The 129,710-nt window shown below is 41.4% G+C and overlaps 4 protein-coding genes and 1 long non-coding RNA gene across 7 annotated transcripts; 3 read left to right on the top strand and 2 right to left on the bottom strand.

Moving 5' to 3' along the window:
• Positions 1-17,836: 17,836 nt before the first annotated feature.
• On the top strand, positions 17,837-38,869 carry amt (aminomethyltransferase). Its single transcript, XM_060932165.1, has 9 exons — positions 17,837-18,084; positions 31,954-32,121; positions 32,609-32,689; positions 32,953-33,084; positions 35,558-35,636; positions 35,785-35,930; positions 36,183-36,363; positions 36,764-36,919; positions 37,924-38,869. The coding sequence occupies exons 1-9, from the start codon at positions 17,962-17,964 to the stop codon at positions 38,097-38,099; spliced, it is 1,242 nt and encodes a 413-aa protein (XP_060788148.1). The 5' UTR covers positions 17,837-17,961; the 3' UTR covers positions 38,100-38,869.
• A 7,936-nt stretch (positions 38,870-46,805) lies between these two features.
• On the top strand, positions 46,806-90,601 carry ifrd2 (interferon-related developmental regulator 2). Of its 2 annotated transcripts, XM_060932163.1 has the most exons (13): positions 46,806-47,336; positions 53,631-53,693; positions 71,075-71,188; positions 71,753-71,834; positions 76,899-77,023; positions 77,133-77,290; positions 80,766-80,819; positions 80,924-81,102; positions 86,771-86,879; positions 87,430-87,564; positions 88,883-89,011; positions 89,091-89,183; positions 89,384-90,601. In XM_060932163.1, the coding sequence occupies exons 1-13, from the start codon at positions 47,291-47,293 to the stop codon at positions 89,462-89,464; spliced, it is 1,368 nt and encodes a 455-aa protein (XP_060788146.1). In that variant the 5' UTR covers positions 46,806-47,290; the 3' UTR covers positions 89,465-90,601. The 2 variants fall into 2 exon arrangements, with proteins under 2 accessions (XP_060788146.1, XP_060788147.1); XM_060932164.1 differs by lacking the exon at positions 53,631-53,693.
• LOC132892579 (uncharacterized) lies at positions 65,224-66,667 on the bottom strand. Its single transcript, XR_009655461.1, has 3 exons — positions 66,511-66,667; positions 65,557-65,606; positions 65,224-65,384 (listed from the first exon to the last, which is right to left on the bottom strand). It is a non-coding gene; the product is annotated as an uncharacterized LOC132892579 (long non-coding RNA).
• A 3,013-nt stretch (positions 90,602-93,614) lies between the features above and the next one.
• Positions 93,615-101,673, top strand: dffb (DNA fragmentation factor, beta polypeptide (caspase-activated DNase)). Of its 2 annotated transcripts, none has more exons than XM_060932161.1 (7): positions 93,615-93,791; positions 93,883-94,009; positions 96,595-96,780; positions 97,570-97,649; positions 98,217-98,390; positions 98,573-98,673; positions 99,907-101,673. In XM_060932161.1, the coding sequence occupies exons 1-7, from the start codon at positions 93,675-93,677 to the stop codon at positions 100,109-100,111; spliced, it is 990 nt and encodes a 329-aa protein (XP_060788144.1). In that variant the 5' UTR covers positions 93,615-93,674; the 3' UTR covers positions 100,112-101,673. The 2 variants fall into 2 exon arrangements, with proteins under 2 accessions (XP_060788144.1, XP_060788143.1); XM_060932160.1 differs by having other exon boundaries at positions 93,883-94,018.
• On the bottom strand, positions 101,088-128,265 carry c10h1orf174 (chromosome 10 C1orf174 homolog). The gene is made up of 2 exons (XM_060932162.1): positions 127,888-128,265; positions 101,088-103,725 (listed from the first exon to the last, which is right to left on the bottom strand). Exons 1-2 carry the CDS (start codon positions 128,221-128,223, stop codon positions 103,624-103,626), a joined length of 438 nt encoding a protein of 145 aa, XP_060788145.1. The 5' UTR covers positions 128,224-128,265; the 3' UTR covers positions 101,088-103,623.
• Positions 128,266-129,710: the final 1,445 nt, after the last annotated feature.

Below are 129,710 nucleotides of genomic sequence, written 5' to 3'. Positions count from 1 at the left end.
CGCTTGTATCCGCGATCTTGTTCTTTCTGTCATTACCCAAAGCTCATGACCATAGGTGAGAGTCGGAACGTAGATCGACCGGTAAATTGAGAGCTTCGCCTTTTGGCTCAGCTCCTTCTTCACCACGACGGACCGGTAAAGCGACCGCATCACTGCGGAGGCTGCACCGATCCGCCTGTCGATCTCACGCTCCATCCTTCCCTCACTCGTGAACAAGATCCCGAGATACTTAAACTCCTCCACTTGAGGCAGGACTTCTCCACCAACCTGGAGAGGGCAAGCCACCCTTTTCCGGTCGAGAACCATGGCCTCGGACTTGGAGGTGCTGATTCTCATCCCAGCCGCTTCACACTCGACTGCAAACCGCCCCAGTGCATGCTGAAGGTCCTGGTTTGAAGAAGCCAACAGGACAACATCATCCGCAAAAAGCAGAGATGAAATCCTGTGGTTCCCAAACAGGATTCCTTCCGGCCCCTGGCTGCGCCTAGAAATTCTGTCCATAAAAATTATGAACAGAACCGGTGACAAAGGGCAGCCCTGACGGAGTCCAACATGCACTGGGAACAGGTCTGACTTACTGCCGGCAATGCGAACCAGACTCCTGCTCCGTTCGTACAGGGACCGGACAGCCCTTAGCAAAGAGCCCCGAACCCCATACTCCCGAAGCACCCCCCACAGAATACCACGGGGGACACGGTCGAATGCCTTCTCCAGATCCACAAAGCACATGTGGACTGGTTGGGCAAACTCCCATGAACCCTCGAGCACCCTATGAAGGGTATAGAGCTGGTCCAGTGTTCCGCGACCAGGACGAAAACCGCATTGTTCCTCCTGGATCCGAGGTTCGACTATCGGTCGAATTCTCCTCTCCAGTACCCTGGAGTAAACTTTCCCTGGGAGGCTGAGAAGTGTGATTCCCCTATAATTGGAGCACACTCTCCGGTCCCCTTTCTTAAAAAGAGGGACCACCACCCCAGTCTGCCACTCCAGAGGCACTGTCCCCAACCGCCACGCGATGTTGCAGAGGCGTGTCAACCAAGACAGCCCCACAACATCCAGAGACTTGAGATACTCAGGGCGGATCTCATCCACCCCCGGTGCCTTGCCACCGAGGAGCTTGCAAACCACCTCAGTGACTTCGGCTTGGGTAATGGACGAGTCCACCTCTGAGTCATCAGCCTCAGTCTCCTCAGTGGAAGACATGGCGGTGGGATTGAGGAGATCCTCAAAGTATTCCTTCCACCGCCCGACAATGTCCCCAGTCGAGGTCAACAGCTCCCCACCCGCACTGTAAACAGTGTTGGCAGAGTACTGCTTCCCCCTCCTGAGGCGCCGGACGGTTTGCCAGAATTTCTTCGAGGCCGACCGATAGTCCTTCTCCATGGCCTCCCCGAACTCCTCCCAGTTCCGAGTTTTTGCCTCCGCAACTGCCCGAGCTGCAGCACGCCTGGCCTGCCGATACCCGTCGGCTGCCTCAGGAGTCCCGGAGGTCAACATGGCCCGATAGGACTCCTTCTTCAGCTTGACGGCATCCCTTACTTCCGGTGTCCACCACCGGGTTCGGGGATTGCCGCCACGACAGGCACCGGAGACCTTGCGGCCACAGCTCCGAACAGCTGCGTCCACAATGGAGGTAGAGAACATGGTCCACTCAGACTCAATGTCCCCCGCCTCCCTCGGAAGCTGGGAAAAGCTCTCCCGGAGGTGGGAGTTAAAGACCTCCCCAACAGAGTGCTCGGCCAGACGTTCCCAGCAGACCCTCACCATACGTTTGGGCCTGCCAGGTCTGTCCAGCTTCCTCCTCCGCCAGCGGATCCAACTCACCACCAGGTGGTGATCAGTTGACAACTCAGCCCCTCTCTTCACCCGAGTGTCCAAGACATAGGGTCGGAGATCAGATGACACGACTACAAAGTCGATCATCGACCTCCGACCTAAGGTGTCCTGGTGCCACGTGCACTTATGGACACCCCTATGCTCGAACATGGTGTTCGTTATGGACAAACTGTGACTAGCACAGAAGTCCAATAACAAAACACCACTCGGGTTCAGATCGGGGAGGCCGTTCCTCCCAACCACGCCCCTCCAGGTGTCACTGTCATCGCCCACGTGAGCATTGAAGTCCCCCAGTAGCACAATGGAGTCCCCAGTCTGAGCACCGAGAGGGGTTGCTATCCTATTTAATAAATCTGTGTACTACAACAATGAGAGAATTTTTCAAGATGATTAAGGCCGGTACGTTATGATGATAGGCACAATCGGAGGGAAAAAGATAACTATACTTAATGTGTACACCCCAAATGAAGATTGGCCTTTTTTTAAAAAAAAAAAAAAAAGATAGCAACCCTACTTGCAGATAAAAGTGAAGGGGTTATAATAGTGGGAGGCGACTTTAACTGCACCCTGGATTCAAAATTGGACAGGCTACCTGCAACAAGACAATCTCAATCCAAAATGTCCAAGGGGCTATCAGATATGATGAAGGAACTAGGTCTAGTGGACATTTGGCGACAGCTTCACCCTAATGAGAGAGATTTCACTTATATGTCTCAAGTACATGGGAGCTATTCAAGGACAGATCTCTTTTGTATATGAAAAACTGAACTACACAGAATAAAAAAAAAAGCACACTCGAACCAATTTCTATCTCAGACCACGGCCCTGTGACCATGAAAATTAACCTAGGAATAGACATCAACTTTAGATATTGGAGACTTAATGTTTCATTACTAACAGATATGAATATCAGACAGGAATTAAAAGAAGCTCTGACTGAGTACTTCACTATAAATGATGATGGTAATGTCTCCCTCTCAGTCGTATGGGATGCCAGTAAGGCCACAATGAGAGGGAAGATTATCTCTATAGGATCCAGAATTAAGAAACAAAGGCTTGCTAAACAACATGGATTTGAAGCTGAAATAAATAAATTAACAAAGGAATACAAACAATCTGGAAAGAAAGACACTTTTAAAAAGTTAAAGGAAGCTAGACAACAACTAGATGAGGTTCTGACATATAAGGCAGAGGGAGCTTTGAGATATATTAATAGGAAATATTATGAAATGGGGAACAAAGCCAGTAGGCTACTCGCTTTTCAACTCAGAAAAGCCCAATCCAGCTGTGCAGTTCCCAAAATTAGGAATCCTGAAACTAGTCAGGTTGAGACTGATCCCACTAAAATATCAGACTAATTCGCCATATATTACAAACAACTATATAGGGCCGAAGAACTAGAATTTAAGGAAGAGAAAACTTTGGAGTTTTTAAGACCCCTTAAAATGAATAAACTATCAAATGAGGACGCAGAACTCTTTTAATAAAACCCATCACAGAGAGTGAAATTAGAGAAGGTATTACTAAACTTAAAAACAACAAAACACCAGGAACAGACGGTTTCTCTGGAGAATACTATAAAATATTTGTGAATGAGCTCTCACCCATATTGTGTAAATTATATAATTATGCTTTAAAATCAGGAAACCCCCCAAATTCATGGTCGGAAGCCATATTAAACAGTGACACATAAAGAGGGAAAGGACCCCCTTCTGTGCACCAGTTATTGCCCAATAAGTTTACTGTGTGTAGATTATAAAATCCTGACCTCGATAATAGCTACTAGAATCCAAAAAAACAAAAAAATTAATACAACCAGACCAGACGGGATTTATATCAGGACGTCAAGGAACAAACAATATAAGGAGAGCTCTGAACTTGCAGGCAATAGCGACAAGGGATAAACAACCATCAATGCTTCTCGGCTTAGACGCCGAGAAGGCGTTTGATCAAGTGGACTGGGTATTTCTGAAGCAGACACTGATAGAAATGGGCTTTGGGAGAGAATTTGTGGCTTGGATGAACCTATTATATAAAGAGCCCAGCTCCAAAGTTAGAGTTAATGGTCGTTGTTCTAGTTTTTTCAGGATAGAATGAGGGGTGAGACAGAGAGATTCATTGTCACCCATCTTATTTGCTCTTAGTATTGAACCTCTGGCAGAGGCAATACGGCAAAATGTACAAATTCAAGGGATAGCGGATGAAGGAGGTTCAAGTCATAAGATAGCTCTGTTCGCAGACGATATTTTGCTTTTTGTAAAAAATCCACTTTCCTCCATCCCTGCACTTATGAATTGCTTACATGAATATGGGTCAGTGTCTGGATACAAAATTAATGAAAATAAATCAGAAGCCATGATGATTTCAGGTACCTGGCCCACACAATTAAATAACAATGTCTCTTTTCGCTGGTCCAAACAAGGATTTAGATATCTAGGAATAATTATTACACCTAACCCCACTCAACTATTTGAGGCAAATTATAACAAATTAATTAAACAAATAAAAAGTGATGTGACATGGTGGGAGATCCTACCCCTGTCTTTGATCGGTAGAGTAGAGACAGTAAAAATGAACCTATTACCCAGACTTCTCTTTTTGTTCCAATCCCTCCCTATTAGAGTACCTGCTTCCACTTTAAAAATGTTAGATAAACTAATTTTAACATTTATATGACAAAAGAAGAGACCAAAGGCAAGATTAAAATCCCTCCAATTACCTAAAGACAAGGGAGGTTTAGGTCTACCAAACCTTAAAATTTATTACTGGGCTGCACAAATAAATGCAATAGTGGCATGGCTTGGAAATGATCGGGAGGCAATATGGACCAAGATAGAGCAGAACTCCGTTAAGGGTGTTTCCTTATCAGTACTCCCATTTATGGATATAAAGTCAGTCAATAAAATCAAAATAAAGAACGAATGGATAAAACACACCTTAAAAGTCTGGACAACAGTAAAAAAAAATGGTCAGGGGACCGGAATCGATCTCAAGGGCCATGTTGATAGTAGGAAATATAGAGTTCCCACCCTCCCTGTGGGACAGTGGGTTTAAAAGATGGGCCGACAAAGGTCTTTGTACAATTAATCAACTTTTCAAAGGAACGGAATTTAAATCATTTTCTCAACTTCAAGAACAATTTGACCTCCCATCAAAGGATCTATACAGGTACCTTCAGATAAGACATTATGTTACAAATCATAAGGAAAAAGAAATGGTCAGTAAAAATCCAAATGAAATAGAAGAATACTTTATTAGTGTTCTAGAGAGACATTTCCCAACAAAAAAACACCTAGCTAATATATATAAAAGATTAGCAATGGACACTTTACAAAACACAAAGTACGTCAAAGAAAAATGGGAATTAGAAATGAACGTTATAATTGAAGACTCTACATGGAAAGATGTATGGGCAGGCTGCCATAAGGGAATAAGTAGTCAACTGTGGAAAGAGTTTGACTGGAAGGTAAAGATCAGATTTTTTTAACACTCCCTTTATTATTTCCTCATATGTGAAACTCCTAATGTGGCATTATGTTGGCAAAAATGCGGAAGTATTGGCGACACCGCACACATCTTCTGGGACTGTCCAGTACTGCAGAGATTCTGGAATGATATTAAAAAGGAAATCGATACTATTTTAGGGATAGATGTTACTCTGGAACCAATGCTGTTTTTGTTGGGAGTCATACCCAAAGATATGTATAATACAGACCAGACTGAGGATTCTCTTATTAGTAGCGAAGAAAATGATTACTGTGAACTGGAGAGAAGTAAAACCACCAACTATAGGTCAGTGGATCCAGAGACTGAAAAATGTATATATGATGGAGCGAATGACGGCTAGTCTGCAACTCATGATGGACACTTTCATGCAAAGATGGACTAGTATTTCAAGGTACCTGGGTGTACAATAGATGAGATGATGTGATGGAGTACTGTTGGAAGCTCCTATTTAGAAAATCCTGCTCAGCTACCATCTATAGATATTTACTCTTCTACCTGTCATTGGCAGCGTTTTTACTTTTGTGAATATCATAACTATGTACATTTTTGTTTGCTAGTCTATGCTATATTTACTTACCCTGTTTTAATATATTATTTGTACGCATTAATATACCTCTTTACCTTAATCTAATTATACATATGTATATACATGTGTTTGAAGGTATATGTATACAAGAGTGAGTAGGATGATGAATAGATGTATGTATATTTTATTACTTACCTTTATTTTTATTTATCTAGTGAGTTTTACTAATTAGTTAATTTAATTTATCCATTTCTACTTTTATTATTTGTTTTTAGTTTAATTCCCCCTTCCTCTCACCCCTGTTAATTTATCTATTCATTTTATGATTTATTATTTATTTACTTTTATGGAACTCATTCTAATGTACAGTCTATCACACATTTTCAAAGTCATATGTCAGGAAATGTTTTGTAAAATGTTTAAAATGCTTAAATAAAAAGTTCTAAAAAAAAAAAAACTCTAGAGCTGGCCTCGCCAACACAGTGCCCGTGGGCACCAGGTAGCCCACCGGGAGCCTGGGAGGCGCCCGCGATGGATGTTCTAAAAAATAGCCAGTGACTACTGCACTGTTCAAATCATATTTGGTAATCTTTAAAAATAAAATTAATTTTTATTGTTTTCATGTTTTAAGACTCCTTGAAGTTTAATCCAGAAGTATTTTCTAAAAATCCCCCTAACATTTTTTAAAAATTAAAATAGAAGCCTAATGTAGATAATTTTCTTTGCCAGGTCAAAGTTTAGCCTACTATTCCACCACGCCAACTCCCCTTTGCGTTCAGTCCTCAGTAAGTAGCCCGCCAATGGATAGTGATCAACACAGTACAATAAGTTGTAAATTTTCTGGAAAGGTAGTTTTGCAAAAGTGTTTAAACATGATGTTGGAGAGCAAGAAAAAGAAGACTTACCGTACCACTTTCAGGATGAATGGGAGAAAGAGTTCTTCTTTACTCAAGTTGGTGAACGTTGTGTGTGTCTGATCTGTGGAGCTGCCGTAGCCTTGGCTAAGAGACACAATGTGGAGAGAAATTTTTTTACATGCCACAGAACATTTGATGCTAGCTACCCTCCAGGCAGCGCATTACATGCTCAAAAGACTCGTGACCTCAAGGCAACTTTGGGCAGACAACAGTCTTTTTTCACCAAGCCGGCAAAGCAATCAAAAGCGCCTACAGAAGCTTCCTTCAGAGCAGCACACTACCTGGCTAAGCACAAAAAGGCATTTTTGGACGGAGAGGTGGTCAAAGGGGTGATGTCAGTGGTTGCAGACACTTTGTTTAAAGATCACAAGAATGGGAAGGAGATCCTCGCTGCCATCGCGGATGTTCAGCTAAGTGCCAACACCATCACCAGGAGAGTATCAGCAATGTCCACTAACTTGGTGGAACAGCTGAACGGTGACATGAGTACATGCAGGTACTTTAGCATCCAATGTGACGAGTCGGTGGATAAAACCAGCACGACGCAGCTGATGGTCTTCATCAGGATGGTGTTCAGTGATTTCACTGTGAAGGAGGAAATGCTTACTTTGCTGCCCCTGTAAACTGCAACAAGGGCTGTTGACATCTACGAGGCCATAAAGCGCTATTTTACAGAGAAAAACATCCCACTTCAAAAGTTGGGATCAGTAACTACCGATGGAGCCCCCGCGATGACCGGCCGTCATTCTGGTTTTATTGCGCGCTGCAGAAGCAATCCACACTTTCCCCATTTCCTCAGTTACCACTGTATCATCCATCAGCAGGCAATTTGTGCCAAAGTGATGGGTTTTGATCATGTCATGACTCCGGGAGTGAAGACTGTCAACAGTATCCGTGCGAATGCCACACAACACCGGGCATTCAAACTTCTTCTGGAGGAGCTGTCAGCTGAGTATGGTGACCTCTTGCTGCACACAGAGTTACGATGGCTCAGCAGGGGTCGAGTTCTGCAGCGCTTTTTGTCACTTCTGGATGAAATCAAAGAGTTCATGGAATCCAGAGGGCAGGACACTACTTGCTCCAGGACACTACTTTGCTCCAGGACACTGAGTGGGTGCTTGACGTTGCCTTTCTGACAGACATCACAGGGAAACTGAATCACTTGAACTGTGAACTGCAAGGCAAAGGTAAGACTGTATCGGACATGATCAGTGCTGTGAACGCATTCAGAGCAAAGTTGAACATTTTCTCTGTGCATTTGCAAAGTAAGAAATTCCTGCACTTTCCATCTGTGCAGTCAGTTTTGAATGGAAATGCCCCTGCATCTGTAGCCTTAGACGGGGCTGTAGAAAAGTACATCCAGCTAATATCTAGGCTTGGGCAAGAGTTTGAAGAAAGATTTCATGACTTTGATAAACTGCAACCTTGTGTTGCATTCACTGCTCATCCTTTCATGCAGTGTAACATCACATACATTTCTGAACAACAAGGTGAAATATTCAACTTGAATGCTGATGAGATTGAAATGGAAATCATTACACTGCAAAACGACATTACTCTCAAATCCCACCAGGGATCCTCAAACTTCTGGTATCTTGTGGACTCAGAAAAATACAAAGGTGTGCACACAGTAGCCTTGAAAGTTGCGTGTCTGTTTGGTTCGACGTATCTCTGTGAGTCAGCTTTTTCTCACATGAATTTCATTAAAAACAAACACAGAACTTGCTTAACTGATCTACACCTTGAAGATTCACTCAGAATTGCTGTGTCAAGCTACAGCCCTGACTACAGTGCACTGGTGGACTCAATGCAGTGTCCGGCTTCCCACTAGGAACTATTCGCATGCAAAATCAATGCATGAAATGCATTTTAAAACTTAGAAGAGAAAAGAATATTAAGAGAATGCTAAGAGAATGATTTCTTGAATGTTATGAATCTGCAAAAAGGTGAAATCATTTAAGGATGCAGTTAAGAGTTTCAGCTTGTATGCTGTGTTAGAAGTGCGAGTGTTATATTACTGCTGCACTGCAGTTTTCTAAGGAATGGATTTTGAATAATTTTAACTTTCACAGAACTGTTGTGTGTTGAAAAGGGAAAATTATAACCTTTTTTTTATTGTGCCTTTGGCATTTCCAGACCTGTTTTTATGTAACAGCTATTAATTGCAGTGAGAATATCAATTTTTTGTGTGTGTGTGTGTAGAATTCTAAAAGAGGGCAAATGTACTTTCCCAACATGAGGTAACAAGAAACAACAAAATACAACAGAATATGTTCATTATTATTATTATCATTATTAACTTATTAGCATTAGCTAATAAGGGTTAGCATAATTAAACATTGGAATTTGCAAAAAAAATTGGTAATTCATCACAGTATTGATATGTTGAATTATGATTATTCATAATTAAAATGTTCATGTTAAAATGCCAGTTTCTATTCCTTGATTGTTGTTAATTAAAAGCGCATAATCCTACATAGTCTTATTTTAAAGGGATGTTAAGCCTTTTATTTATTTTAAGTAAATTATTTTGAATGACTGGCCGTCCATATAGTTTCTCATCCTTCGGGTAGCCCTCAGTCCCAGAAAAGTTGGAGACCCCTGCTCTAGAGACTGTTGTGTGAAAAACCCAGAAGCTCATCAGTTTCTGAAATACTCAAACCAGCCCATCTGGCACTATCAACCATGCCATGGTTATGAAACAAAACCGACACAGCCTGCGTTCTAATAACACATTACAGATGTTAGTTCCTGGAGTGAGAATAGATTTAGGAAAAAAGGCTTTTAAATATGTTGCTCCCTCATCCTGGTACAATTTACAAAAAGACTTGAAACTGTCAGTGCATAATTCCCCTTCAATATCATTACAGTTCATTTTCCATTCAGCCAGCCATAATTTGTAGCTGCTTATCCTGTTCTACAGGGTCACAGGCAAGCTGGAGCCTATCCCAGAGAGGCGGGGTACACCCTGGACAAGTCACCAGGTTATCGCAGGGCTGATACCGAGACAAACAACCATTCACACTCACATTCACACCTACGGTCAATTTAGAGCCACCAAGTAGCCTAACCTGCATGTCTTTGGACTGTGAGGGAAACCAGAGCACCCAGAGGAAACCCACACAGACATGGGGAGAACATGCAAACTCCACACAGAAAGGCCCTCGTGGGCTACTGGGCTCGAACCCAGGACCTTCTTGCTGTGAGGCAACAGTGCTAACCACTAACTACACCACCGTGTCGCCCCACAGTTCATTTTCATTTCAGACATCCATCCATTATCTGTAGCTGCTTATTCTGTCCTACAGGGTCACATAGTTAGCTGGAGCCTATCCCAGCTGACTATGGGTAAGAGGCGGGGTACACCCTGGACAAGTTGCCAGGTCATCACAGGGCTGACACATAGACACAGACAACCATTCACATTCACGGTCAATTTAGAGCCACCAATTAACCTAACCTGCATGGGGAGAACATGCAAACTCCACACAGAAAGGCCCTTGTCGGCCACTGGGCTCGAACCCAGGACCTTCTTGCTGTGTGGTAACAGGGCTAACCACTACACCACCGTGCCACCCCACAGTTCATTTTCATTTAAGACAAATATACAATAATGCATCTGTGTATATCTTACTGTTTTCTGTATTTTAAAAAAGCATAATAAAAAGTGTATTTGTTATTTGGCTAAAGATGAACTTCATGAAGCAAACAGCCTATACAGACTAACACAAACCTGAGCACATATTTTTGTCTTATCTATCAAATACAAATACTTTTACTGATAAAATCAAATCAAACAATACACTTCCAATACGATATTTTTCTGATGTAGGCGTAAGATTTAGACCCTTTTTAGGCTGGTTTATCTGCCAATCTCCCTGCTGACTGGTAAACACAGAGCACAACAAATATACACAATGTGCACTTAGCCCTTGGAAAGACTGCATGCTAGCATACCACGTTTACAAATGATCCCCTTCTCTGTGTCATGAAGCTAAGACGCAAATACGCAAATACTTATTAATGCAAACCAGGTGAGTAAATGAACACAAGACAGTTATAATGGCAAAGCAGTACTGTTCAGCCACATTAATTCAGTGTACCCCAAAATTAGCTTATCTTTTCTTGCATCTTTATTTATTACGCACCTCGATATAAACTTACAAATAGTCCATAAGAGTGAGGTCAAGGACTAGGTCAGAAATGATGAGCGAAACTGTCTGGAAGGCCAAAAAAAAAATGTCCCTGATTCTAAACATATCCTCATTAAAAATTATTTCCTAGTTGTTTAGATCTGTTATTTGTTTGAATTCACAAAGGAGGGAGAGAGAGACCAAACCAGCAGACCAGAGCGATATTCGAAAAGAGGTGATAGGGACAAGGAGGGATAAGGACACAAGTCGTAAGCAGAAAAAAATTGTTACAGTACCCCAGGATCAGTTTGGTTCACAGAAAAAAAAAAGCACCTTCATACCCATTTTAAAATCCCTTTTTTTTGTTTATTTCTTGGTTTGCTAGTTTTAGAAATCACCATTGGTGGGTTTTTGGGAAAGTCTCATCTCATCTCATTATCTCTAGCCGCTTTATCCTGTTCTACAGGGTCGCAGGCAAGCTGGAGCCTATCCCAGCTGACTACGGGCAAAAGGCGGGGTACACCCTGGACAAGTCGCCAGGTCATCACAGGGCTGACACATAGACACAGACAACCATTCACACTCACATTCACACCTACGGTCAATTTAGAGTCACCAGTTAACCTAACCTGCATGTCTTTGGACTGTGGGGGAAACCGGAGCACCCGGAGGAAACCCACGCGGACACGGGGAGAACATGCAAACTCCACACAGAAAGGCCCTCACCGGCCCCGGGGCTCGAACCCAGGACCTTCTTGCTGTGAGGCGACAGCGCTAACCACTACACCACCGTGCCGCCCCGTTTTTGGGAAAGTAACAGTAATCAATCAACTACTGTAATGAAAACAACTTATTGCTTTGCATGTTTATATGGCACGCTCATTAACACCACTAAAGGTCTAATCCTTAATCTGCTCCTTGATGTAGGAACAGGCCAAGAGCCTAAATAACGGACTTGAGGTGGACACGAGGTGGTGTAAGAATGCTTATTGTCCAGCAGATGTTAGTAGTGAGTTGAGTGTCAAATGCTTTGATGCTCAGAATCATTTTGCTTCAAATGTGTTGCTGTCTTAAAAGTTTTGTTCTGTACGTCACTAGAATAAACTTTTTTTAAAATCATTTTTACATTTAATTTGTAAGAAACAGACACAAAATATTGATTATACAGTGAATGTTAAGGAACACCCCGTGCAAACTCAAACTATTCAAGCTAATAATCTTAAAAAGGAAGAATTAACACATTTTCTTTCTGTCTTAAATACAAGTCTACAAGGACCTGAGATCCTAAAAAGTACTGCATGCTATACAACACATCTTGGAAATATACTCCGGAGCTTTGAGGACGGATTGAACAATTTACAGTTGAAAGGCCACAAAGTATGTTTCTTGATAAGCCCTGAAATTTGCTGCTTAATGATACTTTTTGAAAGCCCTAACCTGTTACACATGCAGCTACATCTCAAATAGAGAAGATTGAACTTTCTGAAGATGAGAGACTCAAGTCTGTTCTGAGGGAAGGAACCTTATGTTTTGGAAAACTGTCTCAATGCAGATGTCTACCAATGTAAAACATTTGTAAATTAACATTTTTTGTCAAATTATTGATTTCTTTAGTAAGTAGCCATATAATAAGCAGAAAAATGTACATGGAGCTTGTCAATACTATGAAATAATGACCATGTTCCCTTAAGGTTTCCCTTATGTAGCTCATCCCATCACCACCACATAAATACCAGTGGATATAAAAAAAAAAGTGTACACACCCTGTTAAAATGCTAGGTTTTTCTGATGTAAAGAAAAATTAGACCATGATTAATAATTTCAAAACTTTTCCCACCTTTAATGTGACCTATAACCTGTACAATTAAATTAAAAAACAAACAAATCTGTTAGGGGAAAAAAATAAAATAAAATAAAAAACTTATGAATAAACTGGTTGCATAAGTGTGCACATCCTTAAAGTGCATATCCTGGACCAATTTCGTTTTTTTTTTTTTTTATATGAAAGTATGTCCCTTTACACACTCATCCAGAAGGTAATTTTGGACAAGGCCATCTGTCTGCAACAGAAAAAAATAAAATAACAAAACCCGTCTGGAAAAATCCCAAGGGAGTCTGGAGCCAGATTCGTGACATTACCTGCGGAAGCGCCAGCAGGCTGCGAGAGCTTTACACGGTTTCAGTGCACAGCCTGTGTAGACCAAGCGCTCCCATTTCTCTCTCATTGTCCGGTCTTTTGGGAAACGATGAGTACTAATCCCATCAAGATTGGTGTTGCTACACCCTCCTAAGATACATCTGTTAACCATTTTAACAATTATGTGATAACGTTGAAGAAATTTGCAAAAAACCACCAGGTCGTTTTCTCATAAACAAACCAGTGCTGATGTAGGATTCAGAGGGAGGCGTCCCGCACGTGACGTCATGAAAATCAATGTTTCCCAGGAAATCCAAATGCCAAGTTTTTTCAGAGGCGGACCAATTCGCCTCAAATGGCTTGATTTCAACTGAATTTTTCTGGTATTGCGCAAGGTAAAAAAATTGCACAAAATGCAAAATGTGACAGATATTTGACCAAAGTTTAATATAAAATAGGAGAATTACATTGATCTTGCTCCTGAATTTACCCATGATATGCACTTTAAACTAATACTTTGTTGAAGCACCTTTTGATTTAATTACAGCATTCAGTCTTTTTGGGTCGGAGTCTATCAGCCTGCCACATTGAGACTTGGCAATATTTGCCCACTCTTCCTTGCAAAAGCGCTCCAAATCTGTCAGATTGTGAGGACATCTCTTGTGCACAGCCCTCTTCAGGTCACCCCACAGATTTTCAACTGGATTTAGGTCTGGGCTCTGGCTGGGCCGTTCCAAAACTTTTTGGGGGTCATTGTCATGCTGAAAGATGAAATTCCTCTTCATCTTCAGCTTTCTAGCAGACACCTGAAGGTTTTGGGCCAAAATTGACTGGTATTTAGAACTGTTCGTAATTCCCTCCACCTTGACCAAAGCCCCTGTTCCAGCTGAAGAAAAACAACCCCAAAACATGATGCTGCCACCACCATGCTTCTCCGTGGGTCTGGTGTTCTTTTGGTGATGCACAGTGTTATTGTTGTGCAAAACATACCTTTTGGAATTGTGGCCAAAAAGTTCAACCTTGGTTTCATCAGACCATAACACATTTGTGTAATTGTTTTGTTTTTTTTCCCCAATAAAATATTGTGCTCACAAAATGTTTCAGCCTGTCTGAAGTAAATGTTCATGTTCGCAGATGACACGACCGTGGTCGGACTCATCTCGGGCAAGGAGGTTGAGCTGGCATACAGGGACGAGGTGGAGTGGCTGTCAGAGTGGTGCAAAGTCAACAATCTGCTCCTCAATGCCACCAAAATAAAGGAGCTGGTTATTGACTTTAGGAAAAACAAAACTGATGTCCAGCTACTCATCATCGGCGGGCCCAGTGTGGAGAGGGTCCTGGTGTTCAGGTTTCTTGGCATTGAGCTGGAGAACAACCTAACCTGGAGTGCCAACACCAAGGAGCTGCTGAAGAAGGCACAGCAGAGACTGTACTTTCTGAGAATCCTCAGAAAGAACTGTCTCCCCCAAAATCTGCTCCGGGCCTTCTATCACTGCTCCATAGAGAGTGTGCTCACATACGGACTGTGTGTATGGTACGGCAACTGCACATCCTCAGAGAAGAAGGCGCTCCACAGGGTAGTTAGGGCAGCAGAGAAAACAATAGGCTGCCCCCTCCCCACCCTGGAACAGATTTACACCTCTGGATGCTGCAGGAAAGCAGTCAGTGCGTTTACATGCACATAGAGAGAATCGAATTTCTGCCGTTGCTCGACTGAAATCGAAGTTCAAAATGCCATGTATACACCTTAATTCGGCTGAAATTGAACCGAACTTGATTTCTCGGAATCGAGCTACGCGACCTAGATTATGCGATTTCTGCCGAGCTACTTAGTGCATGTATACCCTATCGAGCTACGTAGTCGAGCTACTTACTTCAGCACTGCCCCTTCCGGGAGTGACGAGACCACAAGCGGGAAACACAACAGCCTCGGTCGGCATGACAACGGCATGAATCTTTTCTTTTTGTGGCATTGTTTGCACTGTTAAAATTTAGCTCACTTACTGTATCACCAAATACATCTGTACAGCTGTTGCATAGCTGTGAATTGTGTACATAAACAAGTCATTGTATTTGTGTGTGTGTGTGTGTGTGTATATGTCCAACATCTGAAGAATGTCAATAAAAACAAAATAACTAAACTTTTTTGTGTGTTTATTAAGACATAAGTTAAATTGTAAGCAAAAAAAATATTTTTTGTAAGCAAAAAATGGACTTTAGAAAAATATACAATTGTGCAAAATAAGTTGTCTTACAAAACAGTGGTCTGCGCAGGACACTTTGTAGCCATACAGTCTGTTAGAGCAAGCCTAACAGCTTGAGCACGGAACTGCCAGTGTTGCCAGATTGGGCGGTTTTAAGTGCATTTTGGCGGATTTGAACATGTTTTGGGATGGAAAACGTCAGCAGTATCTGGCAACACTGCTGATAACTTTGTTTATACTCTTGAATAGCTCTTCTTCATGACGACAACCGGAAGTGTACCAACACGATGGGGCGTGTAGCGCCACCTGTGGCTCGGGTGCACAATGTACCTCACACAGCTCGATTTCCTTGTGTTCATGTAGGATTGGATTTCTCTGGCACCCCTGCTGGGACCCTTAGCTCGATTACCGACAGTAGCTCGATTTGGATGTGCATGTAAACGTATTGAGTGGACATTTCAAAAGACTCTTCACACCCCGGTCATTCACTACGTTTACATGCACATAGAGAGAATCGAATTTCTGCCGTTGCTCGACTGAAATCGAAGTTCAAAATGCCATGTATACACCTTAATTCGGCTGAAATTGAACCGAACTTGATTTCTCGGAATCGAGCTACACGACCTAGTTTATGCGATTTCTGCCGAGCTACTTTGTGCATGTATACCCTATCGAGCTAGTTGTCCAGCTACTTCCGGAAGTGACGAGTGACGAGACCACAAGCGGGAAACACAACAGCCTCGGTCGGCATGACAACAGTAGTAGCAAGCAGCAGAAGAGGTCAGGAGGAACAAACGAAGAAGAGAAAATGGCGATGCAGAGCTCTCTGAAGTGTGGGTGGAGCACAGAGGACGGCAGGACAAAGCTTCTGGTACTAATAGGCTTTTTATTGTCAGACTTTTCAGTTTAACAGCCTACTTTTATTCTTGAGAGAAGCGCACGCGCGCTGTGTTCTAGTCCCGGGATGAGCTGTCCCCTCTGCTCTCCCTCTGCCTCCTTAAATAGGGCGCGGTTACTGGGAAGACACACAAACACAGGTTAATTACCGTCAGGTGTACCGTCGTTCTGCCACTCACTTTCCCTGGCTCCGCCCTCCTGTCACAGACCGGCGCTTGACCACGCCCCCACTGCCACAGGCAAGCAGAAACGTGCACTTCTGGAGCAATGAGGAGACAGAGTTCATGCTCATTCAGCTTAAGGAGTTGAATATATTAAAATTCATGGACGGGAGAAAAACGCGCAATGGAGAACACGGAACTGATAACTTTGTTTACACTCTTGAATAGCTGTTCTTCATGACGACAACCGGAAGTGTACCAACACGATGGGGCGTGTTGCGCCACCTGTGGCTCGGGTGCACAATGCACCTCACACAATAGCCCGATTTCATTGTGTGCATGTAGGATTGGATTTCTCTGGCACCCTGCTGGGACCTTCAGCTCGATTACCGACAGCAGCTTGATTTGGATGTGCATGTAAACGTAGTCATTGTCTCTTCCAGCTTTTGTCATCAGGCAAGAGATACAGAGCAATGAAAACCAGGACAAAACGCCTAAAAAACAGCTTCTATCCCAAAGCAATCATGGCTTGAAACTCAAATGTGCAATAGAACTATTCTTGGCCCTATCCCAATGTGCATATCTCATTCATTATCTCTAGCCGCTTTATCCTGTTCTACAGGGTCGCAGGCAAGCTGGAACCTATCCCAGCTGACTACAGGCGAAAGGCGGGGTACACCCTGGACAAGTCGCCAGGTCATCACAGGACTGACACATAGACACAGACAACCATTCACACTCACATTCACACCTACGGTCAATTTAGAGTCACCAGTTAACCTAACCTGCATGTCTTTGGACTGTGAGGGAAACCGGAGCACCCGGAGGAAACCCACGCGGACACGGGGAGAACATGCAAACTCCGCACAGAAAGGCCCTTGCCGGCCACGGGGCTCGAACCTGGACCTTCTTGCTGTGAGGCGACAGCGCTAACCACTACACCACCATGCCACCCATATAGAACCAATACAATACAATTCCGTTTATATTCCGTTTATACTATTTTACCAGTGCAATTCTGTATACTTTACTATTTATTTTTATGCTTTATTTATTCTTATTTTTTCTATAACTCATAATGAGTCAACAGCACCTTCAATTTCGTTGTACCTTTGAAAAAGTGACAATGACCATAAAGACTTATCTTAAAGTTTTACTCATGCACATGTAGTGTAAGTGTGCACATAAAGCCCAAGCAAACACTAATAATTAATACCAACCACATACCAGGAGGATTTTAGTGTTCAGAAGAAAACTGTAAAAGGTTCAAGTGTTTATGACCCTAGCATTCTTTTATTTTAGTTTTATCTCACAAATGTATCAGAAATCCACCTGAAATGATTGCAATGTTGATTAGTCACTAAGAAAAACAGTTTTCAGAAGTGGCTGTCCATGTGGTGCCGGTGGGATGACACTGAGGGTGTAGAACTGCACACTGATGGTATGGCACCTGACGGCCACCGTAGGTTCTAAGACACGCTCGGAAAGGGAGGGATGCAATCTGGAACCTCGCCGCTAGATGCTATTAAACCCTGCATACAGGTTCGCGGTGGATTCGGAGCAACTCCGCAGCCTGGTTTCAGTGGCGCGCGCGCCGGAGCGATCAGGATCACCAGCTGCAGTTGTGAGAGAAACCCAGCGCGATGCTGGCTGGAGGGCGCGTGACCCGCCGGTTTGTCCTCCGGGGCCGAGTTTCGTGTGGATTCCTTCAGACCCCGGTCCCGCCGGAGGGAAAGCGGCAGCAGGAGGGATATGGGACAGCTGAGGTGAGTTGGGGCTGAAGTTCAGGGAATCCAAGGAGTTGTCTGAAAGTGTGCGAGGTGGAAACAGTGCTGAAGGCTTTTACCGGTTAACCGGGTTATCTGGTAACTACCATGGTTTCGTGGAAGCTGAGAAATAATTTGTGCAAGATTTAAGAACGGCAGCACGGGTGTTACTTCCGAGCCTTGATGACAACAACCGATAAACGCTCCGCGAGTGCGGCGGCGGGTTTGTTTGTGCTTCGGTGCGGCGGCGGCAGCGCTGCGCGTGAGAAGCGGTGCAGCGGGTTGCTGTGCGGTGGCCGATCACGCGCGAGGAACGCGGCGGCGGCGGCTGTGAAGAGCGCGAGAGCAGAAACGGGCTTGTTTTCAGACACAGGAGAAAGTGGATCATTTAAAGCGTCAAATTAAGATCCTCTTTCATCTCTGTCGGTCTCTCTGTCTATCCCTGTGTCTCACAATGTCTGTCTGTCTGTCTGTCCCTCTCTCTCACTCTTTGTCTGCCTCTCTGTCTGTCTGTCCCTCTCCCTGTCTGCCTCTCTCACTCTGTCTGTCCCTGTCTGCCTCTCTCATTTTAAATAATTTTTGATTTTACTTATTTTACATTTTAATGTGTCAGCCCTGTGATGACCTGACGACTTGTCCAGGGTGTACCCCGCCTTTCGCCCGCACTCTAAAAAATAATGGGGCCAGTACCGGTTCTTCAGGGCGATGCCATAGAAGAACCTTTTTCAGGGCTTCAAAGAACCGTTCATGCAACAGTTCTTTAAAGAACCATTTAAGCCATTTGTTTGAGCAGTGAAGACAGATGTAAACATAGCCTATGTGCATTGACCAGCAAATAGTAAGAAAATGCCAGGCTCTGAAGAACCATTTCCAATGTGAAGAACCTTTCGCATAATGTAATGGTTCATCACAGAGTTTTGACTCTCCATGGAACCATCCAGAGATTTGAAGAACCACTGAAGCACCTTTATTTTTTAGAGTGTAGTCAGCTGGGATAGGCCCCAGCTTGCCTGTGACCCTGCAGAACAGGATAAAGCGGCTACAGATAATGAGATGAGATTTTATTTTCATAAATAAAACTTGCAGTCCTATTCTTGCATAGTTCATATCAAAAGATATGACTTACACATATGCGTGCTTGCACACACAAAAGCAGAGGCTTTACTATAATTACTGTAATTATATCTCAGTCACAGACTAGTTTCTCACAGTGACTTGCAGCCCTGATCATAAATAAAAAGCACATATCTACGTTTGAGGTAATGAAAGTTTTTGAGTGTACGTAATTGTCTAGAAGCCAAAAAAAAAACCCTTGATGGGCTGCACTGGTTGAACAAATGAAAGTATGGAGCAATGGATGCTTTTTGCACTAATTTGTCCCATCATGCAGTAAAACAGTGCAAGGAGATAACAGATGATGCGTCTCAAAATAAACTTTTTCAACTGTTCGTTAAAGGACCCATGGCATGGTGGTTTGTTGATGCTTTAAACGGGCTCGTGGAGGTTTCCGGATGTTATATCTGCAGCCTTTCTTGAAATGAACCCTCGGCACGTAGATATAGCCTCCTGGGAGAAAGCCCCATTTCAGCCCTTTTCCCAGTGCGTCGTTTTGCTAATGAGAAGCATGGAGGCGGGGAAGGGTAGAGGGTGGGCCATGGGGGGAGGGGCTTGACCAAGCTGCGGGCATGCTACCTGTGTGTGAACAGTAGCAATGGCAGGTCAAGCAACAGTCCAAGCTTTCGCTTTTGACCCGGAGTCCGACTTCACAAGTCTAAATAAGGGAGTGGGAAAATGTGTGTACAACACTAGTAGTATAGTGTTTGCGTGTACACACATACTCGCTGCTATCAGCGCCTGTAGCCACGCTGCTAAGACAAAACCCCGTTCTCCCTCGGACTCCTTTCGTAAACTCAACGTGACACAGAGAATGAGAGTGTTCGGAGTGGTAGTTTACGAACGTATAATACCCTAGGCTTGAACACGCACTCCATAACCAAAGAGGATAGAAGCAGCAACTACAGCAACATATCGCTTATCCAACAGAAGACATGCATTGCGGAGCAATAGTCAAACATAAGCTCATAAGTTACAGTCAATTTCCAGACTAAACTCAGTTTAACAGAGCATGCTGCATGCTTTTTGGTTTTGTAGCGCAGAGTACCTGGCTAACTGCAGGAAGCGGTTAGCTGCACAGCTAATGTAGCCATTGCAAGGCTAACGCACCGATTTTAAAATACGGCAAAAAGACTTAAGTTGTACACTTACTTGTTCGGTGTTTGTGGCTGATGTGGCAGGGATGCTTGGTACGGACCCAGGCTTCAGTGACAGTTGATGTGCAAAACCTGCCCTGTACTGTCCCAAGTTGTGGAAACATTCATCAGGAAAATGCTTCTGACAAACATACACCGTCTTAGGTAGACTCGACAGCATATTATTGGAGTAAATAAAATTAAGCCACTGCATCTTCAGGGGCTCTCCCGTCGGCAGTAAAAACAGACTCCTTTCTGTGTTGTCACATCCATGTACAGCGCAATTTCCATGTTTCGCTCGCTTAGGTGGTGCCATGTTGTTGTGTCCTCTATGGTCTCCTCACTACAAAATTGAAGTGACGTATCTATGGTGGCAACTTTTGAGCTGGGCGGGCAATCCATACAGTGGGTGGGAATCCAGAGGGGGGGCGTGAGGATCATCTCCCTTGCTGACGTAGTAAAGGGAAGAGCCTATCAACGCGCCGTTTTGACGCGCCGTTCTCAAATGTTGACACATGTTGGGCATAGTTTGGTTTACACATTATGACATTTCTAGCCACTGGGGTGACTTAAGAAGGTCAGAGGAACTCATTTTAACATTAAAAAACCTCAGAAAGTGAAAATTTCATGCCATGGGACCTTTAATGTTAAAGTGATTGATATGCTAAAATGGCTGAAGGTCTGATTCAGATTATGTAGTTTGGTTTTTGGGTAAAATCTGTCACCATAGTGCTGAATTTCCACTTTTCAGATAGAAACAAACTTTGCTAGTATTTAAAAAAAAAAAAAAAAACTATCCAAACTTGTGCTACATATTACAAAGTTATTTGGGTTAGTTAACTAGCGAGCTATTAGGAATGGCTGAAGCATATGGAGGTGTTTCCAAAAGTCACTGAAGATCAATGAAAGAATGGATGCCAATGTCTGTGTTGTATGCTTATAAATCTGATTTCCCTTAAAGCTACAATGCGTATGCTTGTTTTCTTAAAATTTGGAGTTTGAGACAAGAGAACACACTATGATAAGATGTTCCTGAGCTACTGTGAGTTTCCCTGATGGTCCTGAATGAGTAATTCAGTCAGCATCATGTCAGGCAGATCTGATCAGAATTTGTCCAACATCATTAAGCTCTAACAGGAAAAAGCCAGCAGTCAGTCAGAGCGAGAATCAATATTATACTATGAGCTTGTGAATGGAATTTTAGCTTTTTTTTTTTTCTTGCTCGCTAATTTAGACAGTCAGCTAATTTATCCTCATTGTGGAATTTGTATCAGCTAAATGTTGTTTAGCTACACATAGCTGGCTGGTGAGTAACAGGAGGTGTTTGTGTGATGTGTTTGTATTTTAAACTTTATGTTGGGTGTAGGGATGTGCATTTCCATCACTGAGGCTGATACGATGCATATCTTGATGCTTTACACGTTACGATAAATATAAATCAGCTCCTAATGTGATACGATAAGATTCAGCCCTATTGCGATGCAGTGCGATCCGACACCATTTCACTGAACACAATGCAATTCAACACGATGCGATGCAAAAGAACATGATGTTACACAATTCAATGTGGTACAGATCATTTGATTTAATTTCTTTGGTTTTTCTTAAGCAGACAGCAAATCATAAATTAACTAAAAAATCAGATTTTAGCCAATGCAGAGATGTTCGTAACGATGCATCCCAAATAGTATCCAATGCACATGGGGCAATTGCATTGTGAACTTTTCTGCTGGTGCACTGATGCAAATCAGTGAATCTTACCATCACTAGTTGGGTGAGATTGGATGATTCCTGATGTGTGTTTGCCCTGGTGCCATTTTGAAAGGCTAGAAAACAAAATGCACTGAATAAATAGAAAAATGCACAGAAAACACAGATTCGGTAACAAAAATATACACATTGGAAGCTGTCCAAGCTGATAGTGTTAACTCCACTGATGGCTAGCTAGAGGTAGTGGTCTAGTTCACATCAATCACCTTGGCACTCGCAGCCATGAGATTAATCTGCACAGGGGACGGTGCACAGCACAGTACCAAATACTCTTCTGTGAATCGATTGCAGTAGCGTTTTTCTATAAACATTACATCCTGTCGCCTCAAGTTCAAAATGGTACAGTATTTGAGTATATTATATGGACACGAGTGTTTTACTGGGAAATACACCACTCGTATTTTTCATATGAACTACATCCGGGACATGGAGAACCAAAACTGTGGTATAAATCTCTATATGTCACTTGTGAGGAAATCTTTGAATTGTTTTGATAAATTTGGGTACTTTTTGTTTGTGAATGTGTCTGTTTAATAAAATGAAAATCACACGTTGGCTTGAAGATATGAAGTTTATTATTGGGGGGATTTCTAAACCATTAACATACATCTGTAACTTGTCATTTCAAACCGGTACATTTCCAAGCAATATGAAAATAGCAAAAGTAATTCCATTGTATAAATCTGGGGACAAATACAACTTCACAAATTACAGACCTGTTTCTTTACTTCCTCAAGTCTCCAAAGTTCTTGAAAAACTATTCAATAACCGATTAGATAAATTTATTGAAAAATACAAACTACTCAGTGATGGTCAATATGGATTTAGAGCAAATAGATCAACAGAGATGGCACGATTGGAATCAAAGAAATCAGTAACTCTGTAGATGATAAGAAATATGTCGCTGGGATATTTATTGATCTTCAAAGAGCTTTTGATACTATTAATCATGATATAGTAATAAGATGGAACAATATGGGATAAGAGGAGTTGTATTAAATTGGATAAAAATTTATTTGAGCAACAGGACACAATTTGTGAAGTTGGGTGACTTTGTCTCAACTCGTTTGAATATTGATTGTGGTGTCCCTCAGGGGTCAGTATTGGGTCCTAAACTGTTTTATTCTTTATATTGATATGTGCAATGTATCAAAGATATATATTTAAGATGGTATTATTTGCAGATGACACAAATGTTTTGTTCTGGAACAAATTTACATGAGTTAGAAAACATAATCTCTTCAGAATTGTGCAGGTTAAAAAGTTGGTTTGATCGAAATAAATTATCATTAAATCTGTCTAAAACAAAAATCATGTTGTTTAATAATTATAAAATAAATAGGGCAATAAATGTACAGGTAGATGGTGTTGACATTGAAAGAGTTTCTAATAATAAATTTCTTGGGGTAATAATAGATAATAGAATTAATTGGAACTCACATATAAAATACATACTAATTAAACTATCAAGAAGCATATCTGTGTTGAGTAAAGCTAAGCATATCCTGGACTATAATTCACTCCGCATTCTTTACTGTTCCCTGGTTTTACCATACTTAAATTACTGCTCAGTGGTGTGGGGAAATGCGTATAAATGTTCACTTCATGCAATAACTATACTTCAAAAAAGAGCTATAAGAATAATTCATAGTGCTGGTTACCGAGATCATACTAATTCACTGTTCTTAAATTCAAAATGTTTTAAAATTCAGGGATATTTATAGAATATAAAACTGCCTTAGTAATGTACAAAGTAAGGAATTATAAAGTACCAAGGAATATCCAAATAATGTTCTCGGATAGAGAGGGGGGCTATAATTTTAGGGGGAGATTGAAATTCGCAGTCCTAGGACAATGTTAAAAATGTTCAGTATCTCTGTTTGTGGAGTAAAGCTATGGAACAGTTTGAATGTGGAGCTCATGAAATGTACAACTATAAACCAGTTCAAAAAAAGGTATAAGGAACAGATCTTTGAGGTATAGGGAGGAGGAATTACAATAACATGCTATTGATAATATGTGTATATATGTGGGTATGGGTACATACGGATATATCATATAGGAAGTGAGTATTTTTGTGTGTGTTTTTATATATATATACACACAATATATATAAAAATATATACACATATATATATATATATATATATATGTGTGTATATGTATATATGCATAGCATAAGTATTTGTATATACAGGGAGTGCAGAATTATTAGGCAAGTTGTATTTTTGAGGATTAGTTTTATTATTGAAAAACAACTATGTTCTTGATGAACCCAAAAGACTCATAAATATCAAAGCTGAGTATTTTTGGAAGTTGGAGTAGGGCTTTCTTAGTTTTAGCTATCTTAGGAGGATATCTGTGTGTGCAGGTGACTATAACTGTGCATAATTATTAGGCAACTTAACAAAAAACAAACATATACCCATTTCACTCATTTATTTTCACCAGGGAAACCAATATAACAACTCAACATTCACTAATATACATTGCTGGCATTCAAAAACAAAAAAAAAAAAAACAAATCAGTGACTAATATAGCCGCCTTTCTTTACAAGGACACTCAAAAGCCTGCCATCCATGGATTCGGTCAGTGTTTTGATCTGTTTGCGATCAACATTGCGTGCAGCAGCAACCACAGCCTCCCAGACACTGTTCAGAGATGTGTACTGTTTCCCCTCCTTGTAGATCTCACATTTGATGAGGGACCACAGGTTTTCTATGGGGTTCAGATCAGGTGAACAAGAAGGCCACGTCATTAATCTTTCTTCCTTTAGACCCTTTCTGGCCAGCCATGCTGTGGAGTACTTGGATGTGTGTGATGGAGCATTGTCCTGCATGAAAATCATGTTTTTCTTGAAGGATGCTGACTTCTTCCTGTACCACTGCTTGAAGAAGGTGTCTTCCAAAAACTGACAATAGGACTGGGAGTTGAGCTTGACGCCATCCTCAACCCGAAAAGGTCCCACAAGCTCATTTTTGATGATACCAGCCCATACCAGTACCCCACCTCCACCTTGCTGGCGTCTGAGTCGGACTGGAGCTCTCTGCCCTTTGCTGATCCAGCCACGAGCCCATCCATCTGGCCCATCAAGACTCACTCTCATTTCATCTGTCCATAAGACCTTAGAAAAATCAGTCTTGTGATACTTCTTGGCCCAGTCTTGACGTTTCATCTTGTGTGTCTTGTTCAGTGGTGGTCGTTTTTCAGCCTTTGTTACCTTGGCCGTGTCCCTGAGTATTGCACACCTTGTGCTTTTTGACACTCCAGTGATGTTGCAGCTCTGAAATATGGCAAAACTGGTGGCGAGTGGCATCTTGGCAGCTTCACGCTTGACTTTCCTCAGTTCACGGGCAGTTAGTTTGCGCCTTTTTTTTTCAACGCGCTTCTTGCGACCCTGTTGACTATTTTGAATGAAGCGCTTGATTGTTCGATGGTCACGCTTCAAAAGCTGGGCAATTTTAAGAGTGCTCCATCCCTTTGCAATATATGTCACTATTTTTGACTTTTCTGAGTCCGTCAAATCCCTCTTCTGACCCATTTTGCCAAAGGAAAGGAAGTTGCCTAATAATTTTGCACACCTGATATAGGGTGTTGATGTCATTAGACCACACCCCACCCCTTTTCATTACAGAGATGCACATCACCTGGTATGCTTAATTGGTAGGAGGCTTTCAAGCCTATGCAGCTTGGAGTAGGCCAACATGCATAGAGAGGGTAATGTGGTCAACATACTCATTTGCCTAATAATTCTGCACTCCCTGTATTTGTTTTGGGCGATATTATACCATGTTGGTATGTTGGGTGTGTTTTTGCTTTCTTTTGTGTATATATAGTTTATTATGGTGGAAAGTGATGTTTGATTAACGGTGGTATAGAGGGTTAGGATTTGATGTTATTTACTTCTTCCTAATCCTTTCCGAACATTATTGCCTTGTGGCTATGCTATTCTGTTTGACAATATTTTGATGATTGCATATTTTAATTTTATTTATTTGTTTGTTTGTTTTTATATCTTCTTTGCTGTTCAGAATAAAGCAATCAATCAGTCTTCTCGTGTTGAAAAACTCATTTTTCAGACCAAATACATTGTGGATCTGAGTTAAATATTTAAATAATATTGGCTGGCTTTGAGTGGTATATCAGATATATTCCATTCAGCTAGCATGATACTGAACAAGTCGAAGACGAGTTCAAAATCATGCAAGCTGAATGGAATGTATCTGATGTACCATGAGTAAAAGCCATTATTATACTTTCCTTTCGTGTGTTCAGTGCATCTTTCTCTTTCAAAATTCTCTCAAAATCATCTTCTGTATTTAATGAAGCAAACCTGACAGCCATGTTTGTTTACAAATTGTCACAATCTCTCACTAGAGTGGAAGTTTTACATCTCAGACTTGACATGTCTTGACAACCATGCAATATCGTAAACCATATTCAACACTCCTTCTCCACTGGGTAGAGTGACGTAATACACACAGGATAAGTGATGTGCTGACAATATTGCATGCTATCAAACTAAACGAATGAAACCCACTAGAAGGGAATAGAACACGTTTTTATTCCATTGAAAATGTGGCATGTATGTATAATAATTCACGATATTTCACTCCGATGACATTACTCCCAGTGTTTTCCTGCTGACTAGACATGCGTTGTCAAATTGGCAAACCGGTTCAAATTTAAAATTCTTTTGATTAACTTGCTTTTTAGGGCGGCATGGTGGTGTAGTAGTTAGCGCTGTCTCTTCACAGCAAGAAGGTCCGGGTTCGAGCCTCGTGGCCGGCGAGGACCTTTCTGTGCGGAGGTTGCATGTTCTCCCCGTGTCCGCGTGGGTTTCCTCCGGGTGCTCCGGTTTCCCCCGCAGTCCAAAGACATGCAGGTTAGGTTAACTGGTGACTCTAAATTGACTGAGTGTGAATGGTTGTCTGTGTCAGCCCTGTGATGACCTGGCGACTTGTCCAGGGTGTACCCCGCCTCTTGCCTGTAGTCAACTGGGATAGGCTCTAGCTTGCCTGCGACCCTGTAGAACAGGATAAAGCGGCTAGAGATGAGATGAACTTGCTTTTTTTTTGTGTGGATGTGTCCAAATAATATAAAGAACATTACACGGTTGCGTGAAGATATGAAGTTTATCCTCTCGTGTTGAAAATATTTTCACTCATTCGCTTCACTCACTCGTGAATATGTTCACCACGCGAAGATAAACTTCATATCTTCACGCAACCGTGTCATATCCTTTATACATCAACCCTTTTGTATACGGGTCATTGGACACAAGATCAACAGACAGTAAAACATGATTAATCTGCACTGCATGTGTCAGTCACTCAGTTTGCATTGTGTATTTAGAGTTAAAAAGTCTCTGTGCTCACCCTGCCTGTATATGTTGCATTCAGCATGTTCTGTACAGGGTTTCAAAGGGCTTCTGAGATTGAGGTATCTGTAAACGGGCTGATAAATCAGTTTCAGGGATCAAAGGTCAGTTTTCAGTTCCGAGAGTACACATTTTGTGTTACAACTCTGTGTGTGTGTGTGTGGGTGGCGTTAGTGATGATACCACTTAATGAATTACTTATTTCTCCATAAACATTAAGTGGAATACAGCCAATAAAATGGTTCAGGAAAAATGTTCCTTTTGTATTACCTTAGTTCATTGTATTTTTCTTCTTCTGGCTGCTCCCAATTAGGGGTCGCCACAGCAGATCTTTCGTCTCCATTCCCTGTCTTCCGCATCCTTCTCTACCACACCTGCCACTTTCATGTCCTCTCTCACCACATCCATGTATCTCCTCTTTGGCCTTCCTCGTTTTCGTGTGCCTGGCAGCTCCATCCTCAACATTCTCCTTCCAACGTGCTCTGCATCTCTTCTCAGGATGTGCCCATACCATCTCAGTCTCATCTCTCTTAGCTTAATTCCCAAGCTCTCCACATGTGCTGTCCCTCTGATGTGCTCGTTCCTTATCCTGTCCAACCTCCCATCGCAAACCTTAACATCCTCAACTCCGCCACCTCCAACTTTGCCTCCTGCCTCTTCGTTAAGGATACGGTCTCCAATCCATACATCACAGCTGGTCTCACTACCATCTTATACATCTTACCTTTCACTGGGACTTTCCTATCACAAGTGACTCCTGAAATCCTTCTCCAACTGCTCCACCCTGCCTGCACTCTGTTTCTCACCTCACTATCGCAGCCCCCATTTTCCTGCACAGTTGACCCCAGATACTTGAATTCACCAACTTTCTTTACGTGTACTCCTTGCATGTTCACTACATCTTTCGATTACGTTCATTATGTCTTGTTAGTTTTTTTCTTTTTTATCAGACATCTAATTTTTTAGGTTTGTTTACCTGACATGTTTCGACGTACGACTGTCGTCTTCCTCAGAGTGTCACCGGATGTTATTGGTGACGCATCTTTTATCAGCTGATGTTTCCGAAGGCGTGGCCTTCCTGTCTGGATTGACGGGTCGGTCACGCCTTCTACTGTCAGTTCGTCCCCTGCAAGATGGCACTCCAGGTATGGGAGAGCATGTATGCTCCCTCAGCTCGGTTGATGGTCCTCGGGCTTCGCTTACGGATCTCTATGGCCTCCCTGATCCAGCGCTGATGTTTATTATCTTCTGTGCGGATGACTCTGGCATTCCCCCAGTCCATAACATGATTTTTCCCTTTTACAATGATCTGTTATGGCTGACTTATAATTTTCCTGTTGTGCCTTTTCTTTTATTGTTCAGGTTTGTCTTGTAGCTGTCTCCTTTTCGCACTCTTTCTTATGTTCGTTTTTTCTTGTGTTGAAACTCCTTCCTGTCTCCCCGATGTAAGTTTTATTGCATAATTGGCATGGAATCTCATATATGGTGTTGCATCTGTTGTCCGGATGTATTCTGTCTTTGGGATGAACCAGGATCTGACGGAGTGTTGTGTGTGGTTTGACAGGTGTGTTAATGTTGTATTTCCTCATTGCTCTTTGAATGCGTTCCGTTATTCCTCTGATGTATGGTAATGTCACTACTCCCCTGTGTTCTTGTTTGTTGGTTTGTTTTTTCTCTTTCTTCTGTGTTTTATTGTTTTTGACCTGTTCCTCCCCTTTGGATATTGCCCATTGTGGATATTGACATGCCTTCAGTGCGTGTTGTATATGTTGTTCTTCCTGTTCTTTGTCCTGTGCATCTGTAATTATTGCTGCGCGTTCATGCAATGTTCTAACTACTGATATTTTGTGCATTATGGGATGTTCGGAAGTCCAGTTTAAATATTGGTCGGTGTGTGTGGGTTTCCTGTGTACTTTTATTTTGATATCCCCCTCTTCTGTGTGATGTATTTTTAAGTCCAAAAATGCTATTGACTGCTCCGTTTCCTCTTCATGTGTAAATTTTATATTGCCGGTATTGTCTATAGTATTGAGATGGTCGGTGAGTTGTTGAGTGTGTCCCCTCTTTACTTTTTCCAATATGTCGTCCACATACCGTTTCCAGAGTGTTGGCCTGTATTCCACTGGTATTGTAGTGAGTGCTTTCTGTTCCAGGTCTTCCATGAAAAAGCCGCACATGATGGCTGATAGTGGGTCTCCCATGGCAAAACCTTCCTTTTGTCTGTAGATTGTATTCCTGAACTGAAAGTATGTGGATGTGGCGATGAATTGAAGGAGCTGAATGTCTTGTACGGTGAGGTTTGTGCGTTTCTTGAGCGTCCTATCTGTTTTTAATTTGTCTTGTACTATCTGTATGGTGGCTCCCGTGGGTGTTCTGGTGAAAAGAGATATGACATGTGAAATGAAAACTTCGTCTTGTTGCATTTTTATGTTTTTTAGTTCTTCTGCCAGTTGTTTTGAGTTTTTGCAGTGTTGGTCTGCGAGTCCTAGTAATGGTTTAATTATTTCGGTGAGTGCTTTTGATAAGTTGTATGTAACTGAACCAATGCTATCTACTATGGGGCGTAATGGTGTTCCTGGTTTGTGTATTTTTGGTGTGCCGTAAATCCTGGGGATGACATTGGCTGTGGGTACTAAATGATTATATGCCTGTTTATCTATTTTATTTTCATCGAGTAGTGGTTTGAGTAATGCTTTTAGTTTCTTTTTCTTGTCTTCTGTTGGGTCTTTTCTTAATATCTCGAAGGCATTGTCACTGAGTAATTCCCTCATTTTGTATTCATATTCTTCGGTGTCCATGATAACTACTGTTCTGCCTTTATCTGCTGGGAGGATTGTGATGTCTTTATTTTTTGCTAACGTTTTCATGGCTTTGGCTTCCTGTTTGGTGATGTTACTGGGTGGTGGTTTGGCCGTTTTCAATATACCAGCTATTGCGTTTCTTAGTGCTGCTTTTTGTCCCTGATCCTGTATTTTCTCACATGCTAATTCAGTTGCCAGAATGAATTCGTCGTGTGGTATGTTGTTCGGTGTGACAGCGTAGTTGAGTCCTTTTGCTAATATACTGCGTTCTGCTTGTGAGAGTTTGTACCTTGATATGTTGTGAATCCATTTTTCGTTGATGTGTGCGTGCTCCGGTTCTGCCTTCTTTTTCTGTGCAATGAGTCTGTCCAGTTTTCGGATTTGTCGGGTTTTTGTCTCTGTGAATTCCTGCTCGTGTATGTCTACCAAATGTCCGTGTATTGCTATTTCCATTTCCTTGTTTTGGGGAAACCGGCGTTTGAAAGTTTCCGTCTCCCTATGTAGTTCTCTATTGATATTCTTGAGTTTGTCAGTTGTGCACCGTATCCGTTCTTTTACCAGAGTCATCCGCACTTTCCTGATCACCTTTTCCGCATTTCTGGTTGGAATCGGGTTCTTGATGTTCAGGCTGGCTGGTACGACTTCCTCATCCCGGCAGCGCAGATTGAACCTCAGGTGATTCCTGTAGCGTGCCCGTTTCCGTGTCAAACTTTCAAGGCGGCGAAACTCCTTGATGCTTTCATTTCCATAACTTATTCTTAATCTTTCGATTACGTTCATTATGTCTTATATTGAATATTGTTAGTTTTTTTTCTTTTTTATCAGACATCTAATTTTTTAGGTTTGTTTACCTGACATGTTTCGACGTACGACTGTCGTCTTCCTCAGAGTGTCACCGGATGTTATTGGTGACGCATCTTTTATCAGCTGATGTTTCCAAAGGCGTGGCCTTCCTGTCTGGATTGACAGGTTGGTCACGCCTTCTACTGTCAGTTCGTCCCCTGCAAGATGGCACTCCAGGTATGGGAGAGCATGTATGCTCCCTCATCTCGGTTGATGGTCCTCGGGCTTCGCTTACGGATCTCTATGGCCTCCCTGATCCAGCGCTGATGTTTATTATCTTCTGTGCGGATGACTCTGGCATTCCCCCAGTCCATAACATGATTTTCCCTTTTACAATGATCTGTTATAGCTGACTTATAATTTTCCTGTTGTGCCTTTTCTTTTATTGTTCGGGTTTGTCTTGTAGCTGTCTCCTTTTCGCACTCTTTCTTATGTTCATTTTTTCTTGTGTTGAAACTCCTTCCTGTCTCCCCGATGTAAGTTTTATTATTAACATGTCAGGTAAACAAACCTAAAAAATTAGATGTCTGATAAAAAAGAAAAAAACTAACAATGTTCACTACACTCTTGTAGAGTAGACGTAAAGACCTTAGTCCATTGTATAATTGTTCAAAAATAACAATAGAATGGGTATAAACTCCAGAGCAACAGATATTATAGAAAGATGTATACACATATACGCAACACACTTTCAGTACGTCAGATTTTGCCATTCCTCTGTATTTATCTAAATATCGTTTTTTAAAAATAAGCATCATACATGTACAAGGAATGTGCTGTGAGAAAATGGCTGTCCTGTCACTGTCTTTGTCTTTGTCCATCCAGGCAGGTCTGAAGCGAACCCCTCTCTATGAATTTCACAGAGCTCATGGGGGTAAAATGGTGGAGTTTGCAGGATGGAGCATGCCTGTGCAGTACACAGAAAGCCACATCAACTCGCACCTCCACACACGCCAACACTGCTCCATCTTCGATGTCAGCCACATGTTACAGGTCTGTGGAGATTGAGTCCATACTGAGTCCACAAGGAAATCTGAAAATGCTTTTTTCATGTTTTGGCCACATTTTTAGCCACAGTATGCACAATGACAATAGAATAATATAAATTGGCATTCGGCAGGCATGTATGATCTTTCGCGGGTTTTTTTGTTTTTTTAAGGTTGGTGTTTTTGGCTACACCCAACATCTGTTCAACTGTGACACGGAGTGTAAATCTCATATAATTGTGTGCCATCAGCTTGTTTCATGTATTATTTCTCCACAATGCAATGTGAACGTGTTTTCAGATTTATCCACTTTAGAGAGCTGACCTAAAAAGATGCATTTTCACGTTTCACTACGTTCGGGTGGACCAGGCCTGAGTGTATGTCAGCCATACAAATGTTACTCAGCATGCAAACTAAACTAACTCTCTGCATTTCCTTTCATCATAATTGTCCTTAGGCATTCTATAAGCCTGCTTGTGTCTTATTGCCTCTAGACCAAAGTCCATGGGAAAGACCGAATAAAGTTCATGGAGTCCTTGATTGTTGGTGATATTGCAGAGCTGAAGGACAACCAGGTGATCACACAAGTGCACACACTTACCCTTTAATTTGGTTAAATAATTATTTCTTGATTTGTGGTTGTGCGTGCATGAATCTCAAGTGAAGTGCTCTCCAAAGCAGAATTTGTGTGTGTCATTATGGTGAAATGCAAAGAAATGGTAGACGAAAGCACATAACATGGCCTGTCAGTTAAGTTTATGCAAATAAGAATAAACAGTAGATTTGCTTCAGGCAGTTTATACTTAGGCAAACATTAGTGTCTGATGTGTGTTTCTAGGGCACCCTGTCTCTCTTCACCACTGATAAAGGGGGCATCATAGATGACCTGATAGTGACGAAGACAGATCAGGGTTATCTGTATGTGGTGTCCAATGCTGGCTGTGCAGACAAAGACTCTGCTCGTATGGAGGTAAGTCTTTGAGAGAGACAAGAGTTAGGAGGGACACTGTTGGGTAAAATCTCCTCTAGACTTGAGCTGATCTCAACTTTTACCTTCATACCAGCTGGATTCGGTTTGAATGTTTTTTAAGGGTTTCCTGACTTTAGGGGTAAAAATTTCTGTTGCCAAAAAAGGCATATTTAACCATACACTTGAAATTAAAGACTTGCCATTTTCTAATGATCATTTGTTTTGGGGTGATGTGTTTTTAAAAAAAAAAAAACTTTGGTCAGACGCCTTAGTCTGCACTAATGTGGATACTTTTTTTTTTTTTTTTTTTAAATATCTTATTTATTTTGCTTATTTCCAGTGGACACTCCTTTTTGAATCTTCATTTTATAGTCGAGGCATCTGGGAGCACCTTTTCTCACTGTTGTGTGGACATGATAAGAAAACGTACTCGTTTCAAAAACACTGACGTCATGTGATCGCGACAATTCCAAAATGGCAGAAACATTGTGATGCTGATTTCTGTGTTCGGGTTTTAATTTCATGGTTGACTTATTTTATTTTTTCTAGTATAGTAAATGACATGGGGGCGGCACGGTGGTGTAGTGGTTAGTGCTGTCACCTCACAGCAAGAAGGTCCGGGTTTGAGCCCCATGGCCAGCGAGGGCCTTTCTGTGTGGAGTTTGCATATTCTCCATGTGGGTTTCCTCCGGGTGCTCCGGTTTCCCCCACAGTCCAAAGACATGCAGGTTAGGTTAACTGGTGACTCTAAGGTGGTGTTTACATTAGACCGTATCAGCGGATCATCAGATTAACGTTTTTAAAACGATTCGTGTGCACACAGCAACGCCAATACACGATTCGCGTGCACACAGCAACGCCAATACACGGATATGCTAATCACATGACTAATTAGACGTCACGTCACATGATCCCAGTGCATATCGGGCATGCGCAAGTCACTCACCACTTACAAGTGGAAGGATGGCAAGCGAACACCTTCTCCAGCAGATAAACACACCTGGCTATAATGAATTTAATTTAAGGACTAATGACTCTTCTGAGGAAGATTGGAGTCTCAGTCGAAACTATCAAGCAGGTAAAGAAACATCTCCTACACTGTCCAAAGATAAGAAAATATTGAACACATCTAAACTTATCAATCCATCACTCACTTCAAAAATTGTAAAACTTATTAAACCTATATCCTCCCATAATTTTTGTTCAATTGACACAATGTGCAAGAGCATTTTCAGACTGGACTACTATGCAGATTTTTGATTAATCAAAATTGAGCCTGGAGTACATCAAAATGTTTGACTGTAAATGGAACATATACTAGAATGTATATGAAAATGAATAAAAGTAAATGTTAATGTTGTAATGACGCCAAAAACAATGAGAGAAAATCTCTTGCGATGGTGATCTCGTCAAGATGGCAGCGGTTACACTTCGGTTAAACAGCAAAAAGAAACCTACAATACTAGTAACAAAACAATGCTAACTGCATAGATTAAAAAAGTGGCTATGAACAGACAACAGTACATATCACATATCATATTACGGCAGGAACAAGCAGTAGTAACATCCATGACCTTACACTTAAAGCTCGACAAAGGAAAAACTTGACAGCAAGCTAATTAGCATTTGTTACCGGCTACAGTCAGTACTCTGCACGTTAAAAGTGGGTCAACGTTGTAATGACATAACGTTACTGTACAAGCAGTGCTTATTTAACGGTAACAAACTTAAGCCCTATATGTTGAAATTCCTATCTTATTTGTTCGTTAATTTATCACACAGTCTTACCTCAGTCAACTTCTTCCCTCCTTCTGTGAAAATTCAACGTCTCAGACACAAACACAAGTGGGCGGGGGATGCGTTTGATTAAGTCTCCAGGTTGGCTGGTGATAGATTGGTGTCATTATAGCACGTCAGAGCGGTTCATGCCAGGCTCGAGTCCGATCCACCACTGATGAGTTGTCCAATAAGAATCCAGAATGTCATCAAAAGACGTTTTTTGTTTTTCTTTTTCTCAATAGACGCAGGTGATGTTAAAGCCTATTGGCAGTCACGAGGCAGACTACAAAACTGCAAAACCGCAGGGCATCAAGGCCACTGTGGCCTTACGGCAGATATTTTTTTCCAAGGGCACAAGGCCAAATTGAGAGGGCACGAGGGCCATGGCCCTCATGAAATTCCTGCCCTGGTTCTGTCATTTTCATGTTTCACTGTGGCCAGGAAACGGACTGAAACTCTTAACGTGGTCAAAACATTAAAAATATTTGTTTGTAAATTCCCTGAAATGATTGTGTCCGGGGCCAGTAGCAGTGCTGTGTACACTTAATGGACACTACTTTACTTTATCTGCCTTTAAAAAAAAAACAAAAACAGAAATGCTGCTGTGCCTGATATACCAGCACTAATCCTGAAGGGATTGTGGTTAGCTTTGCTGGTTCTTTTACCTCTTTCCTTTTTGCTGCTGTTTTTGTAGGCCAAACTGCAAGAGTTTAAAGCTGCAGGTCATGCTGTCGATTTGGAGTATTTGGAAGAGAGCTTGATAGCTATACAGGGTGAGACTGAGTGGTATACACAAACTGAATACAGTGCATAGTTTTGCGCATGAGTATCACACATACAGCTGTGTGTACAGATAATCACACAAGCAAGCATTTATGTGCATATTTTATTGTATTTCTCTGCTTGCGTTTGTGTTTGTAGGTCCATCAACAGCACGGGTGCTGCAAGAGGGTGTGTGTGATGATCTCAGCAAGCTGACCTTTATGACCAGTGTTTTGACCCCAGTGTTTGGCATCCAGGGTTGTAGGGTCACTCGCTGTGGATACACTGGGGAGGATGGTGTTGAGGTGTGTTATGCAAACATAAGAATAGAAGCTGCAGTAATGAGGTTACTTGATTTTGGGGGAGGTATGGTATTGAATCTCATAGGATTTGAAAAGTGCATATGGCCATTACGTAGAGTATGTCACCAGTGTATTGTCATATTCAGAAATCGAACATTGTGTATGCAGCCATATTAGATGGAAAGTAATATATATTTGTATATACTGTATCTTCCGATATACACATTTTACGTTGTTTACAAATGCGTCTGTCAGATATCAGTTCCAAGTGGGAGTGTGGTAGAGTTGATGGAGAAACTACTGGTCAATAGTGAGGTGAAACTGGCTGGCCTTGGTGCACGTGACAGCCTTAGACTGGAAGCAGGGCTCTGTCTCTACGGCAACGACATCGATGAGACTACGACACCTGTGGAAGCGAGTCTCGTATGGACTATAGGTGTGTCTTCATAGTGCATACTGAATGGAATGAGTAACTGTGCGAATATCTGTACACTCTGGATCTGTCTACTTTATGTGCGTTACATTTATAAATATGCTGGTTAAAGTTTAATGTTGTAAGTGTGATGTTTGTAAATGTAAACAAGGTACTCAGGGTCAGGTTGGGTTTGCATACATGCTGAGGAGTGTTTTCATCACACGTGAGGGGAGTGTGTGTGTGTGTGTGTGTGTGTGTGTGTGTGTGTGGTGTGTCTTGGCCAGGCTTTTTTTTTTTTTTTTTTTTTTTTTTCTTCCCTTTAGCATGAAAAACATAATAAAGGATTAATTGTTTCACAGAGATCATTTCTTTAATGGTTTAAAGTGACATGAACTTAACATTATGCTGTATATGATTGTAGGTAAGCGCCGTCGGCAGGCGAGGGATTTCCCTGGAGCTGATGTCATCATTCCACAGATCAAAGCGAAGACTCAGAGGAAAAGAGTGGGACTTGTGTCCAGTGGCCCACCAGTACGACAACACGCCCCTATCCTCAACCCTGATGGCAAAATTATAGGTAATATGAACACGCAATAATTATGGTCGCCATTTATTTATTTATGGAACTATGACGTCTCTTTCAGTTATTGTAGTTGCTGTTAATAGGCTTTTAACTACAGGAAGAAGACTAATCAGTATTTGTCAACTGACATAAGAACATAGCTACCCAAACCCCAAATGGCGGCCTGCGAGCCAGGTCCGGCCTGCAAGAGCCAAACGTCTTGCCTACGCCAACCCATTGGCACTAAGACATCGGTCCTAAAGCGTTTAATAGAGTGTGCAAAATTTTGAAATGGTGCCTGTTGCTGCTCTACTTTATTTTGACCTCATCACACACCATACACTTGATCCCCGACCTACGCTGTAACATGCACACAGATATCAGAAGACGTGCGTGCTTTCTGTCGTCCTCGACTTGCAAACTAAAGCTGCCTGTCATCTCCACCTATTATTACCAGTAAATAACCGATAGTCATTAACTGTCCTAAACCAAGAGTATTATGGCCTGCGCGATAAAGGATACTCGGTCCTTTCCTGCTGTGTGCTACTTGCTGTAATTGTTTTTTGCTAGTAGAGGAACAGTAAATAACAATGTTTCTGGTCTGAGTCAGATATAAAAAGGCGTGCGCGTGCCAGGATGCTAATTTTTCAGTGTTGGTAGGTGTGTGAGTGTTTAACTCTGGACATTTTAGCCCTTGGCTTAGAATGCTTGACATATAATTTAAAAACTAATTAGGGAACTCTGACACAGCTGGTGCTAAAACAAGTCATTTACGACACTCCTGTATGAATTATTATTGCTAATTTCTTGCCACTACGCTTTAAAATCTTTAATGAACATAACCATGTATTAATTCAGGCATGTATTCACTTCAGATACATTCACTTAGTCAAGCTACAGTTTGAGGAGTTATTCATTCTTTTCAAATATTTATCTCTACACTTTTTTGTCTTCAATAATTTATCATTTCATTTCCGCCCCCCCCCCCCCCCCCCCCCCCCCTTTTTTTAATAATAAAGGTGAGGTCACCAGTGGATGCCCTTCTCCCTGCCTAAAGCAAAATGTTGCCATGGGTTATGTGGACACAAGCTTCAGTAAAATAGGAACACCTGTTCAGGTAGAGGTGAGGAAGAAGATGGTACCGGCAGTGATCAGCAAGATGCCATTTGTCCCGACAAACTATTATACTGGATAGTAAAGTAACCATGGACTGATCAAATCATTTATTACGTCAGGGAAACATTTCTGACCATTTATAGCAGTTAGTTTGACTGCCGCAAGGTTATAGAGTGAAATTAATTTACTAATGGAGAGTGAAATACACTTTTTTTTTTTTTTTTTTTTCCTGTATTTTTGTTTTTAAATTCAAATACATTATTGCTGAATTGCATCAATAGGTGGAAGTCTGGAGTATGTCATGTTTTATATTCCAAAACAAACACACTTGCATGCTTTTATACTGTATGTAATAATTGTTTTCATACTGTAGTCATTTGTTATCTAGAGGTCCCTCTCGGCTTATTGTTTGCTGAATAATACTGACCAACATGTAGGCTACTAAGCTTACTAACAAGAATATGAATACATGTACTCTGCTTTAGCTATGTCCCTTTATTTGTGTTATTGTAACACATGCCTGCACTATAACACAGTAATTATAATTTTAACAATGTCAAGTCTCTCTTGCTACTGTCAAGTTTGTACTTCAAAATATTAGTTTTGGTTTGCACTGTGTTGAATTTGGTACGTTTTGAACTTTTTCCCATCTTTTTTTCTTTTATTTTGTTATTCTAAACTGTGAATCCAAACAAGGAGACCAAAATTTCAATGGAAAATTGTGCTGTTTTTTTAACACTTTTTTTTTTAATTTATAATAATTCTTATTCAACTCTTAAACAGCTAAGAGTACGTCTTATATTTTTAGATTTAAGACCAAGAGAAAAAGTTATTTTGTGTTTTTTAATATTATTAATAAACTGACATGGTGATTGTGTTTGTGGTGTTTACATAAACTGACTTTTCAATCATTTTTTGACAATTTAAAACCTCCTATAATCTAAACATTACAACTTTCAGATGATGGACAAACTCAGCATTTGTATAATTAACTGAAGGATCTAACTTGCGTCATGGTTTAAATACTCCATTGCTAATGTGAAAAATGTATTTCGTAACAAATCGCTCACTAAGACGGTTAGATTCAATTGTGGCTGTGGAATTTAAATGTTGGAAGAGATAGCAGACTTGACAAGCAGAATTCTGATGGTTCAAACCATGTTAAAACCTGTAGATCCAAACAAAGAAGGATTTGCTGACATTTCTTGTGAATTTCAGGTTGTCCATGACAGTTTGTGAAGCAGTCTTTTAGTTAATTGGCTGCTCTGGTGCCAGGAAAGTTCTTTCAGATCCAGCAGGGCCTACAACATATAAGAGCAAGAAAGAAGTTTGATTCAAGATAGTACATGTCTGTATTTTTTGTAGAAATGGGACAAAGGAGCCCAATTGTGAGATTAGAGTCTCATTCAAGAGATAGGAAGTTATGAGTTCAGGGGACAGGTGGTGCAGGATCATAAATGCAGTGTTGCGTTGGAGGAGTCTGTATGAGAGTGCGTGACAAGAAGAACAGTTTACTATTGTCTGCTCACTAATTTTTTTTTTTTTTTGGGGGGGGGGGCAAAATCTCTGGCAGCCTGAAGCGTGGGTGATAGCATTTTTTTTTCAATGTTGAAACATTTAATTTCATTATTCTTCAGCCATTTTTGGTCTACAGCATTTCTGTACATGTGCCTAAGACTTTTGCACAGGACTAGCAGTATAAATTTGTTTTTTAAAAAAAAGAGCCTGTGCAAAAATAGCAGATTGTAAGATGTTGTAAAAGCAATGCTTAAAGATCAATAATGAATACAGTCCCCTAGTTCAATCCTGAGCTTGGACTACTGTCTGTGTGGAGTTTCATGGTCTCATGTCGATTTTCTCCGTGTTCTCCAGTTTCCTTCTGCCAAAATATGCCAGGTGGATTGTCGAAGCTAAACTGCCTCTAGGTGAGAATGTGCATGCATACGTGGCACACTCTGGCATCCTGTCCAGGGTACATTCCCACCACAAACCAACCATCCATCATTTCTAGCTGCTTATCCTGTTCTACAGGGTTGCAGGCAAGCTGGAGCCTATCCCAGCTGACTATGGGTGAGAGGCGGGGTACACCCTGGACAAGTCACCAGGTTATCGCAGGGCTGACACAAAGACAACCATTCACACCCACATTCACACCTATGGTCAATTTAGAGCCACCAATTAACCTAACCTGCATGTCTTTGGACTATAGGGGAAACTGGAGCACCCAGAGGAAACCCACGCAGACACGGGGAGAACATGCAAACTCCACACAGAAAGGCCTTCGCCGGCCACTGGGCTCGAACCCAGGACCTTCTTGCTGTGAGGCGACAGTGCTAACCATTACACCACCGTGCCGCCCTCACCACAAACCAAACCAGGTAAAGAAAATACTGAAGGTGAATGAATGAAACTGCTTCAGTTCAAAGCTTTTGGGATGGAAGACAGCAGTATGTGAAGTTCCTCAACAAAGTGTCCGAGTTGACCTGGTGGACCATCTGTAACCTGAATTGGATGATATTCAGAAAGAATGCTACTAAATGAAGAACAAAGATATATGTGTGTATGATAGTGGTGGTGGGGGTTTGTTTTATTAAATATTACATATTAAACCTGTTCTCCCACTTCATCCGGTTTAGCGGGAATGTAGGCCGACAATTAAACATTATTATTATTATTTTTAGCCTGTAGGGGGAGTACAACTTATCATCTGACTGGTAGAAACAAAACCTGGAGAAATAACTTGTCAACGGATTGCATGAAATGAGCTTGTGTATAAACGTCTCATTTCATCTCATTATCTCTAGCCGCTTTATCCTTCTACAGGGTCGCAGGCAAGCTGGAGCCTATCCCAGCTGACTACGGGCGAAAGGCGGGGTACACCCTGGACAAGTCGCCAGGTCATCACAGGGCTGACACATAGACACAGACAACCATTCACACTCACACCTACGGTCAATTTAGAGTCACCAGTTAACCTAACCTGCATGTCTTTGGACTGTGGGGGAAACCGGAGCACCCGGAGGAAACCCACGCGGACACGGGGAGAACATGCAAACTCCGCACAGAAAGGCCCTCGCCGGCCACGGGGCTCGAACCCAGACCTTCTTGCTGTGAGGCGACAGCGCTAACCACTACACCACCGTGCCGCCCGTGTATAAACGTACCATATAAAATGCTTATAATTTAATGTTATTTTATTCTTTAAATATCCTTATAGTGGCTTCGACCTTCTCGCAATTACATTATATTACAGTGACAGGAAACTACCTCTTGTGCTAATGTGCAGGGGCGTAGCTAGGATTTTTCAAAGGGGGGTCACACACTGACTGGCAGCCTGAGTACATTATATAACAAAAAATAATTATCATTGCTAGTTTTAGGTAGCTTAGAAACCGGCTCTTCCATTATTGCTGTTTCTTCCACATTTTCTTGATGTTGCGTTCAAGAAACGGCACTAAAACTTAGCTTCGAAGACACAAAATGCAACTTTAATGGAAAAAATATATAATAAATTGCTTACCTCTCTTCACGTCGAAAGAAGGAGGAAAGTTTTGCTTGTTTTGACATGGCGAATTATTAACACAAGGAAATAATCGTAATTCGCAACTAAAAAGACTGCAGCTACACTGGCAGCTTGACCATGCTTTCTAGTGCGATCGTGTTGCACTTGTGCAGAACTGTGTCAGTCCTGCGCGCCTTGGCTTGCGCACCTGAAGGTGCGCCTTAGGCTGCGTGCGCACCTAACGAGCTCCGGCACACGCGCCGTTAAAGGGCACATCTTGGGTATATTTAGGAGCAAGATCAATGTAATTCTCCTATTTTATATTAAACTTTGGTCAAATATCTGGTCACATTTTGCATTTTGTGCAATTTTTTTACCTTGCGCAATACCAGAAAAATTCAGTTGAAATCAAGCCATTTGAGGCGAATTGGTCCGCCTCTGAAAAAACGTGGCATTTGGATTTCCCGGCAAACATTGATTTTCATGACATCACGTGTGGGACGCCTCCTTCTGAATCCTACGTCAGCACTGGTTTGTTTATGAGAAAACAACCTGGTGGTTTTCTGCAAATTTCTTCAACGTTATCACGTAATTATTAAAATGGTTAACAGATGTATCATAGGAGGGTGTAGCAACACCAATCTTGATGGGATTAGTACTCATTGTTTTCCAAAAGACCGGACAATGAGAGAGAAATGGGAGCGCTTCGTGTGAGGCACCCAGAAAAACTGGTAACATGCAACAGACCACAGCATCATATGCGGGGCTCACTTCATAAAGCCCGACGACTTTGAGAACAATTTGCAGTGGGAAATGGGCTTCAAGAAGCAACTTGATCTGAAAAAAGACACAGTTCCATCTGTTAGAATGCCCAAAGCAACACCATCTCCATCTGTGTCAGTGTCACCAAAGGAGCCAGCCGTGTTCGTCTCTCCTGACAGAAGGTGAAGTGCCGCATCCACTGAGGCCCTCGAAGCCAAGGACCAAGCAAAGCCGAGAAAAAGACCAAGAAAATCGGCAATTCACAAGTTGACTGTTGCCAGGTTAAGAAATAAGAGAGACTATACTCTAAATTAGGTGTTCCTGTGTTTGTGTGGTACACGGATAATGTTATTTCTCATCTCATTATCTCTAGCCGCTCTATCCTGTTCTACAGGGTCGCAGGCAAGCTGGAGCCTATCCCAGCTGACTATGGGCAAAAGGCGGCGTACACCCTGGACAAGTCGCCAGGTCATCACAGGGCTGACACATAGACACAGACAACCATTCACACTCACATTCACACCTACGGTCAATTTAGGGTCACCAGTTAACCTAACCTGCATGTCTTTGGACTGTGGGGGAAACCGGAGCACCCGGAGGAAACCCATGCGGACACGGGGAGAACATGCAAACTCTGCACAGATAGGCCCTCGCTGGCCACAGGGCTCGAACCCGGACCTTCTTGCTGTGAGGTGACAGCGCTAACCACTACACCACTGTGCCGCCCATCTTGGGACCTGTCAAACACATTAAATGTATATACGACTCTGCTTAGCCGATTCCATGTGTGTAGCTTATGAAATCTTTTTCCTTTTCCAGTACTCTTATAAATGAAGAAATATATAAAAACATAATAGTAATTTTGAATTACTATTGAATACTTGAATCATCATCAAATCCAAACAGATGAAGCCCCAATTCTGACATCTCATTATATTCTTCATCCAAAGGTCAAGTAACATTGTGCTCAGGCGACAATTCCATATTTCAATGCAAAATCGCTAGCTGCTAAACTTGGTCTACACAGACTGTGCACTGAACCCATGCAGGGTCTCTCTGTCTGCTGGTGGATCCGCACGTGACGTCACGAATCTGGATCAATATGGCTCCAGACTCCCTTGGGATTTTTCTAGACACATTTTATTTTATTTTTTTCTGCTGTAGACAGATGGCCTTGTGCAAAATTACCCTTCTGGATGATTGTGTAAAGGGACATACTTTCATATTAAAAAAACACTAAATTGGTCCAGGATATGCCCTTTAACAAAGAACACCTGTCTTTAATCAATGAACTATGTTTGGACTATTTAAGGACTGCGCCCATGCAAGGATGATGCGAAGTATTACGCCGCATCTAGTGTGCCTTACAGAGCCTTGTTTCTTCTCCCTGCCCTTGTTGACCTCCTGGTTTTTCGACTCCTGTTTCTCGTCCTTTGATCTTGTATAGTTTTGCCTCTGATATTCTGTTCGTGCCTCGATTGACCTCCTGCCTGTTTCCTCGATTACGACTTTGCCTACTATTTCGGACTGTTTGCCTGTTGTGTGCGTTTCACGCACTTTATGCTCATATCGCACTGTGTATTATTTAACATATCTGCACTTACATCCGCCTCTCCTGCACACACTCTGACAAACTGGGTTTTCACGCCCGAACCACAGGAAGTCCATACAAGGTTATAGAAAAGAAAGAAAGCACAACTTTATTCATCACACACTTGTGAAATTTCCTCTCTGCATTTAACCCATCTGAAGCAGTGAACACACACACGTGAGCAATGAGCACACACACATACCCAGAGCAGTAGGCAGCCATGCTAACAGCACCCGGGGAGCAGTTGGGAGTTGGGTACCTCATTCAAGGCCGTCCCATATTAACCTAACCTGCATGTCTTTGGATTGTGGGGGAAACCGGAGCACCCAGAGGAGACCCATGCAGACAACATGCAAACTCCACACAGACAGGCCCTTGCCAGCCGCTGGGTTTGAACCCAGAACCTTCTTGCTGTGAGGCAACCGTGTTAACCACTACACCACCGAAACCATAATGAGGCTGAGGTGACAATCTCATCTCATTATCTCTAGCCGCTTTATCCTGTTCTACAGGGTCGCAGGCAAGCTGGAGCCTATCCCAGCTGACTACGGGCAAAAGGCAGAGTACACCCTGGACAAGTCGCCAGGTCATCACAGGGCTGACACAGACAACCATTCACACTCACATTCACACCTACAGTCAATTTAGAGTCACCAGTTAACCTAACCTGCATGTCTTTGGACTGTGGGGGAAACCGGAGCACCCGGAGGAAACCCACACGGACACGGGGAGAACATCCAAACTCCGCACAGAAAGGCCCTCGCCGGCCAGGGGGCTCGAACTCGGACCTTCTTGCTTTGAGGCGACAGCGCTAACCACTACACCACCATGCCGCCCTCTGAGGTGACAATCTTGTTTAAAAAAAAAATGTTAGAAAAATTACAGTTGGCACGTTTCTAATATTCTTATGCAGCTATTGAAAAAATGTATGGTCCGACAAAGGGGGGTCACGGGCCCCCAGGGCCCCCCCTTCCCAGCTACAGTGGTGCTTGAAAGTTTGTGAACCCTTTAGAATTTTCTATATTTCTGCATAAATGTGACCCAAAACATCATCAGATTTTCACACAAGTCCTAAAAGTAGATAAAGAGAACCCAGTTAAACAAATGAGACAAAAATATTATACTTGGTCATTTATTTACTGAGGAAAATGATCCAATATTACATATCTGTGAGTGGCAAAAGTATGTGAACCTTTGTGCAGCAATAACTGCAACTAAACATTTCCAGTAACTGTTGATCAGTCCTGCACACCGGCTTGGAGGAATTTTAGCCCATTCCTCCATACAGAACAGCTTCAACTCTGGGATGTTGGTGGGTTTCCTCACATGAACTGCTTGCTTCAGGTCCTTCCACAAAATTTCGGTTGGATTAAGGTCAGGACTTTGACTTGGCCATTCAAAAACATTAACTTTATTCTTCTTTAACCATTCTTTGGTAGAACGACTTGTGTGCTTAGGGTCATTGTCTTGCTGCATGACCCACCTTCTCTTGGGATTCAGTCCATGGACAGATGTCCTGACATTTTCCTTTAGAATTTGCTGGTATAATTCAGAATTCATTGTTCCATCAATGATGGCAAGCCATCCTGACCCAGATGCAGCAAAACAGGCCCAAACCATGATACTACCACCAGCATGTTTCACAGATGGGATAAGGTTCTTATGCTGGAATGCAGTGGTTTTTTTCTCCAAACATAACGCTTCTCATTTAAACCAAAAAGTTCTATTTTGGTCTCATCCATCCGCAAAACATTTTTCCAATAGCCTTCTGGCTTGCCCATGTGATCTTTAGCAAACTGCAGATGAGCAGCAATGTTCTTTTTGGAGAGCAGTGGCTTTCTCCTTGCAACCCTGCCATGCACACCATTGTTGTTCAGTGTTCTCCTGATGGTGGACTCATGAACATTGGCTAATGTTAATGTGTGAGAGGCCTTCAGTTGCTTAGAAGTTACCCTGGGGTCCTTTGTGACCTCGCCGACTATTACACGCCTTGCTCTTGGAGTGATCTTTGTTGGTCGACCACTCCTGGGGAGGGTAACAATGGTCTTGAATTTCCTCCATTTGTACACAATCTGTCTGACTGTGGATTGGTGGAGTCCAAACTCTTTAGAGATGGTTTTGTAACCTTTTGCAGCCTAATGAGCATCAACAACGCTTTTTCTGAGGTCCTCAGAAATCTCCTTTGTTTGTGCCATGATACACTTCCACAAACATGTGTTGTGAAGATCAGACTTTGATAGATCCCTGTTCTTTAAATAAAACAGGGTGCCCACTCACACCTGATTGTCATCCCATTGATTGAAAACATCTGACTCTAATTTCACCTTCAAATGAACTGCTAATCCTTGAGGTTCACATACTTTTGCCACTCACAGATATGTAATATTGGATCATTTTCCTCAATAAATAAATGGCCAAGTGTAATATTTTTGTCTCATTTGTTTAACTGGGTTCTCTTTATCTACTTTTAGGACTTGTGTGAAAATCTGATGATGTTTTAGGTCATATTTATGCAGAAATACAGAAAATTCTAAAGGGTTCACAAACTTTCAAGCACCACTGTATGCCCCTGATGTGTGCGATGGACAAAGTTTTGGTACTGTAATTAATTTATAGTTTTATAAAGTCTTTTAACTTCTTTCCTAAAAATAATTTACAAACCTTGTGGGAATTAGCCTTCTCTGTTTGCTTAGCTGACACTTGTTATTCCCCAAATGGAGTTTTTCCTTCAAAGTACTTTGCAGGCTATGTCATTACCCAAACTTTTCAAAACAGCTGACAGCCGCAGAGAATTCTGGGAAACGTATTGCCTTGTAGCTTCGAAAGCTTATTTCTAGCACGTTTAAAGAACCGGCATTAACACTACATTACCCAGAATCCATAGCCATCACGCGTTTGTATTGTGAAGAGGCGGCGCGTGCGGGTCTATGGGCTGTTACCGGGGAGAAGATGGTGGAAGCTGCGGCGGCAACGTGCACAAAACTCCGTCCAAAACATTTCGGGAAATATTTACCGTCTCAGCCTGGCATAAGATATCGGTTACCGGGAGACAAACACAGATAATACACGCTAAAGAAAAGATCAGACCCGGCGTTTGTGTGACAGGGAATGACTGACTGACTGACTGACTCACTCACTCACTCACACAGATTAGTGGCGTGAAAACGTGGGTGATGATGAAGTCACGACCAAGTTGTGAAATTAACCAGAGTTAGTTAGTGAATGTATTCGATGATTCGCGAGTATTCGACTATCCTGTGGTGAAGTACCGACAGTCAAGTTAACTGTTTTTATCTGATCTGACAGCCGCTTTGTTTGAGCGCCGTGTGTGTGTGTGTGTGTGAGAGAGAGAGAGAGAGTGTGTGTGTGTTGAGCAGCTAAAGCAGCATTAGCTTGTGTTGGATCAACTGACAGCATGCCGCGGAGCAAAAAAGGGAAACGTGGAGCCACTTCAAGTAAGGGTGAGTTTTCCTACTGAGTGAAGTCTACACTTACTGCCAGCTATAAACATGAATGACGAGCTGTTTGTTTTTTTAAATTATTATTATTAATTAAACCTCTACTTTTAAATTAAAAGTCCAATCAAACTATCTTGGCTAATCACAGTTCACAGAAATGTTAACTGGTTAGCTGTCATCTAGTTTACCAAATTATTATTATTATTATTATTATTATTATTATTATTATAACATATATGTTAATACATTGCTACTACTACTATTAATAATAATAAATTATATAATAAACATGTTACATTGTCATTACTATTAGTAATAGTAGTAGTATTAAGCATGTTACATTATTATATCATTTATTAATTATTACTAGTAACAGTATTAAACGTGTTATTACATTATTGTATAATTTATTATTATTATTATTATTATTATTATTAATAGTAGTACGAAACATAAATATTGTTTTTTAATTATTAGAGCAGCAGCAACAATTATCGACACCTTAACAATCTTTCGGCCATTGCAAAAGTAGAAAAGACTTTCAGTACATAAATTGTGCATGAATAATTACTCAAACTTCCACTGGAAAAAAGTGAGTTGATTCCTGATTACTTAGTGTATCAGATCATGTGACACCGTTCCACAGTTATTGACACCGTTCCACAATTATCAACGCCTTTGTCCACAGTTATCGACACCGTTCCACAATTATCCACGCCTTTGCCCCACAGTTATCGACACCGTTCCACAATTATCAACGCCTTTGCTCCACAGTTATCGACGCCGTTCCACAATTATCCACGCCTTTGCCCCACAGTTATCGACACCGTTCCACAATTATCAACGCCTTTGCTCCACAGTTATCGACGCCGTTCCACAATTATCCACGCCTTTGCCCCACAGTTATCGACGCCGTTCCACAATTATCCACGCCTTTGCCCCACAGTTATCGACACCGTTCCACAATTATCAACGCCTTTGTCCACAGTTATCGACACCGTTCCACAATTATCAACGCCTTTGCTCCACAGTTATCGACGCCGTTCCACAATTATCCACGCCTTTGCCCCACAGTTATCGACGCCGTTCCACAATTATCCACGCCTTTGCCCCACAGTTATCGACACCGTTCCACAATTATCAACGCCTTTGTCCACAGTTATCGACACCGTTCCACAATTATCCACGCCTTTGCCCCACAGTTATCGACACCGTTCCACAATTATCAACGCCTTTGCTCCACAGTTATCGACGCCGTTCCACAATTATCCACGCCTTTGCCCCACAGTTATCGACGCCGTTCCACAATTATCCACGCCTTTGCCCCACAGTTATCGACACCGTTCCACAATTATCAACGCCTTTGTCCACAGTTATCGACACCGTTCCACAATTATCAACGCCTTTGCCCCACAGTTATCGACGCCGTTCTACAGTTATCAACATCCAGATGATTATTTATTAAAAAAATAAATAAAATTATTGGTATCTGGTATTAAGTGAACAAAACATACTTTTTATTTAAAATTTGTTTTACATAGACTTATATTCAGTACAAAATATCTTTTATATAAATATATCAATGTCGGTGTGTATGTAAATGAGGAAGTAATTCTAATATTTGTAAACAAATGAACTGATAATGTTGATCTTGTGTCAGAAAATCTTTTTGCTCCACTTTCTAAGTATTCTCATAGATCATATTTTGTTAATCGTTCCCTGTTGTTTGTATTAATTTCTAGTTTTGTAGTTTACCAATAAATCTTAACAGGCAATTGACATTGTAACCACATGAAAATCCAGGTCAAAGTTCGGATGTTATTCCTTGAACCAAAATATAAAATGTCTCCTGATATTGTAATATGTAGTAGATATTTACAACAAACTGCAAAAAAAAAAAAAATCTGAATGGAATAGAAAAACCTGAATATTTCAAGCATGTATTTTTTTTATATGCTAGGAATTTAATTCTATTTATTGCAATGGGATTCCAAATACTCTATAAGCATTCCATTCTGTTATAAATCAGAAAAAAAAGAAAATCGCAGCACTTTAATTTTTTTAAAGTACTTCATCTACTTCAACAAGGTTACACAAAGATCAATACATGACAGTTGTAATTGTCACTTAATTCCACAGGGTGTCAATAATGGTGGACACCGGTGAAAGTGATCACTATTATCGACACCTCACGTGACTTCTCAAACGCGCATTTAGATACAAAATGGCAACTGTCAAATGAAAGAGTAAGAAACAGAGTAGGTTTCGACAAGGAGATCATGAAATATCAGTGAATTTGATAAGTAAAAACATGTCCATGATCTTTCCACCATGCTTACCTGCGATGATAATGTCTGGGTTTTCCTCAAATTGCTGATCATGCTAAAAAAAATTCCATCTCGGATAACGAGCTGTGTCATCAGACAACAAGCTCAAAGGACGAGGGGAGTCTTCCGGTTGATTAATTAACCAATAATAACTGTTGTAGCTGAAACTCACCTTTGTAAAATTGTTTTTTATTGGTAAATCTGAAAAGGTGTCAATAATTATGGATTGTCGATAATTGCACCCGCTGCTCCAGTAGGAGGAGTATTTTATTTTTTATTTTAAAAAATAAAATACTCCTCCTACTAGTAGTAACGGTATTAAACATGTTATTACATTATTATATAATTTAATATTATTTTATTATTATTATTATTATTATTATTATTATTAGTAGTAGTAGTAGTATGGAATTGAAGGACTTTTCTGTCAGTTAAACCTAAATTATTAAGTTAAAGCTAATTGAGCCATCTACCTAGTTACAGAGATATTAAAATGGTTAACAGTAGCTGTCCTTTTATGCTTGCCTTTGTCAAATAATGATCATGGTAATACACTGCCTGGCCAAACAAAAAAGTCACCATTTGGATTTAAATAAGCAAATACTGAAGAGCCTTTGATTGAAAACTACTGCAGTGATGAATGTGTCTCTGCTGGCAACAATACTTTTAACCTTAACTGATGCAGTGAGTAGCTTCTCATTTCTTAAACATCCATGTCGGAAGATGTATCGCATGCTCATGGAAAAGATGTTACTGTGTTTCAGAAGGGTCGAGTTATTGGCCTGCATCAAGCAAAGAAAACAGCTAAGGAGATTGCTGATATAACTGGAATTGGGTTAAAAACTGTCCAACGCATTACTAAAACCTGGAAGGATAGTGGTGAACAGTTAACTTTGTGGAAAAAATGTGGTTAGAAAAAGATCCTGACTGACTGTGATCAGAGATCACTTAAATGCTTGAAGACAAATCGTAAAAAAAAAAAATGAACAGTAGAACTCAGAGCTATGTTTAATAGTGAAATTAAGACATTTCCACATGCACAGTGTGATGAGAACTCACTAAACCGCTGTGTGGCCATAAGAAACCATTTGTTATCGAGGCTAATTGGAAGGAAAGACTTCAATTTGCTAGGGAACATAAAGATTGGACTCTGGAGTAATGGAAAAAGATCATGTGATTTGATAAGTCCAGATTTACCCTGTTCTAGAGTGATGGGCATATCAGGGTAAAAAGGGAAGTGCATGAAGTGATGCACCCATCATGCATAGTGGCCACTGTACAAGCCTCTGGAGGCAGTGTTATGATCTGTGGTTGCTTCAATTGGTCAAGTCGAGGCACAGCAACATTATGTGGTAATAAAATGAAGTCAGCTGACGACCTGAACATACCAAACGGTTACCAGATTATCACATCAATGGATTTTTTTCTTCCCTGATGGCACGGGCATAAAATTAGAGCACAGGTTGTGAAAGAGTGATTCAAGGAATTATTTTCACACATGAATTGGCCACCACAGAGTCCTGACCTTAAAGTGCATATCACGGGTAAATTCAGGAGCAAGATCAATGTAATTCTCCTATTTTGTATTAAACTTTGGTCAAATATCTGTCACATTTTGCATTTTGTGCAATTTTTTTTACCTTGCACAATACCAGAAAAATTAAGTTGAAATCAAGCCATTTGAGGCGAATTGGTCCGCCTCTGAAAAAACTTGGCATTTGGATTTCCCGGCAAACATTGATTTTTGTGACGTCGCGTGCGGGACACCTCCCTCTGAATCCTACGTCAGCGCTGGTTTGTTTATGAGAAAACGACCTGGTGGTTTTCTGCAAATTTCTTCAACGTTATCACGTAATTATTAAAATGGTTAACAGATGTATCGTAGGAGGGTGTAGCAACACCAATTTTGATGGGATTAGTACTCATCGTTTCCCAAAAGACCGGACAATGAGAGAGAAATGGGAGCGCTTGGTCTACACAGGCTGTGCACTGAAACCGTGTAAAGCTCTCGCAGCCTGCTGGCGCTTCCGCAGGTAACGTCACGAATCTGGCTCCAGACTCCCTTGGGATTTTTCCAGACGCGTTTTATTTTATTTTTTTTCTGCTGTAGACAGATGGCCTTGTGCAAAATTACCCTTCTGGATGAGTGTGTCAAGGGACATACTTTCATATAACCCCCCCGAAATTGGTCCAGAATCTACACTTTAACCGCACTGAAAGTCTTTGGGATGTGCAGGGGAAGACTTGACAGAGTGGATTCCTCTCCTGTCGTCAATACTAGATCTGGGTAAAAAAACTAATGCAACTCTGGATGGAAATAAATGTTGTGACGTTGCATAAGGTTGTTGAAACAACGCCATGGTGAATACGTGCCATAATCAAAGCTAAAGGCGGTCCAACTAAATATTCGAGTGTGCAACTTTTTTTTTTTGGCCGAGCAGTGTAGTTAATTGTTATTAATAATAATTTTGGTGGTAGTGTTATTACGGTATTAAATAATAACAAACATTTATTATAATAATCAACATTAAAATAGAATATTTAATAATTAATAATACGAATAAGAAGAAATCTTTATATGGTGGGGGGGCACTTGCCATTTGAAGTTCATTCATTTGCATTAGCACTGAACAGTTATCAATATCATGTTCGTTAGTTAGTCCCATCACAGTTATTCAAATGTATACAAATTAATTTGTTAACGTTGTCACTCCATTAATATAACCAGGTTATTACTATGATAATGTGCATACATCTCTGTTTAATGTCTGTGTAACAAAATTTAATGCTTGCACTTTAGATTGTAAAATCTAGAAAATAATGGTACACTAGACACAGTTCTGTGTGCACTTTATATATGCATTTTGGCAGGTATATCATATCTTCAAGTCAGTTGTCTTTTACCTATACGCTACAAGTTTGCTTAGTAAGGCTTTGAATTTTTGTAAAAGTATTGATTGGTTATGTGGGTATTAGCTCCATGTTTTTCAGTTTCACTTTGTCAATTATATTTACTGTCAGTCTATTACTGTTAAAGGGGAACTGAAGGCAAATTTTTTTATTATCAAAATTCTATTTATGTCATTTTATTAAATATAGGAATGCGTTTTTGATTGCTATTTTGTCACTGCTATAGCAAGTTATGAGTGTTTGAAATATGCTCTGTAATATATCAGTCCATATGTCAAAGCAATGGGCATAAACGAGATTCGTTGAGACCTGTGCGAGACATCGTAGGACGGAAGTAAAATGTACAGCGGAAATCAAAGTGACCGACATCTGCCAACGTTGTCAAAAGACGCACGCGCCCTCTTTCGAATGCTGACGTAATCAAGCCATAAGTTTTGTTTGTTTTGATAGCAATCAGGAAAGTTTGAAAAAAGTAGGCAGTAATCGTCATTTAAACTTGTTTTTGTGCAATATTTCGTTTGGAAAACAGTTTTCAAAATGGCGGCACTGACACCTGGCTGACACTTCATGTTTCGAAGTCTCGCACAAGTCTCGTGAAGATCACGCAGATAAGCGACGCCTGCTGTGGACCAAACGAACTACATTCAACACGGCTAAAAACCGAACAGGCCGATAAGTATCATATTTAATTGCAATTAGTTGCCAATATGAGTCGCGATATAAGGTTACTAAAACCGAAAACGTAATTGGATAACATGTTAATTAAGCAATAAAGCAAGTTTAAAAATGACTTCAGTTCTCCTTTAAATTATTGTTACTATTATTCTGACCCATAACAGTACTTGGTAATCGTATGTAATCAGGACAGCACGTGCAAAAGAGAAGTCTGTAGTGTTTAATTCATGAGTTCACACTCATACTCATCAAAAATCCCAAAGAAGCTTTTCCTTATCAGGCCTCATATGAAATAAGATAACTGATTAAAATGATTAAGGTGTAGAACCTTCATCCTCTAGCCTTGTCATATGAATGTTTCCTTCCTCTCATTGCCTTGAAATAGGCTCGCTTCGTCAGGAAGTACTTCTGCTGCAGCTTTCAGCCAAGACGGCACCGTCACGTCCAGGTAGCATCTGTGTGACCTCCCACGTTTCGCTTTAATCATGGTCGTTCCTTTCCTGTATTTCATTCATTACTGTCTATTACACTATCGTGAATGGCACATTAATACACTTTAAGATGTAGCACTTTTTATTCACCCATCAAGAACTATCTTCCTCTGTCCAGGCTGAAATATTAACCTACTAGTCCTGTAGCATTGAATCTATTAATTTATCTAATCACTTCTAGAAGTTTAGGCAGCGCAGGTATATGAGCTCTTCTCCCAAATCATCTGTTTTATGAAAGAAACCTTCTAGACAGAACAATTCAGGATGGGAAGAATCTTTTTCAGGATGCTGAATCTCATTATTAAATTGTGTTCTTGTCTTTAATTTGTTGCCAGCTGTCGTTATGGAGAAGTCCTAAAAGCCTTCACAATTAGCCGAATCAGATGTGCTAGATGAGACAATTGTCCTGGACAAACACTGTGCATGTCCTGTGCCATTATATCACTATTTCAGACTCATCTCATTTGCATGACACTAACCTCCATAACCTCACTGGAGCTTTCTACTTCAGAACATAAACGTGTGGCGTGCCTCAGGTGGGGTTTACATTAGACCGTATCAGCGGATCATCAGATTAACGTTTTTAAAACGATTAGTGTGCACACAGCAACGCCAATACACGATTCGCGTGCACACAGCAACGCCAATGCACGGATACGCTCAGCCCTGCAGGCATCCTGCGCTCCAAATCACTCCGCCCTGAACAGCGAGTGCCCTCTGGAGGGTGCGCACTCCGGCCCTGCGCAGCTCACAGAGCGCGCGAGTGGAGTGCACGAGCAGTGATTTGGGACTGAGCCGCTGTGTGTGTGATCTCAGTGCATGTCGGGCATGCGCGTCACTTACCACTTGCAAGTGGAAGGATGGCAAGCCTAAAGACAATCATAACTACACAATGGGCAGTATTTGCATCAGTATTTGCAGCATTTTCATACTTTTATACTCTTTAATGAAAGGTGATACAAGGCGGAAGTCCGCGCCGTTTTTCAGCAGTCGCGTCACATGACCAACGCCAGCGAATCAGGAAGGTGGATGTCACAGTGACGTTGTCCAATGACGACGCCAGCTAGAGCTCAGCACAGCGTATCTGCGTATTCTCAATGTTTACACAGCACTGGACCAGACACGATCTGGATTGAATACGTGGACCCTGACGGATTCCCATTTCCCGGCGTTTCCAGGCGTTTTAATGTAAACGGACAGTGCATCCGCGAAGAAAACGAGACAGATACGGTCTAATGTAAACTTGGCCTCAGAGTTCATAGCCCTGTACATAGCTGCTTTATCTGTTTATATGGCAGTTGGTCACTGAGTGCTATCTAATCCTGTCTAATCAGCCTAAAGGTTATTGATTTCATTTCCATCAGTCTAAATGACATCCTGTAAATACTGTTGAATACTTCAGTATGATTGGTCAGAAAGTGTTCATCAGTTTTCTGTAACAGTGTGTCTCAGACAGTAGTTCTGGCTTCAAGGCAAATCACAAGTTAGCACGCATGTTATATAGTGTTCTTTTCTATAGTAACCAAATTAAATAGGGGTTTATATTATATGGACGCGAGTGTTTTACTGGGAAATACCCCACTCATATTTTTCACATGAGCTACATCCAGGACACGGAGAACCAAAACCGTGATGTAATTCTCTATATGTCACTCTGAGGATATCGATGAATTGTTTTGATAAAAGTGCGTACGTTTTGTTTGTGAATGTGTCTATATAATAAGAAAATCGCACATTGGCTTGGGTGGCACGGTGGTGCAGCGGTTAGCACTGTCGCTTCACAGCAAGAAGGTTCTGGGTTCAAGCCCAGTGGTCAACGAGGGGCTTTCTGTGTGGAGTTTGCATGTTCTCTCCGTGTCTGTGTGGGTTTCCTCCGGGTGCTCCGGTTTCCACCACAGTCCAAGCACATGCAGGTTAGGCTAATTGGTGGCTCTAAATTGACCGTAGGTGTGACTGTGAGTGTGAATGGTTGTTTGTCTCTATGTGTCAGCCCTGTAATGACCTGGTCACTTGTCCAGGGTGTACCCCGCCTCTCACCCATATGGCCCTTTTCCACTACCCTTTTTCAGCTCACTTCAGCCCGACACGGCTCGCGTTTCGACTACCTCAGAACAGCACGACTCAGCTCGCTTCAGCCCTACTCAGCACCCAAAACTCGCACGGTTTTGGAGTGGGGCTGAAGCGAGCCAAACCGAGCCGAGTGGGGCTAGGGGCGTGAGGAGACACTCCCCTGTGCACTGATTGGTGAGGAGGAGTGTCCTCACGTGCCCACACACGTCCCGCGAGCACACTGGGATCTGTAAACACCGTAAACCCGGAAGAATAATAATTACGAATTACGAGAATTTCTGAAGCCTTATGCGCCTCGCCTCATCTATACGCTCTTGCCAGTATCTGTTGGCGTTGTCGGTGACAACAAGCCACAGTACCAAGACCAGCAACACTAACGACTCCATGTCCTCCATGTTTATTGTTTACTCTCCGGGTCGTGAGACTACCACTTAAAAGGTCACTGATGTCACTGTTTGCGCCGCCTAACGACATCACGTGACGTCCACCCACTTTCGCTAACTCCACCCAATGTGTCCACCCACTTCCAGCCAGCACGGTTCAGCGCGGTTGTAGTCGAAATGCAACTCCAACAGCCCCGCTCAGCTCGACTCAGCCCAACTCAGCACGGCACGGCTCAGCCCAACTCAGCTGTGTTGGTAGTGGAAAAGCGGCAATAGTCAGCTGGGATAGGCTCCAGCTTCCCTGCACAGGATAAGCAGTTATGGATGGAGTTGCATGTTCTCCCCGTTGGCTTGAAGATATGAAGTTTATCTTCTTGTGTTGAAAAACTCGTATTTTTCAGACATAATACATTGCGGATCTGAGTGACATATTTAAATAATATTGGCTGGCTTTTTTCATGGGCTATCAGATATATTCCATTCAGCTAGCATGATATTGAACGAATCGAAGACGAGTTCAGTATCATGCTAGCTGAATGGAATATATCTGATAGACCATGAAAAAAAGCCAGCCAGTTTTTTTATTATTATTATTATTATTATTATTATTACCTCCACCAAGGAGGTTATGTTTTCGGTCGCGTCGTTTTGTTTGTTGGTTTGTCTGTTAGCAACATTATGGAAAAAGTTATGAACGGATTGCTCTGAAATTTTTTCCAGAGGTGTGACTGGGCACAAGTAACAATCCATTAAATTTTGGCGGTGATCCGGATCACCTTCTGGATCCCGGAATTTTTTAAAGGATTCTTGGCGGAGGTCTGCGCTCTCCGAGTGCTTTTCTAGTTGTTGTTATTATTATTATTATTATTATACACACCCTTCATATCAGCATTTTTGAAGGCCAACGCTAGCTTACCTGTGACTTGGTGCTGTTAGCATGGCAGTCCAGTTAGCTTCCAGCTGGTGTAGCAGTAGCGTTAGCGAAGGCCGACGCTAGCTTATACCTTGGTCACAACCGGCTGTACGTGCTCCTACAGCCGGTCTACGTGCAAAAAACGCACGGAGGGCGCGCGTGAAACGTGCGGAGGGCGCGTGTGTGATGTGCTGATTTTCGAGCCGTAGACTGGCCGCAGACCGGCCGCAGAGGTTCTTCGTCATGTCAAACAAACTCTACGGGCGCTTATGTTTTTTTCAGGTTGCAAGACAAACTTACGGCCAACGTGCGTCTTTCTCCACAAACAAACAAAAACGCAGCGATTTGGGAAATGGCAAAAATCGCACGGCCAAAAAATCGTACGTCTGGTTGTGACCTAGGCTTTACCTGCGATTCGGTGCTGTTAGCATGACAGTCCAGTTACCTTGTAGCTGGTGTAGTGTTAGTGCAAGCCAATGCTAGTGCAGGCAAGCCAAATATTATTATTATTATTATTTTCCATGTGTAATTTACTTAGTTACTTTTAAAATCAACATTGACAACACACAACGGAGTGACCTGGCAGCCAAAATTTTCTCAAAATCTTCCTCTTTTAATAAAGCAAACCTCATGGCTATGTTTGTGTACAAATTGTCACAGTCACTTGCAGAAGTTTTTCATCTCCAACGTGTCTCCTTTTCCAGTTTTTCGATGTTTGTTTTTTCTCTTGTAAATATGCGTGAAGAATATACACTACCGTTCAAAAGTTTGGGGTCACCCAGACAATTTTGTGTTTTCCATGAAAAGTCACACTTTTATTTACCACCATAAGTTGTAAAATGAATAGAAAATATAGTCAAGACATTTTTCTGGCCATTTTGAGCATTTAATCGACCCCACAAATGTGATGCTCCAGAAACTCAATCTGCTCAAAGGAAGGTCAGTTTTATAGCTTCTCTAAAGAGCTCAACTGTTTTCAGCTGTGCTAACATGATTGTACAAGGGTTTTCTAATCATCCATTAGCCTTCTGAGGCAATGAGCAAACACATTGTACCATTAGAACACTGGAGTGATAGTTGCTGGAAATGGGCCTCTATGGACCCTTTTCACGTGACGTCACGACAAACGCGGCCGCCATTTTGGACATGTACTACCAGTAGTCTACCACAGCCAACGAGGAACGACGGCGAAGCATCGAAAGGAATATAGCCATCAAAGAAAGTTTTTACTTTCAGCAAGACTTCCATCATGCCATTATATTGTTGTGCACCTGGATGTAGTAACCATCAACACACAAGGCAAGATTTATCATTTTATCGGATCCCGACAGATGCTGACCGACGGATTAGATGGATGGTCTCTAAAATATTGGCAAAATGATGTTTATTGACATAGCAATCGTGTGTAACGGGAAGCATTTGCATATCCGAAGTGTTGTGTTTACATCAAAGATAAAATAAACCGATATGACAACGACTGCTGCTGCCAGGTTGGGGACACAAACTAGTAGAAAGGAAGTGTGCCAACAGACTTCCTTTGTGATCGATTCTGCTTTAAGGTAAGATGCATTTAATTATTCGTCTGCTGTGGGTTTGGAATCGGTAGCCTGACCGATTCGTTCATGTTTGTGGTGCCATTTGTTTGTTGACGTGTGTTGAAATGGAAGATTGGTTGTTGACATGATTTCCAGTAATGCTTTGGTGCTGCTGTGGATCAGATGTGTTGAGTAGCCTGACTTTTTTTTCTTGCGTGTGGTATCATTGTTGACGCGAGGTTGTTTTTTGAACATGCCAATGCGGACACGATTTCCCCTGATGAGTTATGACTTCAGACGCGATGCGTGTGTGGAGGTGTGGAGTCTGCGTGATATGTGCGTAAGAGAGGCTTCTCATGTGTTTGAAGATCCGCGCTCTGAGACCAGAGCAAGCACCCCACCCCCCCAAGGGAAAAAAAGGGACCCCCCGAAAATATCGGCATAGTTCGAACACTGGGTTGGAGAAAGTAATGGCAAATAGTGAGTGCATAAACCATAGAAGGTAAACTGTACACAGCGCCAGGGCAGTGTGATGGTATGTCTACTTTTAGATTGTGTTAGCTTATCAATGAACACACTCGTCACTCGACGAGTTTCACGTCTTTACGACGGATACTTAAATGTGTGTTAGGTATTATTGTTGCAGTCTAAGCAGTCGTTGTAGCAGCTAGATGAGTGAGAACCGAAAGGGTCTGTGCCATAAACCGTTATTTCTTCATGTCCAAAATGGCGGTCGCGCTTACGAAGGTCACGTGAGTGAAAAGGGTCTATACACCTATGTAGATATTGCACCAAAACCCAGACATTTGCAGCTAGAATAGTCATTTACCACATTAGCAATGTATTTCTGATTAGTTTAAAGTGATCTTCATTGAAAAGAACAGTGCTTTTCTTTCAAAAATAAGGAAATTTCAAAGTGACCCCAAACTTTTGAACGGTAGTGTATACTGAAGTTTTGGTAGCCTTTTGGGTGTTCAGCACATCTTTAGTTTCAGTTTATTTATTTAGTACTTAAACCTAGCACTGTCTTCTCTCTTTCAAGGCTAGGCTAGCACCTAGCCTTGTCTTCTCTCTTTCCCAGCCAACAAAGAAATGGTTCTGTGGATGCGCAGCAGAAAAATTTTGTCATTGGATCTTCTCATCAGCTTTGACTTGTGACGTCGTGTTGTCTTGACAATGTGCACTATTATTACAATATTGCACGCTCATTCTCCATCGGGGAGAGTGGCGTAATACATGGAGGATAAGTGATATGATAACAGTATTGCATGCCATCAATAAACCCACCAGAAGGGAACAGAATACGTTTTTTTTTTCCATAGAAAAAGTGGCCCGTATGTACGATAATTTCCAGTATTTCACTCTGATGACGTCACTCCCAGTGTTTACACCGCTGACTGCATGTCAATTGTCAAAATGGCGAACCAGTACAAAATTAAAATTCTTTTGATTAATTTGCATTTTTTTTGTAGATGTGTCTATATCAGCCTTTCTCAACTGGGGTGCCGTCTGGCTTCGTTAGGGGTGCCGTCAAAAAATTATATGTTCTAACATTTAAATAAGTAAAATGAATTAAAATTCCAAAAAATGATAGTTACACTAATGCAGATCATCGCCGCCTCATGCATCATCAAAATTTGTCTCACGGCCCCCTTTCCCATGTCACAACGTCACTGCCGGGGTCAGCGTATGGTCAGCGTGACTGCGTATATTTTATATGGGGGTGCCTTGAGAATTTGCATACTTCTGAAGGGTGCCGTGACTGAAAAAAGGTTGAGAAATGCTGGTCTATATAATATAAAGAACATTCCAAGGTTATGCAAAGATATGAAGTTTATCTTTTCGTGTTGAAAATATTTTAACTCGTTCACTTCACTCACTCGTGAACGTGTTCATCACTTGAAGATAAACTTCATATCTTTGTGCAACTGTGCAATATTCTCTATATATGCCATTTTTTCCGAGAAGATTATATAACATTCATGAAAGGAGTCTCTGCTATCAGAGCTTTGTGACAGTCGGATATAAAGCTGTATAGACCCTTTTCAGTCACGTGACCTTCGTAAACGCGACCGCCATTTTGGACATGTAGTGGACTTCGGCTCGAATCAGTTTGAATGCGAGGAAGGCGACAAACGAAAAACATAAAAGAAAAAGGAGCGAGATGCAGAAAACACCTTCACTATCCAGCGACGTAGGGCATTTACAGGGCGAGCAGAGGGAGAGGTATTTGCAAAAATTGAGTTTAGCAGGCTTAGAGAACGACGTTTACCTGCTTCCACCAGGATTGTTCACTGACGTACGGAAGTACACGAAACCCTCGTCTTTACCTGACTTCGGCCCACATGATCTGTATACCTATGTCGTTAAAAACCCATCGCCATACACATACACGCCAACGTCCGAGGTTCCGGAGCACGCTCCGGCTTGCTCCAGGAGTGCTCCGGCCGAGGTTCTGGAGCGCGCTCCGGCTTGCTCCCCCTCAAATTAAGCAGCGCGGTCTGGCTTGCTCGCCCTCAAATTAAGCAGCGCGCTCCGGCTTGCTCCGGAGCAAGCCGGAGCGCGCTGCTTAATTTGAGGGCGAGCAAGCCGGAGCGAGCTCCGGAACCTCGGCCGGAGCACTCCGGTAGCAAGCCGGAGCGCGCTGTTTAATTTGAGGGCGAGCAGGCCAGAGCGCGCTGCTTAATTCTCGGACGTTGGCTCCGGCAGCTATTTACACTGGATCCGGTGTAAATAGCTGCCGGATCATAATTACAGTAAACTAGTAAATGCAGTAAAGGAAAAACTTGAGACTGAAAGGTTTTAACAGTCATCCAAATGACTGAACGTAAACATTGCTACAGTAACATACCAGCTATGATGTTGTTGACATTAGCTAGTCAACAATAGCTACTACAGAAGAACAAAGAGGTTACAATGGGTTATTTTAACCTATTTGGTTACACACTCGCCGCCACAGAATGTTAACAGCAATGTAATGCCTTTTCTGGCTAATTTTATTCGTCTTACCTCCAACAAAGTGGTCACTACACAAGCGCTGGTATGCCGAGGGCTGCCAATCTGTTAATGGCCGCTATCCATCTTCTCTGTCGGGATCTGATAAAATGATAAACCTTGCCTTGTTTGTTGATGGTTACTACATCCAGGTGCACAACAGTATAGTGGCATGATGGAAGTCTTGCTGAAAATAAACACTTTCTTTGCTGCCGTTCCTCAATGTTGGCTGTGGTAAACTACTGGTAGTACACGTCCAAAATGGCGGCCGCATTTGTCGTGACGTCACGTGAAAAGGGTCCATAGTTGTAATGTTTTCCAACACAGGGAAAGTCTTGAGGGTGGACAGCTTTGTGGCTTCGAAGTTATATAAGCTGTGTGTTTTGTGTGTATGTGTGCATATGTGTTGCCATTGATTGATTGATTGATTGATTGACTGATTGATTGATACAGCATTCAACTTCAAAAAAGAAAGGGAAAAACAGGCTGGTGACTGTAGGTAGGCATGTTCCACAAAATGAAATGTAACTATAAATGGATAAACAATTTTTTATTTAAAAAATTGTAATTGTTGGCAAATGACTCTGGTATAAGAAAAATAAAACACTTCAGGGCATGATTTAATTGAAAAAGAATCTAATTCAATAATCCAGTTCAGTAACCATAACAGAGCAACATCACAGCACCCCGTCCTGGATTATTTTCCAACAATGGCACTGTCTTGTTTTATTCCATACTTCTAGGACAATTCAAATTTTGCAGACATGGTTTTTAAAAGTAAGAGTATTCTTAAGACTTTTCTAATTTGTTGCCTTTGGTTGATGGATTGATTGATTAAATTAGTGATTAATACAACATTTTTTCCCCTTTGTTCAATCCCAGTACAGTGACAACCAGACAATTCTGTGTGTGGAGCCTCAATTAGGGAACTGAACTTTGCCCAATATTGGATTTCTTCTCAGGGCTAGACAGGAATCTGTGTTTGTACTTTCAAGTGCATGAGCAGAATTTAGTGCAAGCACTGATTAATATTTACAGTACCAGTCCATAGTTTGGACACACCTTCTAATTCAATGTTTTTTTTTATTAATTAAAATACAATTCGTGTCTTAAAGTAATGATGGATGTCATGTCTCTTTACTGAGTTGAGCGGTTCTTGACATAATATGGATTACTACAGTTGTGGAACAGGGTTATTTACTGTATTTTTATTATTTACTATTTGATCTCAAATGCATTAAGAAGGCAAGAAATTGCACTAATTAACTTTTGACGAGGCACGCCTGTTAACTGAAAAGCATTCCAGGTGACTCCCTCATAAAGCTGGTTAAGATGATGCCAATAGTGTGTAAAGTGTCCTCAAGGAGCACTCTGGATACTTTGAAGAATCTAAAGTATGTAAAGTATGAAACGTGTTTTTTTTTTTTTTTTTTAACACTTTTTTTGTTTACTACATAATTCCATATATGTTACTTCATAGTTTTGATTTTTTCAGGATTGTTCGATGTAGAAAATAGTCAAAATACAGAAAAACCTATGAATAACTAGGTGTGTCCAAACTTTTGATTGGTACTGCATGTTTAAAACGTAACCGGTGTTCTCTATCATTTTAACGGCTGCTTGACATCCTTCGGTTTTCCACCATTCGATTGTTACTTGTGCGTGGCCTTAGAAATTAATGGAATGCAGACCAAAAAAACCCCACAAAAAACCCTCTCAAATCCCATACTTGTGTACTATTCCAGATTATTTTTAATAAGTATATTGTATACATTACATGGATTTTTAATGTGATTTTCCTCACAAATTAACTTTTCATATACAGTCTCGCATAAAACTTTTGTACGTGTTAATCTTCTGAATCTTTTAGATAGTAAATACAAGGCCATGTGTGATCTGAAACACTCATTACAATGACACCGTTTTAAAGAGAAGTTGTCAGCTGGTCTGCGTATGCATGATACCAGGCTGCTTCACATATTTGCCTCAGGATAGTTGGCTGTAAACCACTAGGCCAACATAGAAACCTGGCAACAAGGGATATTTCAGTTCTGATCTGTTCTCTAATATTTTCTCAAGATGAACAAAAGTTGTGTAGAATCTGATGTGATAAAAATATAATGTATATCACAAATGTAGCACAAAACTTTTTTTCTTGGTTTGCTAACAAACTACCAGTAAAACAGTAGTTTTAGATTTAAAACTGAGGGGGTTTTCACACTTGGTCCCTTTCAGCCATCTAACCGAACTCAGATCGATGACTCAGCATTTTTTGCGCATATGTGAACACTCCAACCGTACCCAGACCCCTTTAAAGCGAACCGAACTGAGACCACCTCAGGAGGTGGTCTCAGTATGGTTCGCTAAAAATCAACGGTACGGTTCGCCTAATCTGCGCATTGTGAACAAAAAGTGCACCGGGTTCACTTCGCCTTTTTCACTGTAGTTTTAACCTTCTTCGTTTGCCATAGTTGGTCACGTGACTGTAGCAGGGAAACTCAACTTCCTTTTGGAACTTACCACAGCCGCTGGAATAAATTTATTTTCCTTAATCCGCACTATTTTGATCAAAGAATACAGCAGGGCAAGCATGGCAGCAGACATTTTGATTCAAGAGAAAATTACCCAGAATTCCGTGCACTGGGGGTCTGAGGGCTCTAGAGGACCTGGTGTGAACAGAAAGAGGACTGAGGCCCCATCAAAGCTTAACTGGACCAGAAAGAGAACCCAGTCCTCTTTGTAATAAATTCACAGTGTGAACACAAAAAGAACTGAGTTCTTTTTCTGTTGGTCCACTTTTTGGTCCACTTAAAGAGGACTGAGTCTGGTTCCTTTAAAGGCAGGGTGCTTGCGCAAGTCTTGAAAGTCTTAAAAAGTATGGAATTTTGAAATGCTGTTTTCCAGACCTTGAAAAGTCTTGGATTTTGTGTGAAAGTCTTAATAAAGTATGGAAAAAAAATCTCAAAGACACAGATGCTCAAAGACACATAATATTGTGAAATAAGAAACAGGAAGGGTGTAAAAACTATGATTTCGGTAACCGGTCACGTACCCAGACAGCAAATTAGGTCTTGCCGACGTTGGGGCAACAGGCGCCGCCCGACATATGGTGCATCGGTGAGATGTATTATGGAGATCGGTAGCTAATTGGCAATATATCGGGAAGATGTTGGCATTAGAATGGTGGCCGAACATGAGCCAACGTACACCCGACATAACTGTGACCTATGTGGCTCATGAGCCAACGTACACCCGACATAACTATGACCTATGCAGTGCGATCCCACTAGAGCGGGGAAAGCATTCGGACGCCTCGCTCTCCCATTGGCTTAACACTGAAACAGCTGACTTTCACGGCATCGCTGGAAACACTGCAGCACGTTTGAAAATCAGCCCTTCCAAAGTTAAGTCAACGGGAGGGAGGCATCTGAATGCTTTTCTCTGCTCTAGTAGGATCCCACCGTTATATTAGGTCTTATTGATTTGTTTAGGCTGCATCAAAATCTAAAACCCTTGTATGTTTCACAAATGAAGAGACCTAAGGTTCAAAGTCAGAAACGTCGTCATTTCATTTATTTTGATATAGGCAACATTACAAGGCAAGGCAAGTAAGAAGTCATAATTTTTTGGCACCTTAGCTTAGGCTACTTTTACGATACTTGCGCAGCTCATCCATGATGTCCTGCAGCCACAACTTCGCTGTCATCTCAGCCTCAGTGGAATTAGGAAGGACTGAATTTCTTAACACAGCACCTAAATAAAAGAAATAAAGCAACAGGGGATAAGACACAAATAATGTAACTGCAACAGACGTCAAAGGTTATCATATAATCACTTCTACTATGAGAGAACAAACGTTTTATCATCTTAACTGCTTAGCAAGTTAGCAGCTATGCTAACCACATAGCTTGAAGCCATAACTTACTTTTCACAACTTCTCGCTGTCATCTCAGACTGAATTTCTTAACACAGCACCTAAACAAAAGAAATAAAGCAACGGGGGAAAAATAAGACACAAATAATGTAACCACGACAGGCGTCAAAGGTTATCATATAATCACTTCTATGAGAGAACAAACGTTTTATCATCTTAGCAAGTTAGCAGCTATGCTAACCGCATAGCTTGAAACCTTAACTTACTGTTTCCAAAAAGTTAGCCTACACCGGATTGTGACTATGCATTCTACCAAATCAAATAATATATCATATATCACATCATATATCATATCATAACTTTACACAAGCTGAACGTAATACCTGAACTCATGCTTACACAGCCAGCTTGATGTGGTGTGGCAGCATCACTTAAGCTGACCCCACACTACACGATTTTGAAATCTTAAGTTTTAAAAATCGGGACTATGCCACACACATGAAGAGAATCTTGACCAATATTTTCCCTCTCCGACTGTAAACACGCTCGTATAAGATTTGAACGCACAATAGAACACCACACACTACACGACAATCATGCCCGATTGCTTCTCCCCGATTCTGACATTAGGCTACCAGTCATGGGCTGTAGGCTATCTGAGATAGGCTATTCTCTCATAATGTTTGATCAAAGCATGTGATCCATGATCGCATGCTCAAGGACTTAAGAACCAAGAAAAAGGTGTCAGAAAAGCAGGTATTTGCCCTTCTCACCAGCACCAAAACATTCATTCAGGCTACGGTTGCCAAATTACTTGAGAAATGCCCACTCAGATATTCTCTTGTTCGAAATTTGGTGTGGTTGGACCCTACACAAATTGTTCAGAATTTGGACAAGTGCAAACAGAAATTAAAGGTCTGTCTCGAGCACCTTGTAAGTGCCAAACAAATGAAAGAGGGGAACTGCGATGATATCCTTAAGCAGTTTAGTGACTTCTCTACATACTGCAGAGCAGATGAGGAGTTTGTGACCGATGATCCTCAGTCCAGACTGGATAGCCTGATGTACAAACATATGGGAAATAAACCTGAGTGGAAAAACTTGTGGGATTTGGTGAGAAGGGTCCTCTTGCTGTCTCATGGACAAGCCTCAGTTGAGCGTGGCTTTTCTGTGAACAGAGAAATAGAGGTAGAAAATATGAAGGAAAGAACACGTCACACAGAGGATCATCAGTGATCACATCTCTTATGTTGGAGGTTTGACGAATGTCGCAATTACAAAAGAACTTCTCCTTTCGGCATCATGTGCTAGACAGAAGTACAGGTGTTTCTTGGAGGACGAAGAAAAGAAAAAAGAAGACTTGCAGCATGGAGAAAAGAGAGAGGCCATCTTGGAAGATGTTGATGAACCAAAGAAAACAAAAAAACGGATCGAGTTGAACATCAGTGGCCTCTTGTCCTCCGCTGATGACCTGGCTACCAAAGCCGAAAAGCTCGGTCAAATACAATTGATAGCCCAGTCAAATGCTATGAGGAAGTCTGCCAAAGAAAAGGAACGGGAACTTAGTGATATCCAGAAGAAGCTGGATTTGAAGTTAAATGAAATTAGAAATTAGACAAGTCTTTGCCATTTGCAACTTTTTTTTTTCTAACCAAATGCTTGGTGGTATATATGCACTTTTGTGAATGTTCTTGTGATACACCTTGTTAAAGTTAAATAGAACATAACATATGAGAACATAAAGATAGGTTCAGTTATGTCAAGGATAGAAAATAAGGTGTGAATGAATTGACTGAATTCTACATACTTTCATCCATTCATTTCTGTTTTTATATTTACAGATGACCTCTTAGTGAAACTTGTTTGTGTGAAATTCTTTCACTTGTTATTTTTATCCTGAGTTCATTTTGTTAATTCGATTTTATTAAAATGTACTAAACACAACTGGTACTATCTCAACCAATAAAGTAGGCAGTAGGCACGCAAGTGTAAAAATACATAAAGTCAAGGTCTTGGGAATAAAAATATCAGTTTTGAAAAAGTCTGGAAAAAGTCTGGAATTTTGATTTGGAAAAAGAGCAAGCACCCTGAAAGGGGACCAGGTGTGAAAACACCCTGAGTTCAAGTCTATATTTATTGAATATCTACAAATGAATTCTCTAAGGGTGTTTTCACACCTGGTCCCCTTTTAAAGGAACCAGACTCAGTCCTCTTTAAGTGGACCAAAAAGTGGACCAACAGAAAAAGAACTCAGTTCTTTTTGTGCTCACACTGTGAATTTATTACAAAGAGGACTGGGTTCTCTTTCTGGTCCAGTTAAGCTTTGATGGGGCCTCAGTCCTCTTTCTGTTCACACCAGGTCCTCTAGAGCCCTCAGACCCCCAGTGCATGGAATTCTGGGTAATTTTCTCTTGAAACAAAATGTCTACGGCAAACGAAGAAGGTTAAACTACAGTGAAAAAGGCGAAGTGAACCCAGTGTGCTTTTTGTTCACAATGCGCAGATTAGGCGAACCGTACCGTTGATTTTTAGCGAACTGTACTGAGACCACCTCCTGAGGTGGTCTCAGTTCGGTTCGCTTTAAAGGGGTCTGGGTACGGTTGGAGTGTTCACATATGCGCAAAAAATGCTGAGTCATCGATCTGAGTTCGGTTAGATGGCTGAAAGGGACCAAGTGTGAAAATACCCTAATATTCAAAAGGAAAAGCTTAAATATGTTTAAAAAAAAGTTTTAATCTAATCAGTTTGTAATTGTTATAAATACTGATGATACCCAGTGTATCAGGACCATTAATCACAATAACAGTAGTGTTATATCATCGTATCACCTGAGCCGACAGTCGAGTACAGTACTGCTGATATAAAAGCTTGTGTAGTGAGCCAGTTAGAGGGAGGGTTAAGTGACAGTGTGTTGATGAGGTAGTGATGAATGAATGGAGTGGATGGATTGTTGGGCAGAGGGCTTGTGTGAATGTTTCTGCTTGTTCAGGACTTTCTGATGTTTACAGAACTAAAATTGAGGGCTCATTCATTGTATGTCTGTGTGATTGGTTGTTGTGCCAGGGGTCAGCTGGTTCACACAAGGTCGTGACCTGAGAGAAAAGCATAGTCCCTTATTCACTGAATTCATGAGCACAGACTTGCCCACACAGTCATATGAAGGAATCTGCGCCTGATTCATAAAACTGTTGAAATCAGAAGGGATTTGATGAATCTCATTTGATGAATCAGCTTACCGTGTGTGGAAACAAGCCTCCTACACACTCCCTCATTTACATGTCATGTGCATATCACACACCTGAATTTACATTGAAACGCTCTAATTTACGCAAGTGTTGTGATAGTGAGCAAGAAAACAAATCCTTAGTTCATACAAAAAAAAAATCTTATTGTGCACAATTTCAGTGCCTCTTATGCGTAAATGTACTTATTGCTTAATTAAATGTGTTTCTTACTCAGTTAAAGGGCTAATGAACTGTAGAAGGTCTGCACATGTTCCTCTTTTTCACATTTACATCGACACTATTCCTCATCACAGTATATTTTCAGAAGCGCTTCCTGCATTTACAAAAATTGTGATTATTACTGTATTTGATTTTTACTGGGTCAGCGCAGTGGTTATCACTGTCGCCTCACAGCAAGAAGGTTCTGGGTTCGAGCTGAACTGGGGCCTTTGTGTGCATGTTCTCCCTACGCAACCAAATCTACCTACGGGTACAAATAAAGGCACATCAGTCACGCCTGTGTAGGTTTCCTCAGGGCACTCCGGTTTCCTCCCACAGATCTCATGGTTTCCAAAGACGTGGATTAGGTCAACTGGTTCCTCTAAATTGCCCAGAGGTGTAAATGTGGGTGTGAATGGTTGTTCATCTCTGTGTAGCCCTGTGACAGATTGGCAACCTGTCCAGGTTGAACCCCACCTCTTGCACAGAGTCAACTGGGATTGGCCCCAGCTTCCCCCATGGCCCTGATGCTAACAGGCATATATCTGCTCTGTAATTATTGACAATATTGTGTCTGATTATTTAACTGCAAATCAAGCTTTTTCAGGTTGTTAAAAAGGCACACTAAAAAAACAAAAAAAAAGACCCCCAAAACCACGGACTCCAACCAGACCTGAGGTAAATCATACAACAGTGGTGAAATCCATGACTAAGGAACCTGTTGCACTCACTTTACAAGCAGATTTGACTGTACACATGATGTACAAAAAAAATCCAATTATTGTTTCACTACTCTTTTAAATGCCGTTGCTGACTTGGAAGTGTGTAACACCTGCATTAGACAACAACGTGAAGAACCATCTCCCATTGCCACCCTACTCCAAATCCAATCTCAGGGCCCGTTTACACGAGGACGCTGTCGGGTAAAAACGACTAAATATTTTATCAGAAGTGCCTTTCGTCTACACGGGGACGGCGTTTCCGAGGCTGAAAAACGGAAAAAATTGAAAACGCCTTCCAGAGTGGATAAGTTAAAAACGGCCCCCGTTGCATATCCGTCTAAACTACCCAATACGCGAAACTCTGCTCGGATCTGCTCACGTTGGGTACACGTTTACGTCATACATATGTCATATACTGTACATGCCAGCCCGGGAAGTAAGAAAGTAAGTAAAAAAGTAAGAGCATGTCTGATTACATCGATCCAACGGACCTTCAAGCTGCTCTGGCGGCTTTAATAAACGTCCAGGAGTCCTTCGAACATCTATACCGAATCTGCACATATACCGTTAATGAACAGAGGCGGGTATAGTATGCTCTTACTTTTTTACTTACTTTCTTACTTACCATAGCCAGAGTAGTCAAAGTTTTTGCGGCGCAGATGTGCAGATCAGACAAGACGGAAGACGTTGCGCATGCGTGCAGACATAGCGGAGGTCTTTCACAGCACCACCTAGCCGCCTGGCATGCCCATCCAATTGAATTCCACACATTTATGCGTCACCGTATAGACGCAGATTTCCTCCTTGAAAACGGTCGTGTAGACGCGGAAAAAAGTGAGAACGAAAACGAACTTTTGCGTTTTTGTTTCAGACCGTCCCCATGTAAAGTGGGCCTCATGCAGAATGAATGAATCATATGTAGCTCATGATGATTTAAATCAACTCTTTAGTGCTGTGGGCATTTTTTTGGTCATTTGCACATTCCCATCCACTCGCTCTCTCCTATAACATCCAGAACATCCACGAGCAGATTTGACTGTACACATGATGCATAAAGAGCCATGAGTGGATTTTTAGAAATACATTTCATGCCCTTTATGACTGTGTAACTTTTTTTGTTGCTTTGAGTACAGTTCAGATTAAATAGAGTGAAGCCATAGAACTGCTAAAAAGGAAACAATAGGTTGAGCTGATTAACTCCAGTGTAAGTGATTGTACACATTTAGGTATGTGTGTGTGTGCATCTGTGCGCGCGCGGCCGTGCATGTGGACAGTCGTACTCTGCATGTAATCCTCTCTCATCTTATGCCATCTCTTGTTCATTTTTGACTGTATTTCCTTTACCCAGTTTAACTCCACCTTATCTTGGAAATCCCTTGGTCTTTTTTTTCCCCTCTCACTCAGGCAAGAACGGAGGAAAAGGAGGGTCCGGTGCTAGCGATGATGATTTGGCATCTGATGTGCTCAGTCATTACAGCAGTGCCAGTGAGAGCGCTTCAGTGCTGGATGAAGGAACAGGTGTGTGCGTACACACACATGCGTGCACACATTTCTCTGCGCCAACATTGCTGATTCATCTCAGAGAGGTTGATAACAAGCTGAGATTTTGAGCCAGGTATATCGGAGTAAAGAAAACAGTTCAGTATAGCAGTGTATTAGCTCTGTAGGCTTAGACTGTAATCTGTATTTAAGTGCATAAACATGATACCTTAATACACTAAGACTGGGCAGTATGCTGATATAATATTGATATCATGATAAATTGTTATTTTTATTACAAATCCTGATGGGAAGAAGCTGATTAGATTTTTATTGTGTAGCCAATCTTTTTGTAAATTGTAAAATGTTGAAATTTAATTGTAGATTTTTTTTAGATTAAAATATTTAATCTGGTTGCCATTAAATGTCATCAAACTCTTTTTTTTTTTTTTTTTTTTTTAATGCAGCATTACAGTTTGGCAGCCAGTATTAGCAAACCTGTACAGTATGTTGTGGACCGTAGAAATGTATTCAAGTAGTATGCAGGTGTGAGAGCAAAATGAGACACACAGATCCTGTTTGACCTAGTGTTGTACTGAACAGGTGAGGTGGTGGATGAACAGACTGCTCAGGAGGAAACGGAAGACAAACTGAAGCAGTGTATTGACAACCTGATGGAAAAAAGGTGACACGTTTTAGTACAAAGTCTTCCAAAAGGAGTAAGAAATGATTACAGGCTGAAAGACTGAAACTTGCTGAAACGCATTTTTCAAAACGGAAAAGGGTTTTCAAAAAGGAAACAAGAACCTGCTCTGAAACTTTATCATCTCGTATTTTAATCATGCTTAAGTCTAGACAAATGCAATGTACTTTCATCTGAATATCTTCACAAAATGTTGTCGATCGATGTGACTGAAGTCACATGCCTTTATGACATCACCGTAAATAAGGATGGTTTATTTGATTGACATGCCGTCAAAACCAAAAAAAAAAAATTTAATTCGTGTTTTTGTGTTCGTATGGTGTTGGGTTTACTAGAGATCATTGGTTCACTAGAAAGCTGTGTGTAAAGTGTAAAATTGCAGATCTCATGCTAAATGTGTCAATGCAATGTACCCTCAGTTATTACTTTATATAGTGGAGTAATGGTGTTCAGTTTGTGACATAGCTTGTCTATCCCTTGTGCTCAATGTTAGCTTTAGCCAGTGGCTAGACACTGAGCTATTAAAATACATCTGTTGTGATGTGGATAAAGTATTTGAGGACAGATTTTGTCAGCGTTAAAGTGCATATCACGGGTAAATTCAGGAGCAAGATCAATGTAATTCTCCTATTTTTTTATATTAAATGTTGGTCAAATATCTGTAACATTCTGCATTCTCTGCAATTTTTTTTACCTTGTGCAATACCAGAAAAATTCAGTTGAAATCAAGCCATTTGAGGCGAATTGGTCCGCCTCTGAAAAAACTTGGCATTTGGATTTCCTGGCAAACACTGCTTTTCGTGACGTCATCTGCGGGACGCCTCCCTCTGAATCCTACGTCAGCGCTGGTTTGTTTATGAGAAAACAACCTGGTGGTTTTCTGCAAATTTCTTCAATGTTATCGCGTAATTATTAAAATGGTTAACAGATTAGTCATGAAAGTGTTCCGGATTTTCTCGGAATTCCTGATTTTTAGATTTTCATGAAAATTTCTCCGGATTTTTTCCGCTAATGACGAAATACCCGGAAATCCGGATATTTGACAAAACTCTTGAAAATCTCCGGTTTTCCGAATAGAGAAATTTATTTTTCGGATTTTTCGCGTTCCTAGACGCGGCGTAATACTTCGCATCGTCCTTGCATGGGGGCAGTCCTTAAATAGCCTAAGCATAGTTCATTGATTAAAGACAGGTGTTCTTTGTTAACTGCGTGCGTGCCGGAGCTCGTTAGGCGCGCACGCCCAAGGTGCACCTTCAGGTGCATGTGCTAAGGCGCGCAGGACTGACACAGTTCTGCGCAAGTGCAACACAATCGCACTAGAAAGCATGTTCAAGCTGCTAGTGGAGCTGCAGGCTTTTTAGTTGCGAATTACGAGTATTTTCTCTTGTGTTAATAATTCGCCATGTCAAAACAAGCAAAACTTTCCTCTTTCTTTCAATGTGAAGAGAGGTAAGCAATTTATTTTATATATATATATATATATATATATATATATATATATATATATATATATATATTTTTTTTTCCCCATCAAAGTTGCATTTTGTGGTTTCGAAGCTAAGTTTTAGTGCCGTTTCTATAACACAACATCAAGAAAACGTGGAAGAAACAGCAACAATGGAAGAGCTGGTTTCTAAGCTGCTTAAAATGAGCAATGGTAATTATTTTTTGTTACATAATGTACTCAGGCTGCCAGTCAGTGTGTGACACACACACACACCCTACGCCCCGATTTACATGAGAAATTTGGTATTCATTGGTGTGTTTACATTTACAGACAGTACGAACTAATGTAAACAATTGGCTTCAACTCGCATAAATCTCATCTCATTATCTCTAGTTGCTTTATCCTGTTCTACAGGGTCGCAGGCAAGCTGGAGCCTATCCCAGCTGACTACGGGCGAAAGGCGGGGTACACCCTGGACAAGTCGCCAGGTCATCACAGGCTGACACATAGACACAGACAACCATTCACACTCACATTCACACCTACGGTCAATTTAGAGTCACCAGTTAACCTAACCTGCATGTCTTTGGACTGTGGGGGAAACCGGAGCACCCGGAGGAAACCCACGCGGACACGGGGAGAACATGCAAACTCCGCACAGAAAGGCCCTCGCCGGCCACGGGGCTCGAACCCGGACCTTCTTGCTGTGAGGCGACAGCGCTAACCACTACACCACCGTGCCACCCCACTCGCATAAATATGAATTGGAAATTTTTAGTTCACTTTAGCTTATGCAAACGCACAACTCTACGAAAAGATTGATAAACGAGGCTCAATGTCCCCAACATTGAAACCTGAAAGCTTTAGAAAATCTAACAGACCTTTTACTTTTTAACAGTACTGTTTTGGGATTTTGCTGAGTTTACCTTCAACTGTCTGATTTTTTTTCAAAGTAATGAACTGTGTAGCCAGGAAAATCACTGTGTTTCCTAAATGCACTCCTGAAAATTACTCATTAACTAGGGGAATTAAATTTGATATTTTTGACGTTAATCATTAATGTACATGAAAGAAAAAGGCTTAAAAGTTATCACTTGTTTTAGTGAAAATAAGTACTAAAATGCACTAGAATGCAGGGTTTTGTGTGTTATGTTATTAAAATATTTTCGGGGGACGTTGCCCCCCCCATATCTTAGTTTGACTTTCAAAAGTTCAGGGTTTTTTTCTTTGCTCCAGTTTCATCTCTAACAGATGTATCGTAGGAGGGTGTAGCAACACCAGTCTTGATGGGATTAGTACTCATTCAGTGCATTTACATGCACATAGAGAGAATCGAATTTCTGCCGTTGCTCGACTGAAATTGAAGTTCAAAATGCCATGTATACACCTTAATTCGGCTGAAATTGAACCGAACTTGATTTCTCGGAATCGAGCTACACGACCTAGATTATGCGATTTCTGCCGAGCTACTTAGTGCATGTATACCCTATTGAGCTACGTATTCGAGCTACTTACTTCAGCACTGCCCCTTCCGGGAGTGACGAGTGACGAGACCACAAGCGGGAGACACAACAGCCTCGGTCGGCATGACAATGGCATGAATCTTTTCTTTTTGTGGCATTGTTTGCACTGTTAAAATTTAGCTCACTTACTGTATCACCAAATACATCTGTACAGCTGTTGCATAGCTGTGAATTGTGTACATAAGTCATTATATTTGTGTGTGTGTGTGTGTGTGTGTGTATATATATATATATATATAATGTGTGTATGTATGTCCAACATCTGAAGAATGTCAATAAAAACAAAGCAATTGAACTTTTTGTGTGTTTATTAAGACATAAGTTAAATTGTAAGCAAAAAAACAATTTTTTTTTGTAAGCAAAAAATGGACTTCAGAAAAATATACAATTGTGCAAAATAAGTTGTCTTACAAAACAGTGGTCTGCGCAGGACAGTTTGTAGCCATACAGTCTGTTAGAGCAAGCCTAACAGCTTGAGCACGGAACTTGTGAACATGGAACTGCCAGTGTTGCCAGATTGGGCGGTTTTAAGTGCATTTTGGCGGATTTGAACATGTTTTGGGATGGAAAACATCAGCAGTATCTGGCAACACTGCTGATAACTATTGGCCCTTTTCCACTACCCTTTTTCAGCTCACTTCAGCTCGCTTCAGCTCACTTCAGCCCGACACGGCTCGCGTTTCGACTACCAAAAACCAGCACGACTCAGCTCGCTTCAGCCCTGCTTAGCCCCTAAAACTCGCACCGTTTTGGAGTGGGGCTGAAGCGAGCCAAAGCGAGCCGAGTGAGGTTGGGGGCGTGAGCAGACACTCCCCTGTGCACTGATTGGTGAGGAGGAGTGTCCTCACATGCCCACACACGCCCCGCGAGCACGCTGGGATCTGTAAACACCGTAAACCCGGAAGAAGAAGAATTACTAGAATTTCTGAAGCCTTATGCGCCTCGCCTCATCTATACGCTCTTGCCAGTATCTGTTGGCGTTGTCGGTGACAACAAGCCACAGCACCAAGACCAGCAACACTAACGACTCCATGTCCTCCATGTTTATTGTTTACTCTCCGGGTTGTGAGACTACCGCTTAAAAGCTCACTGATGTCACTGTTTGCGCTGCTTAACGACATCACCTGACGTCCACCCACTTTCGCTAACTCCACCCAATGTGTCCACCCACTTCCAGCCAGCACGGTTCAGCGCGGTTGTAGTCGAAATGCAACTCCAACAGCCCCGCTCAGCCCAACTCAGCATGGCACGGCTCAGCCTGACTCAGCCGCGTTTGTAGTGGAAAAGCGGCATTTGTTTATACTCTTGAATAGCTCTTCTTCATGACGACAACCGGAAGTGTACCAACACGATGGGGTGTGTAGCGCCACCTATGGCTCGGGTGCACAATGTACCTCACACAATAGCTCGATTTCCTTGTGTGCATGTAGGATTGGATTTCTCTGGCACCCCTGCTGGGACCCTTAGCTCGATTACTGACAGCAGCTCGATTTGGATGTGCATGTAAACGTACTGTGTTTCCCAAAAGACCGGACAATGAGAGAGAAATGGGAGCGCTTGGTCTACACAGGCTGTGCACTTAAACCGTGTAAAGCTCTCGCAGCCTGCTGGCGCAGGTAACGTCACGAATCTGGCTCCAGACTCCCTTGGGATTTTTCCAGACGCGTTTTATTTTTTTCTGCTGTAGAAAGATGGCCTTGTGCAAAATTACCCTTCTGGATGAGTGTGTAAAGGGACATACTTTCATATTAAAAAACACGAAATTGGTCCAGAATATGCACTTTAAGCTGAAGACATGCACTTCTGTGGGATGTAATTATACTAGATGAAGATTTAGATTTTGACACTGTCGCTGCAATTCCTTGTCGTCTAAATGCTTTTTTTTTTAACAATATAGACTTATTCTGAATGACATTTCCCCCTCTCTGTATGCATTTTTTTTTTTTGCACTAAACATCTTTATAAGCCACATGAGACATTGGGTGAGATGAGGTCATATAATAATCCATGTATTCATCTTAATGCATCTTAATTCATCTTAATTTCTGTAACAGCTTTATTCACCTTCTCTCTCAGTGTGAAGACACGGCTAGCAGCGCTGGAGAGCTTGCGTTTAGCCTTCTCCTCCAGAGTGCTGTATGACTTCCTGCTGGAGAGACGCCTTACCATCGGTGACTGCCTGGAACGCAGCCTGAAGAAAGGTAGCCACTAGGACCGTGTTAGAGTTGAAAGAGAGGCGGGAATTAAGTTTGTGAAGAATGCGTTTAAGTTTGACTCTCTCTCTCTCTCTCTCTCTCTCTCTCTATGTAGGTGGAGGAGAGGAGCAGGCTGCAGCAGCCACACTGTGTGCACTCCTCTGTATTCAGCTGGGAGGTGGAATTGAAGGCGAGGAGGGCTTTAAGGTTTTCCGCCCCCTCCTTAGCTCCATCCTGACTGACAGCTGTGCCAACCTATCAGCTCGTCAGAGTGTGAGTTTAAGCTGGCAGAAACACATTCCCACTGTTTGAATACTATTTTGTATCCTTCCTTCTATATATTTGACAGCAAAAAGCAAAATATGAAAGTTAAAGATTCCATGTTCTACCCTCAATCTCTGAGCATTCATTTACAGCAGTTCAATCAAGTAGTCAATCCTTTTCCTCTTTAAAGGGGAACTGAAGTCATTTTTAAACTTGCTTTATTTCTTAATTAACGTGTTGTTATTCAATTATATTTTCGGTTTTATTAACCTTATATTGTGACTCGTATTGGCATATTATGTTACACTTATCAGCCTTTTCGGTTTTTAGCTGTGTTGAATGTAGTTCGTATGGTCCACGGCAGGCGTCGCTTATCCGCGCGATCTTCACGAGACTTCTGCGAGACTTCAAACGTGAAGTGTCAGCGCCGCCATTTTGAAAACTGTTTACACAGCGGCCAGATCGCCATATCATTCCGATTTAGATTAATTTCGAGATTTTCCAGCTTCATCAGTGATGGAGATTATTCCATACGACTTTGAACCATTGGTTAAATGAAAAAAAAAAAAAGCTTTCGGACACTAGTCCGTCCTGCTGGCATTTACGTCATTACTGTCGCACAATTACAACGTGCCAGATCAGTCGGCTGGTGGGTTTTCAAAATAATAAATCCATGCATGTGTTTTTGTGATAAATACATATTATACTGAGCGCGTTTCCCACATTAATCAATACAAAGTATCTGCATCTTTCCGTTTTTTAAAAAATCAAGGCTGAATACTTTCTTCTTTGCCGCTGCCATTTATTAAATCAAATTTGAGACTTTTAATTTGATTTCTTTCAGCGCGACCGCAATGCATGATGGGATATATTGCTTTGGTTAGTAATATATTGCTTTTGGTTACTTTTCGTGATGCATTGTGGGATACTTTGAGTGCACTATATAGGGTGTAAATAATCCCCACTCAGGTTTCGGACATCACTACAGAATGGCGTCCCCACTATCTAGTGTCCTATATAGTGAGTAGGGAGCGATTTCGGACACAGGGAAAACTTCCAGCTTGATTATGTCAGCATTCGAAGGAGGGCGCGCGCGTCTTTTGACAGTGTTGGCAGATGTTGGTCACTTTGATTTCCGCTGTAAGTTTTACTTCCGTCCTACGATGTCTCGCACGGATCTCAGCGAATCTCGTTTACAGCCATTGCTTTGACATATGGACTGATATATTACAGCGCATATTTCAAACACTCATAACTTGCTATAGCAGCGACAAAATAGCTGTCAGAAATGCATTCCTACATTTTATAAAATGAGATAAAAAAATAGAATTTTGATAATAAAATTTGCCTTCAGTTCCCCTTTAATAGTCACTTATTGGCGTCGAGTTTTTTGGCGAATCCCAACTGTCGTTCTCTTGATCACAATATATATCAAATCAAATCAAGTTTATTTGTACAGCGCTTTTAACAATAAACATTGTCGCAAAGCAGCTTTACAGAATTTGAACGACTTAAAACATGAGCTAATTTGATCCCTAATCTATCCCCAATGAGCAAGCCTGTGGCGACGGTGGCAAGGAAAAACTCCCTCAGACGACATGAGGAAGAAACCTCGAGAGGAACCAGACTCAAAAGGGAACCCATCCTCATTTGGGCAACAACAGACAGCCTGACTATAATATTAACAGTTTTAACAGGTATAACCCTCAACTGTCCTCATGGGGCCGTCCTTCACAGGAGTGGGGCGATAAAACTCCGACCAGACACAGGGCACCAGGATGGATCAAGCAGGTCCGAGGGGCAGAAGAGGCCAGCATCTCAATCCCAGGATCAACATGTAACTCAGAGGGACAGATGGGGGGGGGGAGAAAACACGTTGTTAGGTATGCCCTGCTCTGGCTGGATGCTTGATTGGGTGATGGGAGCACACTCCTCAGCAATGATGAGATGCAGATGGGACCCTTAGGTCTGGCCAAGACAATTCAGTTACATTTCACCGGGTCTGGGACATGCGACAGAATGTCTGACGGCCGATTCCCTGCAGGCTACGATAGCCAGTCGAGGTCCCCACCGTCTCCACCAAAAGATTTCCTGTTGACTCCATGTAACTCAGAGGGACAGATTTGGGGTGGGGGGGGGAGAGAAAGAAAACACAGGTGGTTAGGTATGCCCAATGTCACCTGAATAAGTAAGTGCACGATATAGTGCACGATATGCTTTCCATAGCACCTTTATGTATTGTCATAAAAAGCCACATAGAAATTGTGAGGTCTTTTTAATAATAAATATAAAGGTAATACAACTTGCAGAGTAGTACACAAATTTCCAGTTAAACAGGATGTTATGACAAATGTCCCAGCTCAACTTGGCTTGTGGAGGTGATGAAGGTCTTTTTTTTCCCTCCTCAAAATGTCCTGTATCTCTGGAAACTAGATTTGCTTGGGGTATCAAAAGTTTGATACCTTTTCAATACTACAATGTGATAAACCGTTCAGTTCAATAACATGTACATACATCCTACACCCACATGCGCGCACGCACACACACACACACACACACACGCACACAGAGGAGGTGTGTGTGTGTGTGTATACAAATTCAAATGCATTTTGCCAGCCCTCATGTGTGTAATTTACCCCAGTCTTCAAACTGTTAGAGAGTTTTGTCTTTACTTGACTTTGTCTGTTACCAGCTTTCAGGTTTAAAAAAAATTAAAGTGCATATCACGGGTAAATTCAGGAGCAAGATCAATGTAATTCTCCTATTTTATATTAAACTTTGGTCAAATATCTGTAACATTCTGCATTCTCTGCAATTTTTTTTTTACCTTGCACAATACCAGAAAAATTCAGTTGAAATAAAGCCATTTGAGGCGAATTGGTCCGCCTTTGAAAAAATTTTGCATTTGGATTTCCTGGCAAACATTAATTTTTGTGACGTCATCTGCGGGACGCCTCCCTCTGAATCCTACGTCAGCGCTGGTTTGTTTATGAGAAAACGACCTGGTGGTTTTCTGCAAGTTTCTTCAACGTTATCACGTAATTATTAAAATGGTTAACAGATGTATCATAGGAGGGTGTAGCAACACCAGTCTTGATGGGATTAGTACTCATCGTTTCCCAAAAGACCGGACAATGAGAGAGAAATGGGAGCGCTTGGTCTACACAGGCTGTGCACTTAAACCGTGCAAGCTTGCACAGCCTGCTGGCGCTTCCGCAGGTAACGTCACGATTCTGGCTCCAGACTCCCTTGGGATTTTTCCAGACGTGTTTTGTTATTTTATTTTTTTTCTGCTGTAGACAGATGGCCTTGTGCAAAATTACCCTTCTGGATGAGTGTGTAAAGGGACATACTTTCATATAAAAAAAAAAAAAACACGAAATTGGTCCAGAATTTGCTCTTTAAGGCAGTAATTGTTTCTAAATGCCTATAAAGCTAAAGGTCAGAGTGATGGTAATATTAATTATTTTCTCTTTTTCTCTAGTGTGCCCGAGCACTGGGCATGTGCTGCTATGTGTCTGCATCAGACAACGCTGAAGTAAATGCTGTCATCTTCACACCACAGAAACATTATATACAGATTATGTAATGTATTTTTATGACTTGAGGAACGTTTGTTAACTTTTACTTCTTATCTGTTAGGATTTGTTGAAGTGTATGGGGCATTTGGAGAGTGTATTTGTGGGAGCGTATCCACTGGCTGATGGGAGCTTACCATCTGTTAAAGCTGGAACTCCAGCTCTCCACAGCGCTGCACTTCAGGCCTGGGCTCTGCTCGGCACTCTGTGTCCTGCTTCCCACATCAACAACATGGTCAGCCAGTAAGTCCTTACCACACACACGTGCATCAACAACAAGCTAACTAACGTTTATTTTTCATTATTTCAATTAACCAATATAACATTTAGTGTGTATAGTCTCCAAGTGATGTGTGTTTTGCATGTTGCCCTTGACCTGATTTAAACCCTGAGCTCTGGCTCCAGTCAGCTTCTTACATGTGCTTTACAGCAGAGAAAATGCAGTACACGGTTATGGTTTAAGCATGTGATAATTTACTTTCTCTTCATGTATTAGTTTGTTTTATTGTACATATTTGTTATGTTAAAAAAATGATCATGTTCTAAATGAATATAAATACAGATAGTTGGAATAGCAAGTACATTGTTCTTTTTTTGCCAGGAAGCTTTAATGGACAAAAATGTTACTGTCATATATAGCTTGAAAGGTGGAGAGTATAAATCTTGTGAATAGGGTTGCTAGGTTTCAGCACAATTACCTCCAGGTACACTGTGGGGAAACAAGGCCGGACCGGTGGACATTGACCGGTAATTTTTGCATTTGTCCGTCTGTATTTCATAAGCATCAAACTGGATGGCCCATGAAAAATTGGAAAGATATGGGACTAATCTGGGGCGGCATGGTGGTGTAGTGGTTAGCGCTGTCGCCTCACAGCAAGAAGGTCCGTGTTCGAGCCCTGTGGCTGGCGAGGGCCTTTCTGTGCGGAATTTGCATGTTCTCCCTGTGTCCGCGTGGGTTTCCTCCGGGTGCTCCGGTTTCCCCCACAGTCCAAAGACATGCAGGTTAGGTTAACTGGTGACTCTAAATTGACCGTAGGTGTGAATGTGAGTGTGAATGGTTGTCTGTGTCTATGTGTCAGCCCTGTGATGACCTGGCGACTTGTCCAGGGTGTACCCCGCCTTTCGCCCATAGTCAGCTGGGATAGGTGACCCTGTAGAACAGGATAAAGTGGCTAGAGATAATGAGATGAGATGTTACACTGGGCGAATACATTATGTTGTAACACGGCCTGTGATTGGCCGATCGCAGACAGTCTCAATGAATGACGAGTCAGAGTGCATTCTGGCATGACACCACGCAACACTGTTATCAGCTGGATAGGTACCGTATACCACTAACCTTAAAAGATAATAGATTACTACAGGTTTTGGACCCTGACAAAGTGGTTTTCCATCGGATTTTAACCCTCTGGGGTCGAGAGCTTCTCCAGCGAAGCTCGGCATGTTTAGAATGAGTAGGTCATGTATTTAGATCGTCACGAGTTTTTATCATACAAGCATAATAAACTTGACACGTTCCTATGTGCCCACTGCCAAATAATATTATATTTTTTAAATTACCCAAATTAGATGAAACATAAAACTTGTCCTCTTACGCCGTCACACTGGAGTTGGAGCACTGAGCGCCCACATACACATTCGTAAAAGACTATTCCCATGGTAACGGCATGATAATCACTTTCACTCTTTCGGTTTTGATTGGTTTCTCTTTCCTGGTGTTTTCTTCTATTTTCTCAGCTCTAGTCCAGCAGATTTTAGTCTGAATGCCAAATGATATTACCGTGTCTAGTTTTGAGTCATTTTGTTACAAAGTTACTTGGGATCTCGTAATCACTAAATTTCTTAAAGACTTATGATAAACATAGTATAAAATAGTCCTTTTTGATATGTTTCATGAGTGTTATTATAGTACCTATATATGAGTCCCAGTAAGTTGTAACCAACTGGACCATCCTTGCCCCCCCATACTTTTTTCTAGACCTGGAACTGACCACTGTGTATTACTGTTTTCTTGGGTATAACTTTAATTATTTTTTTCGCGGTCCAAATCCTGCGCTCTGATTGGCTGGCGAGCGGGTCCGTATCCTACGATACGGACCCCGGTTACAGACCTCTGGTGACTCGCTCGTTCACAACAACAACAAACATAGTAGCATTTTTTGTCAACATTTATCTTTTTTTATAAGATTTATTTATAAGATTATCAAATATCTTATAAATTTTTGTGAGCATTTCTCAGGAGAATAGCATTAATTTTACAGCATGGATAGCGATAACGACAGTGTTCACAGCGAAAGCAAGTTTTACTACCCTGAGGAAGAAGAAATAAAAGAAAACATTTCAGGAGAAAGCTAAAAACCTGTAATTTGCTAACACCGAGCAAAAACATGGCTGAATCCTGAATGACTCAATTTTGTATAAATAGGGGACTACACAGGCGGCAAAATGTAGTTTTTTTCCTGCCATGGAAGTGCGCTTGTATACTGAGGAGGAAGCAATTTGCATTACAGCCGTGAATGAGGATTCAAAATGGCGGCTCGGCTCGGTTTTCCCTTTCGGGCGCTCTCGTTTTCTGTTAGAATTTGGTAAAAGAAAAAAATAAATATATTATTTACCAGCTTAAGGTTGGTCCGTATGGTGAAATACTGTGACCTCGGCCTTGAATACTGACCGAGGCCCTACTTTCAAGACCTCGGTCATGGTATTTCACGATACGGACCTCCCAGCTGGTAAATAACATATGTATGCTTTTCTTGAATCTTCTGATATTTTCTTGTAAATTATATTCAATTTGTAGTGTAATTAGCAACTAATGTCTAGTGTAATTTGACCTTTGAAGATCACAATGTGCCTGGAAATAGCTGAGAAGCCATCCCCAGGCATATAAAGCCCCTTCAGCTTCTGGGGCCCTCAGGCAGGCCCCGGACCCCCTGCCACATTGTTCCTGGCCTTTGGCCTGTCATTTGGACAGGCTGAAATTTGAATGGACAGACAACATTTCAGACTTATCGGTCCTGTGACAGTCTGCTTAAAATTCCTTATTTCCCACACTGAGCTACATCTCCAAAGCAGCACAAAAAAGATTTGAAGCTAGCCCAAAGAATTTGGGCACTGGACATGAGATGCATTTTTCTTCTTTTGCTTCAACTTTGCATGTCAAAAAAGTGAACAGTGGTGCACATGCATTTGTGTTTTTCATTGCTCTTAAATAATTGTTCTCCATCGATATTTAAAAAAAGCTTCCCTTCATTTCATATATAGTCATTATAATGAAATACAAATTAAAGGATCCCAGTTTGACTCACAGTAGCACTGTAATTTGCTAACACACAACATTATAAGGCACAAAATCTACAAAGCACACGAGCAACAAATATAAAAAAATAGAGTAAAATAAGTGAATGGAAACGAGACAGAGTGATATTAGGTGTACAGTGGACATGTAAAGTGACTCGATGGTGGAAATTGGGGAATAAACTGGATTATAGGCTACTTGGAAGTCTGATAGCTTGCAGGTAAAAACTTCTTTAGCCCTGTTGTCTGTCATTACTAATTTAAGTTTATTTATTTACAATGAAAGTGTTATACCGTATTTTCCGGACTATACGTTGCTCCGGAGTTTAAGTCGCATCAGCCAAAAAATGCATTATGAAGACGAAAAAAACATATACATCGCACCGGACTACAAGTCGCACTTTTTTGAAGGGTTATTCTATCCATAGAATCTGTGATTGTATCTGATAAGCGGCGCGTGGTTACTGCGCGACTGCATTGTTTATTTAATAAACGAACAGCTGAGCAGTGATAACGCGCCCTTTGCCCTGTAAGTAGCCTAGTCTGATTATTTTAAATATCTACTACTGTCTTTAATACTATCACTATCGTTATTACTAATAGCCTATATTATTATTATAACTAATATTAGTAGCCTATTACTGATGCATTAATCAGTTTGCTTTTAGAATATTTTTACCGGTAGGGCTTATTATCGCCCCATGGCTCTTTCATCTGTGTTATTAAAGCTGTAGTCATCATCGAGGAGTGTCATTCTTCATTTTTGTCGAATTTTATTTCATCAAATCAGAGGTCAAGTAGGCTATAGGTATATCATCTCCAAAGACAGGTACGGTAGTAAAAACAACCGTCTAGTGAAAAAAAAACAACAACCGCTCAGAGAAAAAAACAGGCAGAAAGTGCGCCTGCCAGTTAACGTCATATCAGATAAAAACATTAAACGTTATTCAGACCATTAAGACCATAACATCAGAGACGAAGAATAAAGTTCATCTTGGAAGGAGAGTTATTTTTAAAAATGCAAAACAAAATAATTTATAATAGCCCAGAGAAAAACTGGCTGAATATGTACCGTAACATCAAGTTATTCAATAGCCTATAGGCCGAAAATCAGGGCTTAATTTGAGCCGGAACATGACGGAACAAGATCCGTAACCTTCGTTGTCGGATCCGGCAGCTATTTTCATTTCATTCGGTGCTCCGGCAGCTATTTAAATGGATCAGATCACCTCCGTGACCATCACAAAGGGAAAAAAATCAAACAAATTAAATAAGTAAATAAAAATTTGTTTAGTGTTCGGTTTTGATTTTGATATCTGTTGTTGATTTCTCTCCTATGACATCCACAAAATCTATGCGAAAGGGGAAGGGGGGGGGGGGGGGGCATGGAGTGTATACTTCCGCTCAATAGAACACCGGGTTTTTTGTAGCCGTTAGCTTGCGCTGTGGAAAAAATGGCAAAAAAACAAGAAAGCTTACTAAAATTTTTAAAATGAATTCTCCAACTTGTTTTGTAAACCCTTTATTTCTTAACTATTACTTGAATTGATTGCACTTATGTTTGCTGGCACTGCTTTTAATGAGCAGGAGAAAAACAGGGAGGGCTCGGAAAACGACCGCAGGTCAGAATCGAACCCGGGTCCCCGGATTTATGGTATGGCGCCTTATCCACCTGAGCCACAAAGTCCTGCTGGCAGTACACTGCTCATTTAACTCATGTCTTGTGTGATCTGATCTCCAATGGTGAAATAAACCGGTTGTGATATGAGTACAGTCTGTTATTTTAGAAGATAAATTTAATATATAATTTAAATATATAGCCTAATAAAAAATAATATTTTATAACATATCATGACATATTACTGTCTGTAACTGTTCGTCACTAAAGCGTTTTCTAAGATCATAATGTCTGATATTATTATTATTATTATTATTATTATTATTTTTTACACACACAATAAGCGCGTGTGTGTATAAAGTTATAGTAAACCCCCCCCCGCCTTTTTTTTTTTTTTTTGAGTCGCCGGACCCACCCACCTCCTGCGTTCCGGGACCTCCCACTTCACAAATTAAGCACTGCCTAAAATCATTACATAACTTATTTAAATAACTATAGCCCTATCATTAATAATAAAACACAGGTCAATCAAGTTTATCAAGCTGACGATTTCACTCCAAATCAGCAAATCCATTGAATTCCTCATCCTCGGTGTCGCTTCTGAACAACTCTGCCAACTCCAGCGGCAGACGAAGCGCCGTTTCCTCTTCTTCTGCGTGACTGTCGTCAGACTCAGCATCAGCTCCAGTTATTCCGCGGTGAAAAAAAAACATATATACGTCGCACCGGAGTATAAGTCGCATGGCCAGCCGAACCATGAAAAAAAGTGCGACTTATAGTCCGAAAAATACGGTAATAATCAAGAGCTATTGTGCCACAACCAGTCTGACAGCAGTGTAAAAAAATTTTTGTTAATGTTGTATTAAAAGGTCCATATAAATCATTCCAAACTGTGATTCCCGAGTCAGCTCTTGATGATCATTTTTTGTTTTTATTTATGTATAAACATGAACGATTCTGTGTCTCTGTCTGTCTGTCTCTCTCTCTCTCTCTCCTCAGTCACTTGCCTCGGCTGCAGGCTTGTTTGGAGAGCAGTGAGGTGAACTTCAGGATCGCTGTAGGAGAAACCATCGCTCTGCTGTATGAACTTGCACAAGAAGTTAACGAGGTAAGAGACACAACCGGGGCAGCATGGTGGTGTAGTGGTTAGCGCTGTCGCCTCACAGCAAGAAGGTCCGGGTTCGAGCCCCGTGGCCGGCGAGGGCCTTTCTGTGCGGAGTTTGCATGTTCTCCCCATGTCCGTGTGGGTTTCCTCCGGGTGCTCCGGTTTCCCCCACAGTCCAAAGACATGCAGGTTAGGTTAACTGGTGACTCTAAATTGACCGTAGGTGTGAATGTGAGTGTGAATGGTTGTCTGTGTCTATGTGTCAGCCCTGTGATGACCTGGCGACTTGTCCAGGGTGTACCCCGCCTTTCGCCTGTAGTCAGCTGGGATAGGCTCCAGCTTGCCTGCGACCCTGTAGAACAGGATAAAGTGGCTAGAGATAATGAGATGGATGAGATGAGAGACACAACCAGTTTCACTTTCATATAACAAGCACATAAACACAATGATTGATGTCATCATGTATGTATAGTTCTTGACTTCTTAAGAACTTGAATTAATATTTAGTTTGCAAGGTTTTATAAGTGTTACTTGTTGTGTTTTCTGTGTTTAGGAGTTTGAGTATGAGACTTGCGACGTGCTGTGCGAGAGTCTGAAGCGTTTGGCAACAGACGGAAATAAACATCGGGCCAAAAATGACCGACGCAAGCAGCGCTCCATCTTCCGTGAAGTCCTGCATTACATTGAGGTAAGACTGGACCCACCGATCTCCTGACTTGCTAGTGGTTGTTTTTGTCACAAATATATTTAACACTTTAACAAAAGTGCTGCTATATAACACGAGTTAGGCCCCTAAAGATGTCAACTTCATCAAAACCCAGATTCAGGGTACACTGGGCCATAGAAAGCAATTAACAGCTTTTGTAAATTTATTTTTACTGCCTTGTTTGCACTCTCTGTGAGTGAGTGATTTCCCACACAGTGTGAATTAAATGACTGAAACATGAATATTGTGAAGTGAAAAGCCTGAACTGCACAATAATTAAAGATTAAGGCTTGGTTTCTTAATTTTCATTGTTTTGGCATTGGATGGCGATTGAAGGATTTTTACGCATAGTATACGACAAATAGCTTTAGTTCACAATTCAGACCTGCAGGCTAGTTACTCACTTCTGGACTTGTGATGCTAGTGTCTTAACATATTTTAACAGATATAATTTATATACAATTAAAGGAACAGTCCACCATACTTCCATAATGAAATATGCTCTTATCTGAATTGAGACGAGCTGCTCCGTACCTCTCCGAGCTTTGTGCGACCTCCCAGTCAGTCAGACGCAGTCAGACGCGCTGTCACTCCTGTTAGCAATGTAGCTAGGCTCAGCATGGCCAATGGTATTTTTTGGGGCTGTAGTTAGATGCGACCAAACTCCTCCGCGTTTTTCCTGTTTACATAGGTTTATATGACCAGTGACATGAAACAAGTTCAGTTACACAAATTGAAACGTAGCGATTTTCTATGCTATGGAAAGTCCGCACTATAATGACAGGCGTACTAACACCTTCTGCGCGCTTCGGCAGCGCATTGATATCTGAGCTCCGTATCAATGCGCTGCCGAAGCGCGCAGAAGGTGTTAGTACGCCTGTCATTATAGTGCGGACTTTCCATAGCATAGAAAATCGCTACGTTTCAATTTGTGTAACTGAACTTGTTTCATATCACTGGTCATATAAACCTATGTAAACAGGAAAAACGCGGAAGAGTTTGGTTGCATCTAACTACAGCCCCAAAAAATACCATTGGCCATGCTGAGCCTAGCTACATTGCTAACAGGAGTGACAGCGCGTCTGACTGCGTCTGACTGACTGGGAGGTCGCGCAAAGCTCGGAGAGGTCCGGAGCAGCTCGTCTCAATTCAGATAAGAGCATATTTCATTATGGAAGTACGGTGGACTGTTCCTTTAAAGTTTAGCCTTAACAAGACTTCAGAAAAAAATTGTTAATGAGTGAATTTAGTTAGAAATCTGTGTATTTCTTGCTACGTTCCTCCTGTTCTCTCCACACAGAGTGAGGAGTTCTCTGAGGAGAAGGTCCGTTTTGGGGTCGAGGTGCTCTACCTTGACAGTTGGATGCGTCGCCGGATTTACGATGCCTTTAAAGAGGTGCTGGAGTCTGGGGTGAGCCACCACCTGCAGGTGAGGAGAACAGCAACATTTTAATTCTTTAAAACCCACCGTGTTTTTAATCCTTGCTCATCCATGTGTGTGTTTGTAGGTTAACCCACTGCTGAGAGACATTTTTGGATTTGGAGCGCCACTCATTCTGGACCCTTCGGTCAAGGCCACCCGGATTTCCCGCACAGAAAGGGTAAGCGCTCACCTTTGACCTTTACTGTAGCACAGTGACTGATGATTGATTGTAACAGTGCCGTAAAGACTAATTTTATTTTGTGGACTAAATTGAAAATGTGAATAACTGCTGGCTTAAAAAAAACTACATTTGAACCATTTTATAAATATGCTCATTTAATTTAATGCATCCTTCTATTTTGTAACTTTATTCTACAGCACCTTTTCAATTCAGCCGCATTCAAAGCTCGGACAAAACTACGGAACAAAGTGAGGGACAAACGAGCAGACGTGATGTGATGTTGGTGCTGATGCAGAGAGAGGAACACTAAACACCTCTTTTATGGGCTCACTTGAAATGTTAAAACAGCAACTGCCAAACCAGGGACTTGACAATGCAAAGTGTGTGTGTGTTCAGGAAGTATGTGTGTGTGTGTGTGTGTGTGTGTGTGTGTGTGTGTGTGTGTGTGTGTGTGAATGTAGTGCCTCAGTTTTATTTAACATTATTGAATATAAATAATAGGAAGCCTAAAATTAACCATGCAACCCATAGCATTTTCCCATGTTGAAGTGCACTGACAGTTCAGGACATGTCTTCGTAGACACCATGTGATCACTGGGAAGCAAGAAATGCTAAGGAAAATGCTATGTATTGCTTCTTTAAACATCTTAATATTGTATATTTGTAATGACTTTTTGCAAAGCTGTATTGAACATTTCTGTTAAAATGTATTTTACTTCCTAATTTATTGATAATTTTGGGAAAACAAAAGACTTTTTAACATTTGAAACAAATGAGCTGTGTTTATAGGTGGAAGATGGCCGAGGAAATGAAACTCTTTCTAGCTTTTGTACGTATATTTTAAAAACTGGCTGCACATCTCTGATACATATGAAAATGTGCTAAGAATTGTATAAAGGTCTCCTCACACTGCTAACAAATTATCTTTTTCTCACCCCGGTTCTCATTATTAGTTTAGTGTGAGTTGATAAAGTCGGCTGGATCCAGTCTGAACATCGAGTTCTGTTGTTTACCGGGAGAAATTTTAAGATGTAGTGTTGAGTAGTACATTTAAAGACTTTTGTGTTCACAGTTTGAGGAAAATTCCTCTTTTATTCGAGCTGATACATTAACAGACTGGACAGGAGAGAGCCATTTTCCTGCTACAGCTGCTAACATCACCTTCATGTATTGTTGAAAGTTTTACAGTTAGAAATAGGAGGCCAAAAATGTATTTTCTTAAGGATGAAGGGATAATTATACATATTTTTGCAATTAACAGTTTTATATTTACCCTATAGTGGACTAAATTAGAGGCCAGAATTTTGAATTATTCATTTAAATTGTTAAAAATGAGATTGTAAAGGCTTCTGCACCCAAAGGTTGAGCCTACTCCAGTAATTCATGAATTTCAGTAATAAAAAAAAATGACTAAACTGTGGTATTTCAGGGTTTTTTTTATTTTTTAAACCCATAGCTTTGTGAATACGTTATTGGGTAGAGGTTTGCTTTTTTCTCAAATCACTGTTTTTCTATTTATTATAGATCCAATATCTGATGGACGAACCATTTCATATTCATCTCATTACCTGTAGCCGCTTTATCCTGTTCTACAGGGTCACAGGCAAGCTGGAGCCTATCCCAGCTGACTACGGGCGAAAGGCGGGGTACACCCTGGACAAGTCGCCAGGTCATCACAGGGCTGACACATAGACACAGACAACCATTCACACTCACATTCACACCTACGGTCAATTTAGAGTCACCAGTTAACCTCACCTGCATGTCTTTGGACTGTGGGGGAAACCGGAGCACCCGGAGGAAACCCACGCGGACACGGGGAGAACATGCAAACTCCACACAGAAAGGCCCTCGCCGGCCACGGGGCTCGAACCCAGACCTTCTTGCTGTGAGGTGACAGCGCTAACCACTACACCACCGTGCCACCCCCATTTCACATTCATAACATTTTAATCTTTACTACTGCCCACATTCATATGCACCCCCCACTCCCAAAAAAAAAAAAAACTCCAGGTTATTTGTTTACCTTGCAAAACATTTATATAAGTAATGAAACATGATAGCTATGCTAGTAGAAAAAAACACCTGAACAGTGTTATTCCTCTTATACCATAGCAAGGTACTAATGCTTGCTTTTTTTTTTAACAAATTTTAAAACTTGGACCACTTTTTATTAGCTAACCATTAAGTTCTACTTAATGTTGTGGAACATCCACAAAACAATTAAGTTGCCATTGTTACTAACATTATAGTAGCTATAAACAGTCATTCCCTCAGCATCTCTCTCTCGTACAGCAAAAAAATAAAATAACTTCTGTTACTGAGAAACAGGAAAGCTCCAACTCCTCTTTCCTGAAGACTACAATTTCAGAACACTTACTGTTACAGAAATCGCCGACACTTTAGTCTACTTCCATACATGTTACATCAACAAATTTACAAAAAGCTTGACTATGTCAATGATTTTATTTGTTAAATAACAGCATTTTATAAATATGGTTCATCACGTCCCAGTGAATGAGTAGTTATTAAAGTTAAAATAAGAGCGTTAATAAAAACCTGTGGTTTGTATTACAGCTGGAACTACTGTCAGAGCTGCTGTTAGAGAAAATTAATCAAAAAGCAACTGCTGCCTTCTGACTATTTTTTGCGGAGCGCCCGCGCGAGCGGAGCACCCTAAGAAAAAATGGTAAACCCATCGAGTCGATTTTTTGTGGTTTGTACGTGTACCACCACTCATACACACCGCCTAGTGGTCAGTGTTAGTAATTACCACTCATACACACCGCCTAGTGGCCAGTGTTAGTAATTACCAGTCATACACACCGCCTAGTGGCCAGTGTTAGTAATTACCAGTCATACACACCGCCTAGTGGTCAGTGTTAGTAATTACCACTCATACACACCGCCTAGTGGTCAGTGTTAGTAATTACCAGTCATACACACCGCCTAGTGGCCAGTGTTAGTAATTACCAGTCATACACACCGCCTAGTGGCCAGTGTTAGTAATTACCAGTCATACACACCGCCTAGTGGCCAGTGTTAGTAATTACCAGTCATACACACCGCCTAGTGGTCAGTGTTAGTAATTACCAGTCATACACACCGCCTAGTGGCCAGTGTTAGTAATTACCAGTCATACACACCGCCTAGTGGCCAGTGTTAGTAATTACCAGTCATACACACCGCCTAGTGGCCAGTGTTAGTAATTACCAGTCATACACACCGCTTAGTGGCCAGTTCGTAATTACCAGTCATACACACCGCCTAGTGGTCAGTGTTAGTAATTACCAGTCATACACACCGCCTAGTGGCCAGTGTTAGTAATTACCAATCATACACACCGCCTAGTGGCCAGTGTTAGTAATTACCAATCATACACACCGCCTAGTGGCCAGTGCTAGCCAGTAAAGAAATAAAACAAAAGAGACTGGCTATGATATAAGAAAATTCTACAACCCAGAAACAGATGGGAGCTCCGCTTTTAGGCAGTGCCTAAATCTATATATGTTTGTATATAATTTAATAATGTTTTCAACCCTCAAATTACACTCTTGTCCACTAAGTCTTGAGGAAACAGCAGGCCTTGGAAACCTGGCACATGTTGACAGAACTTGTGAGAACTAAACGAAAATAACACCAGAAGTTGTAGATCCTTTTTTTTTTTAAAATAACACTTTATTGAAAAAGTACAAATGTACAAGATCAATATGGCAAAATTATCACGTTATCTTCCTATTAAATATAGGGAAGAACAGAGAAATTAATAAAGGGAACAATCTGATAAAAAATATAGTATAAACAACTTATAAAATTGAAAATAAATTATGTAGGAAATTCTGTAGTTAAAGATGTCCATGGATAGAAAGATAAAAAGGAAAACAAGTAACCAAGCAAGAATACTACTACTACTAATAATAATAATAACATACATACATACAAAGTGAAACAGTTTTATCTCGGTTATCTAATTCAGTGGAAACATGTTTTAAAATATCATACAATCTATCAAAATTAAGCTAACCTGAAAACTTTCCTCTTTATCTCACATTACTCTTCCTAGTGTGGGTGGGGTTTTTTTTGTGTGTGTGACTCCTGTGTAAAGCGTCCTTCGGTTTGTGAAAGGCGCTATATAAATTTAACTTTATTATTATTATTTCTGCTTTTGCTCCTTTTACACATTTTAAAGATCTTAAGTATAATTTGTGTACTTGTTACGAGTCTTTGACTCATTGCACATAAAGATAAATAAAGCTATGATTGATTAATTAGTTTAAATTTGTTCAAGAAAGAAACAAATTTGGGGGATGATTTTAGGATTCTATTCTTGTGTATAAAGGAAGTTGTTGATCCCAGAGACCAGCAGTCCGGCGGAAATCCGGCAAGAGAAGCCCCGCCTTCCTGCTCTTACTTCCTGCTTCCAGTCTGGTCACGCCAGGAAGCCCCGCCCATTAGGCTTTTGAGTCCTTCCATCTCTAAAACAAAAACATGCCGAAAGCACAGCTAAAGCCGTTTAAAGTGAGGCGAGCCGGAGAAGCTAAAAAAGTCGGTGTGGCGGCGTTTACCCTGAAAGAGTTGATCAAGAAAGCATGCGGTTTGCTTCAGGTTTAAAATAAAAATTTTAATTTGCCCCATGAGCCTTTGAGCGTCTGAGTTATGGAGTTTCACTTTAACCTGTCTTGCGTTTGTTTTCTAGATGTCTGCGGCGAAGGTACAGTGTTGTTTGTATGACGACGGGACAGTAGTGACAGAAGATTATTTTCTATATCTTCCCAATAACACTGAGTTAGTTCTACTTCCGGATGGACAGAGCTGGAACGGAAGTGAGTTAAGTACGCACGTGCTGAGTCACTGATTACAAACTGTACAAGTCCAGAACTATACACTGTTCACCTTTTCTACTTTAAAGCCCACTTATTCATACTTGTAACGAGTTGGGGCCCGTTAAAAAAAGATCCCCCAATTATTTTGACTCCTCTATTCTATTGGGGGGGAGCCATGGCCTAATGGTTAGAGAAACAGCTTTGGGACCAAAAGGTTGCTGGTTTGATTCCCTAGACTAGCAGGATTGGCTTAAGTGCCCTTGAGTCAGGCACCTAACCCCCAACTGCTCTGGCAAGAGTGTCTGATTAGCCAAAGATTGATTGATTCTATTAGAATCTAATAATCTATTGTAAAGTGTATTAAGAAAGAAAGCACAACTTTATTCATCACACACTTGTGAAATTTCCTCTCTGCATTTAACCTATCTGAAGCAGTGAACACACACATGCACGCACGCACACACACATACATACATACATACCCAGAGCAGTGGGCAGCCATGCTAACAGCACCTGAGGAGCAGTTGGGATTTAGGTGCCTCGCTCAAGGGCACCTCAGCCCAAGGCCGTCCCATATTAACCTAACCGCATGTCTTTGGACTGTGGGGGAAACTTGTGCAGACACGGGGAGAACATGCAAACTCCACACAGAAAGGCCCTCGCTGGCCACTGGGTTTGAACCTAGAACCTTCTTGCTGTGAGGCAACTGTGCTAACCACTACACCACCGTGCCGCCTTATTAATGGGATGCAACATCACTGTTCCAGATGGGAGCCCAGGAATTAAATAAATGCAATGAAAACAAACTATTTTTAATTGTAGGTATTGTATTTAAAGCTGTATGGATGTGCCAGTAGCCAACATAAAACCATGCATGCAGGGCATTCGCAGTCAAAAGGGATTAATGATCCAAAAGTGGGGTGGCACGGTGGTGTAGTGGTTAGCGCTGTCGCCTCACAGCAAGAAGGTCCGGGTTCGAGCCCCGTGGCCGACGAGGGCCTTTATGTGCGGAGTTTGCATGTTCTCCCCGTGTCCGCGTGGGTTTCCTCCGGGTGCTCCGGTTTCCCCCACAGTCCAAAGACATGCAGGTTAGGTTAACTGGTGACTCTAAATTGACCGTAGGTGTGAATGGTTGTCTGTGTCTACGTGTCAGCCCTGTGATGACTTGGCGACTTGTCCAGGGTGTACCCCGCCTTTCGTCCGTAGTCAGCTGGGATAGGCTCCAGTTTGCCTGTGACCCTGTAGAACAGGATAAAGCGGCTAGAGATGATGAGATCCAAAAGTGGAGTCTGGTCCATTAACACAAGAACTTATTGCTATGTTTGTGTACAGCAAACAAGCAAGTTATTAAAACCAAGGAGTACACTCAAAAGAAGTGGATATAGAAACCACTCAGTGGGATTAGATCCTTACATGCTAACAAAGAAGGATTTTTCTTATGAGTTGGAAAATTATCCATCTGTTGAGTTCCCAGACATCTTTAACTACCTGGTGCTGCAGACATCGTTCTACACAGGCAAACAGATGAAAACCTGGCAGAGCATGGAGGCGAACAACTTTTTATATGTGGCTGGGTTAAAGACCTGGGGATCAGGAGACTACAAGATAGACGGCGGTCGATGGATCTAAGTTCAGGAAGAGTGTTTTATTAGCAGGTGTGATATTTACAAAAATTAAAGCAAAACAGAAAGCAGAGTATTTAAAGAGTGTGATAAACATGGCTAGAAACAAAATGATTATACTTTGCAAAGCCTCCATGAAAACAGCATACGTATCTGTGTGCGCTGATTGGGCTCAAATCAGTATCAGGTATTTCCCATAACGACCAGGTCCCAAGTGCGCGCACAACGCGCTCCATGAGCGTGTGTGGCCGCTCGAGCTGGACCAGACAAAAGTGCGCAAAGGCGTGACAGTCAAGCGTTCACATACTGTGTGACCACAACTCTTGGCTCATATGTATATCGCCATGCATTGCCACCAAAATGCCTCATTTTCATCGATAACCCATCGCAAAGCATCGCGAGCTGTAGTGTGACTGTAGTTTAATGAGGTGGATGTGATGTTGGATGCAACCCAGCAGTTATACCCTACTATGAGTAAAAATTAGCTTTGACTTGGGGGGAATCGCAGCCCACTAGGAGGTGTTTTGCGGCTCACTAATGGTTGAGACACACTGCATATATGTTCCTAAACCTGGTCCTGGAGAACCCCACGTTCTGCACATTGTAGTGTTTTCCCAGATTCTGCTTAAATAATGGGCTACTGAGCAGCTGTTCCTGAATTGAAGTGTGTTAGAGCAGGGAAAACACTAAAATGTCCAGGACAGGGGGTGATCCCAGACCCTGGTTAGGAACCTGTGCACTATATAGTGCAGTATTTTGGGAGCTTTGCTCACAGCTTGGATGCTGAGCATCCATAATACACATTACAGTTTGTAGCGAGTAGGATGTAGTGTAACAGGACACAGGGAATTTTTTTTTATTATCTGGCCCTAGGCTGATGCCAATTAACATAAAATTGATTTAAACTACCAAATAAATATGATCTTCATATATAAATATTTGCTGTTATCTCCTCCACCTCAGTGATATATGACCTCAGCCAGATCCTCGGGCTGGACAGACACTCAGAAGAGCTGATCACTGCAGCGCAACAGCTACTGACCGATGAGCATTCAGCTAAAAGGAGAAAAATCCTCACTGAACTCCTGTGTAATCTGAAAGATAATGCAGAGCTGGAGAATAGAGATGATGATCAGGACTGGTTTGAAGGTAATAAAGACTTCAAGACAAGTATTGCATTAACTTTCTGCAGTGTTTTTCGAAGAAGCTGCCTTTGTCACACATTCACTCAAGCACAGACTTGCATAGCTCAAGCACAGAATGCATACAGTGAAATTTCTCCTCTATATTTAACCCGTCTGAAGCAGTGAACGCACATGCGCGCACACACCCAGAGCAGTGGGCTGCTATGCTACAGCACCCAGGGAGCAGTTGGGGGTTAGGTGCCTCGCTCAAGGGCACTTCAGCCTAAGGCCGCCCCATGTTAATCTAAAAGCATGTCTTTGGACTGGGGGGGAAACCAGAGCACCCGGAGGGAACCCATGCAGACACGGGGAGAACATGCAAACTCCACACAGAAAGGTCCCTGTCAGCCACTGGGCTCAAACCCAGAACCTTCTTGCTGTGAGGCGACATTGCTAACCACTACACCACTGTGATGCCCACTTTACAGTTTCATGTCATTCTTTTCTAATCCATAATTTAATTGTCCAACTTTTTTAAACAGAACATTAATGGAAATCATAAACTGCATAGTATATTATACAGTTTGGCCATTTTGGCTATTTTTTTTTTAAATCTTGGTGACCAATGCAGTCACCTCAGGATGAGTAGATAAATTAGGCAAGAAAAGAAGAATTTTGAGGATAACCCCCCTCCCCTTTTTTTTTAAACTAGAAAAAGGTTCAGTGGGAGATTCAATCAAAAGTCTCAAACACATTCAGTTTAATAGTTGCTGAAAGCCAATGTTGACTTATTTTTAACCTTGTCCATTTCTAGGGCTTGACGTAAGATTTAAGACGAAGTCATCATACATGAAGTATAACTGTGAGCAAAGAATACGGTCATACTTGAAAGAGGTATAAGCACTGTGCTGTTTTAACTTCTTGTTTTATATATTTTCTGGCATCTTGTTTTCTATCCATTACATAATGTTTACTTCCACACTGCTGTTTAATTCCAATTCTGATTGGAAGATATTGACTGATTTTTCTAAAACGGCACCAAGTCACAGGTGCACTTGTTCGTTGAATATGTTATTGTTTCTGTAGTTACTGCTAAATCACAGGGACTTGTCTGGTGGACTACACCACAGATTTAAATAAAATGCATGGTAAGTCTTCAGGACAGACTGTATTTAGAGATGAAAAAAATAAAGAGAAGCCGTTGATTGAACAGTTTACAGCTGTTACAATCTACCTATAAATAATATACCAAAACTGATGTGATATAAAAGGAATCAAACACTTCCAAAGCAGGGGATATTGTGCTCTCAGAGCACTCTTGTTTAGAGGAGTCATGCTGCTTAAATATTAAGCATTTTGTATGGCACACATTGCACATTGACCTGACATTTCTAATTTTTGTGTAAGCTTGGTCAGGTGTGAGTTGTAAGCCTTGCCTGATTCGAGTGTATTTCTCTGCAGGTGGACAGTCATGCTCGCACTATTTCGAACACTAGGCAGAAAGGTGAATATCAGAAGGTGGCAGCCAGCATGGCCGAAAAGCTGAAATCCATGCGTTATCATGGCAGTTACTTTGACAGGACAGAGAAGGAGCTCCATCGACTGTGCACTAAAGAGGGCTGGTTCTCCTGCCAGGTACCATCACCACTGCAGCACCCAATAAATACAAAATAAAAAGCTGAGAGTGCAACAAAATATTGAATTTATACTGAACCAAACATAATTTACTCTTGATACAAAATTCAGTAATCTAGAGTATTTCTTTCCCAAAAGATCTGTATGTATCACTTTAAACATTTTTAGACTTGTGTTATCAGGGTGCCTTTAATCTGGACCGGTGTGAATCTCTCCACTCAATAAACCCATATGGTAACCGTGAGAGTAGAATCCTTTTCAGCACCTGGAATCTGGACCACAGGTGAGCAAAACCTCTGTATTATCACTTCTGTATGTTTCAACTAGCAAAATAAATCTCATAAGCTGCTTTTACACGGGCAGCGGGAACAAAGTGCGCCTGGAACAGTTTGCGCCCACTTTCCTTCGTGTTTACACACTCGCTCTCTCAGTGGCAAACTGGAGGTTAGAGAGGTAAACACAAATGTCTGCATGTGCAAATCAGTGATCAGAAGCTTGTTTTTAACTTGTTGATTGTCCTCTCGCTGCTTGTTTCTGTTTAAACTTTCAGCAGTTCAGTGGTAAATTGGCGCATTGTGGCCCGATTTCTCCAAATCCAGCCTGGGTATCTGCATCTCCCCACAACTGGATGAGGATTGGATAACTGGACTTATTCTTTAGTCCAGTTATCACTGCAATGGGCTTGGAAATTGCTTGACCCCATTGTTTAAAGGCAGAGAAATTTGACAAGGAAAAGCACTTGAGATGAACCGAACATTGAATTTGCAGCGAAGCGGACTTGTCCAGATGATAAATGACCTGAATACTACCGCGCATGCGTAAGCCCTGCCACTTGCCACTGATTGCGTTTAGACAGTAAGCGGGAACAAGTTGCACCACCTCATAAAGTGGAGCAAGTTATGCCCACTGGAGTCAAATTGTCCCAGAACAAATCATGTTTAGACGGGCAGTTGCGCCGGGACAACTTTTTCCAGGAACAGCTTGTTCCAGCACAAGTGCTCATGTAAAAGTAGCTATAGACTATGATGCTGCCACAGCACAGGTACACACTGCGGGGCTCTCCTCATTTGTTCCTCTTTCTCATTTTCTTTATTCCAAACGCTTAGATTCAGCAACCCTGGTTCTTTGTCTTCCCCTCCCCCCTCCAAATATTACTTGGATTAAATCTCTTTCTTTTACTCTTGGGCGGCACGGTGAACAGCAAGAAGGTTCTGGGTTCGAACCCAGCGGCCGACAAGGGCCTTTCTGTGTGGAGTTTGCATGTTCTCCCCGTGTCCGCGTGGGTTTCCCCCACAGTCCAAAGACATGCAGGTTAGGTTAATATGGGACAGCCTTGGCTGAGGTGCCCTTGAGCGAGGCACCTAACTCCCAACTGCTCTGGGTATGTGTGCGCATGTGTTCACTACTTCAGATGGGTTAAATGCAGAGAGGAAATTTCACAAGTGTGTGATGAATAAAGTTGTTTTCTTTGTTTACTCATACCGCAAAATAGCTTAATAAAGCTTCTCTGTTTCAGGATTGAGAAGAAGAGAACCATCATACCCACTCTGGTCAATGCGCTTCAAGGTAAAAAGAGCAGTGATATAAACCTGGACTATTTCTACAAGCTGCTATTCACAAGAGAAAATCTCAAGCTGGTTCACATCGTCTGCCACAAGAAAGGAGCTCATGATCTAACATGTGATTCACACCAAGTGTACAGAAGAGTTAAAAGGAAGTGAAGCAGATAGTGGTTACATTATGACTAGAGTTGCCCTAGATAACTCAGGAGAATTGTGATTTTTCTATCCAGTGGAAAAGTGGGGTTTTTTTTTTTAATGATTTTCCTAATGTTTTTAGATGTGATTTTAGATTTCCCCAAGTGATCTTGTTAAAAAAAAAATTATATATATATATATATATATATATATATACACACACACTTATTTTTCAATGTACATTTTTTAAAATATTCATTTTTAAAATGTGGAATTAAGGAATAGTCTTTGTGATTTTATGAACGATAACCAAACAATCTTGGCCAAACTTTCTTTTGCACACTCGTTTTTAGGAAAGGTTTGCTAATTTAACATTTTTGTGCATTATGTGTGAAAGATTCATTGTGTCAGTCCCCTTTGTGTTTTGCTTATTTAATTTTATGAAATTCATGTTTTCTACGGGCGGCACGGTGGTGTAGTGGTTAGCACTGTCGCCTCACAGCAAGAAGGTCCGGGTTCGAGCCCCGTGGCCGGCGAGGGCCTTTCTGTGTGGAGTTTGCATGTTCTCCCCGTGTCCGCGTGGGTTTCCTCCGGGTGCTCTGGTTTCCCCCACAGTCCAAAAACGTGCAGGTTAGGTTAACTGATGACTCTAAATTGACCGTAGGTGTGAATGTGAGTGTGAATGGTTGTCTGTGTCTATGTGTCAGCCCTGTGATGACCTGGCGACTTGTCCAGGGTGTACCCCGCCTTTCACCCGTAGTCAGCTGGGATAGGCTCCAGCTTGCCTGCGACCCTGTAGAAGGATAAAGCGGCTAGAGATAATGAGATGAGATGTTATCTACATTAGTTGGTACCAGAATGAAATTAATTATATTTTTTATTGATTTATTTTTTAATAAAGTTTAATGAAACCAAATAATACTGGTTCTGTTTCAACTGTCAGCTCAACAAAACAGCAGAGTGAGCCAAATATTCAGAAAAATATTGTTTAAAAACCCACTGAAATGTATAATGGCGCTGAAAATTTGTATTTGAATAGGTGTCTTTCAGGAACCAGGTTTAGTTAGAATAAGTTTCATTAGACACACAGGCCCTTTCATAAACCACAACAATTCCATTTAATTTCATGCTGTTTTTAAAATCAATAAACATTTACTTTGTATGGACGGAGAATTGTAGATTTCAAAATGTGAAGTAGCGTAATGCAGAATGTGCTTAACATTTCAAATATTAATATTTTATAAACAAAGCATTTGGTAACAACATTAGCATGTAAAGATTTTTCTTTTTGATACAAAAATAGACATTGTTGTAAACCAAGACAAATAAGAATTTTACCTAAAAATTTATACAGACAAGTGAGTATAAAATTTTACAAGTCACATCTTTGTATATAAAGTTAGTGCAAATGCTTCATACAACACAACTACATATAGAATACACACACACGCGCGCGCACTATGAACGAGTGTGTCCAAACTTCTGACTGGTACTGTGTGTATAAATACCAGTCAAAAGTTTGGAAACACCTTCTAATTCAAGGATTTTTCTTTATTTTTTTTATTAAAAGTCACTTCATGTCTTAATGATGGATGTCGTTTCTCTTTACTGAGTTGAGCAGTTCTTGACATAATATGGATTACTACAGTTGTGGAATAGAGCTATTTACTGTATTTTTATTATTTGATCTCAAATGCATTAAGAAGGCAAGAAATTGCACTAATTAACTTTTAATGAGGCACCTGTTAATTGAAAAGCATTCCAGGTGACTCCCTCATGAAGCTGGTTAAGATAATGCCAATAGTGTGCAAAGTGTAATCAAGGTAAACACTGGCTACTTTGAACAATCTAAAATATGAAACACCTTTTTTAACACTTTTACCACATAATTCCATATACGTTCCACGTTATTTCATAGTTTTGATTTCTTCAATATTGTTCCACAATGTAGAAAATAGTCAAACTACAGAAAAACTTATGAAGGTGTGTCCAAACTTTTGCCTGGAACTGTATATATTACAGTATGGACAGTAAGAGCGTGCGTGTGTGTATAAAAAGAAACAGACACCCAAGCAGAAAAAAACCCCATTCAAACTGGTATTTAAGAACAAACAGCAATATTCAGTCTTTACAAATGTTAACATGATTTTTCCTGACTGAGGCACTTAACTGGCATCATATGACGAACGTCCTGTCCACATTCAGTTTTTCTTATCGCAATGTATTCTGTCTAGAAAAAGACTACAGCTACCAATTATATCCTGAACTTAAATGCTTCATATCATGTAAAGCTGTTTTCTGTACAGATATGACAATTAATTATATATACCTAAAGCTAAATATTGTTGCCTAAAAGCTGCTTTCTTGGCAAGAAAAGTTATGAACACTTTTACACATGCACATGATAAACCTGGTCTTCTATATAATAAATCATTCATCTTCAGTAAGTGCTGAATGGTTAGTTATCCTGGTCATGTTGGATCTGGAGCCTATCCCAGGAACACTGGGATGAAGCAGGAATACACCCTGGACGGGACACCAGTCCATCACCGGGCAACACGCATGCACGTTCATATAGTCATTTACACTCAGGCAATTTAAGAGTTTAAAATCAAATCCACACAGACAACAACCTGAGCTCAGGATCGAACCAAGCCTGGAGCAATAGGCGGCAATGCTACTCACTGCGTGCACGTATGTAATGCATGCAGCCACGTTCAAAGGGCCCGGGGTTTCTTCATGCAGTTCAATTTTAATGTATTTCACGGTTTTTTAAAAATTAATTTATGTACAGATTCTGACCTGACCTTCTCATCTCGCCCTCTCTTCCTGCAGCACTATTGTGCTTCTGTGCCATGCAATTTCAACTTTCATAAATCTTAGACTTCAATCCCAAGTACCTTCTCCATAAGTGCAACCTCTTAATTTACAGTGTTACTCAGTACTTTACCAAACACACTGCACAAAAACCTCCTTAAAATCAAATCGAAATTACATTGGTTATTTTTGTAAAAGATGCCTGAGTTACTGTTTTATGCTCTGCTAATATATTTGTAATATGCTCTTTATCAAGGCCTCAAGTCACTGTATTTTTGTAGCTGCAACACTGAAAATGTAAAAACAAAAGCTGGTTTAATACTCAAAAACATTCTTCACTGTGACTATATCTGTTATGACTATAATCCCTGAAATGAGACTGACTGATAATAATCTACTGTGCACTCAGGATGCTGGTAGAACTGAGTGTGGACGGAAAAACAGGCAGATGTCATATAGAAAGAGTAAAATCCTTAAAAAATTGTTTTAAAGTTACATTAAAACACTGCTCTCACACAGAGCTGCTTACAAAATAAAATTATTTACAACTCCAAAATTATATATATTTTTTTAAACATTAGATAAACCCACACAAGTGTTATTTTGGAAACTTTTTTCTATACATAAAGATTCTGCCATTATTACAAATGACTACAAATTTTCAATAAATGTACATACAATGGCTGCATCAGGAGTTTTAAACTCAGCCTGTTTGTGTGTTATGTCTGCTCCTCATCACTGTCTTCTTTGGCGTAGTAATGGCGCCTCCTGTACTCTCGTCTGCTCATTCCCTCTGTGCCAGCAGATTTGTGTGAAATGTCCTGAAAAAAAAATTATAAGAGGGAAAAAATAGATTGAAACCTCCTTACCAACAGCTGCATGAGACTGTATGAACCTATACACTGTCAATGTTCATCACAAGTTTATCACTGTTTTAATCATATTCACCAGAAAATAAGCCTGTTGGATATTTTTTTTGAAGAAAAATAAAAAAGGCAAACCAAACCCACACTTTTTGGGTACAAGTCATTAAACTCCAGCTTCTCAGGAGTAAAAGCTTGAAGTATTGCGAGAAGTCCCATAAGTTGCTGAAGTACACGGCACAGAAATATTTAATCAAAGCAATTTCCTCATTGGATAACTATACTTCAGAAAAGAGCTATAAGAATAATTCACAGTGCTGGTTACAGAGATCATACTAATTCACTATTCTTAAATTCAGAATGTTTAAAATTCAGGGATATTATAAAATATAAAACTGCCTTAATAATGTACAAAGTAAGGAATTATAAAGTACCAAGGAATAGCCAAACAAACAATGTTCTCGGATAGAGAGGGGGGCTATAATTTCAGAGGGAAATTGAAATTTAAAATTCGCAGTGCTACCACAACGTTAAAAATGTTCAGTATTTCTATTTGTGGAGTAAAGCTATGGAACAGTTTGAATGTGGAGCTCATGAAATGTACAACTCTCATCTCATTATCTCTAGCCGCTTTATCCTTCTACAGGGTCGCAGGCAAGCTGGAGCCTATCCCAGCTGACTACGGGCGAAAGGCGGGGTACACCCTGGACAAGTCGCCAGGTCATCACAGGGCTGACACATAGACACAGACAACCATTCACACTCACATTCACACCTACGGTCAATTTAGAGTCACCAGTTAACCTAACCTGCATGTCTTTGGACTGTGGGGGAAACCGGAGCACCCGGAGGAAACCCACGCGGACACGGGGAGAACATGCAAACTCCACACAGAAAGGCCCTTGCCAGCCCCGGGGCTCGAACCCAGGACCTTCTTGCTATGTACAACTATAAACCAGTTAAAAAAAGGTATAAGGAACAGATCATTATGAGGTATAGGGAGGAGGAATTACAATAACATTCTATTGATAATATAAAGTGTATATATGTGGGTATGGGTACGTACAGATATATATATATTTATATCATAATGAGTATTGTGTGCATATATATATATATATATATAAAAAATGTGAGGGGGAGGCACGGTGGTGTAGTGGTTAGCGCTGTCGCCTCACAGCAAGAAGGTCCGGGTTCGAGCCCCGTGGCCGACAAGGGCCTTTCTGTGCGGAGTTTGCATGTTGTCCGCGTGGGTTTCCTCCGGGTGCTCCGGTTTCCCCCACAGTCCAAAGACATGCAGGTTAGGTTAACTGGTGGCTCTAAGGCCCTGTCCACACGGCAACGGATTCAGGTGAATCTGATAAAATTGTTTATAGTTTTGGCCTGGCGTCCACACGGCACCGGCGTTTTGGGTGCCCCAAAACGAAATCTTTTGAGAATGGGTTCCAGAATAGAAAAATCTGGCAACGGCGCCGTTGCGAAGTCGTCTGGATGAGTAGAACGGATTTTTTTACGATGACGTCACAACCACATGACTGTCAGTGCTTCACGCCGGGTAGAAGTGTAACGAACTCGATGCGAGTTGTCAACAAATCCTATAACTTGGTTCATGAAACGCACGTATAAAATATTTTCACTGTGAATATTTATTGTGTAATGGTGCAAAGTGAGAGAGAGAGAGAGAGAGAGAGAATAGCCCTTAGGGCAGAGTCTTTAGTCCAAACACTGCAGAAGCAGTACCAAACTGCGCACCGCCCGTGCTCTTTCCAAAAACAATCCCGCCAGCAAAAATAGGAAAAAAAAAAAAAAAAAAAAGGAGTGATCTCACCTTTTCAGATGTTGGTTTAAGTCCGACAATACATTCCCAGGGATCCCAGCAGTAATTGAAAAAAATAGAGGAATGTAAGAAACTATCAGCAGGGGTCAAGGGCGCTGCAAGCCCCCTGAAGCTGTTGAGATTTTAACATTTAAAGATGCTATAGCAACACATTTTTTACATAGATTTAACATAGAAAAGCAACAGAATTTAACAATAATGTGTATCTATTTGATGGCATATTTTGTAATCAATGACATAAGTGGCAAAAAAAATTATTTATAAAAATCTGATGAAAATATAGCTTTGAAGAATATACTTCTTCCAACCTGGACACTGTTCTGCTATCTCTTTTATGGACGATATCTTTTTTCCACGACATATTCAGGGCTGTGAAATTGTAAATAAGAAATCCGAGGAAAAGGGGGGGTCTGGGGGGCACAGCCCCCCAGCATAAGCCGGGGGTCTGGGGCCCACAGGGCCCCAGACACCAAGCCATTTTAGGTATTATATGGTGTATCCTGAGCATTTCCTGCAAGTAAAAAACTGATCTCAACAAGTAAATATTTGACTAGTCTTGGTCTTCATTTTGCCATATAAAATACCTATCAACAGTTTTCTCTTTTAAAATGAAAGATCCATGTAAAATACCTTGAAATATCTAATAAGTGCCTATGTATTTTATCTCTTAATCAAAATAAAAGTAAAAAAAATGTGTAAATAATTTAAAGAAATGTTAATAAAAGAAAACTTTGATAGGCCTTTCAAAATGACTGTGAAAAATCATGCTCAATATTTAAGTGAGAGATACCTGTTGTCTTCCAAATTACACTTGATTCTTGTATTATGTCCTGGCTTTTTCCAAGAATCTGTCACAATGTCTCTTGTCTACAGAGCAAAAGTTTAAAAAAAAACTAATGTTTCTTATCTAATATATTATTTACATCTTTTCTTTTACTTCTAGCTCCTTCTATTCCTCTTTGCATCACTCCCAGCTATTTCTTTCAATTCATCTTTCAGTAAGGCTATTAGTTATTAGTTCTATAGTATTTGCATTCCTCTATTAAAGCTATTTACAAAATGTTCATAGTCTGTCAAACAGCATCTAATGAAAGTCTTTTAATTTTCTTTAACACTATCTCTTTCAGTTTTGCAAACTTGTTCTTTTTCATCTTTTCCTTCAGTCTGTCTGCGTGTTCTTTTCTAGCCCTCTTTGCATCTCTCTCAAACACCTCCTTAGCTTTCCTTTTTGATGGCATCTTAACTATGTCTGATCTTGCACCCTGTAAGTACAAAATTCACGTACGCGGTGCCAGGTCACGCAATATAGCTATTTTTAGCTCTGTCATGCACTCGCAGTGTTGCCAGATACTGCTGACGTTTTCCAGCCCAAAATATGTTCAAAACCCACCAAAATGCACTTGAAACCGCCTAATCTGGCAACATTGCGTCCTGAGTTGCAGTCAAGACGTGTTCCACGCTCAGCTGGCATAAAACTCCGCGAGTCCGGCTGTATTGAGCCGCCGGTCTCGTGCAAGGCGATTAAAACCGACTAGACCCCCCCAATGATTTTTAATGCAAAAATAGACGTTTTGTGAAGATGATATTTTTCGCAACAGAATCCGCGGAAATTTCACAGCCCTGCATATTGAATTAAGTTCAACGCATTAGAAACAAAAGCACGAACGGAGTTAAAACACATTTTCTAGCAAATGGGCGCAGCCATATTGTTTTCTCGTTCTATCGCGTACAGTCTCGCGATATTTACATCAATTTAACTTCCGAGTGTTCCCGAATGTCAACGAGAACAAAGGAAGCTGACAAATACATCGCTAAACAAGCAAACCAAATCAGAACGTATTCTGCTGGTCATTTTACTTAAACATATTTTTAACGGATATACAAGAGATTTAAAAAAAAACAAAAAACCACCACCACTTTGGCTAGAAAAACAGCGGAATTCCGCTAAATAGCGGACGTCTGGGATCCCTGCATTCCTCAAAAAGGGCGTAGAAGAACAAAGTAATCCATCAACGTGTAGCATTCAATTTATTCCGGACCATTAAAGAATTCTGGAGGATATCAGAATGTTGGCGTACCGGCTTCCATCTACCCCCATTCATTCCTCTTTCCGTGTCTTTCGTTTTACGCTACTGATTAATAATCAAAACTTTATGTGGCTGATGCTACAGAAGAAGGGGTTTATGCGCATGCGTCTACTTCTTCTATTGTTCTGGTGTCTCCGATGGGACCGTCTTACAGCGCACGTAGAGGTGTGGCATGTGTATTGCATCGTTTTCAGCAAGCGTTGCCATATGTACCTGATATTTTACTGATCCGTTGCCCATGTGGACGCGATATTTAAAAAAAAAAAAAAAAAAAATCTCGTTGCCGTTGTCGTGTGGATGTAGCCTAAATTGACCGTAGGTGTGAATGGTTGTCTGTGTCAGCCCTGTGATGACCTGGCGACTTGTCCAGGGTGTACCCCGCCCTTCGCCCGTAGTCAGCTGGGATAGGCTCCAGCTTGCCTGCGACCCTGTAGAACAGGATAAAGTGGCTAGAGATAATGAGATGAGATAAAATGTGAGATAGATATGCATAGCATAATTATGATATTATGGGTGTCTGTGTACATATGGATGTGTATAGTTATAGGTATGTGTATACGCTATGTATGTACTGTATATATGTATAACATAAGTATCTGTATATATGATTTGGTCGATATTATACCATGCTGGTATGTTTTCTTTTTTGTTTGTTGCTTTTGTATAGTTTATTATGGCGGAAAGTGACATTTGATTAGTGGTGGTACAGTATAGAGGGTTAGGATTTGATAAGTTATTTACTTCTTCCTAATCCTTTCCGAACATGTTACTGCCTTGTGGCTACGCTATTCTGTTTGTTTATGACGATGTTTTGATTATTAGTGTGCTTGCTCAAGCACACCATTGTTCTTCTTAAGTTTGCTTATTCTGCCTTATTCCGACACGTTTTTTGGATCCACTACTCCTCCTAGGGCGTTCAAGATAGAGACACCATTCCAACTCTGAGACGTCTGGCCCGAAGTGGTGTAGTGTGCTTGTATACAGCTTTTGGATCAACGCTCCCGGTCTCTTGTTCTTGTCGTTTTTCTTTTGTTTTTTTCCCCATAGAGAATGAATAGGGCTCATGAATTGAATCGTCCTACTCGCTCCATCGCAGATGCACCAAACCTCATGTGATACTTCAGGCCAACTCCCCCGACACATACAGGTGCTGGTCATATAATTAGAATATCATGAAAAAGTTGATTTATTTCAGTAATTCCATTCAGAAAGTGAAACTTGTATATTATATTAATTCATTACACAGACTGATATATTTCAAATGTTTATTTCTTTTAATTTTGATGATTATAACTGACAACTTATGAAAATCCCAAATTCAGTATCTCAGAAAATTAGAATATTACTTAAGACCAATACAAAAAAGGATTTTTAGAAATGTTGGCCAACTGAAAAGTATGAGCATGTACAGCACTCAATACTTAGTTGGGGCTCCTTTTGCCTGAATTACTGCAGCAATGCGGCGTGGCATGGAGTCGATCAGTCTGCTCTGATCTGCCCAGGTTGCTCTGATAGTGGCCTTCAGCTCTTCTGCATTGTTGGGTCTGGCGTATCGCATCTTCCTCTTCACAATACCCCATAAATTTTCTATGGGGTTAAGGTCATGTGAGTTTGCTGGCCAATTAAGAACAGGGATACCATGGTCCTTAAACCAGGTACTGGTAGCTTTGGCACTGTGTGCAGGTGCCAAGTCCTGTTGGAAAATGAAATCTGCATCTCCATAAACCATAAAGTTGGTCAGCAGCAGGAAGCATGAAGTGCTCTAAAACTTCCTGGTAGACGGCTGCGTTGACCTTGGACCTCAGAAAACACAGTGGACCAACACCAGCAGATGACATGGCACCCCAAACCATCACTGACTGTGGAAACTTTACACTGGACCTCAAGCAACGTGGATTCTGTGCCTCTCCTCTCTTCCTCCAGGCTCTGGGACCTTGATTTCCAAAGGAAATGCAAAATTTACTTTCATCAGAGAACATAACTTTGGACCACTCAGCAGCAGTCCAGTCCTTTTTGTCTTTAGCCCAGGCGAGACGCTTCTGACGCTGTCTTTTGTTCAAGAGTGGCTTGACACAAGGAATGCGACAGCTGAAACCCATGTCTTGCATATGTCTGTGCGTGGTGGTTCTTGAAGCACTGACTCCAGCTGCAGTCCACTCTTTGTGATCTCCCCCACATTTTTGAATGGGTTTTGTTTCACAATCCTCTCCAGGGTGCGGTTATCCCTATTACTTGTACACTTTTTTCTACCACATCTTTTCCTTCCCTTCACCTCTCTATTAATGTGCTTGGATACAGAGCTCTGTGAACAGCCAGCCTCTTTAGCAATGACCTTTTGTGTCTTGCCCTCCTTGTGCAAGGTGTCAATGGTCGTCTTTTGGACAACTGTCAAGTCAACGGTCTTCCCCATGATTGTGTCGCCTACAGAACTAGACTGACAGACCATTTAAAGGCCTTTGCAGGTGTTTTGAGTTAATTAGCTGATTAGAGTGTGGCACCAGGTGTCTTCAATATTGAACCTTTTCACAATATTCTAATTTTCTGAGATACTGAATTTGGGGTTTTCATTAGTTGTCAGATATAATCATCAAAATTAAAAGAAATAAACACTTGAAATATATCAGTCTGTGTGGAATGAATGTATACATTATACAATTTTCACTTTTTGAATGGAATTACTGAAATAAAATCAACTTTTTCATGATATTCTAATTATATGACCAGCACCTGTACATGCAATCGGTTCTGACCCGCACTCATATTTTTCCTTTCTTTTTGCTCATCCCTTTTTCCTCCATAGGCTTGCATTGATTTTTGGCCCCATTGAAAATGAATGGTGTTTCAGGAGAAAAAATTTCACTCTCCATCAATTTTTTTAACCAAGTGACCAAACTTCAAGAAACTTCACTTGATGCCTCAGGCCAAGTCCCTGCACAGATCCATCCCCTCATCTGAGACCTGCACTCGTCTTTTCCTTGGTTTTCACGCATCTCTTTTTACCTCCATAGGCTTCCATTGATTTTTGGCCCCATTCAAATGAATGGAGTTTTGCTCAGTAACACTTCACCACACATCCACCAAACTTCATACGGCACCTCAGGCCAAATCACCCATCACACACATGATATCGGTTCTGACCCGCACTCGTCTGTCTTGCCTTTCATCCGTCTATTTTTTCTCCATTTTGCCGCTAATCAGTGGAAGCTTGACTGAGTCATTCCTCCCTTCCCCCATAGGTGATGATGCATTTGGCAAGGATCTGCTCATTTGAGACTTTGACAGCAAATCAACTTCAACTCAATGGCCACTTTATTAGGAATACTTACACACACACACACACACGATATAAATTAGCATATAAGCATTCACGTGTTACCATGCTAGCTGTTAGCATGTTACCCATTATGATATCATGCCTGCTGTTAGCTCGCGAGTTGTTAGCATGTTCACCATTAGCATGTTATCATGAGAGCTGTTAACATGTTAGGATTAGCATGGTAGCATGCAGAGTTCGCATGTTTGCTGTTAGCGATTTCGCCTGAGCATGTTAGCATGCTAACTGTTAGCATGTTAGCATGTCACCCTCAGCGTGTTAGCATGCTAAAAGTTAACATACTATCCATTAGCATGTTAGCTGTTAGCATGATAGCTGTCAACATATTAGCCTTAAAGTGTTAGAATTTTAACAAATAGCATGTTAATCATTAGCATGTTAGAATGCTAGCTGTTAGCATTCTAACATGCTAATGATTAATATGCTAAAAGCTAACATGTGAACATGTTAATGTTAGCATTAACATGCTAGTGTGCTAACAGTTAGCATGCTAACAGCTAGCATGCTAACAGCTAGCATGCTAACAAATAAATGAGATGATAATTACTGGATACTCCCTTTAGTCAGACAGAACTGAGGATGCCTTTAGGATGAGAGGCGAAACGTTTTCAAGAATCTTCAAGCAAGTCCAGTTGCTCTCTTCAACCAACCACAGATTAGTATGCTAACAGTTAACATGCTAGTATGCTAACAGTTAGCATGCTAATATGCTAACAGTTAGCATGCTAATATGCTAACTGTTAACATGCTAGTTGTTAGCATGTTGGCATGCAAGCTTTTAGCATGCTAGCATGATAGCTGTTCTGCTACAGCTCAGCAAGCACACTGCATTTTCTCTGCGGAAATGCAGTCTAGTTGCATTTTTAATTTTTTTTATATCTTTCTTCTTTACTGTTTGGAATAAAGCAAATCAATCAATCAATCAATCAATCAATCAATCAATCAATCAATCAATCAATCAATCAATCAATCAATCAATCGTGTGTTATACTGAAGGACTTTAGATTCTTGGGAAGAGAGGAAAAAAAAATACCCGGAGAGCTTTTCCGTAATAGAAGGAAAACAATGCTCTTGCACTGAAATGTAATAGTATGATGATAATAGTAATGATGTAATACAATTTTAGACTGCTTTAAATAGAAATGCGTGTTTCATAATCAATTTATTCCTTCCATCAAGTCATTTAACTGATGTGTTGTGTGAATTTAATTATTACAGTTAAATAGTTATTATTTTCCTAAGAACACTGAAGAGAAACCACCTGTCTGCTGTCATCCTGGGCAACTTCTACCGCTGCGCAGTAGAGAGTATCCTGACTAACTGTGTTACAGTGTGGAATGGAAACTGTTCTGCTGCTGACCGCAAAGCACTCCAGAGGGTGGTGAAAACTGCCCAACGGATTATAGGTGCTCCACTTCCGGACATTGAGGGAGTCTACAAGAAGAGATGTGTGTGCCGGGCACGTAGCATCCTCAGAGACTCTTCCCACCCAGCCAATAGACTCTTTCAGCTCCTCCCGTCCAGGAGGCGATTCAGGAGTCTGCAGACCAAAACAAGCAGATACAGGAACAGCTTCTTCCCCACAGCCGTCACCCTACTGAATTCTGCCAGCAGATGATCCCACACCCTCCTTCTACCTGTGTTGACTCTTGTTGCACTTGATAACTGCACATCTGGTTCCATAGTTGTACATATTCATCAATATTCTCTACTGTTGGATCTATTTACACAGCCAGTCTTGGACGTGTGTGTATATATGTATATGCTTACATCCACACTTAAGTTTAGGTGTGCATGTATAGGTGTATATATGTATGTATATGTGTATATTCTGAATGCCTATTTAACTCATTTTATATTCACAAGACATCTGCATAGCAAGTTAGCTACTTCTGTATATAGCCTTAAGGATAATTATAATTATAACCACCCTTTTTTATAGTCCTACCTGTAGTTACTTCTCCCTTAACTACCGTACATATACTGCACAGAACTATTGAACATCCTATTTATTTATCTGAACATTCTCTACTCACTATAACCATCTCATTTGCACTAGCTGTACATAACTGCATTCATCTGTACATATTGCTTATCTGTACGTACTGTATTATACTGCACTTCTGCTATCTGCACTTCTGATTAGATGCTAACTGCATTTCGTTACCCTGTAAGAGTAATGACAAAGTTGAATCTAATCTAATTGTGGCAGCGGGGGCGTGGTCAAGCGCCGGTCTGTGACAGGAGGGCGGAGTCAGGGAAGGTAAGTGGCAGAATCACTACACCTGATGGCAATTAACCTGTGTTTGTGTGTGTCTTCCCAGTGACCGCGCCCTATTTAGGGAAGGAGAGCGGAGAGCAGGGGAGCTCATCTCCGGACTAGACGCTGGCTCTGTGTGTGTGTGTGTGTGTGTGTGTCTAGCCAATATAACATTGTTCACAGAAAAGTGTGGCAATAAAGCCTTTTGCAAACCTGATCTCTGTCCTGCCGTCCTCTGTGCTCCACCCACGCCTAGTGAACCGTTACACTAATCTAACAGGATTTTTTTTTTGCTTTGATTTGCCTTTGGTGTTCCACCCCCTGTGAAATACCCCTCACTATTCTCTCTCAGTAAATACTTCTGAAATATATGTAGAATTTTATTTCTCTCAATCTTCTTACTCTGCCTTTTAAGACAAGAAAGTAAACAAGACTTTTGTAATCTATGGAATATTATCTGAATTAGCATTACACACATATTTGAGAAGAAAGGAATAAAATACAATGGGAAATGCTGTTATCTGAAACTTATCAATAATTGGATGGTTTCCTATAACAGCAGGTCCTGAGGTATTTTATTCCTCTTATACCAAAGCAAATTGTCAACAAATAAAACTGCATATTTATTAAGGAACAACATTCCTTTTACCAGCTAAAAGAGCCAAAGACGATGCAATAAGAATGACCAATTAAAAGCTTCTGTGCTGACAAAATACCACGGAACCAGGAAGCAGACAAATAAAGGTAAACATCACATTTCAGCTTGCATCCAATATTTGAACATCGAAAATGATTATATAGCCCAATATTTGTTTTTGTACCATTATCAGCAACGTGAGCCTAGCCACCAGAAGTGGGAAAGGGGCAAATGTGTGTCTGCGATCCAAGACCCTGTGTATACTGTGTTACTATAGAAACAATAGAATATTGAAACAAGGGCATTAATATAAACCTACGATTTGAATAAAAGCCAGCTGTACTGTCAGAGCTGCTGCTTGGGAAAATTAATCAGCATCTTCTGACCAATCAGAATTGAACATTCATTATGCTTTAATGAGATCATCGTGCTAATGTGTTAACTTGGCTAGTTTAAAAGCTTTATTGAATCATGTACTTTCAGAATATAATCAGAAGTTATTCTGACTTCATAATGCCAAAAAATAACAAACAAGGAGTTACTAAAAGCTAAATAATTATAGCTAGTAAAATTAAGCTTTTAGGAGAGAAAGACTCATTTTGTTTCAGATTTGCATTACGCGTATATAACAAAGAAAATCAATTAAACTGTACTGTTAATACATAAGGTGGCACAGTAGTCAGCCTCATAACAGGAAGGTTCTGGGTTCAAACCTCACAGCCAACTAGGACCTTTCAATGTGGAGTTTGCATGTTCTTGTGCCTGTGTGGGTTTACTCTGGGTGCTCTGGTTTCCTCTTACTGTCCAAAAACATGCAAATTTAGTCAAATGGCTACTCTAAATTGCCCATAGGTGCGAATGGTTGTTTGTCTCAGGCTACGTTTACATTAGACCGTATCTGTCTCGTTTTCTTCGCGGATGCACTGTCCGTTTACATTAAACCGCCTGGAAACGCCGGGAAACGGGAATCCGCCAGCGTCCATGTATTCAATCCAGATCGTGTCAGCTCCGGTGCTGTGTAAACATTCAGAATACGCGGATACGCTGTGCTGAGCTCTAGCTGGCGTCTCATTGGACAACGTCACTGTGACATCCACCTTCCTGATTCGCTGGCGTTGGTCATGTGACGCGACTGCTGAAAAACGGCGCGGACTTCCGCCTTGTATCACCTTTCATTAAAGAGTATAAAAAAGTATGAAAATACTGCAAATACTGATGCAAATACTGCCCATTGTGTACTTATGATTGTCTTTAGGCTTGCCATCCTTCCACTTGCAAGTGGTAAGTGATGTGCGCTGGGATCACACACACACACAGCGGCTCAGTCCCGAATCACAGCTTGTTCACTTCACTCGCGTGCTCTGTGAGCTGCGCAAGGCCGGAGTGTGCACCCTCCAGAGGGCACTCGCTGTTCAGGGCGGAGTGATTTGGAGCGCAGGATGCCTGCGGAGCCGAGCGTATCCGTGTATTGGTATTGCTGTGTGCACGCAAATCGTGTATTGGTGTTGCTGTGTGCACACTAATCGTTTTAAAAACGTTAATCTGATGATCCGCTGATACGGTCTAATGTAAACATGGGCTCAGTGTTAGCCCTGTGACAGACTGGCAACCTGGGATTGACTCTGGCTCACCCATGAGCCTGATAGATAAGCAGTATAGATAATGGATGGATGGATGCTGCTGCATATTGGCACCTATGAAAGACTAGAGCTTATTTCCCAACTAAATCACATCCATGCATTCAGGAAGCCATTTCTGCCGCCAGAAGAACGAGAAGGTTTCTAATAATAATAATAACTCATGATAATGAGATAGAAAGTAATTTATGAGCAAAGTCTCTCATAATAATGACTTACTATGTCATAATTACAGTCTGGTATGGGAACTGCTCTGTCTTGGACTGGAAGGCACTGCAGAGGGTGGTGAAGATCGCCCAGCGTGTCATAGGAGACTCACTTCCTGCTATTGAGGACGTCTACAGGAAGCGATGTCTCAGGAGAGCCATAAACATCAACAAAGACTCCTGCCATCCAGCATACAAACTGTTCACTCTCCTGCCCTCTGGAAGGCACTACAGGAGCCTTCGGACCAAAACCACCAGGTTCAGGAACAGTTTTTTTTTCCTTCAGCTGTCTCACTGCTGAACTCCACCCCACACACACACTCACCAACAACCCCCCCCCCCCCCAACAAACTGAATTGACTTCACTGCACTATCACTATTTGCACTACTGTTTATTCATACCGTGTTTTGTATATACTGCAAATATCTATATTTCATACCATTGCACTATAGTTCATTCATATTGCACATTCTGTGCATACTGTAAATATCATATCATAATACCATTCCATACCCTGTAATTCCTGTACATTTATATTTATGTGTATTACACTTATGTTATTTACTGCTATGCACTTCTGGTTAGATGCAACCTGCATTTCGTTGCCTTGTACCTGTGACATGTGCAATGACAAAGTTGAACCTAATCTAATCAGATTAGATTGGAGATGAAAGTGGAGCAAAGAAAAACCTCCTGAACTTTTGAAAGTCAAACTAAGATGGGGGGGGGGGGGGGGGAATGTCCCCAAAAAATATTTTAATAACATAACGTGCAAAACCCTGCATTCTAGTACTTATTTTCACTAAAACAAGTTATAACTTTTAAGCCTTTTTCTTTCATGTACATTAATGATTAACATGTCAAAAATACCAAATTTAATTCCCCTAGTTAATGAGTAATTTTCAGGAGTGCATTTAGGAAACACAGTGGTTTTCCTGCTACACAGTTCATTACTTTGAAAAAAATCAGACAGTTGATGGTAAACTCAGCAAAATCCCAAAACAGTACTGTTAAAAAGTAAAGGTCTGTTAGAGTTTCTAAAGCTTTCAGGTTTCAATGTTGGGGACATTGAGCCTCATTTATCAATCTTTTAGTAGAGTTGCACGTTTGTATAAGCTAAAGTGAACTAAAAATTTCCAATTCATATTTATGCGAGTTGAAGCCAATTGTTTACATTAGTTCATATTGTCTGTAAATTTAAACACACCAATGAATACCAAATTTCTCATGTAAATCAGGGGCGTAGGGTGTGTGTGTGTGTGTGTCACACACTGACTGGCAGCCTGAGTGCATTACGTAACAAAAAATAATTACCATTGCTAGTTTTAGGCAGCTTAGAAACCGACTCTTCCATTATTGCTGTTTCTTCCACGTTTTCTTGATGTTGTATTTTAGAAACGGCACTAAAATTTAGCTTCAAAGCCACAAAATGTAACTTTGATGGAAAAAAATAATATAATAAATTGCTTACCTCTCTTCACGTCGAAAGAAGGAGGAAAGTTTTGCTTGTTTTGACATAGCGAATTAATAACACGAGAAAATACTCGCAATTCGCAACTAAAAAGACTGCAGCTCCACTGGCAGCTTGACCATGATTTCTAGTGTGATTGTGTTGTGCTTGCGCAGAACAGTGTACTGCGCACCTTAGCACATGCACCTGAAGGTGCGCCTTGTGCGCGTGCACGCCTAACGAGCCCCGGCACACGCGCCGTTAGAAACAGGTGTCCCTTTGTTAATCAATGAACTATGTTTGGGCTATTTAAGGACTGCGCCCATGCAAGGACGATGCCAAGTATTACGCCGCGTCTAGGAACGCGAAAAATCAGAAAAATAAATTTCTCCATTCGGAAAACCGGAGATTTTCAAGAGTTTTGTCAAATATCCGGATTTCTGGGTATTTCCGGAAGATTTTCATCCCTGATTAGATGCTGCCCACCGTGTCACCACCATGGGTGGCATGGTAGTGTAGTGGTTAGCACAGTCGCCTCACAGCAAGAAGGTTCCAGGTTCGAACCCAGCGGCTGGCGAAGGCCTTTCTGTGTGGAGTTTGCATGTTGTCTGCGTGGGTTTCCTCTGGGTGCTCCGGTTTCCCCCACAGTCCAAAGACATGCAGTTAGGTTGACGTGGGGTGGCCTTGGGCTAAGGTGCCCTTGAGCAAGGTACCTGACCCCTGACTGCTCCCCGGGCGCTCTGTCTGTCTGTCTGTGTGTGTTCACTGCTTCAGATGGGTTAAATGCAGAGGATGAATTTCACTGTGCATGTGACAAATAAAGGTTTCTCAATCTAATCTAAATTATCTTGAGAAAAATGTTCTCATTCCTATGAAATAACTCTTTATTGTGTCATAATGAAATACGTTCTTCATTTTTTCCCCTCCCAAGAGGTTGAAATGGGATACTCTCCAGGACTGACTGACTGACTGATTATGAGGTGAGAATTTGGTGAGTTTGTTTTGAATCCTGCATGTGCGTGTAAACACAACAGGGACACGCATCACGTGCGCAGGATGTAAGTTCAGGGGCCCACATTACACCATTATAGTGGGAAGAAGAACAGCACCATGAGTGAAAAATAGGGGTCTGCTTTAATATTTTGGAGAGAGAGAGAGAGAGAGAGAGAGAGAGAGAGAAACACTTATGCTATGATAAACATCAACAAAGACTCCTGCCATCCAGCACACAAACTGTTCACTCTCCTGCCCTCTGGAAGGCGCTACAGGAGCCTTCGGACCAAAACCACCAGGTTCAGGAACAGTTTTTTTCCGTCAGCTGTCTCACTTATGTGTATTACACTTATGTTATTTACTGCTATGCACTTCTGGTTAGATGCAATCTGTATTTCGTTGCCTTGTACCTGTGACATGTGCAATGACAAAGTTGAATCTAATCTAATCTAGATTAGATTAATCTAATCTAGGGGGCGCTGCTGAGCAAGCATGGAGTAAGACGTGTTTTTGTGTAGCTCTGCAGGAAACTACGGTCAAACTATTATTTTCAGAGGTACTCTGTAAATTGCAACTTAAGTTTATTTTGTCCTTGTTGTGCATGTGTTGGATAGGCCAGATGTCGGCCAAACCTAACAAAACACGACAAACAACCATATCTGCATCGAAGCTAACAAGTCAGACTGCAGGTGAACCGAAGGCGTCAGAAGAAAGCACACCGATGTCTTTTGATTTTGAAGGCTTTAAACGTGAACTACGTGACGATCTAGTTAGTGTAATGAAGAAGGAGATTCGTGCTGTACTTGAAAGTGAACTGGGATTTTTCAAATCGGAGCGTCTGGCTTTAAAATCTGGTTTTGAAGAATTCAAAAACACTACTAATTCAGACCTAGCCGAGCTACGTAGCACGCTAGCTGGCGCAGAGCAAAGCTTGTCCACGTGTAGTGATGACATAATTACACTACAACGCGAAGTGAAGCGCCTGACGGAGTTAACCGATGATCTTCAAAAGAAATGTGATGACTTAGAAGGGAGGTCACACAGAAATAATGTTAGGATAGTCGGTATACCCGAATCTCCTGGCAGCTGTTCTGCATCAGCGGTCTCAGCTTTGCTCAAGGAGGCGTTTAAGCTAGACGAGGCTCCCCTGATCGACCGATCACATCGCTCACTACAGGAAGCTCCAGGAGAAGGGGAACCACCTAGGACTGTCATAGCACACCTTCACTACTTCGAGGACTGCAACGAAATTCTACGCCTAGCGAGGACTAAACAGAAGATCAAAGTTCATGACATGACCATCTCTGTCTTCCCTGATTACACTGCGCGAGTGGCCAAAGCACAGGCGGCGTTTTATGGTGTCAAACAGATTCTGAGGGATGCCCCTGGAGTCAAGTTTGGGCTTCTCTTTCCAGCCCGGCTCCGCATTACATTCAACAGGGTCGAGTCTTTCTTTACTGACCCTGATGCTACCCTGGCGTACGTTACTGAGAACATTGTTCGCCGTCAACATTGACTGTGTTATTCATGGGACTGCAAAGGTGATATCTCTCCCTTTCTCCATTTTTTTTTTAATCTTGAGCTAACTAACCAACAATGACTACTAAATGACAACATATTAGTTTTTCTTGAGATATAGCCATAGACCATACTATGGATATAGCCTGTTATTTCTTCATGTTTGGCCTTCATACGTCACTAGGACAATAGAAGTTTGGTGTAGCCGCAATAACCGCAGTCAGGACAAATTTATCGTCTTATTAGCAGCTTAGTCTTCTCACTGCATCTTGGTTGGTTTGTAAACTACTTATTTCATCATTTCATGTTTTCTATGGTTAAAAGGTTGGATGTGACAGCTGGTCATTTTTTGTTTCTTAAAAAAAGAGAGGCTAAATACGTCTTTAGGTGATATCAAAGTTTGTAATGTACCTCTGTTCATCATCATTTCTTACTCCCTGCAGACTGCATAGTTTAGCAGTTAAGGTACCTGTAGAGCTATGTGCTTTCACTTTCTAGGGGTTGTTTATGCGATCTCCAGGTTGGGGGGAGGTCGGCATAGGGGAATAGGGTACAGTTACTTTTTTTCTTCTTTGATTTTACACAACACATTTTATGGTTTTTTTTTTTTCAATGTATGTGTCTTGTCTGCTCACCACTGGGACCTTTTAGTACTGAATTTCCCTGAGTGTTCATTTAAAATATGACTTCACAGAGTGGCTGTTTGCCCTGTGCCACACGCCTCATCAGTTGGAATGTGAAGGGGATGAATCACCCAATCAAACGTACCCGTATTTTCACACATTTAAAATCATTAGGTCCAGATATTATTTTCTTACAGGAGACCCATCTTCTGACTACTGAATGCTCTAAATTACAAAGGGGTTGGGTTGATCACATTTTCTGTTCTAACTATGGGGCCAGAGCCAGAGGGGTGGCAATCTTGATTAAAAGGGGGACGCCCTTTGCTCCGTCGCAGGTTATCACTGATACAAATGGACGATATATCAGTCACAGGAAAACTATTTGGTACTCCCATCATGCTAGCTAACGTATATGGTCCCAATTGGGACAATCCACAGTTTTTCTCACAGTTCATAGCCAAGCTACCAGATATCAATTCACATCATCTAATAATGGGAGGAGACTTCAATTGTGTTCTAGACCCGATTTTAGATAGGTCCAGGGTTGGGACACAGGTCGGTGTTTCCAAGTCTGGTGAGGTCCTTCTGTCGTTTTTAAGTCATTACAAGTTACGGGATCCTTGGAGAAGTTCTAATCCAACAACCAGGCAGTACTCTTTTTACTCTCCCGTACATAGGTCTTTCTCAAGGATAGATTACTTTCTTGTTGATGATAGGTCTCTTTCTTTTGTCAATCACTCAAAATACCACAGTATTATTATATCAGATCACTGCCCTCTGCAGTTAGATCTTCGAATGCCTAATAGTAGCACTAAACACAGAACATGGCGCTTTGACCCATTGCTACTTAATGACAAGAATTTTACTAATTTCCTTAGTAGTCAAATAGATTTCTTTTTTGAAACAAACACAATGCCTGATGTGTCTTACAGCACAATTTGGGAGGCATTTAAAACATATATAAGAGGCCAAATAATCTCCTACACAGCAAACTTGCGACCAGCGCGTAATTTTCAACTTACTGAACTATCAAGGAAAATAATGCCGCTTTTCCACTACAAACGCGGCTGAGTTGGGCTGAGCCGTGCCGTGCTGAGTTGGGCTGAGTCGAGCTGAGCGGGGCTGTTGGAGTTGCATTTCGACTACAACCGCGCTACCGTGCTGGCTGGAAGTGGGTGGACACATTGGATGGAGTTAGCGAAAGTGGGTGGACGTCACATGATGTCGTTAGGCGGCGCAAACAGTGACATCAGTGACCTTTTAAGCGGTAGTCTCACGACCCGGATAGTAAACAATAAAAATGGAGTCGTTAGTGTTGCTGGTCTTGGTGCTGTGGCTTGTTGTCACCGACAACGCCAACAGATACTGGCAAGAGCGTATAGATGAGGCGAGGCGCATAAGGCTTCAGAAATTCTCGTAATTCGTAATTCTTCTTCTTCCGGGTTTACGGTGTTTACAGATCCCAGCGTGCTCGTGGGGCGTGTGTGGGCATGTGAGGACACTCCTCCTCACCAATCAGTGCACAGGGGAGTGTCTCCTCACGCCCCTAGCCCCACTCGGCTCGGTTTGACTCGCTTCAGCCCCACTCCAAAACCGTGCGAGTTTTGGGGGCTGAGCAGGGCTGAAGCGAGCCGAGTCGTGCTGTTCTGAGGTAGTCGAAACGTGAGCCGTGTCGGGCTGAAGTGAGCTGAAGCGAGCTGAAGTGAGCTGAAAAAGGGTAGTGGAAAAGGGCCATAAAGGGCCTAGACAGTAGGGCTGCTTCTGATCTTTCTGATTCAAACTTACATAAAGAACGCCTGCTATTAAAATCTGAATATGACTGCTTATCCATCAAAGACACAGAACAACTTCTCTTTAAATCAAAGCAAACATATTATGAACACAGTGACAAAGCAGGTAGACTCCTCGCTCATCAACTACGTCAGAAAACGGCTAAAACCACTATCCCTGAAATTCGCATTGCACCAGATAAAATCACCACTCACCCACAGGCTATTAATGACCAATTTAGAGATTATTACACAGATATTTATACATCAGAGGCAAATGCTGATATTGGGGAGATTCAAGAGTTCTTGGATAAACTTGAAATTCCACAGATAAGTCAGGAAGCACAAGCTTTTACCGATGCCCCTATATCATGCCAAGAAATCACACAAGCTATCGGCTCTTTGCAAAGCGGAAAGGCAGCGGGCCCTGATGGGATATCAGTTGAATTTTATAAAGGCTTTTCCAATAAATTGGCACCCATCTTAAGTCGTCTGTATGCAGATATTCTATCTTCGAAGAGAATGCCAGATACCATGAACCAGGCTGTAATAACACTCTTATTAAAGAAGGGAAAGGACCCCCTGGAATGCAGTGCATATCGCCCAATAAGCCTCCTTTGTTATGACTATAAAGTTCTCACAAAAATCTTAGCACGTCGACTGGAAACTGTTATCTCTGATCTCATTTCCACTGATCAAACAGGTTTCATGCCTGGTAGGCAATCCTTTTTCAACATGCGGCGTCTTCTCAGCATACTTCATTCCAAACATTCCTCTGATACTCCTGAAGTTCTACTCTCTCTAGATGCGGAGAGGGCTTTTGACCGCATCCAGTGGTCATTCCTCTTTGAAGCGCTTGGTAGATTCGGTTTTGGCCCAACTTTTCTTACATGGATGAACATAATTTACAGTACTCCTCAGGCTGCCGTGCGCACTAACTTAATAAACTCTAATTTCTTTACCCTCCAACACGGGGTGAGGCAGGGCTGCTGTCTATCACCCTTTTTGTTTAATTTAGCAATTGAACCCTTGGCCATAGCTCTCAGAGCTGACAATAGAGTTCCTGGCACTGTGAGGGGGGGCTTCACCCATAAGGTTTCACTCTATGCTGACGACCTTCTTTTGTATCTCTCTGACCCTGCAGTTTCTTTACCCTATGTCATGCATCTCCTAAATTATGCTAAAAGGATATCTGGTTATAAGTTGAATTTTTCTAAAAGCATTATTTTTCCTATTAACAGTTTGGCACAAAATCTTGATTATAATGCTTGCCCATTCAGACTGGACAGAGAATCATTTACGTATCTTGGTATTGTGGTCACATGCTCCTACAAAAACTTACATGAGGCCAATTTTAAAAGGTTAATTGAAAAAATGAAACTTGATCTGAAGCGGTGGTCTACCTTGCCTATTTCACTAGCAGGCCGTGTTAACCAGGGGCGCAGATAGGATTTTTGAACTGGGGGGGACTGAGCTGTCAGCAAATGATTCCATTTTGTGTATATATATATATATATATATATGTGTGTGTGTATATATATATATATATATATATATATATATATATATATATATATATATATATTATACACACACACTACCGTTCAAAAGTTTGGGGTCACTTTGAAATGTCCTTATTTTTGAAAGAAAAAGCACGGTTCTTTTCAATGAAGATCACTTTAAACTAATCAGAAATCCACTCTATACATTGCTAATGTGGTAAATGACTATTCTAGCTGCAAATGTCTGGTTTTTGGTGCAATATCTCCATAGGTGTATAGAGGCCCATTTCCAGCAACTCTCACTCCAGTGTTCTAATGGTACAATGTGTTTGCTCATTGCCTCAGAAGGCTAATGGATGATTAGAAAACCCTTGTACAATCATGTTAGCACAGCTGAAAACAGTTTAGCTCTTTAGAGAAGCTATAAAACTGACCTTCCTTTGAGCAGATTGAGTTTCTGGAGCTTCACATTTGTGGGGTTGATTAAATGCTCAAAATGGCCAGAAAAATGTCTTTATATTTTCTATTCATTTTACAACTTATGGTGGTAAATAAAAGTGTGACTTTTCATGAAAAACACAAAATTGTCTGGGTGAGCCCAAACTTTTGAACGGTAGTGTGTATAAATGTTATTTCACCTCCCTCACTGCCATCACCAGGAACTACCTGCAGGCCAGGACAATGATAACATTTTAACATAGCCTATGGAAATCCAAAGTTTACACATTATCATCACGCACAGAAATTGCAAAACTAGTTTTAAAACCGCTAAGTTCCAACTGTTAAACATAGCGAGAGGCTGGGCTACGTGTGTGTGTATAAAGTGTAAACCAGTGCATCCTGACTTTCTAACTATGCCTGTGTGTTGCGTGAGCGGCAGTCAGTCAACAACTCTTCGCAAAGTTTCCTTATGAAACAGTATGCTCACTGAAATTATGGCAGGGAATGCCAGATTAAACATTAAAACTGCCTTCTGAGCACTGTATCTACAGGCTACCACCGAAAGAAGGAGGCTACCAGAAAGGCATCACTCCATACGATTTTACTTTCACTACGACATTACTTTGAACAGACTATCAAAAAATTGCAAGGTGATATGATAAAGTAAGGCACAGTTTACTTACAGTCGTTGGTTTTTGAAAAAACGATGCAATCGTTTTCTGCCTTTTGGCACCCTTCATCATGCCGTGTTGGGGTCCTGAACTAGGAGGAGCTGTCCCCGATATGCCTGTCAAACTTGTTGTGGGTAACCATAGCAACCAAGCTCGAGCTCGCAACCTGTGCAGTCTGCGCAGTTGCAACTATGTATGTACTGCTGTGCACCTCAATAAACCGAATGGTAATTAGTCTTTTGATTTTTCCGTGAGGTTTGCCTTATGCAAAGAAAAACAGCATAGACGTTTTTTCCTCCCTATAAGTGGGGGGGACCGAACGAGGTGAATTTAAATCTGGGTGGGACGAATCCCCCCCGTCCCCCCCTCTATCTGCGCCCGTGGTGTTAACACAGTGAAGATGACAGTCCTCCCTCAATTTTTGTACGCGTTTCAAATGTTACCATTGTTTCTCCCTTTTACTTTAAGGATCTGAATTCACATATTTCATCATTTATTTGGCACAACTCTGTCCCAAGAGCAAGGAGGGCTATCCTAGAGATGCCCAAACTAGCAGGCGGACTTGCGATTCCCAACTTTATGTTCTACTACTGGGCGGCCAATCTCTCTAAATTGCCCTATTGGATTACATCATTCAGAACAGGGCAGAGCGCCACCTGGGTGGCCATGGAAATTGAATCATGTCCCTCTTCTACACCACTACCTAGCCTTTGCACCTCCTTTTCTAAAAAATCCAACTACTCCCCTTCTAATCTTGTGACAAAACACTCTTAAAATATGGCATCAATTTAGAAAACATTTTAACCTGGCCCACTCCAGTGGTTTTATGCCCATAACTAATAATGATATTTTCCCTGCTGCAAAAACGGACTCAGCTTTTCGTTTATGGTACAATAGTGGCATAGTGTTTTTCAGTGATTTATTTTTGAGTAACACCTTTACTTCTTTTGAGACTCTACGTAAGAATTTTTCGCTAACCCAGGTCCACTTCTTCAAATACTTACAGGCCCGCAGTTTTGCCAGAGAACATTACCCATTTCCTCACTTACCTGATAATGATTTGCTTGACAGAATACTTGGGCGGGATCCTACTCTTAAGGGCAACATTTCTTTTATGTACAACATTATTTTGAATCTCGCTATGCCTTCCACCGAGAAGATTAGATGCACTTGGGAACGGGACCTTGGTGTTCCAATCTCAGCGCTGACCTGGGAAGGTTGCCTGGATTGGATTCATACTTCATCTTTATGCCTTAGCCACAATTTGATTCAGTTTAAGATTCTACACAGGCTTCATTTCTCCAGGGAACGGTTGGCTAACATTTACCCAAACACTGACCCACATTGTTTGAGATGTCATCAGGGCTTGGCCACTCTTGGACATATGTTCTGGTCATGTCCATCACTGACTAATTTCTGGATGCATATATTTGATGGTTTTACACATATGTGTGGCAGGCACATCCCATTAGACCCAATCACTGCTATTTTTGGGGTTGTAGATGATAATGTTCAGATCTCTACGTCCCAAGCACACACCATTGCATTTGCTTCACTTCTTGCTAGGAAACTTATCTTGCGGCAATGGAAGTCTGCTAATCCCCCGTCCTTCCTTTGTTGGGTAAAAGAGGTCTTGGCTTTTTTGCCCCTAGAAAAGCTTAGATACTCAAGGGGTAAGTCTTCTAGCAGGTTTCACAATACATGGAGTCCTTTTCTAGAGTTTGCAGACAGTCTTTCTTTCTCTTGAGCGTCAATAGTGCACATGTCAACTGGACTGGTAGGGCACTGGGTGCAGCACAGTTACACTGTTTGTAAATGGACACTCACAAACAAATCTATAAAAAGTGTGTCTAAATGTTAAAATGTTCCTCAAGGTAGCAGACCCCTTTTATTATTATTATTGTTGTTATTATTATTGTTGTTATTATTATTATTATATACATATTTTTAACTACTCTCATTTCTATTTTCCTCTTGCTATATTTCAATGTCTTTTTTTTAAATTAAACTGAGTAATGTATGTGTTATGTGTACCCTTGGGTGGGTGGGATCTGGGATGCTGTTGTTGTTTGTATAATTGTAAAAACCTATAAATAAAGTTACAAAAAAAAAAAGATTAATCTAATCTAATTAGATTAGATTAAATGCTGCCCACCGTGCCACCACTGTGAGTGGCACAGTGGTGTAGTGGTTAGCACAGTCGCCTCACAGCAAGAAGGTTCCGGGTTCGAACCCGGCGGCTGGTGAGGGCCTTTCTGCGTGGAGTTTGCATGTTCTCTAGGCATGTGTTCACTGCTTCAGATGCGTTAAATGCAGAGGATGAATTTCACCGTGCTTGAAGTGTGCATGTGATAAATAAAGGTTTCTTAATCTAAATAATTTTGAGAAAAATGTCCTCATTACTATGAAATAAGTCTTTATTGTGTCATAATGAAATACGTTCTTCATTTCCCCCCCCATTTTTTCCCTCTGAAATGGGATTCTCTCCAGGACTGATTGATTGGGTGGCACGGTGGCGTAGTGGTTAGCACAGTCGCCTCACAGCAAGAAGGTTCCGGGTTCGAACCCAGCGGCTGGCGAAGGCCTTTCTGTGTGGCGTTTGCATGTTCTCCCTGTGTCTGCGTGGGTTTCCTCCGGTTTCCCCCACAGTCCAAAGACATGCAGTTAGGTTGACGTGGGGTGGTCTTGGGCCGAGGTACCCTTGAGCAAGGTACCTGACCGCTCCCCGGGCGCTCTGGTGTGGCTGCCCACTGCTCTGAGTGTGTGCGTGTGTGTTCACTGCTTCAGATGGGTTAAATGCAGAGGATGAATTTCACTGTGCTTGAAGTGTGCATGTGACGAATAAAGGTTTCTTCTTCTTGATTGATTGTGAGGTGAGAATTTGGTGAGTTTGTTTTGAATTCTGCACGTGCGTGTAAACACAACAGGGACACGCGTCACGTGCGCAGGATGTAAGTTTAGGGGCCCACATTACACCATTATAGTGGGAAGAAGAAGAATAGCACCATGAGTGAAAAACAGGGGTCTGCTTTAATATTTTGGAGACAGAGAGAGAGAGAAACACTTATGCTATGACGAGACAACTAATAATTATGACCCAAGGTCAAATAAATAAAATAAACCGGTAGGTCACGTGGAAAAGCGGTAAGGTTACCTGAACCGCGTCCAGGTTTCCGAAGAACTGCTCTACTGGGAAAATGTGGTTGCTGTCCTCGTCGAAGAAAAGGCCGGGGTCTGCCCTGTCTGCGGATCCGCAACACTCCGTCACCGCGTCCTCCATCTTCTCCGGGTTTGCCCGGGCCGACGCGCTCCCCCTCCCCGCGCTGTTCTCTTTCCCTCTCCGCTCTTTACGGCCGCCGCGATCCGCGCAGCTCTCGGGTCTGGCCGGAGTCCGGTCCGTCTCGGTTCCACTGCCGCTCGCTTTCTCCCCGCTGTGGCCGGATGAAGGTCTCTTCGGCAGCCGTTTCCGCTCCCCGCTGTCGCCGGCCATCTGCTGCTGCTGCAGTGTGTTAATTAAACACGGCCGTAATGATCAGGTTCCCTTCGCTAGCTTTAATCTGCTCAACACTTCTTTTTCAGCTGCTCGGTAAATAAATATCGCGCAGGTTTGTGGTGTATTTACCGGATCGCTCGACCGGAAACACTGTAGAGGGAGGAGGCTCGCGCTCACACTGACCCAGAGGAAACTTTTCACATCGAGACAATTTAAAGAGACAGTACACTATTTTCTTAACACAGTGTTGCTCATTTACAGACTTTATCGCTAAATTTAGCGACTGTAATTCAATAAAGAACCGAGCGACTGTCCTGAACTCGCTCCAGTTCACAACACAGCCGCTCAGATAACACGGCTGATGGGTCGTTCACGAACGAGTCGGTTCTTTGAACCGGTTCTTTGATGTGAACTCGAAGAACCGACTCGCATTTTTTTAGTAGATGTAATCAATTTCGAATGAATCTTCTTAATTAAGCTCAGACACAATAACATTAAAAGCAGACAGCTTTTCTGTAAGTGGTTAGCACGGTCGCCTCACAGCAATCACACATGTTATATAGTGTTCTTTTCTATAGTAACCAAATTAAACAGGGGTTTATATTATACGGACACGAGTGTTTTACTGGGAAATACCCCACTCATATTTTTCACATGAGTGACATCCAGGACACAGAGAACCAAAACCGTGACATGATTCTCTTTGTTTTTTTCACGGTTCAAATCCTGCGGTCTGATTGGCTGGCGAGTGGGTCCGTAGCCTACGTACGGACCCCAGTTACGGACCCCGGTTATGGACCTCTGGCTACTCGCTCGTTCACAACAACAACAAACGTAGCATTTTTTGTCAACATTTATCTTTTTTTATAAGATTTATTGATAAGGTTATCAAAAATCTTATAAATTTTTGTGAGCATTTCTCAGGAGAATAGTATTAATTTTACAGCATGGATAGCAATAACGACAGTGTTCACAGCGAAAGCGAGTTTTACTACCCTGAGGAAGAAGAAATTAAAGAAAACATTTCAGGAGCAAGCTAAAAACCTGTAATTTGCTAACACCGAGCAAAAACATGGCTGAATCCTGAATGACTCCTATTTGTATAAATAGGGGACTACATAGGCGGCAGGGCTCTCTTGTTTTCTGTTAGAATTTGGTAAAGAAAAAAATAAATATATTATTTACCAGCTTAAGGTCGGTCCGTATGGTGAAATACCGTGACCTCGGCCTTGAATACTGACCTCGGCCCAGAGGGCCTCGCTCAGTACTTTCAAGACCTTGGTCACGGTATTCCACGATACGGACCTCCCAGCTGGTAAATAATATATATGTATATGTGTGTGTGTGTCACTCTGAGGATATCGATGAATTGTTTTGATAAATGTGCGTACTTTTGTTGCTAAATGAACAGCTGATCACACCAAGGTGTTCGCTGACTGCCGATATTTATTAGTTTGGTTCTGCATTTCCTTTCCTTCACAACA

The sequence above is a fragment of the Neoarius graeffei genome, chromosome 10 (genome assembly GCF_027579695.1).
Source record: "Neoarius graeffei isolate fNeoGra1 chromosome 10, fNeoGra1.pri, whole genome shotgun sequence".
NCBI lineage: Eukaryota > Metazoa > Chordata > Actinopteri > Siluriformes > Ariidae > Neoarius > Neoarius graeffei.
This window is presented reverse-complemented; position numbering and strand designations above follow the sequence as displayed.

Coding starts and splice junctions, on each gene's coding strand:
- amt (XM_060932165.1), top strand. CDS start 17,962: ATGCTGGCTGGAGGGCGCGTGACCCGCCGGTTTGTCCTCCGGGGCCGA. Junction 35,637..35,784: donor GAGCTTGATAGCTATACAGG/GTGAGACTGAGT, acceptor TTGTGTTTGTAG/GTCCATCAACAGCACGGGTG. Junction 36,920..37,923: donor CCCTGATGGCAAAATTATAG/GTAATATGAACA, acceptor TTAATAATAAAG/GTGAGGTCACCAGTGGATGC.
- ifrd2 (XM_060932163.1), top strand. CDS start 47,291: ATGCCGCGGAGCAAAAAAGGGAAACGTGGAGCCACTTCAAGTAAGG. Junction 71,835..76,898: donor GACAACCTGATGGAAAAAAG/GTGACACGTTTT, acceptor CTTCTCTCTCAG/TGTGAAGACACGGCTAGCAG. Junction 81,103..86,770: donor ATCAACAACATGGTCAGCCA/GTAAGTCCTTAC, acceptor CTCTCTCCTCAG/TCACTTGCCTCGGCTGCAGG.
- dffb (XM_060932160.1), top strand. CDS start 93,675: ATGCCGAAAGCACAGCTAAAGCCGTTTAAAGTGAGGCGAGCCGGAGAA. Junction 94,019..96,594: donor CTGGAACGGAAGTGAGTTAA/GTACGCACGTGC, acceptor CCTCCACCTCAG/TGATATATGACCTCAGCCAG. Junction 98,674..99,906: donor ACCTGGAATCTGGACCACAG/GTGAGCAAAACC, acceptor TCTCTGTTTCAG/GATTGAGAAGAAGAGAACCA.
- c10h1orf174 (XM_060932162.1), bottom strand. CDS start 128,223: ATGGCCGGCGACAGCGGGGAGCGGAAACGGCTGCCGAAGAGACCTTCA. Junction 103,726..127,887: donor GAAACCTGGACGCGGTTCAG/GTAACCTTACCG, acceptor TTTTTTTTTCAG/GACATTTCACACAAATCTGC.